Source organism: Trachypithecus francoisi, unplaced genomic scaffold, assembly GCF_009764315.1.
Source record: "Trachypithecus francoisi isolate TF-2019V2 unplaced genomic scaffold, Tfra_2.0 Lachesis_group0, whole genome shotgun sequence".
NCBI lineage: Eukaryota > Metazoa > Chordata > Mammalia > Primates > Cercopithecidae > Trachypithecus > Trachypithecus francoisi.
The window spans coordinates 17,635,647-17,773,516 of record NW_022681453.1 but is presented as its reverse complement, the minus strand read 5'-3'; the positions used below and the strand labels follow the sequence as shown (position 1 = coordinate 17,773,516).

The window sequence follows — 137,870 nt, the reverse complement described above, 5'->3', positions numbered from 1 at the left end:
TTTTTTTTTTTTTTTTTAAAAAGGGAATTCTTCAAAATCAATTTTTTTAATTTTTTTTTTTTGAGACGGAGTCTGGCTCTATCGCCCAGGCTAGAGTGCAGTGGCCGGATCTCAGCTCACTGCAAGTGCCGCCTCCCAGGTTTACGCCATTCTCCTGCCTCAGCCTCCCGAGTAGCTGGGACTACAGGCGCCCGCCACCTTGCCCAGCTAGTTTTTTGTATTTTTTAGTAGAGATGGGGTTTCACCATGTTAGCCAGGATGGTCTTGATCTCCTGACCTCGTGATCCGCCCGTCTTAGCCTCCCAAAGTGCTGGGATTACAGGCTTGAGCCACCGCGCCCGGCCTTTTTAATTTTTTTTGAGATGGAGTCTCACTCTGTCGCCCAGACTGGAGTGCAGTGGCGCGATCTCGGCTCACTGCAAGCTCTACCTCCCCGGTTCACGCCATTCTCCTGCCTCAGGCTTCCGAGTAGCTGGGACTACAGGCGCCTGCCACCACACCCAGCTAATTTTTGTATTTTTAGTAGAGATGGGGTTTCACTGTGTTAACCAGGATGGTCTCGATCTCCTGACCTTGTGATCCGCCCACCTCAGCCTCCCAAAGTGCTGGGATTACAGGCGTGAGCCACCGCGCCTGGCCCAGAATGAATTTTAAAAAGCTAGACATGAAGCCATGTGAAGAAATAAAGATCTCGGCCGGGTACGGTGGCTCACACCTGTAATCCCAGCACTTAAGGAGGCTGAGGCAGGTGGATCACCTGAGGTCAGGAGTTCAAGACCAGCCTAGCCAACATGGCAAAACCCCGTCTCTACTAAAAATACAAAAATCAGCCAGGTGTGGTGGCGTACAACTACAGTCCCAGCTACTCAGGAGCCTGAGGCAAGAGAATCTTTTGAATCCAGGAGGCAGAGGTTGCAGTCAGCTGAGATCGCACGTGCCATTCATTGCACTCCAACCTGGGCAAAAGAGCAAGACTCCATCTCAAAAAAAAAAAAGAAAGAAAGAAAGAAAAGAAAAATCTCTGGTAAAGGCAAATACAGGGGCAACTGTAAAAACTAGCATTATTGCAATTTTGCTTTGTAACTCCTGCTTTTCATTTTCAATGTGATCTAAAAGACAGACGCATAAAAAATTATTAATCTAGGTTACTGAGATACAATTTACAAAGATGTAATCCACGACTTAACAGAAAAGGGAAGAGAAAGGAGCTGGATAGGAGCAGAGATTTGTATACTATGGAACTTAAGTTAGTATAAATTCAAATTAGATTATAACTGAGATGTTAAGTGTAATTCCCATGGTAACTGCAAATATATCTTTAGAATACACACATAAGAAAATGAGGTTGCCTCCTTATGCACTAAAAAGAAAAAAACAAAATGAGAAGAGGCTAGGCACGGTGGCTCATGCTTGTCATCCTAGCATGACAAGCACTGGGGGGCCGAGGCGGGAGGATTGCTTGGGCTCAGGAGTCTGAAACCATCATGGGCCATATACTGAGACCCTATCTCTACTTTAAAAAAAAAAGAAGGAAAGAAAGAAAATGAGAAGAGAGTCAAAACATTTTCACTACAGGCCAGTGGCTAACATCTGTAATCCCAGCACTTCAGGAAGCCAGCTGCTTGAGGCCAGGAGTTTGAGACCAGTCTAGGCAATATAGTAAGACCCCATCTCTATGAAAAATTAAAAAAAAAAAAAAAGGGCAGGTGGTGTATGCCTGCAGTTCCAGTTACTTGGGAAGAATGAAGCGGGAGGATTACTTGAGCCCAGGAGTCCAAGGCTCCAGTGAGCTATGATCTCACCACTGTAATCCAACCTGGGTAACACAGCAAGACCCTGTCTCTTAAAAAGAAAAAAAAAGATAATAAAAATTTTAAAAGGGTGGGCCAGGCGTGACGGCTCACGCCTGTAATCCCAGCACTTTGGGAGGCCAAGGTGGGCAGATCACCTGAGATCGGGAGTTCAAGAGCAGCCTGACCAACACAGAGAAACCCCATCTCTACTAAAAATACAAAATGAGACAGGCTTCATGGTGCATGCCTGTAATCCCAGCTACTTGGGAGGCAGAGGCAGGAGAATGCCTGAACCTGAGAGGCGGAGTTTACAGTGAGCTGAAATCGCACCACTGCACTCCAGCCTGGGTAACAAGAGAGAAACTCTGTCTCAAGGAAAAAAAAAAAAGAGGGGACGGGGGTTGGGGGCGGAAAGTGGCTAATGCCTGTAATCCCAACATTTTGGAAGGCTAAGGCAGGTAGATTTTTTGAGCCCAGTTCGAGACTAGCCTAGGCAACATGGCAAAACCCTATCTCTATAAAAAATACAAAAATTAGCCAGGCAGCCGGGCGTGATGGCTCATGCCTGTAATCCCAGCACTTTGGGAGGCCGAGACGGGCAGATCACAAGGTCAGGAGATTGAGACCACAATGAAACCCCGTCTCTACTAAAAATACAAAAAAAAATTAGCCGGGCGCGGTGGTGGACGCCTGTAGTTCCAGCTACTCAGGAGGCTGAGGCAGAAGAATGGCGTGAACCCGGGAGGCGGAGCTTGCAGTGAGCCGAGATCGCGCCACTGCACTCCAGCCTGGGCGACAGAGCGAGACTCCAACTCAAAAAAAAAAAAAAAATTAGCCAGGCATGGTGGTGGCACACCTGCAGTACCAGCTACTCAGGAGACTGGGACAGGAGGATCACTTGAGCTAAGTTGCAGTGAGATGAGACTGTGCCACTGCACTATTTTGCTCACCAAAGCCTAGGCAACAGTCTCGTGCTCTCAAAAAAAAAAAAAAAAAAATTTTTCACTACAAAAAAAATCAGCTAAACATAAAAGTAGTAGCAAAATGGCAAAAGTCCCTACTTATCAGTAATTACTTTAAATGTAAATAGTTTAAACTCTCTACTCACAAAATACTAGTAGAGATATATATATATATATATAATTTTTTTTTTTTAAGACAGTTTTGCTCTTGTCACGTAGGCTGGAGTGCAATGGCATGATATCAGCTCACTGCAACCACCGCCTCTCGAGTTCAAGCGATTCTCCTGCCTCAGTCTCCCAAGAAGCTGAGATTACAGGCGCCTACCACTACACCCAGCCAATTTTTGTATTTTTAGTACAGACGAGGTTTCACCATGTTGTCCAGGCTGGACTCGAACTCTGAACCTCAGGTGATCCATCCGCCTCAGCCTCCCAAAGGGCTATGATTACAGGCGTGAGCCACCGTGCCCAGCCTAGGATACATTTTTTAAAAACAGGGCTAGGCTGGGCGCGGTGGCTCACGCCTGTAATCCCAGCTACTCAGGAGGCTAAGGCAGGAGAATTGCTTGAACCTGGGAGGCAAAGGTTGCAGTGAGCCAAGATCACGCCACTGCACTCCAGCCTGGGCAACAAGAGCAACACTTCGTTTCTATATATATATATACACACACACATATATATACACACACACACATATATATAAAATAAAGCGTAAATGCACATCAATAGAGACCCTGTATCTACAAAAATATGAAAATTAACTGGGTGTGGTAGCAGGTGTCTGCAGTCCCAAGTACTGCAGTGGTTAAGGTAGGAGGATCCTGAGGCTTGACCCAGGAGGCAGAGGCTGCTTAAGCCAAGATCACACCACTGCACTCCAGCCTGGGCAACAGAGCGAGACTCAGTCTCAAAACAAAAAGAAAAAAAAAAAAAACACTATGCAACTCTAAGAATAAATAAAGTAGTTATGTTAATCGATACAGGATAAGCTATTAATGTATTAAGTTTTAAAAACATGTGCAAGGCGAGGCGCAGTGGCTCACACCTGTAATCTCAGCACTTTGGGAGGCCGAGGCGGGTGGATCACAAGATCAGGAGATCGAGACCATCCTGGCTAACACGGTGAAACCTCGTCTCTACTAAAAATATAAAACAATTAGCCGGGAGTGGCGGAGTGTGCCTGTAGTCCCAGCTGCTAGGGAGGCTGAGGCAGGAGAATGTTGTGAACCTGGGAGGCGGAGCCTGCAGTGCGCCGAGATCGCGCCACCGCACTCCAGCCTGGGTGACAGAGCAAGACTCCATCCCAAAAAAAAAAAAAAAAAAAAAAAAAAGGTGTGCAAAGTATTTGCAACCCGGTAATATCTGAGCAAAACAGAAAAGAATATATACAACAAAGTTAGAGGACTGACATTTCCCAATTCCAAAACTCACCACAAAGCTACAGTAATCAAGACAGTGTGGTACTGACATAGTATAGACATACAGACCAAGAAAACAGAATTAAGAGTCTATACATAGGCCAGACACAGTGGCTCACACCTGTAATTCCAATACTTTGGGAGGCTGAGGCACAAGGATGGCTTGAGCCCAGAAGTTTGAGAACATCGTGGGCAAAATACTGAGATTTTGGCCGGGCGCGGTGGCTCAAGCCTGTAATCCCAGCACTTTGGGAGGCTGAGACGGGCGGATCACGAGGTCAGGAGATCGAGACCATCCTGGCTAATACGGTGAAACCCCGTCTCTACTAAAAAATACAAAAAACTAGCCGGGCGATGAGGCGGGCGCCTGTAGTCCCAGCTACTCGGGAGGCTGAGACAGGAGAATGGCATGAACCCGGGAGGCGGAGCTTGCAGTGAGCTGAGAGCTGGCCACTGCACTCCAGCCTGGGCAGCAGAGCAAGACTCTGTCTCAAAAAAAAAAAAAAAAAATACTGAGACCTTGTCTCTACAAACTTTTTTTTTTTTCTGAGACCTTATCTCACTCTGTCACCCAAGCTGGAGTGCAGTGGCACATTCTCAGCTCACTGTAACCACTGCCTCCCTGGCTCAAGTCATCCTCCCACCTCAGCCTCCTCAGTAGCTGGGACTACAAACATGCACGACCATGCTCGGCTAATTTTTTTGTGTATTTCTGGTAGATAGAGGGTTTCGTCATGTTGCCCACGCTGGTCTCAAACTCCTGATTCAAGCGATTACCCCACCTCCACCTCGCAAAGTACTGGGATTACAGGTCTGAGCCACCCCGCCCAGCCTATAAAATTTGTTTTTTAATTAGCCAGGTCCAGCTGGGCGTGGTGGCTCACGCTTGTAAGCCCAGCACTTTGGGAGGCTGATGCGGGCAGATTATCTGAGGTCAGGAATTCAAGACCAGGTAGGCCAACATGGTGAAACCTCGTCTCTACTAAAAATACAAAAATTAGCCAGGCATGGTGGCACATGCCTGTAATCCCAGCTACTCAGGAGGCTGTGGCAGGAGGATCACGCGAACCCAGAAGGCAGAGGTTGCAGTGAGCTGAGAATGTCACTGTACTGCAGCCTGGGCGACAGAGTGAGACTGTCTCAAAAAAATAAATAAATAAATAAAAGGCTGGGTACAGTGGCTCACATCTGGTATCCCAGCACTTTGGGAGGCTGAGGCAGGCAGATCACAAGGTCAAGAGATCGAGACCAGCCTGGCCAACGTGGTGAAATCCCATCTCTACTCAGAATACAAAAATTAGCTGGGCGTGGTAGCACACGCCTATAGTCCCAGCTACTTAGGAGGCTGAGGGAGGAGAATCGCTTGAACCTGGGAGGGGGGGTTTGCAGTGAGCCAAGATCGCTCCACTCTAGGACGGAGCAAGCCTCCATCTCAAAAAAAAAAAAAATAGCAAGGTGTGATGGTACACCCCTATGGTCCCAGTTACTTGGGAGGCTAAAGTGGGAGGATCACTTGAGCACGGCAGTTTCAGCCTGCAGTAAGCCATGATTGTACCACTGCACTCCAGCCTGGGCAACAGAGCAAGACCCTGTCTCAAAAAAGAAAAGAAAAGAAAAGAAAAAAGGTAAGCTGGGCACATCGGCTCATGCCTATAGTCACAGCACTTTTTGAGGCCAAGGTCAGAGGATCACTTGAGACCAGGAGTTCAAGACCAACCTGGGCAACACAGTAAAACCCCCATCTGTATAATTTTTTGGTTTAAATGAGAGAAAATTTGTGCAAATTACATATTTGTTAAGTGACTTGTATCTAAAATATATAAAAAATGATTTCAACTCAGTAACAAAAAGAAAAATAGGCCAGGCGCAGTGGCTCACGCCTGTAATCCCAACACTTTGGGAGGCCGAGGCAGGTGGATCACCTGAGGTTGGGAGTTCGAGACCAGCCTGATCAACATGGAGAAACCCCATCTCTACCAAAAATACAAAATTAGCTGGCGTGGTGGTGCATGCCTGTAATCCCAGCTACTCAGGAGGCTGAGGCAGGAGAATCACTTGAACCCGGGAGGCAGAGGTTGTGGTGAGTTGAGATGGCACCATTGTACTCTAGCCTGGGCAACAAGACTCTGTCTCCAAAAAAAAAGAAAAAAAGTAACCTAATTTAAAATATAGTAAAGGGGCTGGGCATGGTGCTCACATCTGTAATCCCAGCACTTTAGGAGGCTGAAGTGGACAGATCACTTGAGGTCAGGAGTCTGAGACCAGCCTGGCCAACATGCTGAAACCCCGTCTCTACTAAAAATATAAAAATTGGGGCCAGGCGCACTGGTTCATGCCTGTAATCCCAGCACTTTGGGAGGCCAAGGCGGGTGGATCACAAGGTCAAGAGATGGAGACCATCCTGACCAACACAGTGAAAACCCATCTCTACTAAAAATACAAAAATTAGTTGGGCATGGTGGCACGCACCTGTAGTCCCAGATACTTGGGAGGCTGAGGCAGTAGAATCACTTGAACCCGGGAGGCAGAGGTTGTACTGAGCCAAGATCGTGCCACTGCATTCTAGCCTGGGTGAAAGAGCAAGACTCCGTCTCAGACAAAAAAATAAAAATAAAAATAAATAATAATAATAATAATAAAGCAGGGCATGGTGGCTCACGCCTATAATCCCAGCACTTTGGGAGGCCGAGACAGGCAGACCACAAGATCAGGAGATCAAAACCAGCCTGACCAAAATGGTGAAACCCTGTCTCTACTAAAAGTACAAAAATTAGCCAGGTGTGGTGGCGGGCACCTGTAGTCCCCGCTACTAGGGAGGCTGAGGCAGGAGAATCACTTGAACCCAGGAGGTGGAGGTTGCAGTGAGCCAAATTTGCGCCACTGCATTCCAGCCTGGGCAACAGGGTGAGACTCCGTCTCAAGAAAACAAAATAATAATAATAATAATAATAATAACTTGAGGCTGAGGCAGGAGAATCACTTGAACTTGAGAGGCAGAGGATGCAGTGAGCCAAGATTGCGCCACTGCACTCCAGCCTGGGCAACAGAGTAAGACTTCATCTCAAAATAAATAAATAAATAATAAATAAATAAAATAAAATATAGTAAAGGCCAGGCACAGTGGCCCTTGTCTGTAATCCCAGCACTTTGGAAAGCTGAAAAAGGTGGACTGCTTGAGCTCAGGAGTTCGAGACCAGCCTGGGCAACATGGCAAAACCTTGTCTACACATACACACACACACACACACACAAATTAGCCAGGCGAGGTGGAACATACCTATAGTCCCAGCTACTGAGGAGGCTGAGGTGGGAGGATTGCTTGCACCTGGGAGGCGGAGGTTGCAGTGAGCCAAGATCACACCACTGCACTCCAGCCTGGGCAACAGAGCAAGAACCCATCTCAAAAACCAAAAACAAAAAAAAGAAATAGTAACTGCTGGCCGGGCGCGGTGGCTCAAGCCTGTAATCCCAGCACTTTGGGAGGCCGAGACGGGCGGATCACAAGGTCAGGAGTTCGAGACCATCCTGGCTAACACGGTGAAACCCCGTCTCTACTACAAAATACAAAAAGCTAGCCGGGCGAGGTGGCGGGCGCCTGTAGTCTCAGCTACTTGGGAGGCTGAGGCAGGAGAATGGCATAAACCCGGGAGGCGGAGCTTGCAGTGAGCTGAGATCCGGCCACTGACCTCCAGCCTGGGCGACAGAGCCAGACTCCCTCTCAAAAAAAAAAAAAAAAAAAAGAAATAGTAACTGCTGATTCATCCCTCACACCATCTCTGACAACCATTTTGTTTCTATGATTTTGACTACTCAAAGTGTCTCATATAAGTGAAATTATATGGTATTTGTCTTTTACATGACTGGCTTATTTCACTTAGCATAATGTCCTCAAGGTTCATCCATGTTGTAGCATATGTCAGAATTACCTTCCTTTTTTTTTTTTTTTTTGGAGACAGAGTCTCGCTCTGTCACCCAGGCTGGAGTGTAGTGGCCGGATCCTGGCTCACTGTAAGCTCCGCCTCCCAGGTTCATGCCATTCTCCTGCCTCAGCCTCCCGAGTAGCTGGGACTACAGGTGCCCGCCACCTTGCCCGGCTAGTTTTTTGTATTTTTTAGTAGAGACGGGGTTTCACCGTGTTAGCCAGGATGGTCTTGATCTCCTGACCTTGTGATCCGCCCGTCTCAGCCTCCCAAAGTGCTGGGATTACAGGCTTGAGCCACCGCGCCCGGCCTTCCTTTTTAACACTGAATAATTTTCAGTTACATGTACATACCACATTTTCCTTTTCTATTCATCCATCAATGAATAGTTGGGTTGCTTCCACATTTTAGCTAATGTGAATAATGCTGTTGTGAACATGGGTAGAAATATCTCGTCGAGACTCTGTTTTTCTTTTTCTTTGTTTTCAATTATTTTGGATATATATCCAGAAGTAAAATTGCTAGATCATATGGTAATTCTATTTTTAATGTTTTGCCTTTCATTCTTTTTCCCAAAGTAAATGTTGTGGGCTACACAGGACATTCAGCTAAGAGCATCAAGGAGACACCCAGAAGCAAGGGTTACTCTGACCACCTACCCACTCCCTGGATCCAACTACAAGTTTTTAAACAGTAGCAACTTTAATATGCACTCAAGAGCTGGAATTAGTGGCTGCAAGAAGCACCCTTGCCCCCCAAGAGATCCCAATTTGAAAATTTTAAGTGTAGTATGGGTGCAGTAGCTCATGCCTGTAATCTCAGCACTTTAGGAGACGGAGGCAGGCAGATAACACTTGAGACCAGGAATTCAAGACCAGCATGGCCAACATGGCGAAACCCCATTTCTACTAAAAATACATAAATTAGCTGAGCGTGGTGGTATGTGCCTGTAATCCCAGCTACCCAGGAGATTGAGAATAAAATAAAATAAAAAAATAAAAAGGCTGGGCGCAGTGGCTCAGGCCTGTAAGCCCAGCAGTTTGAGAGATGGGCGGATCACAAGGTCAGGAGATCAAAACCATCCTGGCGAACACGGTGAACCCTTGTCTCTACTAAAAATACAAAAAATTGGCCGATCGTCTTGGCTCATACCTGTATACCCAGCACTTTGGGAGACCAAAGTGGGCAGATCACAAGGTCATGAGATTGAAACCATCCTGGCCAACATGGTAAAACCCCGTCTCTACTAAAAACACAAAAATTTGCTGGGCGTGGTGGCAGGTGCCTGTAGTCCCAGCTACTCAGCAGGCTGAGGCAGAATTGCTTGAACCCGGTAGGTGGAGGTTGCAATGAGCTGAGATCACACCACTGCACTCCAGCCTCGGCGACACAATGAGACTGCGTCTTAAAAAAACAAGCAAAAAAAATAAAAATAAAAATTGTTGTCCTGAAGGATTTTCCTCTCTGGGAGAATGTGCTTCAGTTAAGTTTCAAATGAAGTGTTTTCTTTGATAAAGAGGGGGTAAATAGGGGGGAGGTAAGTAAAAAGAAGAATCAACAAGACCTATTCTTTTTATTTCATAATTTTTTTATAATTCAGCAGAGCATTAACAAAAGAAGATTGAAGAATTTAAAAGGAAAAAATAAAAATAATAAATTATTTTATAATTATGGTAAAATATTTGGGTATGATCGGGTGCAGTGGCTCACACTTGTAGTCCCAGCACTTTGGGAGGCCGAGGCCAGCGAATCACGAGGTCAGGAATTTGAGACCAGCCTGGCCAACATAGTGAAACTCCATCTCTACTAAAAATACAAAAAATTAGCTAGGCATGGTGGCAGGTGCCTGTAACCCAGCTACTTGAAAGCCTGAGGCAGGAAAATTGCTTGAATCCAGGAGGTGGATGTTGCAGTGAGCCGAAATCATGCCATAGCACTCCAGCCTGGGTGACAGTGTGAGACTCCATCTCAAAAAAAAAAAAAAAAATTGGGTATGTAAATAGTCTCACCCTGTTGCCCAGGCTGGAGTGCAATAGTGCAATCTCAGCTCACTGCAACCTCTAGCTCCTGGGTTCAAGCAATTCTTTTTTTTTTTTCTTTTTTCTTTTTTAAGACAGAGTCTCGCTCTGTCGCCAGTCTGGAATATAGTGGCGCAATCTTGGCTCACTACAACCTCCACCTCCCGGGTTCAAGTGATCCTCCTGCTTCAGCCTCCCAAGTAGCTGAGACTACAGGTGCATGCCACAACACCTGGCTAATTTTTTGTATTTTTAGTAGAGACTGGGTTTCATCACGTTGGCCAGGATGGTCTCGATCTCTTGACCTCGTGATCTGCCTGCCTCGGCCTCCCAAAGTGCTGGGATTATAGGCGTGAGCCACCGTACCCGGTCTCAAGCAATTCTTGTGCCTCAGCCTTCTGAGCAGCTGGAATTACAGGCACACACTACACCCGCCTAATTTTTGTATTTTAGTAAAGTCGGGGTTTCATCATGTTGCCTAGGCTGGTCTCGAACTCCTGAGCACAGGCAATCTGCCTGCCTCAGCCTCCCAAAGTGCTAAGATTATAGGCGTGAGCCACCGTGCCCAGCCTATTTTAACCATTTTTAAGTGTACCATTTAGCTACAGCCATCACAACAGTGCAGTAAGGACATAAAGATAGACATAAAGACCAATCAACTGAATGGAGTGACCAGAAATAAATCCTCACATATATGGTCAATTTTCTTTTTTTTTTTTTTGAAACAGATTCTCACTTCTCACTCTGTCGCCCAGGCTAGAGGGCAGTGGCGTGATCTCAGCTCACTGCAGCCTCCGTCTCCCAGTTTAAGCGATTCTCCTGCCTCAGCCTCCTGAGTAGCTGGGAATAGAGCCACGCACCACCACGCCCAGCGAATTTTGGTATTTTTAGTACAGACGGGATTTTGCCGTGTTGGCAAGGCTGGTCTTGAACTCCAGGCAATTAATTTTCAACAAAGGTGTCAAGAACATCCAATGGGGAAAGTACAATCTTGTTCCCAAATGGAAAATGGCACTCCGAAAACTGAATATCCACATGCATAACAATAAAGTGGGACTCACACAACAAAACAGACAAAAAATTAACTCAAAATGGATCAAAGACCCAAACACAAGAGCTAAAACTATAAAATCTTAGGGGGAAAGTTTCATGACTTTTGATTGGTAATAATTTGCAGATGAGGCACAGATTTCTTAAAAAGATGATAAACTGGACTTCATCAAAATTAAAACCTCTGTGCATCAAAGGACACTATCAACAGAGTATAAAGATAACCACAGAGAGAAAATATTTATAAGTCAAATATCTGATAAGGAATTATTATCTAGAGTGTATAAAGGACTTCTAAAACTCAACAACAAAAACAAAAACCTAATTTTATTTTATTTTTAGAGACTGGGTCACTCTCTCACCCAGGGTGGAGTCCAGTGGTGCAATCACAGCTCACTGTACCCTCAAACATCTGGGCTCAAGAGATCCACCTACCTCAGCCTCCCAAGCAGCTGGGACTACAGGTGTGCACCTCCACACCCAGCTCAAAAATCCCATTTTAAGATGGTCAACAAAAAACCTGAATAGATACTTCTCCAAAAGAGGATATGCAAAATAGCCAATGAGAACATGAAAAGATGCTCAACATCACTTATCATCAGGGAAATGCAAATCAAAACCACAATAAGATACCACTTCACATCCACTAGGATAGCTACTGTTGGGGGGGAAAAAAACAGAAAATAGGCCAGGTGAGGTGGCTCACACCTGTAATCCTAGCACCTTGGGAGGCCAAGGTGGACAGATCACTTGAGGTCAGGAGTTCAAGACCAGCCTGGACAATATGATGAAACCCTGTCTCTACTAAAATACAAAAATTAGCCAGGCATGGCAGCACACGCCTGTAATCCCAGCTACCCGGGAGGCTGAGGCACAAGAATCTCTTCAACCTGGGAGGCAGAGGTTGCGATGAGCCAAGATCATGCCACTTCACTCCAGCATGGGCAACAGATTGTGAGATTCTGTCTCAAAAATAAAGAAAATGCCGGGCCCGGTGGCTCATGCCTATAATCCCAATGCTTTGGGAGGCCGAGGCTGGCAGATCACCTGAAGTCAGGAGTTCAAGACCAGCCTGGCCAACATGGAGAAACGCCATCTCAACTAAAATGCAAAAATTAGCTGGGCGTGGCAGCGGGTACCTGTAATCCCAGCTATTCAGGAGGCAGAGGCAGGAGAATCGCTTGATCCGGGGAGGCGGAGGTTGCAGTGAGTCAAGATTGTGTCACTGCACTCCAACCTGTGCAACAGAGCGAGATTTTCTGTCTCCAAAAAAAAAAAAAAAAACGAAGAAAGAAAATAACAAGTGTTGGCCAGGATGTGGAGGATGCAGAGAAACTGAACTGAAACCTGTATTATACAGTATGCCAGGACTGTCATAACAAAATACCATGGACTGGGAGGCTTAAGCCACAGAAATTATTCTCACAGCTCTGGAGGCTGGAAGTCCAAGATCAAGTTGTCAGCCTCCCCAGCAGCTGGGACTACAGGCGCACGCTGCCACACCCAGTTAATATTTTGTATTTTCAGTAGAGGCGGGGTTTCACCGAGTTAGCCAGGATGGTCTCGATCTCCTGACCTTGTGATCCACTCGCCTTGGCCTCCCAAAGTGCTGCAATTACAGATGTGAGCCACCGCGCCCAGCTCCTTGTGATACCTTCTAACTTTTTAATTTCTCTTTAAAGGTCCTATTTCCAAATACAGTCACACTGGGACTTAGGGCTTCAACACATGAATTTTCAGGGGGACACAATTCAGTCTATAACAAAACCTTTGTGCACTGCTGATAGAATGTAAAATGGTGCAGCCAGTGTGGAAAACAGTAAGGCAGTTCCTCAAAAAATGACACATAAAGCCTGGGCAACCCAGCAAAATCCCACAGCTACAAAAATGAAATAAAATAATTAGCTAACCGTCGTGGCGTGCACGTGTAGTCTCAGCTACTCAAGAGGGTGAGGTGAGAGAATAGCTTGAACCGAGAAGGTAAGGGCTGCAGACAGCTGTGACTGAACCACTGCACTCCAGCCTGGACAGCAAAGTAAGACGCTGTCTAAAAAAAAAAAAAAATTACACATAGAATTACCATTTGACCTGTCAACTGTCGATTCATTTCTGAGTATATATACTCCCAAAAGAAATGAAAGTCAAGACTTGATATTTGTGGCTGGGCTCGGTGGCTCACACCTGTAATCCCACCACTTTGGGAGGCCAAGGCAGGTGGATCACCTGAGGTCAGAAGTTCAAGACCAGCCTGGCCAACATGCGAAACTCCTTCTCTACTAAAAATACAAAAATTAGCTAGGCAGGGTGGCACACATCTGTAATCCCAGCTACTCAGGAGGCTGAGGCAGGAGAATCACTTGAACCTGGGAGGCAGAAGTTGCAGTGAGTCGAGATCGCGCCACTGCACTCCAGCCCAGACGACATGAGCAACACTTAGTCTCAAAAAAAAAAAAAAAAAAAAACTGTGGCCGGGCGCGGTGGCTCAAGCCCATAATCCCAGCACTTGGGAGGCCGAGACGGGAGGATTACAAGGTCAGGAGATCGAGACCATCCTGGCTAACACGGTGAAACCCTGTCTCTACTAAAAATACAAAAAAAAAACTAGCCGGGCGAGGTGGCGGGCGCCTGTAGTCCCAGCTACTCCGGAGGCTAAGGCAGGAGAATGGTGTAAACCCGGGAGGCGGAGCTTGCAGTGAGCTGAGATCCGGCCACTGCACTCCAGCCTGGGTGACAGAGCAAGACTCCGTCTCAAAAAAAAAAAAAAAAAAAAAACGGTATTTGTACACCAATATTCATAGCATCATTATATTCACAATAGCAAAAAGGTGGAAACAACCCAAACGTCCATCAACAGATGAATGGATAAACAAAATATGGTATATACATATAATGGAATATTACTCAGCCTTAAAAAGGAATAAAATTCTGATAATTTTAATAAATTTAATAAATTTTAATAAGTAAAATAAGCCATACACAAAAGAACGAATATTATATGATTCCACTTACATGAGACACCTAGAGTAGTCAAATTCATAGAGACAGAAAGCAGAATGGTGATTGTCAGGGGGTAGTGGAGGAGAGAATAGGGAGTTATTGTTCAATGGGTACAGAAACTCAGTTTGTGAAGATGAAAAAAGTTCTGAAGCTGCATTTTTATGATGGTTGCACAAGAAGAATGTACTTACTACTACTAAATGGTACACTTAAACATGGTTAAAAAGGTACAAACAAGCAAAAACCAAGAAAACACAAATGAGATACCACTTCACACCCATTAGGATGGCTATTATCAAAACAAACAAATAAAAAACGACATATACACACACACATTTACCAAAAGAGGAAAAACAGAAAATAAGTGTTGAGGAGGATGTGGGAAAATTGGAACCCTTGCATATTACTGGTAGAATGTAAAATGATGCAGTCATTGAGGAAAACAGTATGGTGGTTCCTCAAAAAGCTAAACATGTAATAACCAAGTATCAACTGGGTGCAGTGGCTCACGCCTGTAATCCCAGTACCTTGAGAAGCCAAGAAGGGAAAATGGCTTGAGGCCAGGAGTTCGAGACCAGCATGGGCAACATAGGGAGACCCTGCTTCTACAAAAAAATTAAAATAAAAAAAAATTATGGGCCAGATGTGGTGGCTCATGCCTGTAATCCCAGCACTTTGGGAGGCCAAGGCAGAAGGATCACTTGAATTCAGGAGTTCGAGACCAGCCTAGACAACAAGGCAAGACTTCATCACAAAATATAAAAATTAAACGAACAGGCCGGACGCGGTGGCTCAAGCCTGTAATCCCAGCACTTTGGGAGGCCGAGACGGGCGGATCACGAGGTCAGGAGATCGAGACCATCCTGGCTAACACGGTGAAACCCCGTCTCTACTAAAAAATACAAAAAACGAGCCGGGCGAGGTGGCGGGCGCCTGTAGTCCCAGCTACTCGGGAGGCCGAGGCAGGAGAATGGCGTAAACCCGGGAGACCGAGCTTGCAGTGAGCCAAGATCCGGCCACTGCACTCCAGCCTGGGCAACAGAGTGAGACTCCGTCTCAAAAAAAAAAAAAAAAAAATTAAACGAACAAAAAATTAGCTGGTTGTGGCAGCCCATGCCTGCAGTCCCAGCTATTCAGGAAGCTGAGGCGGGATGACTGCTCGAGCCCAAGAGTTCGAGGCTGCAGTGATCCATGATTGTGCCACTGAACTCCAGCCTGGGCAACAGAGCAAGACCCTGTCTCAAAAAATTATATATAATAAAATAATTAATAATAATAATTACCGGCCGGGCGCGGTGGCTCAAGCCTGTAATCCCAGCACTTTGCAAGGCCGAGACGGGTGGATCACGAGGTCAGGAGATTGAGACCATCCTGGCTAACATGGTGAAACCCCGTCTCTACTAAAAATACAAAAAACTAGCCGGGCGAGGTGGCGGGCGCCTGTAGTCCCAGCTACTCGGGAGGCTGAGGCAGGAGAATGGCGTGAACCCGGGAGGTGGAGCTTGCAGTGAGCCGAGATTGCGCCACTTCACTCCAGTCTGGGCGACAGAGCGAGACTCCGCCTCAAAATAATAATAATAATAATAATTACCATATAGCAATTTCCCTTCTGGGTATATACCCAAAAGAATTCAAAGCAGGGACCCAAAGAGATATTTGTACACCAATGATCACAGCAGCATTATTTACAATAGTCAAAAGGTTGAAGCAACCCAAATGTCTACTACAAATGAATTAATAAATAAAATGTGGTATACACACACAACGGATTAAGCCATAAAAAGGAATGAAATTCTGATACACGCTCCAACATGGATCAACCTTGAAACCATTACACCAAGTGAAATAAACCAGACACAAAAAAGGACAATACTGTATGATTCCATTTAGTATTTGCAGTAGCTAGAACAAGCACACTGAGACAAAAACTAGATTAGAGATTAGAAAGAGGAGGAAATGGGAAGTTAACTTGTTTAATGGTTACAGTTTCGGCCGGGCGCGGTGGCTCAAGCCTGTAATCCCAGCACTTTGGGAGGCCGAGATGGGCGGATCACGAGGTCAGGAGATCGAGACCATCCTGGCTAACACGGTGAAACCCCGTCTCTACTAAAAATACAAAAAACTAGCCGGGCGAGGTGGCGGGCGCCTGTAGTCCCAGCTACTCGGGAGGCTGAGGCAGGAGAATGGCGTGAACCCGGGAGGCGGAGCTTGCAGTGAGCTGAGATCCGGCCACCGCACTCCAGCCTGGGTGACAGAGCAAGACTCGGTCTCAAAAAAAAAAAAAATGGTTACAGTTTCTTTTTTTCTTTTTTTCCGAGATGGGAGTCTGGCTCTGCAGCCCAGGCTGGAGTGCAATGGCATGATCTCAGCTCACTGCAACCTCTGCCTCTCTAGTAGGTGGGGTTACAGGTGCATGCCACCATGCATGGCTAATTTTTGTATTTTTAGTAGAGATGGGGTTTCACCATGTTGGCCAGGCTGTTCTTGAACTCCTGACCTCAAGTGATCTGCCTGCCTTGGCCTCCCAAAGTGCTGGGTTTACAGGCGTGAGCCACCATGCTCATCCCTGGTTACAAAGTTTCTGTTTGAGATAATAAAGTTTCAAAAATAGTGGTGTTGCTTGTACTACATTGTGAAAGTAATTAATACCATTGAACTGTATACTTAACAATGGTTTAAAGGGCAAATTTTGTTAAAATATACATAAACATACATAAAAATATGTATTTACTACAATTTGTTTTATTGATTTTTTTATTTTATTTTTATTTATTTATTTATTTATTTATTTTTTTTTTTTTGGAGACAGAGTCTCGCTCTGTCGCCCAGGCTGGAGTGCAGTGGCCGGATCTCAGCTCACTGCAAGCTCCGCCTCCCGGGTTTAAGCCATTCTCCTGCCTCAGCCTCCCGAGTAGCTGGGACTACAGGCGCCCGCGACCTCGCCCGGCTAGTTTTTTGTATTTTTTAGTAGAGACGGGGTTTCACCGTGTTAGCCAGGAGGGTCTTGATCTCCTGACCTCGTGATCCACCCGTCTCGGCCTCCCAAAGTGCTGGGATTACAGGCTTGAGCCACCGCGCCCGGCTTTATTTTTATTTTTTTAGACAGAGTCTTGCTCTGTGGCCCAGGCTGGAGTGCAGTGGCATGATCTACCCTTGCTACAACCTCTACCTCCCTGGCTCTAGCGATTTTCCCATCTCAGCCTCCTGAGTGGTTAGGGCTAACAGGAGCATGCCACCATGCCTGGCTAATTTTTTGGGGGTTTTTTTGCCCCATGTTGCCCAGGCTCACGGTCGAGGTAGGTGGATCACCTGAGGTCAGTAGTTAAAGACCAGCCTGGCCAACATGGCGAAACTCCACCTCTACTAAAAAAATACAAAAAAATTAGCTGGGCATAAGGCAAAACGCTGCCTCTACTGTGTTGGTTTTTGTTGAGTTTTGTGGGGGTTTTTTTGTTTTTTTGTTTTTTTTTGAGACGGAGTTTTGCTCTTGTGGCCCAGGTTGGAGTGCAATGGAGCAATCTCAGCTCACCACAACCTCCGCCTCCCGGGTTCAAGTGATTCTCCTGCCTCAGCCTCCTGAGTGGCTGGGATTACAAGCAGGCACCACCACGCCGGCTAATTCTGTATTTTTGGTAGGGAAGGGTTTCTCCATGTTAGTCAGGCTAGTCTCAAACTCCCTATCTCAGGTGATCCGCCCGCCTCAGCCTCTCAAGAGTGCTGGGATTACAGGTGTGAGCCACCGTCCCCGGCCCTGGCTATTTTATTTTTTGTAGAGTCGGCGTCTTGCCATGTGCCCACGCAGATCTCCAACTCCTGGGCTCAAGCAATCCTCCCACCTCAGCCTCCCAAAGTGCTGGGATTACAGGCGTGAGCCACCAGGCTCAGCCTGGTAATAGAATTCTATAAGGAAAGGTGCTACAACTATCCAGAGAGACCTGGGACCTATCCTGCAGGTTAGGTATCTAGTTAGGTGCTAGCTTCTGAGACAAGGTTCAAATTCAACTTTCGTGTTTCACCAAAATGGTAACATATTATTTAGTTACTTTCTTCACTGCCAGTCCTACCATCACGCACCAGTTCTCGATACTTCTCCTTACAGACCTCACAAATTCAGTAATGGTGACATATTTAAATCATTCACACCGGTGGCATTTCTCAATAGGAAGGTGGAAACTAGCAAGCCGAGGGCACAATCCAGGGTTCAGAAAATGAACCAGGTGACCACCTGCATGTCTACTGAACTCCTTCACTTAAATCCAGCTACTCTGACCTTCACAGGCAAATCTGGAATATGCAAAAAATACAATTATGCTCACGGTTTATGTACCCTACAAAACAGAGCCCTTCCTTAAAAAAAAAAAAAAAAAAAAAAGCATTCCCAAAGTTGAACCCATTAGTCTAACGTCAATTCTAAACTAAAGAGAAAAACACCTATTTACACCGCTAATGGAATCTAAAGCGTGAATACGAGAAAACATCCTTCTCCTTCATTGCCTAACGGGCACAGAACCCACCAGACCACTCCCCCGCCTCCAGGTTCTACCGAGCCGCCGACCGGGCTCGGAGCTCTTGTGCCCTCCGATCCGGCGGAGCCTCCCTTGTGTCTGTCCAAGTCTGAGGACGAGACTACGCGCTAAGCACAAGAGCTCCCTTCCCAGTGATGCCTCAGAATTGGATCTGAAACAGGAAAACCGCAAGAAGAAAGAGCCCGCTTACAGCTCCGAAGTCTACGAGCACAGAGCCGCAACCACGCGCCGGCTCCAGCCCCACAGCTGGCCGCTCCGCGGCAGGACCGGTAATCTACCGCCGCTCCGGGCCCCGCGCCGGGCCCCGCCCCGGGACCGCCATGGGCGGCGCCTCCCTCACCTCACCGTAGCTTGGTCTTCTTTCCGAGCGAGGCCGCAGCTGCCCCGAGACACCGAAGCCACAGCTTTCAGGCCGCGAGGGCCTGCGACGTCTAGAGTGGGCCCGTCTGCAGGCTCTTCCCCCGCAGGTTCTGGCACGCCCTCTCTCCAGTCCCGGGACCCTACCTACGCGGCGAAGCCTCCACGGCCCGCTCCTCCTTCTCCTCAGCCTCCGCCACCGAACCAGCGCCGCGGAGACCGGAACTTCCTCCGCGCGGGGCCACCGCTACCACAAAGGCGCCGCGCCGCGCCGCGCCGCTGCCTTCAGCGCTCGGCCCGCCGGGAGATGAAGTACAGCTGCCGGTCCCGCAGACTCTTACTCCCGCCGTGCCCCGCGCGCAGGGGGCTTGCCTTCTGGGGTGGGGCGAACGAGCACGCTGCCCACCGCCATCCAATAAGAAGGCGCGCTTGCCCGCCCTACTCCTCGGGACGTGCTAGGGTTTGCGGTTGGGCCTGTCTGCTGTGTGACACCTGGTCGGTCTTCTTGTGCTTTCCTCTGAGTTTTTTGGTGGCTTGATTGTCCTGAGGTTTGCAGCCTGCCAGCAGCTCGGGTACGGCCCTGGCCTGCCTAGCTCGCAGGCCTCCTTATTGTCCGTTAGTGTGAGAGAAATGGAAGGGAGCTTCTTCGGAACTAAGTTTAAGCCATCTCCAACTGATTGGAGGGGCGCGGTGGCTCACGCCTGTAATCCCAGCACTTTGGTAGGCCTCGGCGGGTGGATCACCCGAGGTCAGGAGTTCTAGACCAGCCTGGCCAACATGGTGAAACCCCATCTCTACTAAAAATACGAAAATTACCCAGGCTTGGTGGCAGGCGCCTGTAATCCCAGCTACTCGGGAGGCTGAGGCAGGAGAATCACTTAAACCTGGAAGGTAGAGGTTGCAGTGAGCCGAGACGGTGCTACTGACTCCAGCCTGGGCAATAGAGCAAGACTCCGTCTCAGAAAAAAAGAAAGAAAAGAAAGATACCGGGCTCAGTGGCTCACGCTTGTAATCCTAGCACTTTGGAAGGCCGAGGTGGGTGGATCGCGAGGTCAGGAGTTCAAGACCAGCCTGGCCAAGATGGTGAAGTCCCCTCTCAACTAAAAATACAAAACTTAGGCTGGGCGCAGTGGCTCACGCCTGTAATCCCAGCACTTTGGGAGGCCAAGGTGAGGAGATAGAGACCATCCTGGCTAACACGGTGAAACCCCGTCTCTACTAAAAATACAAAAAAAAAAAAAATTAGTCGGGCGTGGTGGTGGGCAGCTGTAATCCCAGCACTTTAGGAGGCTGAAGCAGGCGGATCACAAGGTCGGGATTTCAAGACCAGCCTGACCACCATGGTGAAACCTCGTCTCTACTAAAAATACAAAAATTAGCTGGGCATGGTGGCAGGCGCCTGTAATCCCAACTGGTCAGGTGGCTGGGGCAGGAGAATCGCTTGAACCCCAGAGGTGGCGTTTGCAGTGAGGTGAGATCGCACCAGTGCACTCCAGCCTGGGGCACAGAGCAAGACTCCGTCTCAAAAAAAGCCAAAAAAAAAAAGTTTCATCTGTGTTAAAGGTTCAACCCATAAAGGAAAAGTCACCTGGCTTCCACAGGTCTTGCTAGCTCTTGGGCAATAAATCTGGCCAAGACTGATTTGTGCAAGGTCACAGAGGAACTGGAAGGAAACTGCAAGTCAGCAATCTAGCAGCAAACGGGGCAACACAACTCGGTTTGCAGATCATTTCCCGCATCTTCAAGCTAATGTTCTTCCAACTGCCAGCTTCAAGTTCTTAGGTGTATTGTCTACATTGTTGAAAGACTTGCTAGTCTTGGCCATTTGGTGTTCCTGTCAGTGGACCCTTAGGGAAGGTAACCTGATTTTATAGCCTAAATTCAATATTATGGGATCAAAAAAGTGTGCTGCAAGAAAAGCCCATTAAGCATTCAAAAATAAAGCAGGCTTAGGCCGGGAACGGAGGCTCACGCCTGTAATCCCAGCACTTTGGGAGGCCAAAGTGGGTGGATCATGAGGTTACAAGTACAAGACCAACTTGGCCAACATGGTGAAACCCCGTCTCTAGTAAAAATACAAAATTTAGGCCGGGCGCAGTGGCTCGAGCCTGTAATCCCAGCACTTTGGGAGGCCGAGACGGGCGGATCACAAGGTCAGGAGATCAAGACCATCCTGGCTAACATGATGAAACCCCGTCTCTACTAAAAAATACAAAAAACGGCCGGGCGCGGTGGCTCAAGCCTGTAATCCCAGCACTTTGGGAGGCCGAGACGGGCGGATCGCAAGGTCAGGAGATCGAGACCATCCTGGCTAACACGGCGAAACCCCGTCTCTACTAAAAAATAGAAAAAACTAGCCGGGCGAGTTGGCGGGCGCCTGTAGTCCCAGCTACTCGGGAGGCTGAGGCAGGAGAATGGCATAAACCCGGGAGGCGGAGCTTGCAGTGAGCTGAGATCCGGCCACTGCACTCCAGCCTGGGCGACAGAGCGAGACTCCGTGTCAAAAAAAAAAAAAAAAAAAACTAGCCGGGCGAGGTGGTGGGCACCTGTAGCTTAGTCAGCTAAAGCCCACAAAGGATCAGTGGAAAGTGGGCCCTGAGGACAGAATAAGTAAGCTATTGTAGACCTTGTCTGGTTCTTTGAACCAAAAGTGCAAGGTCACAGAGCAGTGGCATGTGGCAGACCAAGGAGTTTTTTGTTTTATTGTGGGTTTTTTTTTTTTGAGACAGTTTTGATCTTTCGCTCAGGTTGGAGTGCAATGGCGTGATATCAGCTCACTGCAACCGCTGCCCCCTGGGTTCAAGCGATTCTCCTGTCTGAGCCTCCTGAATAGCTGAATATTCTGGCCAGGCACAGTGGCTCACACCTATAATCCCAGCACTTTGGGAGGCCAAGGTGGGTGGATCACAAGGTTGAGAGATCGAGACCATCCTGGCCAACACGGTGAAACCCCTTCTCTACTAAAAATTAGCTGGGCATGGTGGTGCACGCCTGTAGTCTCAGCTACTCGGGAGGCTGAGGCAGGAGAATCGCTTGAACCTGGGAGGTGGAGGTTGCAGTGAGCTGAGATAGTACCACTGCACTCCAGACTGGGTGACAGAGCAAGACTTCATCTCAAAAAAACAAAACAAAAAACTGGCCAGGCACAGTCGCTCATACCTGTAATCCCAGCACTTTGGGAGTCTATGAGATGGGTGAATCACGAGGTCAGGAGTTCGAGACCAGTCTGACCAACATAGGGAAACACCATCTCTACTGAAAATACAAAAATTACAAAAATTAGCCAGACGTGGTGGTGCGCACCCAGCTACTCTGGAGGCTGAGGCAGAAAATTGCTTGAACCCGGGAGGCGGAGGTTGCAGTGAGCTGAGATCGCACCACTGCACTCCAGCCTGGGCGACAGCAAAACTCCATCTCAAAAAAAAAAAAAAAAAGAAAAGAAAACTTTAAATTTGTCTTCTGGGCCGCGTATGGTGGCTCATACCTGTAATCCCAGCACTTTGGGAGGCTGAGGTGGGTGGATCACGAGGTCAGAAGTTCAAGACCAGCCTGGCCAAGATGGTGAAACCCTGTCTCTACTAAAAATACAAAAATTAGGCCGGGCGCGGTGGCTCAAGCCTGTAATCCCAGCACTTTGGGAGGCCGAGACGGGTGGATCACAAGGTCAGGAGATCGAGACCATCCTGGCTAACACGGTGAAACCCCGTCTCTACCAAAAAAATACAAAAAACTAGCCGGGCGAGGTGGCGGCGCCTGTAGTCCCAGCTACTTGGGAGGCTGAGGCAGGAGAATGGCGGGAACCCGGGAGGCGGAGCTTGCAGTGAGCCGAGATCCGGCCACTGCACTCCAGCCAGGGCATCAGAGCGAGACTCCGTCTCAAAAAAAAAAAAAAAATTAGCTGGGCGTTGTGGTAGATGCCTGTAATCCCAGCCACTCGGGAGGCTGAGGCAGAGAACTGCTTGAACCCGGGAGGTGGAGGTTGCAGTCAGCTGAGATGGAGCTACTGCACTCCAGCCTGGGCAATAAAGAGAGACTTTGTTTGAAAAAAAAGTAAGTAGGGCCGGGCGCGGTGGCTCAAGCCTGTAATCCCAGCACTTTGGGAGGCCGAGGCGGGCGGATCACGAGGTCAGGAGATCGAGACCATCCTGACTAACACTGTGAAACCCCGTCTCTACTAAAAAATACAAAAAACTAGCCGGGCGAGGTGGCGGGCGCCTGTAGTCCCAGCTACTCGGAGGCTGAGGCAGGAGAATGGCGGTAAACCCAGGAGGTGGAGCTTGCAGTGAGCTGAGATCCGGCCACTGCACTCCAGCCCGGGCGACAGAGCGAGACTCCGTCTCAAAAAAAAAAAAAAAAAAAGTAAGTAAATAAATTAAATTAAATTGTCTTCTATGGAGATGAATTCTATAGGGTGTAACTTCAAGTTAATGAAATACCGCAGGATATTAGCCAGGCATGGTGGTTTATGCCCTGTAATCCCAGTACTTTGGGAGGCCAAGATGGGAGAATTGCTTGAGGCCAAGAGTTTGTACCAGCCTTGTCAACATAGCATAATGAAACCACCATCTCTAAAGTGAAAAAAAAAAAAAAAAAGAAAAAGAAAAGGAATATAGTCAGGACATTTCTGTACCAAGCAGAGAATGTTATATCTTGACTTAAACTCTCCTTCCTTCTTTCCTTCCTTTCTCCCTCCCTCCCTCTCTCCCTCCCTCCCTTCCTTCCTTCTTTCTTGACTCTCTCATTCTTGTTGTCCATGATCATGGCTCACTTCAGACCTGATTTCCTGGGCTCAAGCAATTCTTCCTGCTTCAGCCTCTGGAGTAACTGGAATTACAAACCTGTGCCACCAAGCCCAGCTCATGGCTCAAACTCTTATAGTGTAATAATTAGAGAAAAAAACTGTATAAATGATTCTTCCCCTAAGGGAGGGGACGTGGACTTCTGAACTAATGAGGAGATAAAATACTGAGTGACCTGTGGAAACCTGGAGAGACTCTCAGTTAAGGAATAGGGCATTTTCTTATGTCCTTACCTAAAAGTGGGGGACAGGGGGGTGAGAAAGGTTCCCTTAGACTATGTGTAAGAACTTGATAGCCTTATGCAAAGCCATCTTCAGTGAAAGGCCACAGCTTTGTCACCATCTCAGTCACAGGCCAGTGTTGTGGAAGCAGGCTATGGTGGCAGCCATCTGAGACTGGAAGAAAAGCCCAGGGGCGGAGCTCTACCCTAACTCCAGTGTAGGGCTCAGAGAGGGACAGGACACTGCCCCCAGGTGCTTGTGGAGCAGCAGGGAAAGTCAGAGGAGTGATTTGACTTTTTCTTTCATCCTATTAACTGTTGGGAGAATAAACCATAAGGCTGTAAAGTGAATTAATTGCTTCAGAAAAAACATGAGCAGTGGTGCCAATCCCTAATTTTTGCTTTTTAAAACCATCTCTAAAAATAAGGGCCTTTTGGGAAAGCCTGTTGTCGCCTGTTTTCCTGTTGTTTTTATTGCTTTGCATCTAGGAAATTACAAATAATGATTGTTTGCAAATCACCTGGGGAACTTTTAAAACAATAGTGATGTCTGGTTCCCCAACACTCCACCTTACTCTAAATTCAATTAAATCAAAATCTCTAGGGCTGGTGTCCAGGCATTAGTTTTGTTGTTGTTGTTGTTGTTGTTGTTGAGACAGGGTCTTGCTCTGGTGCTTAGGCTGGGGTGCAGGGCCATGATCACGGCTTACCGCAGCCTCGACCTCCTGGGATCCCACCTCAGTCTCCCGAGTAGCTGGGACTATAGGCACGAGCCATCAAGGATGGCTAGTTTTTGTATTTTTAGTAGAGATGGGGTTTCACCATGTTGGCCAGGCTGGTCTGGAACTCCTGACATCAAGTGATCCGCCCACCTCGGTCTCCCAAGTGTTGGGATTACAGGCGTAAGCCACCTCGCCCGTCCTAGCTTTTTTTTTTTTTTTTTAAAGCTTCCAGGGATATTCTGTGTGCCGTCAGAGTTGAGAACTACCGTTCTAGAGCATTATACTGACACATTAAAACGTGGCTACAAATACGTTTTTAGAAACAATTAGTGCGACTTTTGCGCATGCCCACATCCTTTACAGCCTGTGTAGCTGGGCCCACTGATGTCATTTATCCAGTCCCTCAAACTTGCACTGTCCTTCCACAACCAGTGGGAGAAACAACCCCAACGTCCCTTTCTCTCCCTTGAAATGAACTGCTAGCTGGCTTGGAGGGAGAGGCCCAGAGTCCAGGTCTGCGGTCTGTGTAGGGCTCTAGGCTCTAGGGAGGCGCCCAGGTCCCTAGAAGGCGGCGCCGGGTGAGGCAATCCCGGACGCGGGTCAGGACCTGCCCGCAGCTATGCTGGGACGAGGAACCCAGAGCCAGTCCCGCGGCGCGGCAGGCGGCCGAGAGCTAAGGACTACATTTCCCACAATGCACCCCGGGGGCGGGCCGGGTCGGGCTGTGCGGCTGGAGCTGGGCCTTGGCTGCTAGAGACCGGAGAAAGCTGTCTTCCTGCACCGGCGGCCGGGTGAGGGCGGTGGGAGGGCGCGGTGCCTGCGCTGTGGCCATGTCTGTGTACGCAGGGGGCCGGGGCCCCGCGAAGCTGTGCCCTCAGGCCGGGCCCAGCCTGACACCCTTACCCCCCCAGGGGTCTGGCAGAGGGCAGTGACCGGCACCTTCTGTGCGTCCTGGGCCCCTCTGAGAAACAGGTGAGTTGACTGCCAGCCCACGTGGCCTGGAGGCACCTAGAGACTGGAGAGCTGTCATCTTTGGAGGGAGGGGCTTGAAGACGGCCATCAACGCTATCGCTTGCAATGGGAAGACTGTGTCTCCCTGGGGTCCCTCAGCCGGCTGGCTCCCAGCTGGGGGATACAAAAGGCGAGATCTGGAACCCATACTTAGGCTGGGAGGGCGAGGTCCGGTAGGGGGCAGTGGCCAGGTAGGACTCTCCCCACCCCCCACCCCCACCCCTCAACAAACGTACACATATTCGGCCGGTAGAATCTTCTCAAAAAGCAACAGAGGTGACTGGGATGAGCGGGGCAGCACCTGGAAAGGGCTTGGGGCTTTGCTTTGTTGTTATTTTTAGACGGAGTTTCACTCTTGTTGCCCAGGGTGGAGTGCAATGGTGTGATCTCAGCTCTCTGCAACCTCTGCCTCCTAGGTTCAAGCGACTCTCCTGCCTCAGCCTCCCGAGTAGCTGGGATTACAGGCATGCGCCACCACGCCCAGCTAATTTTTTGTATTTTTGTATTTTTTTAGTAGAGACGAGGTTTCACTATGTTGGCCAGGCTGGTCTTGAACCCCTGACCTCAGGTGATCTGCCTGCGTCAGCCTCCCAAAGTGTTGGGATTACAGGCATGAGCCACTGCGCCCAGCTGGACTTTGCACCAGTTTGCCTGGCGCAACTGGGTTGTCCCTTGTACTAGGTGAGCCACGCTTTCTGGGCACAAGTTTGCAGAGGGAGGGTAAGCAACCTTTGTCAGGGAGGGAAGTAACCGCCAGAAGTGACAAGGACCAGACTATGATCTCAGCATGGAGTAGGCATCCTGCTGAGGCAGCCATAGCACAGCCTCACCTGGGCCTTGTCTGCCACACATCTTGTGTCCTGGCACCTCCTTCCCAGACAGACCACTCCAAGGGTTAAGGTGAAATGAAGTGCTATCCAAGCAGGAAGAGGGAACAGGAGTGGTAGGGAGTCAGTAGGGAGGGGCTCCTGAAGGCCTTCTCGGCTCCAGGGCTGCCTGAGTGAGAGAGGTACACTAGAAGGGCTGACTGAGCCAACTTGTTTGGTGACATTGCTCACAGGCATAGCAGGGCACTTTTAGGAAAAGCAAGGCCTGGGGCTTCTGAGAAGGGTCCCCTGAGAAGGGGCATCTGGGGCTGGTTCTAAGAGACCTCCTTTGCCTAACTTCTTCAATTCTAGCCTCCCAGGAGCTTCAGTTGCACAGTTGTGGCTCCAGTGGGGGTTGGGGTAGATTTTGCTGTGATTCACTCAGCCTCCCTGTTTGAGTGTCCAGAGTAAGTATTCAGAGAGCTGTTTGCTTCATCAGGCCTCTGGCTGGACCCCAGACTGACCTAGGAGATGCTGAGATACTGTATGATCTCAGGTGGTAGGAGAACTGTTGTGAAGGAAGTATCCACTGGCCGGGCGCGGTGGCTCAAGCCTGTAATCCCAGCACTTTGGGAGGCCGAGACGGGCGGATCACGAGGTCAGGAGATCGAGACCATCCTGGCTAACACGGTGAAACCCCGTCTCTACAAAAAATTACAAAAAACTAGCCGGGCGAGGTGGTGGGCGCCTGTAGTCCCAGCTACTCGGGAGGCTGAGGCGGGAGAATGGCGTAAACCCGGGAGGCGGAGCTTGCAGTGAGCTGAGATCCGGCCACTGCACTCCAGCCTGGGCGACAGAGCGAGCCTCCGTCTCAAAAAAAAAAAAAAAAAAAAAAGGAAGTATCCACTAGCTCTGGCCAGCTGATCCTTCCCCCGCCAACCCTTCCCCAGGCAGGTACCATGCTGGGTACCACTCAGCCACTCTGGGCTTAGTCAGCTAAAGCCCACAAAGGATCAGTGGAAAGTGGGCCCTGAGGACAGAATAAGTAAGCTATTGTAGACCTTGTCTGGTTCTTTGAACCAAAAGTGCAAGGTCACAGAGCAGTGGCATGTGGCAGACCAAGGAGTTTTTTGTTTTATTGTGGGTTTTTTTTTTGAGACAGTTTTGATCTTTCGCCCAGGTTGGCATGCAATGGCGTGATATCAGCTCACTGCAACCTCTGCCCCCTGGGTTCAAGCGATTCTCCTGCCTGAGCCTCCTGAATAGCTGGGATTATAGGTGCCCGCCACCACACCTGGCTAATTAAGGAGTTTAATTTAGGAGAGACTTCCAAGAGCAGCAGAGAGCCAGTTGTCTATTCCTGCAACTCCAGAGCCAGTGAACAACCAGTTAGCCTGGAGGAACTCCCAGCTGTCTATAAGACAGCTCTTTGACCTGACTCCCAACTGTCTATAGACAGCCCTAGCCTGAAGGTGAGTCGCTTCAGGCTAGGGCCCACCTGGCTTTGCAAGGTCAGAAGCATATTTGCCCATATGCCATTGTAAGCTGAGCAAAATCTCAGAGGCCTGATTTACATGACACAGACCACTGGATTCATGTGGTACTGTAAGTGCAGTCAAACATGGACTCAATGCTAAGTAAGAATAATCAGGATGTACTAATGGGAGCAGCTGAGTATGTAATCAAATTACATGGATTATTTCATTTAATCTTCCCACAACCCAAGGAATCAATATTACCATCCCATTTTATAAATGAGAAAACTGATACCAGGCCAGGTTAATCCAGATCCTTCTAACTTCAGAGCCATTGTTCCTGAACATCTGACTACTACCAATGATAAGTCTTCCCCACAGGCAGGGATTTCCAGAGGCCACATGATAGATGTGATGGAACTGGACATTCTTCAGAGATCTTTCCGTTTTCCCTTCCATTTTTCTTTTTTAATTGCCTGAGGAATAAAAACACAAGTTCGGCTGGGCACTGTGACTCATGCCTGTAATCCCAGCACTTTGGGAGTCCAAGGCAGGTGGATCACCTGAGGTCAGAAGTTTGAGACCAGCCTGGCTAACATGGTGAAACCCCATCTCTACTAAAAATACAAATATTAGATGGGCACGGTGGTGCACACCCATAATCCCAGCTACTCGGGAGGCTGAGGCACAAGAATTGCTTGAACCCAGGAGGCAGAGGTTGCAGTGAGCCAAGATCACACCACTGCACTCCAGCCTGGGCGACAGAGTGAGACTCCATCTCAAAAAAAAAAATCTCCTTCCCAAAGATGTTTGCTGGCTGTATGTGGTGGCTCACACCTGTAATCCCAGCACTTTGGGAGCCCTAGGAGGGAGGATCTTCAGCTCAGGAGTTCAAGAACAGCCTGGACAACATACTGAGACCCTATCTCTACAAAAATAAAAACTAAAAAATTAGCCAGGCGTGGTGGCACGTGCCTGTAGTCTCAGGTACTCAGGAGGCTGAGGTGGAAGGAGCACTTGAGCCTGAGAGGCCAGGGCTACAGTTAGCTGTGATCACATCACTATTCTATCTCAAAAAAAAAAAAAAAAATAGAACTCCTTCTGCATGTGGCTTAAAGCCACACTGAAATTTGTGGCAGGTAGCCTTCAATCCAGAGAAATAAAGCAGGGTAGGCCGGGCGCGGTGGCTCAAGCCTGTAATCCCAGCACTTTGGGAGGCCGAGATGGGCGGATCACGAGGTCAGGAGATCGAGACCATCCTGGCCAACACGGTGAAACCCCGTCTCTACTAAAAAATACAAAAAACTAGCCGGGCGAGGTGGCGGGCGCCTGTAGTCCCAGCTATTCGGAAGGCTGAGGCAGGAGAATGGTGTGGACCCGGGAGGCAGAGCTTGCAGTGAGCTGAGATCCGGCCACTGCACTCCAGCCTGGGCCACAGAGCGAGACTCCATCTCAAAAAAAAAAAAAGAAATAAATAAATAAAGCAGGGCAAGAGGGGTAAAGAGCAGGGATATTGATAAGGTAATGCTTGAGTAGCAACCTGAAGGAAGTGAGGGACTGAGTCACATAACTAGCCCAGGCAATGGAGTAGGTCAAGTGGGGTGCAGGGGGAAAGTTCAGCAAGGGCAAAGTTCTAAAGTGAAAGTGCCCAGGAGGCTTAAGGAAAGCTAGGAGGTCACTGTGGCTGGACTGAATCACAGTTAGTAGGGAAAAAGGATAGGAGATGAGGTCAAATAAGTAATGGGGAAGGAGTTATGTTGAGTGGGGCCTTGTGCACCACTGTGAGGAAACAGGCTTTCTTACTGAGTAAGGTAGGACCATGGCAGAGTTGTGAGCAGAGGAACTGCATGACCTGAATTTTGTATCAGGAGAATCACACTGCTGTAAGAAGCACAGATTATGCAGGGACAAGGGCAGAAGAGGGGAGACTGGATAGGAGACTACTGCAACAGTCTCCTAGAGTGACACTGGTGGCTTTGACCACAGTGGTAGTTGTGGAGGTGATAAGTCGTCAGATTCTGGATATAGGCATTTCCCACTTAACATCAGTAATCTGTTTCATGAAAATTGGACATTCTGTGTTAAATCATTAACTTAATATATTTTCCATTGATTGACTGATTGAGACAGGGTCTTGCTCTGTTGCCCAGGCTAGAGTACAGTGGCACAATCATGGCTCACTGCAGCCTTAACCTCCTGTACTCAAGCGATCCTCCCACTTCAGCCTCTTAAGTAGGTGGGACTACAGGCATGAGCTGCCCCGCCCAGCTAATTTTTTATTTTGTAGAGACAGTGTCTCACTATGTCAGCCAGGCTGGCACTCAGTAATTTTCTATCAATTCTATTTGGAATGTAATTTGAAGCTTTAAATGCACATTACTTTGTTAAAAATATAGATAAGATTTTAATGATGTAAATATACATATTTTCTATATAAACATACACTGGGCCAGGTGTGGTGGCTCACACCGTAATCCCAGTACTTTGGGAGGCTGAGGCAGGCAGATCACTTGAGTCAAGGAGTTTGAGACCAGCTTGGGCAACATAAGGAGACCCTGTCTCTGCAAAAAATTTAAAAATTAGCCAGGCATGATGGCACATGCCTGTGGTCCCAGCTACTTGGGAGGCTGAGGTGGGAGGATCACTTGGGCCTGGGAGGTTGAGGCTACAGTGAATCGTGATCACACTATTGCACTTCGGCCTGGGTGGCAGAGTGAGACCCTCTCTCGATAGATAAATAAACATAAGCTGAATCAATATAAGTTTGGTATATTAGTTAACTATTGCTGTGTAACAAATTTTCCCAAAACTTAGCAGCTTAAAATGACAGTATTTATTATCGCATACAGTTCTTGTGGGTCAAGAATTTGGGAGCAGCTTAGCTGGATGGCTCAAGCTCAGGGTCTCTTATTACTTTGAAGTCACCTGAAGGTTTGACTGGGCCTAGATGATCTGCTTCCAAGATGACTCACTCATGACTAGCAAGTTGGTACTGGCTGTTCACAGGAGGTCTCAGTTCCTTGCCATGAAGTTCTCTCCATACAGCTGCTTACATATCCTTACAACATGGCTGATGGCTTTCCCTAGAGGGAGGGATCCGAGAGAACAAGGCAGAAGCCACAATGTCTTTTATGACCTAGCCTCAGAAGTCACACATTGTTTTTTCTTTTTTTTTTTTTGACAGGGTCTTGCTCTGGCACCCAAGCTGGAGTGCAGTGGTGCGATCTCAGCTCGCTGCAACCTCTGCTTCCTGGGTTCAAGTGATTCTCATGCCTCAGCCTCCCGAGCAGTTGGGATTACAGGCGCCCGTCACGACACCTAAGTAATTTTTGTATTTTTAGTAGAGATGGGGTTTCACCATGTTGTCCAGGCTGGTGTCAAACTCCTACCTCAAGTGATCTGCCCATCTTGGCCTCCCAAAGTGCTGGGATTACAGGCATGAGCCACTGTCCCCAACCACACATTGTTATTTACAGCGTCCTATTGGTTGCATAGGTCAGCCCTGCTCAGTGTGGAAAGGGAGTATGCAAAGGCATGCATAGCAGGAGTTGAGGATCACTAGAGACCATCTTGAAGGCTGACAACCACAGCTGGATATTAAAAACGAAAAGGCATTCTATGGTGAAAATGTTAACCAGAGACATTTTGCTCGATGTGCCTGTATTCTGAAATAGAACTGACAGGATTTGCTCATGGTTTGGTATATGAGGTGTGGGAAAAAAAAGAGAGGCATAAGGGTTGACTCCAAGGTTTTCCTTTTTTTTTTTCTATGAGACAGAGTCTCACTCTGTCGGCCAGCCCGGAGTGCCACGGTGTGATTTCGGCTCACTGCAACCTCCGCCTCTCCAGTTCAAGAAATTCTCCTGCCTCAGCCTCCTGAGTAGTTGGGACTACAGGCATGAGCCACCACACCCGGCTAATTTTTTGTATTTTTAGTAGAGATGGGGTTTCACCATGTTAGCCAGCATGATCTCAATCTCCTGACCTCGTGATCTGCCTGCCTCGGCCTCCCAAAGTGCTGGGATTACAGGTGTGAGACACCGTGACCCGCTGACTCCAAGGTTTTTCACCAAACAACTGAAAGGATGAGATTATCTTTCTTGGCCAGGTGCAGTAGCTCACACCTGTAATCCCAGCACTTTGGGAGGCCAAGGCGGGTAGATCACAAAGTCAGGGGTTTGAGACCAGCCTGGCCAACATAGTGAAACCCTGTCTCTACTAAAAATACAAAAATTAGCCAGTGTGGTGGTATGCGCCTGTAGTCCCAGCTACTCGGGAGATTGAGGCATGAGAATCACTTGAACCTGGGAGGTGGAGCTGAGATCACACTGTTGCAGTGAGCTGAGATTTCGTGTTTGCACTCCAGCCTGGGTAACAGAGCAAGGCTGTCTCAAAAAAAAAAGATTGTCTTTGTCTTTCTCTTTTTCATTCTTTCCTTCCTTCCTTTCTTCCTTTCCTTCCTTTCCCTCCTTTTTTTTTTTTTTTTTTTTTTTTTGAGATGGAGTCTCGCTCTGTCGCCCAGGCTGGATGGAGTGCAGTGGCCGGATCTCAGCTCACTGCAAACTCCACCTCCTGGGTTTACGCCATTCTCCTGCCTCAGCCTCCCGAGCAGCTGGGACTACAGGCGCCCGCCACCTCACCTGGCTAGTTTTTTTTTTTTTTTTTTGTATTTTTTAGTAGAGACGGGGTTTCACCGGGTTAGCCAGGATGGTCTCGATCTCCTGACCTCATGATCCACCCATCTCGGCTTCCCAAAGTGCTGGGATTATAGGCTTGAGCCACCGCGCCTAGCCTTTCCCTCTTTTCTCTTCCTTCCTTCCTTCCTTCCTTCTTTCCCTTCCTTCCTTCCTGACAGAGACTCACTCTGTCACCCAGGGTGGAGTATGGTGGCGCAATCTCAACCTCCGCCTCCTGTGTTCAAGCGATTCTCCTGCCTCAGCCTCCCGGGGTAGCTGGAATTACAGGCATGCGCCACCATACCCAGCTAAGTTTTTGTATTTTTAATAGAGACAGGGTTTCACTGTGTTAGCCAGGATGGTCTCAATCTCCTGACCTCATGATCTGCCCACCTCGGCCTCCCAGAGTGCTGGGATCATAGGCATGAGCCACTGCGCGCGGTTGTCTTTCCTTTCCTTTCCTTTTCTTTCCTTCTTTTTTTTTTTTTTGAGACAGAGCTTTGCTCTTATTGCCCAGGCTGGAGTGCAATGGCATGATCTTGACTCACTGCAACCTCTGCCTCATGGGTTCCCAATGGCATGATCTTGGCTCACTGCAACCTCTGCCTCATGGGTTCAAGTAATTCTCCTGCCTCAGCCTCCCAAGTAGCTGGGATTACAGACATTCACTACCACACCCGGCTAATTTTGTAGTTTTAGTAGAGATGGGATTTCACCAAGTTGGCCAGGCTGGTCTTAAACTCCTGACCTCAGGTGATCCACCCCCCTTGGCCTCCCAGAGTGCTGGGATTACAGGCGTGAGCCACTATGCCCAGCCATGAAATTGTCTTTTACTGAGATGGTGAAAACTCTGGGAGAAGTGGTAAGTGCCTGTAGTCCCTGCTACTCGGAAGGCTGAGGCAGGAAGTTGACTTGAGCCCAGGAATTTGAGGCTGTAGTGCATGGTGGGGTGGTGATTCCACCTGTGAATAGCCACTGCACTCCAGACTTGGTGACAGAGCAAGACCCCATCTCTTAAAAAAAAAAAAAAAAAAAAGTGCCGCCATGCCCGGCTAATTTTTTGTATTTTAGTAGAAATGGGTTTCCCCGTGTTAGCCAGAATGGTCTCAATATCCTGACCTGGTGATCCGCCCACCTCAGCTTCCCAAAGTGCTGGGATTACAGGCGTGATCCATAGCACCCGGTCTTTTTTTCTTTTTAAAGACAGGGTCTCTACCGGCTGGGCATGGTGGCTCATGCCTGTAATCCCAGCACTTTGGGAGGCTGAGGCGGGCGGATCACGAGGTCAGGAGATTGAGACCATCTTGGCTAACATGGTGAAACCTCGTCGCTACTAAAAAATACAAAAAATTAACCGGGCATGGTGGTGGGCGCCTGTAGTCCCAGCTACTCAGGAGGCTGAGGCAGGAGAATGGCGTGAACCCGGGAGGCAGAGCTTGCAGTGAGCTGAGATCACACCACTGCACTCCAGCCTGGGCGACAGAGCCAGATTCTGTCTCAAAAAAAAAAAAAAAAAGAAAAAAAAGACAGGGTCTCACTCTTATCGCCCAGGCTGGAATGCAGTGGCGTGATCTTGGCTCATTGCAAGCAAGCTCTGCCTCCCAGGTTCCAGTGATCCTCCCACCTTAGCCTCCTGAGTAACTGGGACCACAGACACGTGCCACCACGCCTGGCTAATTTTTGTATTTTTGTAGAGGCAGGGTTTGCCATATTGCCCAGGCTGGTCTTGAACGCCTTTGCTCAAGTAATCTGCCTGCTTTGGCCTCCCAAAGTGCTAGGATTACAGGTGTGAGCCACCACACACAGCCAGGAGCAACTTTTTAAGGAGATGACCTTTTTTTTTTTTTTTTTTGAGACAGAATCTGGCTCTGCCACCCAGGCTAGAGTGCAGTGGTGTGATCTCGGCTCATTGTAACCTCTGCCTCCTGGATTCAAGCAATTCTCCTGCCTCAGCCTCCTGAGTAGCTGGGATTACAGGCATGCGCCACCACACACAGCTAATTTTCATATTTTTAGTAAAGACAGGGTTTCACCAGGTTGGCCAGGCTGGTCTCGAACTTCTGACCTTGTGATCCACCCTCCTCGGCCTCCCAAAGTGCTGGGATTATAGGCGAGAGCTACCGTGCCTGGCTAGGCGATGGTTTTTAAGGAGTTCAGTTTGAGGCATATAACCTTGAGATAACAATAAGTAGACAGTTAAATGTGCGTGCCTCTTTAAGTCAGAAAAGAGATTGGGGCTGGAGATAAAAAAACAAATTATTAATATGTAGAGGGAATTTAAAACTGTGAGACCAAATGAGATCACCAAGGGATTGAGTGAAGACAGAGAAGAGGTCCAAAGACTGAATTCTGTGCCCCTTTACAGTAAGAACTGCAAAAAGGACTCAGAAGGAATAGTCCATGTGGTCAGAAGAGAGCCAAGAAAGGAGTGGTGTGCCATAAAAGAGGAGAAAATGTTTCAGGAGAGGAAATAACCAAATTATCTATTGTTTATGGGTGAAGTAAGATGATCCTGGCAGTCATTGGTGTCCTTGATGGGAGCAGTGTTGGTGGAGTAATGGAGGTGAGATTCTGTTCAGAACTGGTTTAGAGAGAATGGGAGAAATGGAGAGGCTGTGGCAGGGACAATTCCTGCTTTCCAGATATCCATGAGCTCCATACATTTCCCAGTCCCTCTGGCTACATCACTGGTTCTGGCCAATGTGAGCTACGAAGTATTTAAGAGCTGGTACGTGATCCTCCATCTCTGTCTTCCCCTGCCAGGTGATGCGGAAGGCATGTGTTTCAAATGGCTACTATAGGGTGCTAGTAGCTTGGATTCCTAAATCACTGCTTGGAATGGAGCTACTGTGAATTGCTACCAGTCCCACAGTAGATTTTGTGTGAGCAAAAAATAGATCTTTGGGGCTGGGTGCGGTGGCTCATGCCTGTAATCCCAGCATTTTGGAAAGCCAAGGTGGGCGGATCACCTGAGGTCAGGAGTTTGATACCATCCTGGCCAACATAGTGAAACCCCATCTCTACTAAAAATACAAAAATTAGCCAGATGTGGTGGTGGGCGCCTATAATCCCAGCTGCTCGGGAGGCTGAGGGAGGAGAATCGCTTGAACCCAGGAGGCGGAGGTTGCAGTGAGCCGAGATGGCACTACTGTGGTCCGGCCTGGGTGACAGAGTGAGACTCCGTCTCAAAAAATAAAAAAAGATCTTTGGGTATAAAATCTCTAGCATTTGGCATTCATTTTTTACACAGAATAGTCTAGCCTACCTGACTAATGCAAACTCCAAATATTATTTGCCATTTTGAGGGCGTTTGTTTTGTTTTTTTATAAAGGGCAACAGAAAAATGGGTTGGTAGCTAGTGGGGAATGTAGAGTTAAGGGGAAGTTTGTTTTGTTTTAACTTTGAAATAAAACATACAGAAAAGTTCAAAAATCATAAGTATAGCTCAATGAATTACTGCAACGTGAACAGCCCCAAAGGAGGGTGTTTTTTGTTTGTTTTTTATTTTTGAGACAGGATCTCACTCCCTTTACCCAGGCTGGAGTGCAGTGGTATGATCACCGCTCACTGCAGCCTGGACCTCCTGGGATCAGGTGATTTTCCCACCTCAACCTCCCAAGTAGCTGGGACTACAGGTGCATGCCACTACACCTAGTTAATCTTTTGTACTTTTTGTAGAAATGGGGTTTCACCATGTTGCCTAAGCTGGTCTCAAACTCCTAGGCTTAAGCGGTTTGCCCACCTAGGCCTCCCAAAGTGCTAGGATGACAGGCATGAGCCATCAAGCCCTGCTGTGAGGGGGTTTTGAAGACAGAAGAAATATCACCATATTGGTAATGGATAAGGGAGGAGGGGAAACTGATGAGGAGGGACAGCTGCTGAAGCCATGTACCTGAGTAGGAGAGGGGCTGGGATCTGGTAACATGGAGGAGTTAGCCTCTATGGAGCATGAACAGCTCATCTTTATTAAGAAGAGGGGGCCAGGTGTGGTGGCTCATGCCTATAATCCCAGCACTTTGTGGGGCTGAGGCAGGTGGATCACTTGAGGTCAGGAGTTTGTGACCAGCCTGGCCAAACATGATAAAACCCTGTCTCTACTGAAAATACAAACATTATCTGGGTGAAGTGGTGGGTGCTTGTAATCCCAGCTACCTGGGAGGCTGAGGCAGGAGAATCGCTTGAATCTGGGAGGTAAAGGTTTCAGTGAGCCAAGATCGTGCTCCTGCACTCCAGTCTGGGCCACAGAGTGAGACTCTGTCTCAAAAAAAAAAAGAGGGAAGGCCTAGTCTGGCAGATGAGGTGAGGAGGTGGTGGTGGTAATCTCCGGAATTTCTTTCCTTTTTTTTTTTTTTTTTTTTGAGACAGAGTTTCACTGTTGTTGCCCAGGCTGGAGTGCAGGGGTGCGATCTCGGCTTACTGCAGTCTCCACCTCCAGGTACAAGTGATTCATCTGCCTCAGCCTCCCGAGTAGTGGAAAGCCTCCCGAGTAGCTGGAATTATAGGCATGCTCCACCAACCCGGCTAATTTTTTTTATTTAGTAGAGACAGGGTTTCTCCATGTTGGTCAGGCTGTTCTCAAACTCCCGACCTCAGGTGATCTGCCCCCCTCGGCCTCCCAGAGTGCTGGGATTACAGGTGCGAGCCACCATACCCGCCCCGGAATTTCTCTTCTAGAATGACTTCTGTCTTCTCGGTGAAATGGAAGGCAAGGTGATTTGCTGATAGTGCTAAGTATGACCATCAGGGAAGGAGATGATGGACATTTGAAGAGAGAAGAGATACGAAGTTAACTAGAGGAGTAGGAAAGTGAGGAGACATAGAAATGTAGGGCATTCCGGCCAGGCGCGGTGGCTCACGCCTATAATCCCAGCACTTTGGGAGGCCGAGGCAGGCGGATCACCACGTCAGGAGATTGAGACCATCCTGGCAAACATGGTAAAACCCCATCTCTACTAAAAATACAAAAAGAAATTAGCTGGGCGTGGTGGTGGGCACCTGTAGTGCCAGCTACTCTGGAGGCTGAGGCAGGAGAATGGTGTGAACCCAGGAGGCGGAGCTTGCAGTTAGCTGAGATTGCGCCACTGCACTCCAGCCTGGGTGACAGAGCAAGACTCCATCTCAAAAAAAAAAAAAAGAAAGAAAAAAAAGAAATGTAGGGCATTCCAGGCCGGGCACTGACTCACACCTGTAATCCCAGGACTGTGGGAGGCCAAGGCAGGCAGGTTGCTTGAGCCCAGGTGCTCAAGACCAGCCTGAGCAACATGGCAAAACCCTATTTCTACCAAAAAAATACAAAAATTATCCACGCATGGTGGCTCACACCTGTGTTCCCAGCTACTCAGGAGGCTGAGGTAAGAGGATCGCTTGAGCCCAGACAGGCCTGGAAACCCAGGCCACAGCCCTGGCACTGTCAGGAGCAGATTGCTCTTGGCCTGCAGACTCGTCTCTCAGAACCCACTCTGGCTTTTAGGATAGCTTTGGAATTACTGGTCTATGATTACATGTGGCCTGTGTGTTCTTGCTCAAGACTTAGACGTGCCCTAGTTTCCTTAGCATTCAGCATCCTGGGCCTTGTGGTGTTGGAGTGGTTGTTTTGGATTGCTCCTCTTAGTCTCAGCCTCAGAGGACCTCTGTGGATGCTACCGCAGGTTCCTTGTTGAGGGCATGCAGCCTCTTAGTTCCTCTGGCCCACTGTCTGACAAGGCAGTCTGCACCTTGGCCTTCTGGGCTCTGACCCTTGCTGGGAATCATTACTCTTGATTGTCCTGATGGATGGGATTGGGGGCCTAGAAAATCCCCAAATTATCTCCCCAACCTTCTTTCTTTGGTTTTATTCTGTGTGGGGTGATGCTGTTGGCAGTGGTGCCCAACCCCCCATGTCCTTCAGGCTCAGTGCAGGAGTGGCCACCAGGCCAGCTATCAGGATACAGGCTGTGCTTCCCTGTCTGTTTGCACATGGAGCTTCTGCAAAAGATTCAATTAAAGAAAGAATTACATAACTTGGCCGGGCGCAGTGGCTCAAGCCTGTAATCCCAGCACTCTGGGAGGCTGAGACGGGCAGATCACGAGGTCAGGAGATCGAGACCATCCTGACTAACACGGTGAAACCCCATCTCTACTAAAAAAATACAAAAAAAGGCCGGGCGCGGTGGCTCAAGCCTGTAATCCCAGCACTTTGGGAGGCCAAGACGGGCGGATCACGAGGTCAGGAGATCGAGACCATCCTGGCTAACAAGGTGAAACCCCATCTCTACTAAAAAAATACAAAAAACTAGCCGGGCGAGGTGGTGGGTGCCTGTAGTCCCAGCTACTCGGGAGGCTGAGACAGGAGAATGGTGTAAACCCAGGAGGTGGAACTTGCAGCGAGCCGAGATCCGGCCACTGCACTCCAGCCTGGGAGACAGAGCGAGACTCCATCTCAAAAAAAAAAAAAGAAAGAATTACATAACTTAAAGGTGACAAAAAGAAGAGGTTGAAAATTAGTGGCCGGGCGCAGTGGCTCAAGCCTGTAATCCCAGCACTTTGGGAGGCCGAGACGGGCGGATCATGAGGTCAGGAGATCGAGACCATCCTGGCTAACACGGTGAAACCCCGTCTCTACTAAAAAATACAAAAAACTAGCCGGGCGTGGTGGCGGATGCCTGTAGTCCCAGCTACTCAGGAGGCTGAGGCAGGAGAATGGCGTGAACCCAGGAGGCGGAGCTTGCAGTGAGCTGAGATCCGGCCACTGCACTCCAGCCTGGGCGACAGAGCAAGACTCCGTCTCAAAAAAAAAAAAAAAAGAAAAAAAAAAAGAAAATTAGTTCTTTGGGCACATACATAGGAGCTGCCTGACTGGAGCTATGCCAGGTCCAGAGAGAATGTTCTTGGACATACACTGGCTGGCACCACACAAATGCTACTCATGGTGAGGCTATATGTTTGGGACTACCCTTTTCATGAACTTGTTTGAACACCTACTTTATGCCATGCTCAGGGAAGAGTCGTTTGCCCAAGGTTACACAGCTAGGAGGGGACAAGAGCTCAGTTATTCCCACCAGACTCTGTGTTCTGGGAGGCAGGCTCAGGTCTACTTTGCTCACACTAACACCAGTGCCTCCTGGGCCCCTGGCCTGCCTGCAGTGTTTGCCCCATGAGTTTCTGCCCTTCTAATCCATCTACCTAGATCCCTCGTTCTTAGAGGATTGGTACCTGGAATGGATCCCCTCCTGGGTGAACTGTATGTTGCCTGACAAGTGAGGATCCTTCAGCCTGCCATTGAAGGACTCTAGAGGTGAAATAAGCCTTGCTACCAGCCTTGGTGAGCCACCCAGCTGGCTCTGTTACCACTGACATTCACTTGTGGCCACCTCCACCTGGGCCTGTGGAAGGACAAGGAGATCCAGATGAATCTATCCTGGCCATCATACGGGCACTGAGAGTTGTCATGTCTATAGTTGTTTTTAATTGTTAAGACAACTTGTGCCAAATTCAAAAGGTACAAAAGGATATTTAGAGAAAAACAGGGCTTCAGCCTGAAGACAAGCCTGTTGGCTGTGTCTCACTTCTTTCTCTACAAACACCTAGATATCCAAAAAGAACTATTGGTCAACTCCGTTAATTTTTATTTTTATTTATTTTTAGTTTTAGTTTCTTCAGACAGGGTCTCACTCTGTTGCCTAAATTGGAGTGCAGTGTTGTAGTCATGGCTTACTGCAGCCTTGACTTGCTGGGTTTATGTGATCCTCTCTCCAGTAGCTGGGATTACAGGCACATGCCACCATGCCTGGCTAGTTTTTTAAATTTTTTGTAGAGACAGGGTCTCACTTTGTTGCCCCAGCTAGTAAACTACTGAGTTCAAGTGATCCTCCCTCTTTGGCCTCCAATCTTTGCTAAGATTACAGGAGTGAGCCACCGGATACAGGATACAGAGTTGTTTCAACTCCCAGATCCAAATCCAGCACTTCCTTCCTATAGTAACATTGGGCAAGCTGCTTAAGCTCTCTCAGTGCCAGTTCTTTCATCTATAAAGCTAGCCTGACGGGAGCATCTGCCTCATAGAGGCGTGATCAAGATTAGGTAACTTAATCCACAGAAACTTCTTAGCATGATACGCTGACACTGAATAACTGTTAGCTAGTGTTATCAGTTTGTTTAATTATTTACATTTTATGTACTTTTTCTAAAAGACCAGGCTGAGCGTGGTGGCTCCTGCCTGTAATTCCAACATTTTGGGAGGCTAAAGTGGGAGAGGACTGCTTGAGCCTAGTAGTTTGAGACCAGCCAGGGCAACATGAAAAGACCTTGTCTTTATTAAAAAAATACAAAAATTGGCTGGGAACAGTGACTCATGCCTGTAATTCCAGCACTTTGGGAGGCCGAGGTGGGCAGATCACGAGGTTAGGAGATCGAGACCATCCTGGCTACCACGGTGAAACCCCATCTCTACTAAAAATACAAAAATTAGCCAGGCGTGGTGACAGGCGCCTGTAGTCCCAGCTCCTCGTGAGGCTGAGGCAGAAGAATGGCGGGAACCTGGGAGGTGGAGCTTGCAGTGAGCCGAGATTACACCACTGCGCTCCAGCTTGGGCAACAGAGCGAGACTCTGTCTAAAAAAAAAAAAAAAAAAAAAATTAGGCCAGCGCAGTGGCTCACACCAGTAATCCCAGCACTTTAGGAGGCTGAGGCAGGCGGATCACAAGGTCGGGAGTTCAAGACCAACCTGGCCAAGATGGTGAAACCCTGCCTCTACTAAAAATACAAAAATTAGCAGGGCATGGTGGCAGGTGCCTGTAATCCCAGCTACTTGGGAGGCTGAGGCAGGAGAATTTCTTGAACCCAGGAGGCGGAGGTTGCAGTGAGCCAAGATCGCGCCACTGCACTCTAGCCTGGGTGACAGAGCAAGACGCCATCTCAAAAAAAAAAAAATTAGGCAGGCACAGTGGCAGGAGGTTGAGATGGGAGGATGGCTTAAGCCCAGGAGGCAGAGGTTGCAGTGAGCCAAGATCGTGCCACTGCTCTCCAGCCTGGGCAAGAGAGCCAAGACTCTGTCTGAGAAAAGAAAGGCCGGGCACGGTGGCTCACATCTATAATCCCAGCACTTTGGGAGGTCAAGGCAGGCAGATCACTTGAGGTTGGGAGTTTGAGACCAGCCTAAGCAACACGGAGAAACCCCATCTCTACTAAAAATACAAAATTAGCCGGGCATGGTGGTGCATGCCTATAATCCCAGCTACCTCAGGAGGCTGAGGCAGGAGAATCTCTTGAACCTGGGAGGCGGAGGTTGTGGTGAGCCGAGATCGTGCCATTGCACTCCAGCCAGGGCAACAACAGTGAAACTCCATCTCAAAAAAAAAAAAAAGAAAAAGAAAAAAATTAGCTGACTGTGGCATGTGCTACTGGGAAGGCTGGGATGGGAGGATTGCTTGAGCCCAAGTCAAGGCTGCAGTAAGCTGTGTTGGTGCCATTGCACTCCAGCCTTGGCAACAGAGTGAGACCCTGTCTCAACAACAACAACAATCTGCCGAGAGGGGCAGATCACTTGAGGTCCGGAGTTCGAGACCAGCCTGGCCAACATGGTGAAACCCCGTCTAGACCAAAAAATATAAAAATTAGCCAGGCATGATGGCGCACGCCTGTAGTCCCAGCTACTTGGGAGGCTGAGGCACAAGAATTGCTTGAGCCCCAGAGGTGGAGGCTGCAGAGAGCCAAGATTGTGCCACTGCACTCCAGCCTGGGTGGCAGAGTGAGACCCTGTCTCAAAAAAAAAAAAAAAAAAAAAGACTAGAAGGAAATACACTAACATATGAACAGTGAAAGATCCTGAATGGTAGGAAAATCTTGATATTTCTTTCTACTTTTCTGTGCTTTCCAAGTTTTTTTTTACAATGAATATGTCTTCCTTTTATAATCAGAAAAGGAACAGTATATATATATATTTTTTTGAGACAGAGTCTCGCTCTGTCGCAGCCCAGGCTGGAGCGCAGTGGCCGGATCTCAGCTCACTGCAAGCTCCGCCTCCCAGGTTTACGCCATTCTCCTGCCTCAGCCTCCTGAGTAGCTGGGACTACAGGCGCCCGCCACCTCACCCGGCTAGTTTTTTGTATTTTTTTTAGTAGAGACGGGGTTTCACCATGTTAGCCAGGATGGTCTCGATTTCCTGACCTCGTGATCCGCCCGTCTCGGCCTCCCAAAGTGCTGGGATTACAGGCTTGAGCCACCGCGCCCGGCCTATATATTTTTTTGAAAGGAATTTTCAGGATCCATTTTCTAGAGATTTGAGTTAGTGGAGTCCTGATAACGGACACTTTCCTGTACTTAGTACCACTGTTGATTATGCCTGTGACCCTGCCAAAAGCCATCGATGTTGCCTTTGCCCCACAGGAGAACCCAAAGGATGGCTACTGACATGCAAAGGAAGAGAAGCGGCGAATGCCCTGATGGCACATTGACTCCTTCTGATGGACACAGTGTGGAGAGAGTTGAGAGCCCCACACCAGGGCTGGCCCAGGGAATGGAGCCAGGTATGGGCAAGTGTACAGCCTCAGCCAGCTGCCAACCAGAGCAGGCTTTGGGGGGGCAGGGGCGGAAATTAGGATTCCCAACCACTTTTTGCTTTCCACTTATTCATGCATTTGTCAGTCACTCATTGGATATTTGTCAGGTCTGGGGAAAAGGCAGGAGGCCAGGCTCGTTCTGCATGTGGCTTTCCTCTCCACTTCGTGTTACACTGTTCACCCTGAGCTTTCTGGCTGCCATTGAGGGCTCTTCTGTTCCCTGTGTCTACAGCACACCTCCCTGGCTCCTCCCCTCCTCACAAGTTAGGCCTGCTCTGACCATGCTCTGTATAGGACACTAATTATTTCATAATTTTATCTCTTTATGCATATATTGCCCATCTCTCTCTTCCACAAGATTGTGAACACTGAGCACAGGGCAGTTATATCCCCAGTGCCTGGTACAGGGCTGAATTCGTAAGAGAGACTCAAAATATATCTGTTAAACTATTTTGTCAAAAAATCAATAAAGGAAGACTGACCTGGTCACTGCCGTGAGGCAGTCACAGGCTGTGGAGCCATTACAGGGGGTCAGTCAGAAGCTATGGCCTAAGTAGGGTAGGGGAGCTTTCTCCCAGAGAGATTCATTGAGTATGGGTGGTGCTCCAGACACAGGGTGAGGTGCTACGTTCCTGCACCTTGCTGGGTACCATTGTAGCTGGAGAGAAGGACAATAATTGGCAAGTACCACAAGAGAAATCAAAGAGGGACATATAGAGTGGCTGGGGTTGGAAGTCAGTAACTAACATCTTCCCTGAAAGCTGAAGTGTGACAATTAGCCAGCCACGTGGGGAGGTAGGAGACAGCTGACAGCAGGTGTGGAGCTCCCGAGGCAGGTGGGGGCATGTTGAAACTGTCTAAGAGCAGATCTTGGCCAGTGTGACCAAGATGGGCAAGGGAGTGGGGTGGGAGATGGGAATGAGAGGTAGGCAGATACCAGCCACCACTGCTGCCATGAGTGGTTTGGGTCTTCTTTCCAGTATGATGGGAGGAGACTGGTGGGCTATAAGTTTCAGAGAAGCATCATCCATGGCAGACAGTGGCAGAAGGGAACAGTGGCTTGACCCTAACAAGTCAGGCAGTCATGCTGGAGTGACCACGTTAGGCACCTTGCTGGTAGGAGTGTCTGCCAGTAGCTACCCCTCTAAGCACCAGTGCTTTTGGCCTGCAGGTGCTGGGCAGGAGGGTGCCATGTTCGTCCATGCCCGTTCCTACGAGGACCTGACTGAGTCAGAGGATGGGGCAGCTTCTGGGGACAGCCCCAAGGAGGGTGCCAGGGGTCCCCCGCCACTGCCTGCAGACATGCGCCAGATCAGCCAGGACTTTAGCGAGCTAAGCACCCAGCTGACGGGTGTGGCCCGGGACCTGCAGGAGGAGATGCTGCCAGGAAGCTCTGAGGATTGGCTGGATCCCCCAGGGGCAGTTGGCCGACCAGCCACAGAGCCCCCCAGGGAGCGCACAGCCGAGGGGGATGAGGAGGATGCCACGGAGGCATGGCGCCTGCATCAGAAGCATGTCTTTGTGCTGAGTGAGGCAGGGAAGCCTGTGTACTCCCGCTATGGGTCTGAGGAGGCACTTTCCAGCACTATGGGTGTTATGGTGGCCCTGGTGTCCTTCCTGGAGGCAGACAAGAACGCCATCCGCTCCATCCATGCAGGTGAGCCACCTGGAGAGGAATGGGGTGGGCTCCCCTGGCCAAGGTTCATTCATAGCAGGTTTTGGACCCCTGCAGACCAGAGGGCTGGGATGTGCTATGTGACTAAGGGTAAGCCCCTCTACCTCTCTTGAGTCTCAGGGTCCTCACCTGAACAGATGATAACAACACTGCTGGCCTCATGGGGCTGTGGTGAGGACCAAAGATGCCTCTGACATGGGCTTTGCCTTTGGAGAGAGTGAGAATCTCCCTGGGGAGGTGACAAAAAGAAAGAAAGAAAAAAAATACACATATATATCTCCTAGGTCCTGAGCTCCACCCAGCCAGCCCTTGCCAGTTGACTTAGCACTTAGCATAAGAATGTGTGTTTCAGAGGGAGCTAGTCTTTGAAACAAGTGGCAGGGATAGGCCCTGAGCCCTCGGGGAGAAGGAGCAATGGGTTTTTATCCTGAACATCCTTAAGCCCCTACTGTGCGCAGAGCTCTGAGCGAGGAAAGGATGGGCGAAGCGAAAAAGCTGCGCTGGAAGGCGGTGTTCGGAGGGAGCTGCGGCTGAGGCTGACATCCCTCTTTCCCATCCTGCCCTCAGATGGCTACAAGGTAGTATTCGTGCGCCGGAGCCCGCTGGTGCTAGTGGCAGTGGCTCGCACACGGCAGTCGGCACAAGAGCTGGCGCAGGAGCTGCTCTACATCTACTATCAGATCCTGAGCCTTCTTACCGGTGCGCAGCTGAGCCACATCTTCCAGCAGAAGCAGAACTATGACCTGCGGCGCCTGCTCTCGGGCTCAGAGCGCATCACCGACAACCTGCTGCAGCTCATGGCACGAGACCCCAGCTTCCTGATGGGGGCGGCACGGTGCCTGCCCCTGGCAGCAGCCGTGCGCGACACTGTGAGTGCCAGCCTGCAGCAGGCACGTGCGCGCAGCCTGGTCTTCTCCATCCTGCTGGCCCGCAACCAGCTCGTGGCACTTGTGCGCCGAAAGGACCAATTTTTGCACCCCATCGACCTGCACCTGCTCTTCAACCTCATTAGTTCCTCCTCGTCCTTCCGCGAGGGCGAGGCCTGGACGCCCGTGTGCCTGCCCAAATTCAACGCAGCCGGCTTCTTCCACGCACATATCTCTTACCTAGAGCCTGACACCGACCTCTGCCTGCTGTTTGTCTCCACTGACCGTGAGGACTTCTTTGCAGTCTCTGACTGCCGCCGCCGCTTCCAGGAGCGCCTTCGCAAGCGCGGAGCCCACCTGGCCCTGCGAGAGGCGCTGCGCACACCCTACTACAGCGTTGCCCAAGTGGGCATCCCTGACCTGCGTCACTTCCTCTATAAGTCAAAGAGCTCAGGACTCTTCACCAGGTGAGGGAGGGCCTTGAGGGCACTGCTGTAAGGGGACAGGGACATGTGGAGTTGGGAGGCTGTTTGGTCCTAAGCTCTGAGATGTAGCCATGAAGCTGCCTCCATCTTTGGAAGCAGACCAGTGTGCTGGGTCTGTTTTACTGTGGCACCAGAGACCCACACTCTCCATCACCCTATGAGCATACCCCTCTCTACTTTATTACCCAGAAGGCCTGGAAATGCCCAGTATACCCAGGGAAGGAAACTGGAACAGAGGTCTCCCAGGTCCCTTGTCCTAGAGCAACTCTACTTTAGGCGTCATTTTGGTCCAGCTCAGGAAGCAGAGCCCTCCTCTACTCCCTCCCCCAGCAGAGGGGCTGGGAAGATATGGCCTCCCTTTGTCCCTTTTGGCCCACAGGATTCCTAGTTCACCTTTCCTCTACTCCAGATCTGTTACTCTGTCTTGGACATCTAAACTCATCCAGATCTGTCACTCTGTCTTGGACATCTAAACTCAACCTGGCCTCTCCAAAGAGGGGTCACCAAAGACACCATGAGCTTAGGGGGTGAGAGGGGACACAGCTCTAGTCTCAGTGGGCCCAGCTCTGTCCTGGAGTGCCTGCTGTGGTGAGGAGACAATGCCCTGTCCTAAGGGAGCATTTGGAGGGTAAGACATATGATAGAGTCTTCCTGGATAGGAAGAGGTGTTTCTAAATCTCTAGAGAAGACAGTGGAAGTCATTCCTTTGCAAACCCACTCCCCCCAACCCTGTCTGCAGCCCTGAGATTGAGGCCCCGTACACCAGTGAAGAGGAACAGGAGCGGCTGCTGGGCCTCTACCAGTACCTGCACAGCCGTGCCCACAATGCCTCTCGCCCACTCAAGACCATTTACTACACGGGCCCCAACGAGAACCTCCTGGCCTGGGTAAGGCAGCCCTGGGATGGGATGGGCTTCACGGAGGTCCTAGGTGTGGGCCATGAGGGGCATCTAACCTAGATGACGACCCTTTGCCCCTTCTCCAGGTGACAGGTGCCTTTGAGCTCTACATGTGTTACAGCCCCCTGGGGACCAAGGCATCAGCTGTCAGTGCCATCCATAAGCTGATGCGCTGGATCCGCAAAGAGGAAGACCGCCTCTTCATTCTCACGCCCCTCACCTATTGATGGGAATGTGTGCAGGCTCAGCCTTCCCAGGCACACTGGGTGTGGGAAGCCGTAGGAGCCTCCAGATGGAGGCTGGCCTCTCTTGCCCAGCCAGCAGGCAGGGACTGTGGGTTGGTGAGTGCATTAAAGTGCTTTGGGGAAGACACTTGTCAGCCCTGTCACTTGTCCCTTCGCCCATCCACCCTCACTCACATACAGACACTGGATCCTCCTCCCTAGCTCCTGCACAGGGGCACAGGCACATTTGAGCCCCTCTTCTCCCTCCCTTGCACCAGCATGAGGCCACACACATTCTCAGTTGGATCTTGGGCTGGGGCTGTTTTGGTTCAGCTGAAGTCCTACCATATGTAAATGGCTCTCAGGTACCATACTGCCCTACCCTACCCCCACCCCCATACTCAGTCTGAGCTTCTGCTGTCTGCCTCTCTTATCACTCCTGGGAGGGGCCCCCACTGCATGCCACAAAAGACTACCCAACCACTTTGGGAGCCCTCGCTGTGGCTCTGTTTAATGGGTTGCTGTAGTTCAGCAGGAGCTGAGCTGAGTAAGATACAGATGGTCAAAATGGGGGGAGTCTGAGCCCTGGTACTGGAGGGAGCCCCTGGTGAGGCAACTCAGTCTTCAGCTGAAATTCAGAATCTAGCCTCCCTTTAGCTGCAGGCCTCTGAGGAAACTGTCTCTGCTGAGGCCTTCCCATGAAGGGCTGTGTGCCTCAGTTCTCCTACCTCAGCCAGTGCAATCCTCCAAATGGTCCCCAAGAGTGAGCTGAGGGTCTGAGAGATGGCCCAGTTGACCCTCTACGGCAGTGGGCCTGTCATAATAAGAGCTAATGCTACTACGTGCACTGGGCTCTCCTTAGTCACCCTAGTCCCTGGCATGGCATAGGCAGACCTGCATGGGGCACCATGGACATCCAGGAGGCTCCATAGTGAAAGCCGAGCCCCATTGGACCTAGGGCACAGTACAGAAAGCTTCCACTTTGCTGCTGGGGGATCTTCTAGTTCTGGCCCCAGGGAGCACAAGGCCTAGGAAGTACTTATTGAAGAAAACTGTCCTCTGAATGTGGTCTTCAGACTGTCAGAGAGAATCACCCTCATGCAGTTTCTGAGAGTTGGGCCAGTATTTTCGGCCACTAAAATCAAGCCATGTTGAAGAATGAGCCTGTATGGGTGGCATGGGCCCAGGGTACGCTGGAACAGTTGTATTTATTGTCCCAGAAAATGGCAGCACAGCCCCTGGCCTTGGCCCCACTGTGGCTCACATTGGAATGGACATGGCAGCAGGCTACCAGCCCAGATTGCAAAGCCTCTGGGAAGCAGCCATAGGCTTGGTGGGTGCTGTTCACCCTGCACACATGCCCTGGGTCTCTTTTATGCCTGTTCTCTGCTTTTGTTCCTCTTCTGCTCCTAGTAAGAACATCAAACCACTGCCTCTGGGGCCTGGGTGATGCCAGGCTAGCTGTCCCTGACTGTTACTGGCATTCTGGTCAACAGTGAGCCCCTAAGTGCCTCTTTTGCTTGCCCTGACTCTCGTAGGTTTCTCAGCTTCTCTGTAGTTCAGCATATATTCTGGGGAGACCATAGTTGGATAAATGTGTGTACCTAGGACTGTAGGCACCTAGGAGCATGGGGTGTACCTGCTTGGAGATCGGGGTGGGACGACAGGCAAATAAGGTATTCCTAGTGAAGGAGCCAGCATGTGCCAAGGGAAGGACATGGTAAGAACCCTGTACAGGCCGGGCATGGTGGCTCACACCTGTAATCCCAACACTTTGGGAGGCCAAGGCGGGTGTATCACTTGAAGTCAGGAATTCGAGACCAGCCTGGCCAACATGGTGAAACCCTGTCTCTACTAAAAATATGAAAATTAGCTGAGTGTGGTGGCGTGCACCTGTAGTCCCAGCTACTCAGGAGGCTGAGGCAGGAGAATTGCTTGAACCCAGAAGGCGGAGGTTGTAGTGAGCCAAGATTGTGCCACTGCACTCTAGCCTGGGCGACAGAGAGAGACTCCGTCTCAAAAAAAAAAAAAGGAACCTAATATAACTTGTTTGCAGTGAAGCTGGAGGAGTCCATAAGGGCTGGGGTTCTCAAACTCCAAGTAACCTGCAGTGTGATGTGGTCATATTACAGTTGGAGAGACTACATTGCTACTGCTAAGGTCATCTTGGGATTAGAGAAAGAGGCTAGACCTTGTCCTCTAGAACAGTGTTCAGAGGGGACTGAGAGCTCAATGAGGGAAAAGTGGCTAGCATTCCTTCAAGGCATCAGGTGCTAAGGGCAGTCGAGCAGGTTCTTAGCCAGCTATGGGCCAGGCCTCGTGAGTTTACCTTGGGGTGCCCTTTTACTTCACACTTAAGAGCCCCATTAGCTGACCTCCCCCATACACCTTGACTGCTCCCTCCTACAGAGGCAGCAGATGGCGAGACGGGGAAGGGGTGCTCCTGTGTACCCCTGCTGTTGAGAACCAAGGCTGCCTTAGAGAGGACCTCAGACTGGGGACAGCCATTAGCGTGGCCACACGGTGGCAGCAGAGAACTAACGAATGGTTGCTGCAACCCCACCCCCAAAAAGGGGTGGGTGGGGTGATCTAAGAGGGCGTGTGAAGTCTCCTCCCAACCCCCAGGGATCCTTCTGAAAGTCTGGAGGTGGGATTTGGGTCACCAGAACCCCTGTCTGGGCGCCAGGCTGAGAATGTTTCATTTTAGTTTTGCCCTGCCTATCTTTAGATGTGTTGACTGTGGAATGCAGGAACCACGCCACAGTTTTCTCAGGGTGTTTATTCATTTCCTGGCCAATTCTGCTTTGGAAAAGGAGTGTCTTTTATGTCACCTCAGGGCACAGTATCAACCCTGCACTGGGTGTGGCTGCCCCCAGTTCCATTTCCTCTTTCAGTCTTCAGGTAATCATGGAGCTCCAGGCTGGAAGAAGGGGGAAGTCCTGCACTGGGGATGGAGGCAGAGTGAAGTATCCAGAGTAAACTGTGCTGGGGTGGGTGTAGCACTGGGTCTGTGGGACCCAGGAGAGGGGCCTGGCAAAGTCTGGATCAAAAAGGCTTCCTGGAGGAAGTGCCATTTAGGTGGCAAAAGGAGGAAAGGGAAAGCGTGTTCCTGGAAGGAGGAACAGCACTTACAAAGGGTAGGTTAGGAAGGGGATGCAGGCGCAGAAGTATGGACTGAAAAGAGAGTGAGGAGATATAGATACCCAAGCCAGGCTAAATCCTGTTGGGCTGAGGGCTCCTCTCTCCCCTAGCCTCCTTATCCTCTACAGCCTTGGGGCCCATAGTTCACAGCCCAGAGCCACCCTGTGGACTTTCCCCTTCTTCCAGAGTCCAGGCCCCTCTAGCTGAGGGGGCTGTCAGGCCAAGGTTGTCCCCCAGGGGCCTCAGTCTAGTGTTGGTAGGACCAGTTACCAAAGGGCAGCTGCTGAGATCCAGGTGTGGGACTAGGCTCCCCCACCCCCACTCCTCATAAACAGAAGAGAGAACTCTGGGAAATCACTTAATCGGAACTACATTTTCTTTTTCTTTTCTTTTTTTTTTTTTTTGGAGATGGAGTCTCGCTCTGTCACCCAGGCTGGAGTGCAGTGGCACAATCTCAGCTCACTGCAACCTCCACCCCCCAAGTTCAAGCAATTCATTCTCCCCGCTCAACCTCCTGAGTAGCTGGGATTACAGGTGCCCACCACCACAACCGGCTAATTTTTGTTTTTAGACCATCTTGTTTCACCATATTGGCCAGACTGGTCTTGAACTCCTTACCTCAAGTGGTACACTCGTCTCGGCCTCCCAAAGTGCTGGGATTACAGGTGTGAGCCACCATGCCCGGTTATACATTTTATTTTTTAAAAATTTTTAGCAGTTTTTTTGTTTTGTTGAGTTTTGTTATGTTGCCCAGGCTGGTCTTGAACTCCTAGCCTCAAGCAATCCTCCTGCCTTGGCCTCTCAAAGAAGTGCTAGGATTACAGGCATGAGCCACAGTGCCCAGCCCAGAACTACATTCTTATTGCAGAGAATAAGATCCAGCAAGGCCTACAGAGCAGGTTGGAAGTGTCCTGAGAGCCAAAGCTCATGATTCCTCCGTATCAGGGGTGCACTGGGCAGAGCCAGGAAGGGGGAGTCCCCAAGGCCCATATTGTGGATTGTAACCCCCTTATACAGCTTCTATATACTGAGGCTGCAGAGGAGGTACCATAATTAGGGTTGGGCCTCCACTTATGTGACTCTGACTCTGAGGTCCAGTCAGCAAGGCCAGATCCCATCCTAAGACCCTTAGGGCCCTAGGAGAGCAGGGCATAACACACCTTCCTCTGAAACCATCTTGTCGCTGATAGCTCAGGAGAAGTACATGGAAGAATGGTCCCCGCCAGGCGCGGTGGCTCATGCCTATAATCCCAACAGTTTGGGAGGCCGAGGCGGGCAGATCACCTGAGGTCAGTTTGAGACCAGCCTGGCCAACATGGTGAAACCTGTCTCTACTAAAAATACAAAATCAGTCTGGTGTTGTGGTGCACGCCTGTAATCCCAGCTATTCAGGAGGCTGAAGCAGGAGAATCGCTTGAACCTGGGAGGCGGAGCTTGCAGTGAGCCGAGATCCCGCCAATGCCCTCCAGCCTGGATCACAGAGCAAAAAAAAAAAAAAAAAAAAAAGACAGTCCTTTCCCACAAGGGTGGCGCCCCATAACATCTCTTGTTAAGTGCCCCACATCTCCCCTCTGGTCTTCCACACAATCCTGGTCTCTGTTCCCCACATGGTGGGCCCCCAGGAGGCCTCTGGGCACCAGCCTCTGAAGGTGTTGCTACTAAGTGCAAACTAGTTCCACCACAAGCAAAGAGCCCAGTGTCTTGCCCCCTCTCGCTGCGAACCAGTCGGTAATAGGGGGATGGGATGGGACGGTTCAGACCGGCTCACCTCTCTCCAAGCCGCACCATGCGCATCCACCCACAGGCCGCTGAGAAAAAGGCGCCAAGACGCCAAGAGAAGGTACAGGAGCCAGGCTTCCAAAGGCCGGAAGAGTCGGATGGGTGGAGGGCCTGGGCTAGGCCACGCCTCTCTCGCGGCCCCGCCCCCACGGCCCGACCCCGCCCGCCCAGCCCGGCGCCCTCTGGTCGGCTGAGCACTAAGCGCCAGTGTGCAGCGGCTGCTGGGGCGGCAGGTGAGGCGGCTGGGGCATTGCTGTCCGTGCGTCCGCGAGCGTCAGGTGCTCAGACCCGAGGGCCGGGAAGGGATTTGGGTTTCACAGGAACCTGGGACGGGGGTCCACTATCTTGGGGCTGTCGGGACCGCCGCTTAAAGTTGGCCCAGTCCAGACCTCGAGTCGGGCCCCCAACCGGGCCCGGGCCCAGGCCCAGCCCCAGGCCCGTAGGGATCCCCTAGGGTCCCAGTTCGCCTCGATGGAGCTCCTCCCTCCGCTGCCTCAGTCCTTCTTACTGCTGCTGCTGTTGCCTGCCAAGCCCGCGGCGGCCAAGGAATGGCAGTGCCCGCGCACCCCCTACGCGACCTCTCGAGACTTTAACGTGAAGTACATGGTGCCCAGCTTCTCCGCCGGAGGCCTGGTGCAGGCCATGGTGACCTACGAGGGCGACAGAAATGAGAGTGCTGTGTTTGTAGCCATACGCAATCGCCTGCACGTGCTTGGGCCTGACCTGAAGTCTGTCCAGAGCCTGGCCACGGGCCCTGCTGGGGATCCTGGCTGCCAGACGTGTGCAGCCTGTGGCCCAGGGCCCCACGGCCCTCCCGGTGACACAGACACAAAGGTGCTGGTGCTGGAGCCCGCGCTGCCTGCGCTGGTCAGTTGTGGCTCCAGCCTGCAGGGCCGCTGCTTCCTGCATGACCTAGAGCCCCAAGGGACAGCCGTGCATCTGGCAGCGCCAGCCTGCCTCTTCTCAGCCCACCATAACCGTCCCGATGACTGCCCCGACTGTGTGGCCAGCCCATTGGGCACCCGTGTGACTGTGGTTGAGCAAGGCCAGGCCTCCTATTTCTATGTGGCATCTTCACTGGACGCAGCCGTGGCTGCCAGCTTCAGCCCACACTCAGTGTCTATCAGGCGTCTCAAGGCCGATGCCTCGGGATTTGCACCGGGCTTTGCGGCGTTGTCAGTGCTGCCGAAGCATCTTGTCTCCTACGGTATTGAATACGTGCACAGCTTCCACACAGGAGCCTTCGTCTACTTCCTGACTGTACAGCCGGCCAGCGTGACAGATGCTCCTGGTGCCCTGCACACACGCCTGGCACGGCTTAGCGCCACTGAGCCAGAGTTGGGTGACTATCGGGAGCTGGTCCTCCACTGCAGATTTGCTCCGAAACGCAGGCGCCGGGGGGCCCCAGAGGGCGGACAGCCCTACCCTGTGCTGCGGGTGGCCCACTCTGCTCCAGTGGGTGCTCAACTTGCCACTGAGCTGAGTATTGCTGAGGGCCAGGAAGTGCTATTTGGGGTCTTTGTGGCTGGCAAGGATAGTGGCCCTGGCGTGGGCCCCAACTCTGTCGTCTGTGCCTTCCCCATTGACCTGCTGAACACATTAATTGATGAAGGTGTGGAGCGCTGTTGTGAATCCCCAGTCCATCCAGGCCTCCGGCGAGGCCTCGACTTCTTCCAGTCACCCAGTTTTTGCCCCAACCCGGTGAGCTGAAAGAAGGGGCCCTTACTTGTGAGCTGCATGCACATGGCTGAACACAGGCTGCTTCCCTTCCATCACTGAGGGGATCTGGGAGGGGGAGGGCAGGCAGAAAGAAGCATTCTCTCTCACCCAGTTCCTAAGTGCTGGGGTGGTGTGAGAAAGCAGCCAGACAAAGGCTACACTGGAGGCTGGGCTCCCAGCCAGGCTGGCCCTTGTGACTACCTCATTTTGCTCTTTCCCCTACCTGCCCATCATGGCCTCTGGTTTTTTAGTTTACCTGGCTATGTGAGGATGGGGTTACATAACTGTGTCTCTTAGCATAGCTCCTGAATGCTGGGTAGAATGATGGGCATTCCCTCCTACTTGTCCACCATCCATATCCTCAGGGACACACGCAGAAAAATAGCGCCCCCCTCGCCCACCACCACCACCACCACCACACACAAATACACAGGGAGATGCTCACAGATTTACAGACTCACAGCTGCTTGCCAACAGTTTAACTTTCCCTTGTTTTGCTCTGCTTTCCAAAGGGGGTGGGACAGGAGTTGTCAGAGAATCTCCCCTTCCTCCACACCCACCCCCATCCTTCTGCCAGCCACCACGTTCCAGGGAGCCTCCTGGGCCTTGGAAGTTGGCAGCTTGTTAGGGAGCCTGCATGTCCTGGGCTTCACTAACCTGTTTGACATGGTTGGGGGTGATTGGGGGGAGTACCCAGCACTCATGGGATGGCAGCTTGGTTCTAGAAGGTTCCAGGAGCCTCACTCTAGTCTTGTGCAAGCTACTATAAACATCTGGGGAAGGCCTAGGAAGCGCTGATTGGAATTGGTCCATCTCAGACTTTTTTTTTTTTTTAAACCATATTTGGAGCCCTGCCCCAGGCAGGAAGTCTCAAAGCCCGTGCTGAACTGGGGGCTCCTTCCAACAGACTCTGTCTAGGCTCTCTCCAGCCATCATGTAGGCAACAGCAGTAAAATTGGACCAAGGAATGGGACCCACAGCTACTGCTCTCATATTCTCTAGCCATCATCCTGTGGCCCTGGGCCTGCTGTGACATTCTCGACAGACTCCTTTCCACTCCTATTGATGCCTCAGAGATGGGAGGAGAACTTACACCCAATGTGAGGTTGGGGGTCTTTAGCCTCCCTCCCTCTGCTGAGTACATCTGGGTTGAGAGGCCTTAGGGTTGGGGACTCCTTGTCTGGGCCTGGGCAGGCCTGCCTGGCCCCTTCTCCTTCCCAGTGGGGAGTCAGAACCTCTCCCCAGCTTGGCTAGTGGTCAGTGGGTCAGAAGACACCCAGCACGGCTGGGCAGTGCCAGGCTCCAGAAGGACTAATCTTGGTCCCTGCCCACAGGCTGGCCAGGCCCCCAGGAGGTGTGTGAATCACCCTGTACAGTGTTTGCCTAGCAACTGTGGGCATGCAGCCACTGGGGCAGCACCCACATAGTGGTTGGCCTCAGGAGGCCTGAGGGACTCAGAGCTGGTGCCTGTCCTCCATGGGACATTGGACACTTACGTGTTTTCAGGAGCCTGGAGCCCCTACCTAAGCCTGGGAACCTAGAGCTAAGGTCCTGGGGCCTAGGGACAAGCAGGCTAGGGTGTGGGCCTGGCTAAGGTAGGGTTCTATTACCCGTCAGAGCCCCACCTGTCCCTGAGTCATGCTGGAAACACCTGGCAGGCTTCCGGCTCGGGCCAAGCCAAGCCGATTTCCTGCCTCAAGTGAGTACAAAATCCCAGTCCCCGCCACCCAAGCTGTAGGCGCAGGGTGTATGGGGTTTCAAGGCTCAGCTCCACATCTACTTTTGCCTCCAGGGCTGCTAATCAGTGCTGAGGTCTCAGGACTGGGTTAAGTCTCTGTGGTCTGATGGAGACTTCAGAGGCTCCTGCTTCAAGGAGTGCCCTCAGGGCTGGTGAGGGAGAGTCCTGAGCACCTAGGGCTGGCTACTGAGCCCCGTCTGCACCTCACACTCAGGTCCAACACCGTGAGTTCATACCCTGGTGTCCTGGTTTCCCAGAGCTTCCACAGTCCTGCCCTGGAGCATGACTGCAGCCCCCAAAACACCCCCTTGCTAAGAGCCGGGGAGAGGTTAGTACCCCTTAGCTTCCAGAACTTAGTTCTGGCACCCAGGCTGTAGGGGTTTGGTTTATCCCTTTTGTACCCTGAAGCGGGGTATAGGAAGCAGCCAAGGGTACAGGAAGACCTTTGGAGTCTAGGGAGAAGGACCGTGTTCCCAACCTTGTGCTGGCCAATTAATGCAAGTGGGGAAACCGAAGCCCAGAGGAGACAGGATTTGCTGAAGTGCACACAGAGAAGCAGAGAAGAGCCAGCAGGGGGCAGGAGAAGACTCTTGTGGAGCTGAGACTTCCAACTTGGCTCCCCTCTTGAGCGTTTATGATGCCTTGGACAAGAGACCAAACCTCTTGAGCCTGTTTCCTCATCTGTAAGATGTATGGGTGGGCCAGCCACGGTGGCTCATGCCTGTAATCCCAGCACTCTGGGAGGCCAAAGTGGGCAGATCACGAGGTCAGGAGTTCGAGACCAGCCTGGCCAACATCGTGAAACCCCATCTCTACTAAAAATACAAAAAATTAGCCAGGGGTGGTGGCGAGCACCTGTAATCCCAGCTACTCCGGAGGCTGAGGCAGGAGAATCACTTGAACCCGGGAGGTGGAGGTTGCAGTGAGCCAAGATCATGCCACTGCACTCTAACCCTGGCAACAATGTGAGACACTGTCTCAAAAAAAAAAAAAAAGATGTACGGGGTGGTTGTGAGGATGGAATGGGGGTAACTCACCATCAGGATGGACATGGCAGGGTGGAGCAGGGAGAATGGGGAGTGGGCCTTCCAGTCTGGGCCTTCTGCCTGCCCTTGCTACACTGAGAGCCCTGTGGGGGCAATGCGAGATGGTAACCGGCAGGCCCGGGGCCTTCTCCAGTCAGGCCAGGTGAGGGGTGAGAGTGTTGGGCTGCTGTGGCCACTGACAAAGGCCCCAGAGGGTAGGGGCACAGGGCTGAACCCTGACTCGTTCCCTTCCCTGACTTTTCCCAGCCTGGCCTGGGGGCCCCCAGCCCCAACACCAGCTGCCGCCACTTCCCTTTGCTGGTCAGTAGCAGCTTCTCACGTGTGGACCTATTCAACGGGCTGTTGGGAACAGTAGAGGTCACTGCATTGTATGTGACACGCCTTGACAACGTCACAGTGGCGCACATGGGCACAGCGGATGGGCGTATCCTGCAGGTGGGTCCTCATCCCCACAGCGCCCTGGCCCTGGGTCTTTGTCTCCATCCCCATTTTGCTCACATCTGACCTGTCCTAGGTGGAGCTGGCCAGGTCACTCAACTACTTGCTGTATGTGTCCAACTTCTCACTGGGTGACAGTGGGCAGCCCGTGCAGCGGGATGTCAGTCGCCTTGGGGACCACCTACTCTTCGCCTCTGGAGACCAGGTGAGGTGGGCAGGGGCAGGGCCTGGGACCAGGGTTGTGGGATCACAGACTGTCCATCCAATCCAGGGAGGCATTGACATACAGGAGGGTCTATAGGGCCCAATCTCCCCCTCCAGGTGCCCCTAGTCACCTGTCTTCTACCCCCAGGTTTTCCAGGTGCCTATCCGAGGCCCTGGCTGCCACCACTTCCTCACGTGTGGGCGTTGCCTAAGGGCACAGCGTTTCATGGGCTGTGGCTGGTGTGGGAACATGTGTGGCCGGCAGAAGGAGTGTCCTGGCTCCTGGCAACAGGACCACTGTCCGCCTAAGCTTACTGAGGTATGGCTTCCCTGGCAGGGCACAGGTAAGAGTGGGACAGGCTGGGCCTGGGGTGGTGGTCAGCAAGTCTTGATCACAATCTTTCTCAGGTCTGGGAGTGTCCTTCATATCTACAAGGAGGGCATTCTTGTCAGAGGGGATGACACATGCAAAGACTTGGAGGCAGGAAAGTGCTTGAATGAGGACTAGCAAGTGACTCCAAATGGCTGGAGCATGGGGCAGGCAAGGGGTATGGCAGGAGCCTTTGGGGAAGCAGGTGGGGCTGAGAGAGCCCAACCCCACATGAGGACTCAGGCTGTTTTCCCCATTTCAGTTCCACCCCCACAGTGGACCTTTAAGGGGCAGTACAAGGCTGACCCTGTGTGGCTCCAACTTCTACCTGCACCCTTCTGGTCTGGTGCCTGAGGGAACCCATCAGATCACTGTGGGCCAAAGTCCCTGCCGGCCACTGCCCAAGAACAGCTCAAAACTCAGGTACAGTCTGGTCCCTCCCCTCCCTTTCCCTGAAGGGAGCAACCAAGCAGCCCCTTCCCCATGAGACCCTGTTCTCTGCTTATCAGAGGCAAGGGGGGATGGGGGAAGCTGCAGTGGTTCTGACTGTTTTGTGTCTCAGGAGATGTCTCTGTCCCTTTTTGAGCTTTCATGTGCCCTTCCTGTCTGTTCACTCATGGACCAGCCAAGGTTAATCTCTGCCCCGCCAGAACCTTCCTTCTCTGGAGGGAGGCATGGGTGGAGAAACGCCATTCTCTGGCTCAGAGGAGCCCTGTGGCTTGTGGCAGGCATGCAGCTAGGCCTGTGTAATTCCTGGCTGACCTCAGGGGTTCCCCTGGTGCCCCAGACCAGTGCCCCGGAAAGACTTTGTAGAGGAGTTTGAGTGTGAACTGGAGCCCTTGGGCACCCAAGCAGTGGGGCCTACCAACGTCAGCCTCACCGTGACTAACATGCCACCAGGCAAGCACTTCCGGATAGACGGCACCTCCATGCTCAGAGGCTTCTTTTTCATGGTGAGGTCACCTTGCCCTGTCTGTGCCCTTGGCCAGTGCGTGGTACAGGAAGGGAGGGGCTTGGAGTGGACGACCTGTTCCACCTAAGCCACCTCTATGTCCTTTTAGGAGCCAGTGCTGATAGCAGTGCAACCCCTCTTTGGCCCACGGGCAGGAGGCACCTGTCTCACTCTTGAAGGCCAGAGTCTGTCTGTAGGCACCAGCCGGGCTGTGCTGGTCAATGGGACTGAGTGTCTGCTAGCACGGTAAGTACCACCAGGCAGGCATGGAAGGCCACAGGGTTCTATCCAGGTGGAGACCTGGACTCTCTCAGGGTGGAGGGAAGAGTGCTCGTTACATGGTCAGTGTGGTGTGGAGAACAGGTCCAGGAAGAAAAGACTACTGCCCTCTTCAGCCCAGAGGCAAGAGAGCCCATCACAGAGTCGAGTGGCTCCAGCCAAGGCTGTGGGGAACTTGTTCCCTCCTTACCCTCTTGGAATGTCTTCCTGGGACCACCTTATCTTCAGACAGACCATGGAGTGGGGCAGATGGGAGAGATAACAGACGAACTGGGAGAGGGCAACAGGCCCCTGGAGGAAGTGGGCCCGGCCATCACAAAGAGGGTAACCCTGAGCCCAATCTCTTGTTCCTGCAGGGTCAGTGAGGGGCAGCTTTTATGTGCCACACCCCCTGGGGCCATGGTGGCCGGTGTCCCCCTTAGCCTGCAGGTGGGGGGTGCCCAGGTACCTGGTTCCTGGACCTTCCACTACAGAGAAGACCCTGTCGTGCTAAGCATCAGCCCCAACTGTGGCTACATGTAAGCTCCACCTCTTTGCCCACTCTGGCCTCTGGGGAATGAGAGAGTCAGCCTTGGAGAACACCCAAAGCCTACCACTCTGCCCTCTTCCACAGCAACTCCCACATCACCATCTATGGCCAGCATCTAACTTCAGCATGGCACTTAGTGCTGTCATTCCATGATGGGCTTAGGGCAGTGGAGAGCAGGGTGAGTGAGTGCTGGCCAGGAGGGAAGAAGGCTGGATGAGTTCCCTGAGCTGCAGCCCAACCTTGTGCTGGGCTGAGGAGAGGAGCAATCACAGGTGGGGTTCCTGGCTAATCACCTATTTGTCCCAGCAGTGTGAGAGGCAGCTTCCAGAGCAGCAGTTGTGCCGCCTGCCTGAATATGTGGTCCGGGACCCCCAGGGATGGGTGGCAGGAAATCTGAGTGCCTGGGGGGATGGAGCTGCTGGCTTTACACTGCCTGGCTTTCGCTTCCTAACCCCACCCCATCCACCCAGTGCCAACCTAATTCCACTGAAGCCTGAGGAGCATGCCATTAAGTTTGAGGTAAGTGTAAGGGATAGGGGCAGGGAAAGTTGGGGATCTGAAAGTAGGGGCCAGCCTACTGGCTGGTCCTCATGACCCTTTCTGCAGTATATTGGGCTGGGCGCTGTGACTGACTGCGTGGGTGTCAACGTGACTGTGGGTGGTGAGAGCTGCCAGCACGAGTTCCGGGGGGACATGGTTGTCTGCCCCCTGCCCCCATCCCTGCAGCTTGGCAAGGATGGTGCCCCACTGCAGGTAGGCAGCCCAGCCTGGACCTCCCTGGGAAACACGGGCAGAGGGCCTGCAGACTGGGCCTAAGTTGCCACCTGTTCCCAGGTCTGCGTGGATGGTGAATGTCGCATCCTGGGTAGAGTGGTGTGGCCAGGGCCAGATGGGGTCCCACAGAGCACACTCCTTGGTATCCTGCTGCCTTTGCTGCTGCTTGTGGCCGCATTGGCCACTGCACTGGTCTTCAGCTACTGGTGGCAGAGGAAGCAGCTAGGTGAGTTCTCTGCTCCTACCTTTATTCAGCCCCTTACCCCCAACCAATGGCATCTTCAAGTCCCTACATCCTCTCTCTGCCCAGGATTTAGGGATCTAAGTCCTCCCCAGAGGGGTTGGCCCCTAGGAGCTTGGAAAGCCAGGCCACCAGGGATTTTCTTTCCACAGTTCTTCCTCCCAACCTGGATGACCTGGCATCCCTGGACCAGACTGCTGGAGCCACACCCCTGCCTATTCTCTACTCGGGCTCTGACTACAGAAGTGGCCTTGGTGAGATAGTGGAGGCACGAGAAGCTAAAGCCACCCCCTCTCCCTACAAGCTCCTCACTCCCTCTCCCCACAGCACGCCCTGCCACTGATGGTCTGGATTCCACCACTTGTGTCCATGGAGCATACTTCTCCAATAGTGAAGATGAATCCTGTGTTCCACTGCTGCGGAAAGAGTCCATCCAGCTAAGGGACCTGGACTCTGCGCTCTTGGCTGAGGTCAAGGATGTGCTGATTCCCCATGAGCGGGTGGTCACCCACAGTGACCGAGTCATTGGCAAAGGTGTGGGGGCCAGGTGGGGCTGGGGCAGAGATGGAGTCTCAAGATGACATAGGCTAGACCAGGCGCGGTGGCTCACGCCTGTAATCCCAGCACTTTGGGAGGCCGAGGCAGGCAGATCACGAGGTCAGGAGATCGAGACCGTCCTGGCTAATACGGTGAAACCCCGTCTCTACTAAAAATACAAAAAAAATTAGCCGGCCGTGGTGACAGGCACCTGTAGTCCCAGCTACTTGGGAGGCTGAGGCAGGAGAATAGCATGAATCCGGGAAGCGGAGCTTGCAGTGAGCCAAGATTGCGCCACTGCACTCCAGCCTGGGTGACAGAGCGAGACTCCGTCTCAAAAAAAAAAAAAAAAAAAAATAGGCTAAAGGGACAGTTGGACCAGATTTTGCTCTAACCTTCTCACCAACCTGTGTGACCTTGGTTACACCACTTAACCTCTCTGAGCCTTCATTTGCTCATCTGTAAAATGGGGATGAGAAAAGTTCTGTCTTTAGTGAGTTCTGGTGTGGATCACTCAGGCACAGGAGGATTGTAGCCTCTGCCATCATGTGGCTGCTGTTTATTTTTGGTTTTATTTATGGTTTTGTTTTTGAGACAGGGTCTCACTCTGTTACCCAGGCTGGAGTGCAATGACACAATCATGGCTCACTGCAGCCTCGACCTCCCCAGGCTCAGGTGATCCTCCTGCCTCAGCCTCCTGAGTAGCTGGGACTACAAGCATGCACCACCATGCCTGGCTAATTTTTTGTTTGTCTTTTGTAGGGATGGGCCTCAAATCATATTGTCCAGGCTGGCCGCAAACTCTTGGACTCAAGCAATCTGCCTGCCTAACCTTCTCAAAGTGCTGGGATTACAGGCATGAGCCACCAAACCTAGCCTGTTTTATTATATTTATTTTATTTTATTTTTATTTTTATTCTAGTTTATTATTATTATTATTCTGAGACAGAATTTCACTCTTATTGCTCAGGCTGGAGTACAATGGCACGATCTCGGCTCACTGCAACCTCCTCCTCCTAGGTTCAAGCAATTCTCCTGTCTCAGCTTCCTGAGTAGCTGGGATTACAGGTGCCTGCCACAACACCTGGCTAATTTTTGGTATTTTTGGTAGAGACAGGATTTCACCATGTTGGCCAGGCTGGTCTTGAACTCCTGACCTCAGGTGATCCGCCTGCCTCAGCCTCCCAAAGTGCTGGGATTACAGGCATGAGCCACCACCCCAGACTATTTTATTTTCCTTTTTCTTTTTCTTTTTTTTTTTGAGACGGAGTCTCGCTCTTTTGCCCACACTGGAGTGCAGTGGCGCTATCTCGGCTCACTGCAAGCTCCGCCTCCCAGGTTCATGCCATTCTTCTGCCTCAACCTCCTGAGTAGCTGGGACTACAGGCACCCGCCACCACACCCGGCTAATTTTTTGTATTTTTAGTAGAGATAGGATTTCACCGTGTTAGCAGGATGGTCTCGATCTCCTGACCTCGTGATCCACCCACCTTGGCCTCCCAAAGTGCTGGGATTACAGGCGTGAGCCACCGTGCCTGGCCTATTTTATTTTTTCAAGATGGAGTCTTGCTCTGTCACCCAGGCTGGAGTGCAGTGGCGCAATCTCGGCTCACTGCAACCTCCGCCTCCCAGGTTCAAGCAATTCTCTTGCCTCACCCTCCCTAGTAGCTGGGATTACAGTTGCCCGCCACCACACCTGGCTAATTTTTGTATTTTTAGTAGAGATGGGGTTTCACCATGTTGGCCAGGCTGGTCTCAAACCCAAACCCCTGACCTCGTGATCCGCCCACCTTGGCCTCCCAAAGTGCCGGGATTATAAGCATGAGCCACCGCACCCGGCCGTTTTATTTTATTTTATTTTATTTTATTTTATTTTATTTTCATTTCATTTCATGAGATGGAGTCTCCCTCTGTTGCTCAGGCTGGAGTGCAGTGGCGTGATCTTGGATCACTGCAACCTCTGTCTCCTAGGTTCAAGCGATTCTCCTGCCTCAGCCTCCCTGAGTAGCTGGTACTACAGATGCATGCCACCACACCCAGCTAATTTTTTTTTTTTTTTTTTGTAGTTTTGTATTTTTAGTAGAGACGAGGTTTCACCATGTTGGCCAGGTTGGTCTCGAACTCCTAACCTCAGGTGATCCGCCCAACTCGACCTCCCAAAGTGCTGGGATTATAGGCGTGAGCCACCGCACCTGGCCTATCTATTTATTTATTTATTTTTGAGACAGAGCCTCGCTCTGTCATCCAGGCTGGAGTGCAGTGGTGTGATCTCGGCTCATTGCAACCTCTGCCTCCCAGATTCAAGTGATTCTCCTGCCTCAGCCTCCTGAGTAGCTGGGATTACAGACATGCGCCACCACGCCCATCTAATTTTTGTATTTTTAGTAGAGATGGAGTTTCATCATGTTGGCCAGGCTGGTCTCAAACTCCCGACCTCAGGTAATCCACCCGCCTTGGCCTCCCGAAGTGCTGGGATTACAGGCGTGAGCCATCGCACCCGGCCCTGCTTTATTTTTTTTTAGTTTTTAGTTATTATTTTGAGACAGTCTCGCTCTGTTGCCCAGGCTGGAGTGCAGTGGTGCGATCTCGGCTCACTGCAACTTCTGCCTCCTAGATTCAAGCATTTCTCCTGCCTCAGCCTCCTGAGTAGCTGGGATTACAGGGGCCTGCCACTGCCACCACACCTGTCTAATTTTTGTAGTTTTAGTAGAGACAGGGTTTCACCATGTTGGCCAGACTGGTCTTGAACCCCTAACCTCAGCTGATCCTCCCGCCCCAGTCTCCCAAAGTGTTAACATTATAGGCATAAGCCTTTTTAAAAAAAAAAAAAATTTTTTTTGAGACGGAGTCTTGCTCTATCGCCCGGGCTGGAGTGCAGTGGCCGGATCTCAGCTCACTGCAAGCTCCGCCTCCCGGGTTCACGCCATTCTCCTGCCTCAGCCTCCCGAGTAGCTGGGACTACAGGCGCCCACCACCTCGGCCGGCTAGTTTTTTGTATTTTTTAGTAGAGACAGGGTTTCACCATGTTAGCCAGGATGGTCTCGATCTCCTGACCTCGTGATCCGCCCGTCTCTACCTCCCAAAGTGCTGGAATTACAGGCTTGAGCCACCGCGCCCGGCAAAAAAATTTTTTTTAAAGACAACATCTCACTATATTACCCAGGCTTGCTTTGAACTCCTGGGCTTACGCGATTCTCCTGCCTCAGCCTCCTTAGTAACTGGGATTATAGGCGCGCTGCGCTTTGCTTCTGCTGCTTTTTTTTTTTTTTTTGGGACGGAGTCTCGCCCTGTGTCTCAGTCTGGAGTGCAGTGACACGATCTTGGCTCACTGCAACCTCCACCTCCCTGGTTCAAGCTGTTCTGCTGCCTCAGGCTCCCAAGCAGCTGGGACTAGAGATGGGGTTTCACCATATTGGCCAGGCTGGTCTCAAACTCCTGACCTCGTGATCCACCCACCTTGGCCTCCCAAAGTACTGGGATTATAGGCGTGAGCCACCACGCCCAGCCCTGCTGCTTTTTAATTTTTTTTATTTTTTATTTATTTTTATTTTTATTTTTATTTTTGAGACGGAGTCTCGCTCTTTCGCCCAGGCTGGAGTGCAGTGGCTGGATCTCAATTCACTGCAAGCTCCGTCTCCCAGGTTTACGCCATTCTCCTGCCTCAGCCTCCCGAGTAGCTGGGACTACAGGCGCCCGCCACCTCGCCTGGCTAGCTTTTTGTATTTTTTAGTAGAGACGGGGTTTCACCATGTTAGCCAGGATGGTCTCGATCTCCTGACCTCGTGATCCGCCCGTCTCGGCCTCCCAAAGTGCTGGGATTACAGGCTTGAGCCACCGCGCCCGGCCACTGCTGCTTTTTTAAAATGTCAGATTGGGCCGGGTATGGTGGCTTACGCCTGTAATCCCAACCCTCACCTTTGGGAGGCCAAGGTGGGTGAATCACAAAGTCAGGAGTTTGAGACCAGCCTGGCCAACATGGTGACACCCAGTCTGTACTAAAAATACAAAAAATTAGCTGGGCGTAGTGGTGGGTACCTGTAATCCCAGCTACTCAGGAGGCTGAGGCAGGAGAATCACTTGAACCTGGGAGGCAGAGGTTGCAATGAGTTGAGATCACGCTACTGCACTCCAGTCTGGGCAACAGAGTAAGACTCAATCTCAAAAAATAAATAAATAAAAATTAAAAATAAAATGTGAGATTGGCCCGTTTAGTGTTCTGAGGTCTGGTTGCCAATGAGAATGTGTGGTGTGAGCCTTGGGCCCTGGAGCCCCTCTCATCGACTCATTATCCACTTCCCACCAGGCCACTTTGGAGTTGTCTACCATGGAGAATACATAGACCAGGCCCAGAATCGAATCCAATGTGCCATCAAGTCACTAAGTCGTAAGTGGAGCAGAAGATGGGAGGGCAGAGGGAGGGGCCTCAGGCTGGGAGGATTCTTTTTCTCTGTGTTCCCACCTTACTGAGTGACCCTGAGCAGGAGACCTTTATTTCTCATTTCCCCATCTGAGCCTTGTAAAGGGAGGCCCTGCCCTGTGCCTGACTTGTGCTGCTCTGTAGGCATCACAGAGATGCAGCAGGTGGAGGCCTTCCTTCGAGAGGGGCTGCTCATGCGTGGCCTGAACCACCCGAATGTGCTGGCTCTCATTGGTATCATGTTGCCACCCAAGGGCCTGCCCCATGTGCTGCTGCCCTATATGTGCCACGGTGACCTGCTCCAGTTCATCCGCTCACCTCAGCGGGTCAGTGCTCAGCTGGCTCTGGGTTGGGGGCTGGGCAGCAGCTGGAGAAGGAGCTGCTGTGCCCTTGCCCACCAACCCACCTGTGCCCCCAGAACCCCACCGTGAAGGACCTCATCAGCTTTGGCCTGCAGGTAGCCCACGGCATGGAGTACCTGGCAGAGCAGAAGTTTGTGCACAGGGACCTGGCTGCGCGAAACTGCATGTGAGAGTCCAGAGTAGCTGGGGTGAAGCAAAGGCACAGGGCATGAGGGTGTGCGGTGCTTAAGGCCACCTCAGGGAAGGGCCCACTCCAGCCTTGTCCTCCCCTCTCTGCACCTTACTGTTTTTGTCTGCCCAGTACAGACTTGGACTGGACACTGTGGCTTTGAAATTCTGTGGGCAGGCCGGGCGCGGTGGCTCAAGTCTGTAATCCCAGCACTTTGGGAGGCCGAGACGGGCGGATCATGAGGTCACAAGATCAAGACCATCCTGGCTAACACGGTGAAACCCCGTCTCCACTAAAAAATACAAAAAATTAGCCGGGCGAGGTGGCGGGCGCCTGTAGTCCCAGCTACTCGGGAGGCTGAGGCAGGAGAATGGCGTGAACCCGGGAGGCGGAGCTTGCAGTGAGCTGAGATCCGGCCACTGCACTCCAGCCTGGGCAACAGAGCGAGACTCCATCTCAAAAAAAAAAAAAAAAAATTCTGTGGGCGGGCGCCGTGGCTCACATCTGTAATCCCAGCACTTTGGGAGGCCAAGGCAGGTGGATCATGAGGTTAGGAGATCGAGACCATCCTGGCTAACATGGTGAAACCCCGTCTCTACTAAAAATACAAAAAAATTAGCCAGGTGTGGTGGCGGGCGCCTGTAGTCCCAGCTACTCGGGAGGCTGAGGCAGGAGAATGGCGTGAACCTGGGAGGCGGAGCTTGCAGTGAGCAGATATCGCACCATTGCACTCCAGTCTGGGAGACAAAGTGAGACTCCATCTCAAAAGAAAAAAAAAAGAAATTCTGTAAGGGCCTAGAACAGGTGGGTTCAGGGCCTGGTAAGGGCCAGTCCTAAGTGTGATCCTCTCCCTAACCCCAAGGCTGGACGAGTCATTCACTGTCAAGGTGGCTGACTTTGGTTTGGCCCGTGACATCCTGGACAAGGAATACTATAGTGTTAGACAGCATCGCCATGCTCGCCTACCTGTGAAGTGGATGGCACTGGAGAGCCTGCAGACCTATAGATTTACCACCAAGTCTGATGTGGTGAGGCCCCACCTGCCCTATAGTCCACATGGCTTTGGCACCCGAGAATACTGGGCCTCACCCATTCAGCTCTGGGTGATCTGAGCCCAGGGAGTCCCCAGGGTAGATGACCCCCACAGCCCTTCTGCCCACCTCTTGGGCAGATTAAGATGGAATCTGACACCTACCAGGGCAAGAGGAGGCTGGGAACTCACTGGCTCCTCACAGATAATCCAGGGCCTGCCCAGCCGCAACTCTGGGCAGGATGAGGTGGTGGATGGAGACAGAGGAAAGACACTGGTGACGTATTGAGGAATGAGCTCTCAGTGGAGGGTGGGGTCTTCCATTTCCAGCTGAAGGACTCTGGGAGATAGAAGCCCTGGGGGACCCACCTGCCCCCAAATTTGGAGTGAGTTGAATACCCTTACCTCCCCCTTTCCACAGTGGTCATTTGGTGTGCTGCTGTGGGAACTGCTGACACGGGGTGCCCCACCATACCCCCACATCGACCCTTTTGACCTCACCCACTTCCTGGCCCAGGGTCGGCGCCTGCCCCAGCCTGAGTATTGCCCCGATTCTCTGTGAGTATGTGGAGGTGGTAGTGGGGAGGGAACTGGGCCCCAGAGACATGGAAGAGGCAGGAGACAGAGCTCCTGCCTGGCTTCCTGACTGAACTTCTGGTTGACTAGGAAAGGGAGTCTCGCTGGGCCTCAGTTTCCTCATCTGTGAACTGGTCCCACCCACATGCAGGGTGGGACACTGGGAGGACCTCACAGTTGTCATGGTAACAGCATTCTGAGCTCAGAGTTGGGGTTGAGGCCAGTGGTTTGATTTTCCCAGCACTCCTTCTCCCCGACTCCCAATAATGGGGTCTGCTTTCCACCTTTTCCTCTCATTTAATCTCGAGGAAAGATTCCATAACCCCCACAGCAACCCCCTCTGGATCTCCAAGTCAGGTTTTTTCACTGGATGTGGTTTCAGATTCCCCATTCCTGGAGGGATGGCCGCAGCTGCGTTGTCCTCAGTGCCTACAGGATGGGTTCGGTTCTAAGGTTCAGCTTCATATGTAGCAGGTGTGCGTTAGCTGTGGCCAGGTCTGCTGGGTTAGAACAGAGAGAACCAGGACATAGGTAAAAGTAGTTGACGCCTCCTGTCTCAGGCTGTGCTCCAGGAAGGATGCGAGTAGCCCTTCCTCACAGTCCTACCTGCTTTGGGTTTGCTCTTATTATTCACTTCTTTAATTCACTGCCTACCTGTATCTAGATTGGGCTCATGGAAATAGACTCAGCTGGAGATTTATGTATGGGGATTTACTGAGAGGTTGGGGTCAAGGGAAGAAGGACTGGGACAGAGAAATGTCACAGAAACTGCAGCCCATCCCACAGGGACTGTTTGAACTGGGATGACCCACCAGAGTTTTCTGAAATTGAGACCAACAGGCCAGGTCTTTGTACCAGGCATTAATCAGTTACTAGTCACAGGCTGTCCCTGGTGAGGGGATGTGAGCTTGGCAGAGGCAGTTCTCTTCTGCCTAGGGCAATTCTTAGAGCCTCAGTCAAGAACCATCAGCAGGCAACACTCCCAGCCACTGGGAGAGGAAAGGGGGATGTGGGTGGTACACCATAGGGTCCACTTCAGCAGTCCAGACCTTCTCTCTGGGCCTCAATTTCCTCATCCGTAAACTGGAGACAACAGTACCACCCTCCGAGAGCCTGAGAATTATATGAGATATTGTGTGTAACATACTTAGAGTATTATTTCAGGCAGGAATGATATCCCCAAGATAATGGGGCATGCACTAGGACCCTGCAGGTAAACCTGGGGAACCTCTGCTTCAGGACTAGGGTGCCACTGGTGCTGCCCCAAATGCTCTTGCTTCAGGATTTTTTTTTTTTTTCGAGACGGAGTCTCGCTCTGTTGCCCAGGCTGGAGTGCAGTGGCACAGTGTTGGCTCACTACAGCTTCTGCCTCCCATGTTCAAGTGATTCTCCTGCCTCAGCCTCCCGAGTAGCTGGGACTACAGGCGTGTGCTACCATGCCCAGCTAATTTTTTTTTTTTTTTTTTTTTTTTTGAGACGGAGTCTTGCTCTGTCGCCCAGGCTGGAGTGCACTGGCCAGATCTCAGCTCACTGCAAGCTCCGCCTTCCGGGTTCAAGCCATTCTCCTGCCTCAGCCTCCCAAGTAGCTGGGACTACAGGCACCCGCCACCACGCCCGGCTAGTTTTTGTATTTTTAGTAGAGACGGGGTTTCACTGTCTTAGCCAGGATGCTCTCGATCTCCTGACCTCATGATCCGCCCGTCTCGGCCTCCCAAAGTACTGGGATTACAGGCTTGAGCCACCGCGCCCGGCCTTTTTTTTTTTTTTTTGAGACAGAGCCTTGCTCTGTCGCCCAGGCTGGAGTGCAGTGGCACAATGTTGGCTCACTTCAGCCTCTGCCTCCCATGTTCAAGTGATTCTCCTGCCTCAGCCTCCCGAGTAGCTGGGACTACAGGCGTGTGCCACCATGCCCAGCTAATTTTTTTTTTTTTTTTTGAGACAAAGTCTCACTCTCTCGCCCAGGCTGGAGTGCAGTGGCCGGATCTCAGCTCACTGCAAGCTCCGCCTCCCAGGTTTACACCATTCTCCTGCCTCAGCCTCCCGAGTATCTGGGACTACAGGCGCCCGCCACCTCGCCCGGCTAGTTTTTTGAATTTTTTTAGTAGAGACGGGGTTTCACCGTGTTAGCCAGGATGGTGTCGATCTCCTGACCTCATGATCCGCGTCTCGGCCTCCCAAAGTGCTGAGATTACAGGCTTGAGCCACCGCGCCCAGCCAATTTTTGTATTTTTAGTAGAGATGAGGTTTCACTATGTTGGCCAGGCTGGTCTCGAACTCCTGACCTTGTGATCTGCCCGCCTCAGCCTCCCAAAGTGCTGGGATTACAGGCATGAGCCACTGTGCCAGACTGCTTCAGGATTTTTAATTCCTGCTTTGCTGGACCCAGGCTTCCTTCCTGGAGGAACTGTGATGATGACCATGGTACTTCGTGAGCTGGGCCTTGTGCTTAGCACTTCACAGGCATCAGCCTATGTGCCTACTGCTTTGTGATCAGAGGATGACCCAGAGGCACAGAGAAGTTAAGGAACTTGCCCAAGATCACATAGCCCAGGCCACAGGGCACAGGAGCCCAAGCTCTTAACACCTGAGGTAGTTGGACCTCTCCCAGGGTGGGGAGACAGGACTGGAACAGCAATCATAGGGATGAGAAGAGCTGCCCCTGATTGGGCAGTGCTAGGTACTAGGTCCTGTCACCTATCCTCATCCCTGTGTGACCTGCCAGAGGTTTAACAGCAAGTGGGTGGCCCAGAATGCTTGGGTGGAAGTTGCCTTAATCTGACATGCCTTTCCCCCAACAGGTACCAAGTGATGCAGCAATGCTGGGAGGCGGACCCAGCAGTGCGACCCACCTTCGGAGTACTAGTGGGGGAAGTGGAGCAGATAGTGACTGCACTGCTTGGGGACCATTATGTGCAGCTGCCAGCAACCTACATGAACTTGGGCCCCAGCACCTCGCATGAGATGAATGTGCACCCAGAACAGCAGCAGTCCTCACCCATGCCACGGAGTGCACACCGGCCCCCGCCACTCTCAGAGCCTCCTCGGCCCACTTGACTTAGTCCTTGGGCTGGACCTGCTTAGCTGCCTTGAGCTAACCCCAAGCTGCCTCTGAGCCATGCCAGGCCAGAGGGCAGTGGCCCTCTACCTTGTTCCTGCCCTTTAACCTTCAGAGGCAATAGGTAAATGGGGCCTATTAGGTCCCTCACTCCACAGAGTGAGCCAGTGAGGGCAGTCCTTCTGCAACATGTATTTATGGAGTGCCTGCTGTGGACCCTGTCTTCTGGGAACAGTGGACTCAGCAGTGACCACACAAACACTGACCCTTGAACCAATAAAGGAACAAATGACTATTGAAGCACAAATTGTGGCAAATAGTGTGAAAGAATGACAGGAGGCTGCTATAAATAGCTGGATAGAGAGGCAAGGGAAACCTCCCAGGAGGTGACATTTTGCTGAGGCCTTATCAACTGGGGAAAAACCACCAGAAGCAGTATTGAGAAAAGAGAGTTTTTGGCAGACAGTCACACGTGCAAAGGCCCTGAGGCTGGAAAGGATATGGATCAGCAAGAAGGCTCTAGAGAACAGGGAAGGTGAGCAAGGCCCAGATCCAGGTCATAGGGCCCTGGGAATTGTTAGACGGAACCAAGGAAGTAGGCTGAGTACCCAAGCATGCAGTGACCAGGGTGGTTTCTTCCATGACTCAGGCTGCTTGCTCCCCTTTCCCCAGCCCTAGCACTTCTCCAGGGCTCCCTGCTCGATCTGCAGTGCCCACCGTCACACCAGCTGAGATGGAATGGGGCCTGCCATCGGGGACCCATAGAGGCTTGGGTCCCTGCAACACTGCCAGCATTGATTGCGCTTGTAGCCTTAAGAGAGAGGAGCCAGCAGCAAGGCCTCAGCTCCACACTTTCAAGGAGCCAGCTTCAAAGTGCCAACTGCCCAGGCTATTTGTACTTGTAAAGGCCACTGCACAACGGTCCATAGAGGGGCATGCTCCTCTGAGAGGGAGACTTCCCCCTCCTCCTCTTCCTGCCTACACTGACTGCTGAGGGGCTAGCTGGGGCGCCAGGGTGCCTGTCCCAGGACCTGGATCACAGTGTTCCTTCTCCCTCAGGAACCCCATAGCCTCCATCCCTTCAGTTAGGAGACTCCAGCTCACTGTAAGAGGGTAGACTTTCTGCCCTCGGAGCCCACAGCTCTGTGCCCTGTCACACATGGAACCCTGGGTTTGGAGCAAGAGCTCCCTGCTAATCAGAGTGGGAGTCTCCTTGGGACCAGAGCTGCCCAGCTTTCTCCATCCAGCTGCTGCTCACTCTGCCACCTCAGGTCAGAGAGAAGTCCAGTCCTGGGGACCCTAAGGACTCTGAGGACAGGTGGGTAAGGCTTAAAAGGAGATTATTGCTTGAGTGCAGGGATCCAAAGATCAGGAACCTGTGTGCTGAAGGGGGACAGAGACAGACTGTCTGTCTGTTTACTGCCGTACCTTGGATGACTCTCAGTGCCTCAGCAGGCACTGAGGAGGTTGTAGCCTCACATGCTTAGCCACTGACCCTTTCTCTCTGTGTGTGCAGGAGACAGTTGTGTTACCCCTGAGGCTGAGAGGGAGGTAAGTGGAGTATCCTGGAGCCCATCCCCACCCCAGTTGGAAAGGACTGCCTTCATCCCTCCAACTTGTAGTTCTCCCCTTTAACTCCATCCTGGGGTTCTAAGGGTCACCCAAACCTCTTAAGCCCAGGAGCTCCTTCCCTGTTGAGCTTCTGCAGCTCATGGACTACTGGCTTATCTGTTCACATGAGGGGCTCAGAGAGAAAGGGAGTCTCTGGACAAGAAGGGAGCTTAGCGTGGGAAAGGCTCCCAGAGAAGAGAGATAGGAGAGAAAGAGGGTGTCAAGTGCAGCCAGAATGTAGGGCTTTGGGCCTGCTTCTGGGCCAAGGGTCTCCAGGGCCAGAATTCTCCAGGGAGGGGACCCAGTTAGGCACTTGGGGCCCTGGATTGTGGCACAGCTGTCCCCACTCTCAATTTCTGCAGCCCCTAAGCTCTGAGCTCCATTCTCAGAGCCACCTGATAGTCCCAACCCCATCTGGGGTGTCAGGAGCTGGGACTATTTTAGGGCTTCAAATCAGTGACTGGGCTACCAGGGAGAACAGGGTAGGGAGGGTTAGTTCTAGGTCCCTGGATGGGCTGGGGGACCATGTGGCTTCCAGGGCTGATGAAGGCTGGGCTGCCTCTCCTCTAGGGGAGGCCTGGGCAGTAGCTCAGGTACAGTGGGTGGCCAGTGCTAGGGGAGGGTTGCTAGTGGCCATGGGAGGCCTGGGCCTGCCACCAGGGTGGAATGATGTGAACAGAGGTTTCTCCTAGGGCTTTGGGAGACCAGCCTTCCCACCAAGAGCTGTGAAGAGTAGGTACCTCTCTGTCCCATCTCCCTCCATCTCAACCCAGTAGGGCTAGGGGCAAGCAGATGCTAATAAAGGCTGAGGCAGGCCAAGGTGGGAGCTGGCACTGAGGCAGCAGATGCCTTCCTGACTGCCCATTGGTGTCACTGTCCTCTGGAGCCTGGAGGTCATGCATGGGGCAGAGTGACCTGCTTTGATGGGGTACCATGAATCTGGCCTAAGATTCCCCTTGTGTCTCGGCCTCAGCCCCAGCCTTTCAGGGAGTATTCTGAGGGACCCAAAGGCTCTCTGGTGGTCTACATCAGTCTAGGTTGCTAGAAAGAAATACCTGAGAGTAGGTAATTTATGAGGTTTACTTGGCTCACAGTTCTGCAGGCTGTACAGGAAGCATTGTGCCAGCATCTGCTTCTGGGTAGGCCTCAGGAAGCTTACAATTATGGCGGAAGGCAAAGCGGTAGCAGGCACTTCACATAGTGGAAGGAGGAGGAAGAGAGAGAGAAAGACAGAGAGAGTAGCAGGGAGATGCCACATACTTTTAAATGACAGATCTCAAAATAACTCACTGTTATGAAGACAGCATCAAGCCATGAAGCATCCACCTCCATCACCCAAACACCTCCCATCAGGCCCCACCTCCAGCACTGGGGATTGCAATTCAGCATGAGATTGGGGTGGGGACAAATATCCAAACTATATTAGGGTCATACCTGTGGGATCCGGATATAGCCCCATTCCAAACCCAGTCTCATTGTTGCTCTATGGGAGCTCAGGGACCAGGCCTATGGTGGTTCCTATTTTGAGCTCAGGTGGTAGGAGCTGAGGAAATTTGCTTATTCCTTGGTAAGGCTCAGCATGTGCCAAAGCGGAGGGACCAGTGAGTACCAGAGACTCCCAATGCCAGGGGCATCTTCACCTTCTCACCTCTCCACTCTCTTTCAGGTTGGTTTAACCACCTGCATACTCTTTTTTTTTTTTTTTTTTTTATACAGAGTCTCACTCTGTCACCCAGGCTGGAGTGCAGTGGCATGAACTTGGGTCACTGCAACCTTTGCCTCCTGGCTTCAAATAATTCTCCTGCCTCAGCCTCCTGAGTAGCTGGGATTACAGGCATGCACCATCATCCCCAGCTAATTTTTTTTTAGTTTTAGTAGAGATGGGGTTTCATCGTGTCAGCCAGGCTGGTCTCAAATACTTGGCCTCAGGTGATCCACCCACCTCGCCCTCCTGAAGTACTGGGATTACAGGCGTGAGCCACCTCACCTGACCAACCACCTGCATACTTTTGTAGCCTTTCTTGCACTGGGCATTTGGGATCTGGAGATGCATTAGGCAAGGCAGGGGGCTTGAAGCAGCAGGCGGTCAAGATCATGGTATTCAATTACCTTTGAAGCCAATGATCTCTCCCTCATGCCACAGGTCCCTCGTGGGACATTGCACCCTGGACCGTGGAGAATCAGAGGCCCCAAAAGTGTCAGCTCCACCCCTGGGCTCCATGGCAGTGGCAGCTTTAGCCAAGCATTAATTCTGCTGACATGTCCCTCCAAGCCAGGGAACCTCCTCTTCAAAGAGGAAAAGGAATCTTTTGGGTGGCTCCAGTTCACGTGGGCTCCTGCCCTGGTCTCTTCGACCCAGTCATCTGTTTAATTTAAAGTCACTCCCACCACCCACTGGACCTGGGTTCCATAGGAACCCTGAAAGAGGGCAGCTCTGCTCACATTCCCTCTGCAGGTGTGACTGGAGGTCAGCTCTGCTCAGCAGTCATGAAGCCATGTGTACTTTTGGCAGTACCACCTTTGCCTCCACTTTTGCTGGCTTCTGGATGTGGGGGCTGCTCCCAGGGAGCGTGAGGAGCTCTCCCAGCCCCTAAGCCAGCTGTGGGCAGCAGTCAGGGCGGCTGTGCTGTTGCCTTCCCTCTGGGCTGATGCAGCTGGCCATCTTTCACGCAGAGTTACGTAAGCTTGAGTCAATTGGGGCTCAGAGCAGTTCATTGTGGGCTATTTTTAAGCTGCAACACATCACAGCAGAGGGGTCACTGCACTGCCGGCTTGCAGGGAAGGTTGCTTAAACATCTGTTATTTAAATTTCCCTGTGCCTTAGAGCTCAGAAGCCATATCCTCCTGGTACTAGTGGGTTCGGCCTTCCACATCTCAGAATAGGAGTGGATTATCTCCCCTCACCCTGCCTAAGGTTCCCCTAGGGCTGGGGTTCTCTGGTGCTTTCTGTCTTCCTCTGGGGTCAGAGAGGGGGGTCATGGAGCAGGAGGTGCCAGCACCTTTAATCATGGTCCTGCCTCTGTGGAATGGGTGAATCCTGGCCAGGAGAAATGTCAGGGAAGCAGGAGGTCTAGGTCTAGGGTTTACAGGTCACTTGGATAGCTTCAGGGAGGAAGGTAAGGTGTGTGGGGCATAGAGCTAGGAGACCAAGAGTGCATCCCTTCCTCCTTGGGGGCCTCAGCTTTCCATCAGCACCAAGAGAGGGTTGAATCACAGGATACTTTTGAGTCTGTTCAGAAGCCTGCCTTTGCTTGAGCTGTGCTCCCAGCTGGAATGCCCGCCCTCTGCAGATCTAAATACTACCCATCTGTCACCTCTGGGGTAGAATGGCTGATGTATGAACCCCTGGACAGTGGCTGGTGTGTGAACCCCTGGGGAAACATGCCTCCCTTTTTGCTCCATTATCAAGTGAATGGCTGCACTTGGGAGTCCTTTAAGGCTTTTTCTGATCCTAGATTTTTGGAGATGTCCAGACCCTTCCCAATGCAGTGGAAGGCAGGCAGACTGGAAGGGTGCAAGGCCAGGGACTTGACAAAGCTAGCTGCCTCCTGAGAACACAAGGGAGCCGAAAATAGGTCTGTATTGAAGCAGGTGTGGGAGCCAGCTGTAGAGCTCCTACTGGGGTGTGGCGCTGTGCCTGTCCCCTTGACGCCCTTCTTGCCAGCTCTCTCCCATCCTCAAGACCTCCTAAGTGGGAGGGTTCCAGCCTGATCCACAGGGGAGAAGGGTTTCTCACGGTGATTTGACCCTCAACCCTCTCTGCAGAGGTTGGGGCCTTCCCAGCAAGCCTGCCTGGAGGGGCGAGGTGAAGTGGGAGGAGAAGGCCATGCAGGTCTTGCCCTCACAGGGACTCTATCTGGCCTCACCCTCAGACTAAGCTCCTCCTAGCTCCTCCTTGCCACCTCCCTTCCACCCCACAGCCCTCAGCCTGGGGAATGGGCTCAGTCTGGGGGAGGGGCTCTCCAGGTTGCCATGGCAACACGTTGGCCCTCCTCACTTTCCAGATTCAGAAATAGAATTGGACGCCCTTCTTCCTGGTGAGACACTATTTAAAAACATGTTGGGGGAGGGGCTGAGGGACGCTATCCCTAGGGGCTGGGAAGAAGGGACCCAGCCTGAAAGTCTCTTTATTTGCCCTGCTACTCCTCTCCCCAGCTGGATGAGATGAGCGGGCTTTGGCCAGCTAAGAATTCTGAGTATGAAGAATTCAGTCTGGCCCGTACTCAGCACCACCAGGTTCCTGGGAGGGCCTCCTCTCAGGCTTGAGCTACCTGATAAGCTATCAGAAGGAGGAGCAGGTCCATGCAGGACCCAGCTTGGGTGTAGGGCTTGGAGCTGCAGCACCCACAATGGAGTCATTTTAGCTCCCGTCCAGCAGGGTCCGTGACTGCCTGGCCTTGAGCATGGCACCCAGTGGTGGCAACACAGGATCCTGAAATATGAATCCAGAGCCTGGTGGCCTGGCTTCAGTTTCTGGCTCTACTACACGCTAGCTGAGACAGGCCTCTCTCCCTTTCTGCGCCTTGATTTCCTTATCTGTAAAATGAGGTATGACAGTGCCCAGTTCATTGAATTGCTGTGAGTCTGGGTTATGAGTGCTCCACACTGTACTGGCACAGAGGAAGGACCCCATCAATATCAGTAATTGTTATTACTACTATAAGGGGTGTTTGCTATAAGGACCTTTGCAGCCAGACATGGTGGCCCAGCACTTCAGGAGGCCGAGGTGGGAGGAAGCCAGGAGTTTGAGACCAGCCTAGGCAACAAAGTGAGAACCCGTCTCTATCCAAAAAAAAGCCAGATGTGGTGGCTCACACTATCCCAGCTACTCAGAAGGCTGAGTCGTGAGGATTGCTTGAGCCCAGGAGTTCAAGGCTGCAGTGAGCAATGATGTCACTGCACTCCAGCCTGGGCGACAGAGTGAGACCTTGCTTCTAAAAATGAAAATAAAAATAAGGGACTTCTCTATCCTGGCTGCTTCCTTCTTTCATGGGCTAGACACTTCAGCCAGTTCTACTCCCTTCCCCCAGGAGACTTCAGGCCAGTTGTTTACAAAGGACCACAGTTCTGGAAAGGAGGAGGATTATGCCCCACCTCGGCAGGAGGTGGAGGATGGCTTAGTGGTGAGACAGGCCAGGGGCTCTCAGGACCTCTCTCCATGCCTCTCCAACCCTTCCAGGCACAGTTCAGCTAAAGTGTTGCACAGGCACTAGAGGCTGTTACTAGCATCTCTATTGTAAACAGAAAACTAGCTTGCTCAAGCCAAAGATTAATGATGTTAATGGTGGTCAGCAAGTATGTGTGTACATGAATGTAGGCACACATATGCACAGGCAGACCCTTGGGCTTCGGACGTTCGCATGAAGATGAGCAGCTCCCCCTTGGTGTGCAGAGCTATCGGTTTCCATTCTTTTTTTAACTTTTTTTTTTTTTGAGACGGAGTCTCGCTCTGTCACCCAGGCTGGAGCACAGTGGCCGGATCTCAGCTCACTGCAAGCTCCGCCTCCCGGGTTCACGCCATTCTCCTGCCTCAGCCTCCCGAGTAGCTGGGACTACAGGCGCCCACCACCTCGCCCGGCTAGTTTTTTGTATTTTTTTAGTAGAGACGGGGTTTCACCGTGTTAGCCAGGATGGTCTCGATCTGACCTCATTATCCACCCGTCTCTGCCTCCCAAAGTGCTGGGATTACAGGCTTGAGCCACCACGCTCGGCCTTTTTAACTTTTTTAAGAAATTATTATTTTTTTTTTTTTTTTTTTTTTTTTGAGGCGGAGTCTTGCTCTGTCGCCCAGGCTGGAGTTCAGTGGCCAGATCTCAGCTCACTGCAAGCTCCGCCTCCCAGGTTTACGCCATTCTCCTGCCTCAGCCTCCCGAGTAGCTGGGACTACAGGCGCCCGCCACGTCGCCCGGCTAGTTTTTGTATTTTTAGTAGAGACGGGGTTTCACCGTGTTAGCCAGGATGGTCTCGATCTCCTGACCTCGTGATCCGCCCGTCTCGGCCTCCCAAAGTGCTGGGATTACAGGCTTGAGCCACCGCGCCCGGCCTAAGAAATTATTTTTAATCCTAGCACTTTGGGAGGCCGAGGCGGAGGGATCACCTGAGGTCAGGAGTTCAAGACCAGCCTGGCCAACATGGTGAAACCCATCTCTACTAAAAATACAAAAAGTAGCGGGGCGTGGTGGCGGGTGCCTATAATCCCAGCTACTTGGGAGGCTGGGACAGGAGAATCACTTGGACCTGGGCGGCGGAGGTTGCAGTGAGCCGAGATCGTGCCATTGCACTCTAGCCTGGGCAACAGAGGGAGACTCCGTTTCAAAAAAAAATTGTTTTTCTAGAGACTGGGTCTCGCTTTGTTGCCCAGGCTGGTCTCAACTCCTGGGCTCAAGCAATCCTCCTGTCTTGGCCTCCCAAAGTATTGGGATTGCAGACGTGAGCCACCACACCTGGCCCTGTCCCCATTCTTTTTTTTTTTTTTTTTTGAGACGGAGTCTCGCTCTGTCTCCCGGGCTGCAGTGCAGTGGCCGGATCTCAGCTCACTGCAAGCTCTGCCTCCCAGGTTTACGCCATTCTCCTGCCTCGGCCTCCCGAGTAGCTGAGACTACAGGCGCCTGCCACCTCGCCCAGCTAGTTTTTTGTATTTTTTAGTAGAGACGGGGTTTCACCATGTTAGCCAGAATGGTCTCGATCTCCTGACCTCGTGATCCGCCCGTCTCGGCCTCCCAAAGTGCTGGGATTACAGGCTTGAGCCACCGCGCCCGGCCCCTGTCCCCATTCTTAACCAAAGGCAGCATCAAGGGAAGGGGGGTGGGAGCCCAGGGGGCCTGAGATGTGGCAGAGCCTGGCTGTGCCCAGTGCCAAGTTAGCAAGCTGCAGATGCAGCACTGTTGTGTTAACTTTGGTCCCTGGTCACACAGCCTTACACCCCACAGCCAACTGTAAACACTATTTTTAACCTCTGTGAAAACAGTTTCAGAGAACAAACCTACAGTTATATTGTCTACAGACCTGTTTCCTGGGTGGAAAGATTGAGGCCTGAGAACACAGCCTTGCCAGAGAGAGGGAGAAGGCCCAGAGCTCAGAGCTGGTGGGAGGGAGGAGGGCCTGACCCTACCACAGGTTAGAACTTCCAGACCTGGACCCGTGGCAATGTGCAGCTCTTCAAACTGTTGCCTAGGCCTGTCCTTATGGCTATAGGGCAGCTCTGAGCCTAGGCTGCTGCTCCAGGCAGGTTCCACTCCTCCCTGCCCTTTTTCCCCCTCTATTTAAGAAATGGAGGGTGGAATTGCCCACCTTATCTTGTAGCTTATATTTCCTATGCATCCCCCTGTCCAATTCTTTGTCTGACTTGTCCTTGCTGTATATGCAGCTCTGTGCCCACTGTGTACCCAGTCCTCCACCCACTATGTCCCCACTGTGGAGCTAGCCCTGGGACCACTGTGGTCTTACCATCCTGTAACTGCCACTTGGCTGGCCCTGTGGCTGCTGTGGCCCAGCCCTGTGCCCAGAGTTCTGCCCCCATTGTGGCCAAGATGAAGCTGACACAATGTGACAAGAGCTAGAACATTCTGACTTGAGGATTCTGAGCAGAGGCCCCACCCCCACCCCTACCAGCCCCATCCCTACCCCTGCAGGATACTAGTCCTGGGTTTTAGGGACATGTGGCTCTGGGGAGGGGGCTCTGTGAAGCGCAGGCAGAGGAGAACCATCTGGAGCAGCAGAGACTGCCAAGGAGCTGCTGTCCCTGGAGCGGGAGCCGGGGAACATAGGGAGGGGAGCTTGGGACTGAGCATGGGCCCCTCACCCGCTTCTGCCTCCCAGGACTGAGTGGTGAAGGGACTTTGCCCCTCATCCAGAGGGCCTCTGCCAGGAGCTTCCTAACAGTCTCCCCTGCCTACCTTTTTCCTCTGACCTTATCCTGGCTGTCCTCACTGTGAGACTAGCCTGGGCAGAATGTGCACCTGGCTGGGAACAATGGGGGAGGCTGGCCTGCAGCTGGCTGACTTCACTGGTGTCCCCTGGCCCCCTGCCTCCTAAGGTTCCCTGGGCAGGCCTCCCTTCTTCAGGAGCATGGGGCCCCTGGTTTCTTACACTCTGTCATCCCCAGGTCACTGTGATGTAACCCCCTCCTCAGAGCCACATGTCCCTAAAGCCCAGGACCAGTACCCTGCAGGGTTAGGGATGGGAGCAGCAGGGTGGGGGTGGGTCCTCTGCTCAGAATCTTCAAGTCAATCCCCAGGGGGCTGTGATGTGTAAGGTCACCATGGCAATGGAGTGGGGGCAGGGCACCTAGGGCATGGAGCAGGAGGACTATGGAAGCCACCAAGAAGGTGGGGGGCCCTGATCCATCGGGTCCCCAGGACCACCCCTCAGTCAGCAGCCAGCAGCTGGGGAGTGGCCTCAGAGGGTCTCAGGGACCATGGATAAGCTCAGAATCCCTATACTTCAAGCAGGGGTTGTCATTGTCTACTGAGACCATCACTGATGGCGCCTGTGGCCCAGCCTCCCAGGCCTGCATCCCTGAGCCCATTTGCCAGCTACTCCAGGATCCTGCTCTGGTTAGCTCCCGGTGCTGCTGTGAACAGGCCTCCCAGGATGCCCCGAGACTCTCCTCCACTAGGGTATCTTCAAGCCCCATCGTGGGAGCCCAACAACATCTCATCATGGAGGATGTGACCCTGACCTTACCAGTGTGCACGCACAGTGACAGCACTAGTGACATAGCCCAGCGTGGACCCTGCCGACTTCAGCTTCAGGTGCAGAATTTGGGGGAAGGCAAGTCTCCAGCTAAGGTCCTGGTAGGCTGGGGCAAAGGCCCCTGCAGCTCCGACCAGGTAGCCTCCTTGGGCAGCAGGAAGAGTTGGTGGCTACCCTTCTTCCTCCCAGGAGAGAATGGTGCTCCCGAAGCCCAAGGTGCTCTTCTGGCTCCAGCTCAGGATCTAGCCCAAGATCAGGACCAGGGTAAGTGTCCAGCTCAGACTGCTGCCCTAGTTACACTTTCTTTTCTTTCTTTTTTTTTTTTTGAGACAGAGTTTTGCTTTTGTTGCCCAGGCTGGAGTACAATGGCGCAATCTCAAGCTCACTGCAACCTCCACCTCCTGGGTTCAAGCGATTCTCCTGCCTCAGCCTCCCAAGTAGCTGGGAGTACAGGTGCCCGCCATCACACCCAGCTAATTTTTGTATTTTTAGTAGAGACTGGGTTTCTCCATGTTGGTCAGGCTGGTCTCAAACTCCTGACCTCAGGTGATCCACCTGCCTTGGCCTCCTGAAGTGTTGGGATTATTACAGGCGTGAGCCACCATGCCCGGCCTTATACCTTCTTTTCTGTCACTGATTCCTCCAATTCCAGCTTGGGCTATGACTCCAGCTCTGGATGTGACCCCAATCCCCACTGCAGTTGAAACTGATACCCATACCATTGACCACCTGACTGACACCACTGCAGTCACCAAGGGCCCATCTCAAGACCTCTTTCTCAGGAAGTGTGGCAATCAATGGTCAACTGTCTTGGAGTCTTCCAAAATGGTCGCATCTTGCCAGGACAAAGTGAATCTCCACTCTAAAGAGGAGCCTCCCACCCCAGTGCCTAGTCTAGAAGAGCGCCCAGACCATGCCCAGGAGGATGAGGTTACCAGAAGGAAAGTGCCAACCGGGGAGGCTGAGAACCCCATGAAGAAACTTCCAGTCTCTACCTCCAGGCCAGGCAGCCCAATGCCAGGCCCAGAGCACCCAGTTATCTCCAAGTCCCAGAGGAGTAGCCAGGAGATCTGTAGCTCTCAGCCACAGAAGCAGTCCCCCAATGTCTGTGACAATACCAACTCTAATGTGCCACTGTCTGCCTACGAAGTAACCTGCCACAAGCAGTCCCCATTCCAGTATCCCAAGGAAGCCATGCAGATCCCCCTCTCCAGTGCCCCAACCTGCCAGCTTCAGGAAGCTGTGGAAGACCGTGTGCTGGTATTTGATATGGCCACAGGCAGCACCAGGATGGGGCTGCTGTGTCATGACCCTGTGGGCTCACGGGCAGTGCTTGTGGGCCTCATGCCCAGCCACCCATCCATCTATGTCCCTGAAAATATGCTGTCCACCCAGCTATTGGCCAAACCCATCCTGTCTCCTGACAGCAATCACTCCAGCTTTCGGTGTATCATACCCATGCTGTCCAGCCCAGTGCCCTCCAGCCTCCGAGAGGTAGCCCTGATTCCCAAGGAGGCCAGGCTCAGTCTGGAGTCATGGGACTCCCCTGGTACTGAGACACCCATCAGGGTTGGGATGCTCACTGGGCCTGTTCCACTGGGGATGCCCCTCCAATTTGATGAGAGGATACTGAGCCATGTCCCTAATACTAGCTGGTCCAAGCCTGATGGTGAAAAAAATGAACCTAGTCATAACATCTGGATGCTGGACCCTTCCATGGCACCCTCTAGAATGCCAGATGCCTCCACAGTCCAGACCAAGAAACTGCAGTGGATTAACTCAGAGCCTGCTGCACCAGCCAGTACCCAAGAAGTGCCCAGATCCCTCCTCCAGGAAGACATAAGCAGCCACAAAGAGGTCATTCCTGCTCACCCTGATAACTCTCAGGCCAAAGATGCTGGACAGACTCTCACTGGGAAGATCCTCCTTGCTAGACAGCCACCCCTACCTGAGCACCCTCTTACTGATCAACCCCCTCTCACTGGGCAGACACCCCTTGCTAGGAATCCCTCTTTATCTAAAGAACCCCCCATCACCAAAGAGCCCACTCTTTCAAGATGGTCTCCCAACCCTGGAGAACCTGGCCAGGTCTCCACCCAGGAAGATGAGCCCTTAGGCCTGCTTACTCATGTAGGGATATTTCAGGTGCCCCTGACCCCTGAGGAGACCTGTATCTATATAAGTAGAGGCAAGGTTGGCATCAGTAATGCTCAGCACTCCATCATGCATCAGCAGCAACCTGGCAACTCCCCTAGGGCCCAGGAGGAGCAGCTTCCCTTGATCACATTTACCACACCTGGCACTGGACGCAAGGTCTTGCCCATGGCCATGGTGGCCACTGAGCCCCAGAGTGCCCCATTCAAGCTGACAGCTGAGGATCTTACATGCTTATCAGTGGTTGCACACCTTGGCCTGCCCTGCGGGGCCTGCTATGAACTGGTGTCCACCATGGATGCTCTGCCAGTTCGGTCACCAGTGCTCTGCTGCCACTCACTGGGACCCTTCGAGGACATGGCGGCTGTGGTGATTGATACAGGCACAGGATTCACCAAATGTGGACTGGCTGGAGAGGACCATGTCCTCAGTGTCGTACCCTCACGAGTTCAGCTGCTGCAGCACCCAGCCCAGGGCCAGCCACGGTATGCAGTGCCTGAAAACCAAGAGGGATTCTATTCAGTGCTGAACCGAGGTGTGGTCTATGACTGGGATGCACTAGAGGTGCTATGGCAACACCTGTTCTATTGCAGGCTGGGTGTGCAGCCCGAGAAGCTGGCTGTGCTCATAGCCGACTCACCCATCTCACCACACACCAATCGAGAAAAGGTGGCTGAAATACTCTTTGAGCATTTCCATGTCCCAGCCATGCAAACAGTGCATCAGGCCCTGCTGGCACTCTATGCTTATGGACGTACCACTGGGTTGGTGCTGGGCAGTGGCCATGGTACCTCCTACGTGGCACCCATTCTTACTGGGGATCTGGCCCCACTTGACACCTACCGGCTGGATGTGGCTGGTGCTGACCTTACTGACTACTTGGCCCAGCTGCTGCAGATAAGTGGCCACTCACTGCCCCAGGTAGGACTGATCAACCAGATGAAAGAGGCCTGCTGCTATGTGGCCATGGATGTGGCAGCTGAGAGGGCCCGCACCCAGGTGCAGGCCCAGGTGAACTTTGTGCTTCCAGACAAGCAGGTTATCACGCTGGGGTCTGAGCGCTTCTGCTGCCCCGAGGCCCTCTTCCAACCCAATCTGATAGGTCTCAACCAGCCGGGCCTCCCACAGCTGGCCCTCCTAAGCATCAGCCGGTTGGAGGCCAAGCAGCAGGAGCAGCTACTGGCCAATGTGGTACTGGACGGTGGCAGCACCCTCGTGAGTGGCTTCCCCGAGCGCCTGAGACAGGAGCTGGGCCCTGGTGCCGCTGTGCTGGGGTCTCCCCACCGTGCGGTTGCTGCCTGGCTTGGGGGCTCCATCATGGCATCCCGGAGCTCCTTCCAGAACCTGTGGCTCAGCCGCCAGGAGTATGAGGAAGAGGGCCCATGGGCTATCTATAAGTACCAGCTGTGAGCACATAAAAGTTCTGGTTCTGCTTGCTTTAAGCGCCGTGGCATGTTTCAGCCACATGGTGGTGTGGGAAAAGCAGGAGTCCAGGCATGGGGTCATGGATGGGGGCCCCGGCTCTCCCAAGGCACGCTCTGCTTCTGCACTCTGTAACTCCATGGGCCCTGGCAACCTACCCTTTCTAGACAGCCCTGGGGCCCCTTGACTGGCATTGGCTCTGATTTGGCCTGACCTTTACTGCACCCCAAGGGCAACCACAGAGAGTGGCTGCTGTGAGTTTTGCCCCGTTGCCCTGACGACAAGTGCAATTACCCTTGATTGCCAGCTTGTTGCCATGGCAATTTCAAACATAATGTAATAACCCACACAGCCTGGAGTGAGTCACAGGGTGGGGGGTGGGGGGGGTAGCCCCCTCCCCTGGCTCCAGAGGAAAAGCCTGCTTGCCTTCCCCATTGTGGGCCCTCTTCTAGGGGCTGAAGCCAAGCAACATGGACAACAGTCAGGCAGTTTCAAAGATGGCTGGGGGCCTGGGGGGGGGGTTCTGTCAGAGTTTGGGCTTCTTGGGAGAGCTGCGCTGGTGATCTAGGTACCTCCTACAGTCTGAACCTTTGCTGGAGCTCTATGCTGGGTTAGCAGGGGCTTCTATCAGCCAGCCAGAATCTAAGGGCATGGGAATGCTGGCCTTTGGTACCCTAGGGCAAGGAGTTGGGGGCGCAGATAAGTCCTGGATCCTGGGTAGGAGGCCCAACCTGAGCTGGGGGATGAAGTTCTGTGGATACTGAGGCTCACACCTTATTATGCCACTCTGACTTTCTAGCTTTGGTGGGAGCCAGAACTATGAACTTGGGCCCTCTTCTCCTCCTCAGCCTCCCAACCCAGGCAGCCCCTGTCTTCAGGGAACAGGCCTCCTTAGGAGTATCCTCGTAAAGGCTACTAGGCAATGCCAATCTCAATTGCCTCTGCTCTTGTTCCAAACTCTGCTCTGTGCTAAAGGACCTCCTGCCATCCCTCTGGCCAGTGGAGTGGTAAGAAATCATGTCCCCTGACCCCATCTGGCTTTGAATAGTGGAAGTAAGAACAAAGCTCAGCATTGGTCCAGTCCCTGCCCTGGAAGAGCTAAGAGGATGGCATTCAGCTGGTGTTACTATCTCCTGCCTGAAAGGCAGCTGGAGGTGAAGCCAAAACATTGAAGCCAGTCCTACCCTGCCTGTGCCTTCCTGTCTGGGGGCTGAGGGATAAGCCATGGCTCAATCCTAGCCTTGGGTTCTTGTCTTCAGATTGCCCTCCACAAATGGCAAAGACTTGTCTATCTTCACATACACCAGAGATCAAGGGGCTGCTCTGGTGGGGAGCCTGAAAAGAGCCAATGATGTAGGATCAGCACAGACCCTGCCAGCTTCTGGACATCGTCCAGCCCCCTTCCCATGTCCGGCTCTCAAAGCCTGATTCAGTCTCCACAATCTTGAGACTTGTGTCAGGCAGGAAAGGGACTGACAACTCCAGGAACCAGCTAGAGTCCACACACACGTGCCAGCAAGCATGCCTGGGTGCACAAAGAATGCAGACACACGTGCCCCTGGGCACCATTGCATACACTATGCTGTTGCATCTCCCTCGGCAAAAGACAGCATACACACACGTACACGTGTGCACACACACCCTGCCACGTGCTCTCACCCACATGCACAGAGCGTGCTTAGGACCAAGAAGAGGTGGAGTACTGCCAGCAGCAGGCAGGGCGCTAAGAAGCCACCCCTTCCCCTGCCTAAACATCCCCATTCCAGCTTCTCCTTGACCCCATGCCTGGATAGCCATGATCCTCAGGAAAGACAGAAAACATGTGTGTGGCATGTGTGGGGTCAGCAAGCCACAGCTTGGCTACACCATAAAACTCAGAGACCCATTGTTTCAAGAATAGTGGGCAGATGGCAGGAAGGACTCAGTGCCAGGCCATTCATTCACTCTGCAGACATCAACTGAGCATACTGATACGAGAAACGGGTTCTGCCTTGCGGATACCCAGCCTGCCAGGAGATTCCTACCCAGTGGTGGGGTGGATCCCATAACCCGAGACCACTCAGAACCCAGGGACCCCAGAAGTGGCACGAGCCTGGCCCAGAGGAGGTAACCCCAAGCCAGGGAGGAATGTGAAGGGCTCAGTACCCCCTCTGGAGGAAAATTTTGAGGAACCTTGTTTGAGGCGGTCATTTCCTAAGCTAGCCTTCCAGTCTGAGCCCCAGCCCCAGCTTCTGGACTTGGACAGTCTCTCCTGTCATCGGCCATGGGTGGCCATGCAGGGGAGCCTCAAGATGGCTGAGGGTTTGGGGATGACCCCAACTCCCTCTCCCACAGCAGGGTCAGGAGGCTTGCTGGGAGGAGTGGGGTGGGATAAAGCCCAGCTCCAGACACTGAGAGGCCTGAGTCTGGCTTTCAGATACTGGCCTTAGGATGGTCCTCAGGGCTTGTGAGGGGTGTGGGTAAGGCTTTGGGTCCGTGAGCCTCACTGACAAGGGACAGAGAAATGGCCAAGGACTTCCTTCAAAGCTTCCTCCTGGTGGTTCTGAGCCTCCTCCCTCTGATTAGCGCCCAGGCCAGGTGAGATACCTTGGTGCCACAGTTCTCCTGTGTCCCCATATCCCAGGCCAGGCCACCTAGAGTGATGCTAGTCATGAAGTGTTTGAGAGTGATTAGACTGAAAAGAAAGCAGAGGCCACATCATGTCACAGGTGACTTTTATAGTTTGGGAAATTTGGTGCCACACAGGAGGGGGCTGACTGTGCCAGTCACCCTTGCTGGGACTTATGGTTGGGAAAGACTGGCCTTGCAGGAGTTGGGGGTGGGGTGGGATAGGAGATTTTGCTTCCAGAGTCTAGGGCACTCACTGTTTTCACACTGACTACCTGCAAACAGACACCTCTGTGTATTAACTGCTCCTAGCTAGGGGATGCCAGTCTGTAGGGGAGCCTGCCCTAGCCCGACTGCCCATCTGGTTTTTCTAAGTTGGTCCTGCCTTTTGGGTCGGGTTCGGGGAGCTGGGCAAAGCCCTGGTTCCCTAGAGACTAATGGCTGGCAAGCGATCCTATGCAGCTTCAGGACTCAGGCTTTCCCCCAACTCTCCACTCCCCACCCCTTACATTGGGCATACGAGGCCCCCTCCGACCCTAGGCTGAGGGCCTAAGGGAGCCGTTGAGAACCTTGGCCAGGGCTAAGCAGGCCAGTGCTCACCACCACCGCTGCCATCCCGCGCGTGCCTCCTCTCCAGTGGGATTCTGCCCTTAAGGCTCCGCCAGGGTCGGGGCGGGGCCGGTTGGGAGGCCCCGCCCCCAGCCCGCCCCCGGCCCGGGGTGCGAATCGGGTGCCGGCAAGCGGCTGGCGATGCTGGAGGTTCGCTAGCCGAAGCGGCTGCATCTGGGGCCGCGTCTGCCCCGTGTGCTCGGAGCGGATTCTACCCGCCGTCCCCGGAGCCCTCGGCGCCCCGCTGAGCCCGCGATCGCTTCCTCCCTGTGACCAACCGGCGCTGCAGGTGCGGAGCGGGCCGGGCTGGGGGCGCTTCCCGAACTCACGTTGTGGGGCCTTGGGGGATTGGTTCCCTGGCTCGAGGTTCGGGATGCAGAGTGCGCGGGGGCGCAGCGAGGGCTCGAGGTCCTGGCGGGGTCAGAGCGCGCGGGCTTTGCAGATTTGGGGGACGGAGTGCGGGGTCGGGCTAAAGTTCCCCATTACCTTGGACGGCTTGGGGGTCCTAGGGGGAAGCCTCTGCGACTTGGAATTATGAAAAGATTAACCCTCGAAGATTCGTGGTCCCCCGTGAGGATAGGGGCCGAGAGCTGAGCCGTCCCTCCCCGTTCCCAGAGCCGCCTCCAGCCCCTCCCAACTGTCCCCGGGCCCCTTCCCTCCCGCTTAGCAGTCACTAATTTCCATGACAACGGAGAGTTCTTTATGGACGACAACCCGGAGGGGGCTGGGCGGGGCTGCCGCGGAGTGGGGGAGGAAGCTCCAAGCCCCTGGGGACCAGCAGCCCCCCAGCCAAAATTCAGCTTCTAAGCCTTCACCTAGGGGCTAGCCGGGGGTCCAGTGCATGGACCCACGTGCACGGTGGGGATGGGGGCGCACATGTTCCTGCTGGGAGGTGCGGGGCTTGGTGCTCACACGTGTGCTTTCCGCATGTGTGTTGCTGTGCCAGCGGGGGCGAGCCAGCAGCACTTGGGAAGGGGGTCAGGGTGGCACCACGGTGGGGAGCAGGGCCCCTGGCAGGAGGTGGCTGGGATAGTGACAGCGTGAGCTTCTGCCTTCCCCAGCTTGTACTGTCTGGCAGAGACCCTGGGCTCTTGAGCCCCAGCCCCCTCCCCGCATAGCTCTGCCAAATTGCTTTTGTCCGCACCTCCCAGGCAGAGCCTGCTCCACCAGGTTCCTTCCTAAGGATCAGGGCCCTCTGTCCCACACTAAAAGCTCAGAGTCTGCAGTAGTCCAGTCCCTGTGCTGTACTCCCCTTACCCCCAAGTCCAGGCTTTGAGCCCCCAGGACTACCTTCAGAGACCTGGTGCCCTCCCCCACCCTCAGAGTTGATTCCTGGCAGCTCCAGCGACTTCTGAGCCTCAGTTTCCTCAACTGGGAAACTGGTGTCTCCACTCCCCTCAGGGTCAGGTTGGTTTCCAGGGTGGGGCAATGGTCTCCCTTTTCTAATACAGCATTTGGTGCGCACCCTTCAGGTGTCCCTCCTAGGCTGGCTGTTCACATATCTCTGATGGCCTTACTCTCCAGCCCCATGCCCTGGCCACCATTCACAGACAAGCAAGCAGTGGCAAGCAAGCCGTCCTCTGCTCTGGGAAAAGGCCAGATTCCATGGTTTCTATTTGGGGAAACTGAGGCATGGGGAGGGGAAGGGCTGTGCAGTTATTCTGTTTCTGGGTTGCTTGTGGTGCCGTTTCTGGCACTCATGGCAGGATCTGCTGTTGGGGGTGGTGAGAGGGGATTAAGAAGAGCTGTAAGAGGGGCTCTGGGGACCCAAAGCCTGGAGAGGATAGCAGATGGGGGAGGGGTTGGCTGGGAGGGTCTAGGTACAGCTGGGCCAACTGAGAAGAGGGACTATAAAGGGAAGCAACCAGGCATCCAAGCCTCATTTCCATCCCCCTGTGCGTCTGCCTTCAACACGTTGGACCTGCTTTACCTAAGCTGCCGTGATGGCAGAGAGATGGGCTGGGAACTGTCCTGACTGGGGGGCTGTAGCAGCTGGCCTCTTCCCCACCAAGATGCTTCAAGGAGCTGGCCTCCTTTTGGCTGTGCCTCCTACGCCAAGTTCAGTGTATGTTTGGGGGTTACGGAGGGTGCAAGCTCGAAGGTCCAGGTACCATGGATAGCTCCTGGCCCAGGGATTTAGAGCACATCACCATGGAGGCCTTAGGGCTGCTGGGCACGCATCCGCCCCCTTCAGAACTCCAGTCCACCTCCCCTTTCCTGCCCTTTGTACCTGTGTCCCTTTTACTTTGTCATCTCCTTGCTCCTCTTCCATCACAGGTTCTGTCTTTGTCTGTGTCTCTGCCCCATTCTCTTTTTTTCTAAATTCTCTCAATCTCCCCACCTCTTCTTTATTGATGGGGACCTGGGTCACAGAACCTTGAAGAAGGAGCCAGGTTAAAGTCTCAGGAAATTCTTGAAGAAGGGACCTAACCAACACATCTCCCCTCCCCCTCCCCTTGTTTTAAAACTTCCATCACCATAGCAACCCTTTACTCTAGTGCCTTCCTCTGCATTTCCCCTCCTCCACCCACAGGGAAGCAGAGCCTCCAGTGGATTCTCCTTCAGGGGTTCAGAGATTTGGATCCCAAGTGCTTGGGATGAGACAGCTGACCTTTGGCTTTGCCTGCATGTTGAGAGCCAAACTTTGAGGATGGCACTGGACTGCATGCCCACCCCCAGGATTGGAGAGACCTCCCCACAATACTCCTTCATTAGATAGGCAAAATTCAGCTGTAGGAACTTCTACCATGATTTAGCTGGAGCCTGAGGCTCAGTCAGGGCAGCCCCTTGACCAGTCCCCTGAAGCAATTGGATGGTGGTCTATAAGCTTGGCCCTTGTTCCTAATAGACCTTGAGTGAGGTCTTCAACTCCCCTATTCCTGTGGGTGACACCTCAGCTGTGAGTTAGGCAGGGCTTGGGCTTCAGTATGTTCATTGCAGCAGGAAACCCAGCCCCAGTCCTTGAGAGAGTAGAGCAGCAGAGAGGAGTGGGGTGCCTGCAGGCTGGTGTTCACAGCTACCACTAAATTGGGAGGTGCTGCCTACAGTTGTTGGGAGGCAGCTGGAGGCCTCTTGGGCCTCTCCTGGCCTCCCTAGATTTACTGCAAACTCTGGAGTCCCACGTGGCAGGGGACCAAGGTAGCAGGAAACTCTGTTTATGTCTATGACAGGTAGGGCCTGAACCAGGATGATCTCAGTGGAGGAGGGGACAGGACCCCAATGTGGGGCCTCTGGACCTCTTGGCCTTTGTTTTGTTTGGGCTTTCCCTGGGTCAGACTTACCTAAAGATGCAGTAGAGTCTTGGGGGACCATTTATCACCAGGGCAGCAACAGAGGACCCCTCAGGATTGCTGGAGGCTCAATTCCCTGAGCCCAGTGGTCGGACCCTGGGAGCAGGCTGTAACTGGGGAGTGCTTGGCTCTCAGGCTCCCTGAGAGCCAGCTGGAGGGCAATGGCAGCACCAGGGCCTGCACTCCCCATAAGCTCCCTTTGGGCAGCCCACAGTGCATACTGTTCAGTTCCTCTGCAGAGAGTGGAGGGAGCCATGTCTCTAGGGAAATGACTGTTGTGGGGCTCCCGTGCCCTTCCATGGCCTAAGTGTACCTGAGGAAGAGCTCAGGTCCTGTGTGCTGAGAGGAGAGCTCTCCATTGTTGGGTGTTGGGTCTGGGCCATGGGGGTGAGAAATGCAAACCCCTTCCACCTGGCCTCCTCCCTTTCTGAGAGCTGTCCCTTGATTGTTCCTCCCAGGTCTCCTTTGTTGCAAGCAGGTGCCCAGGGCTTGGTGCACACACCGGAAGCCTCCCAGGGAGCAACAGTGGATAGCAGATGGTGGAGTGGGGGTGGGCAGAGGGAACCAGGGTGCTAATTGAAAGCCAGGCCCCTCTTTCTCCTCTCTTTGCCCTGGGGCCAAGTCCGGGGCCCCAAGCCAGTATAGTTAGACTGGTGAGGAGGAGGAGGAGGAGGAGGAGGAGGAGGAGGAGTGACTGGCTGAAATTTGGGCAGCCATAGTAGGGGGCAGGGGAGACAGATCTGTTCCCATCTCAGCCTTGAGGCTGCAGGACATGGCTCCAGGCTGACATTATGGGATGGAGGCCCAGCTTTCTGTGGTAGAGATAGACCCCCATGACCAGCCCTGGGCCCCAGTGGGCATGAATGCATATGCAGAGCTGAAAGCTGGGGCCAGGATCAGGGACAGGCATGCACAAAACCTCCCGCCCACGCCACACTGGTAGAGCCGGGAGCTGTTGGAGTGGGGTGGGGGGTGGGGCATGGAGGTTGTGGAAGGTATCTCAGAAAAGGACCATTTGAGTCTGGCCTTGGAGCGTCAGGATTGTTTTGGACAATGTGTTGCACAAACCACCTTATAATGTCAGCAATCACAATGAAAGAAGAGATTCAGTTCTGCTCTCAGCACCTTGCTCATGTGGCAGCTGCTCCACAGGAAAGCCAAGGTGGGCAGAGCTCTTGCCAGTGCCCACACTTCCTACCATTGAGTGGACACAGTTGAGCTGGCGAGTCACCTGTTGTTGGACATTTAGGTAGTTGCTAAATTTTTTTTAGTGTTATAAATAACTCTGCCGTGACAAATAGGAATCTGACGGGAGGCTTTTGGGGGAAGGGCACTCTTGCCAGAGGGAATGGTGTAAGCAAAGCAACAGAGCTGGGGCACAGGTCCCTTCCAGCCCTCTTGGGAGACTACAGTCTAAGGTACCACCCTCCTGCCCAGTACATGGCCCTTAGACTGAGAGGACTGTTGCAGGCCCCCTCCCGCAGATGTTGTATGAAAATGTGTGGCCGGCAATGGTAACTGGCTATGCCTCTGCTCTCAGCTGTGAGGATGAGATTCTGGCCACATGCTTCTCCCCAGTGGAGGAGATGCAGCGTTGTGGCCATGGTGGCAGACATGCAGTCAGTGACGATCTTCAAAGCCTCTCCTTTGCCTCTGCTGTGCCTCATAAGACGGCTTAAACCCTGTCTGGGATGATGCTGATGAAATGCATTTGTGGCCGGGCGCGGTGGCTCACGCCTGTAGTCCCAGCACTTTGGGAGGCTGAGGCGGGTGGATCACGAGGTCAGGAGATCAAGACCATCCTGGCTAACATGGTGAAACCCCGTCTCTACTAAAAATACAAAAAATTAGCTGGGCGTGGTGGCAGGCGCCTGTAGTTCCAGCTACTTGGGAGGCTGAGGCAGGAGAATGGCATGAACCCAGGAGGTGGAGCTTGCAGTGAGCTGAGATCGCACCACTGCACTCCAGCCTGGGCCACAGAGCAAGACTCTGCCTCAAAAAAAAAAAAAAAAAAAAAAAGCATTTGTATTCCCTGAGCCCAAGAAACTCAGATTAAGGAATTATAGAGTTTGTTCCCTAATGCTGAAGGCAAATCTGAGGGAGAATTTCCAGGGCTGTGACTCCTGGGAATCACAGCCTAGTGGCTGGCTTCTGCCTGGGAGGAAGCAAGTAGCAGCCAGGGTTGGCCATGGGGCTTTGTTTGGGTCCTGGTCTTTGACCTTGCCTGGCAGAGTTCATCTTGCCAAGCTGCCTCCTCCCTTCTCCACTACCTTGAGGCTGTGAGTGCCTTCAGGTCAGGGAATATCTAGGTACCCCCAGGCCCTAGCTCAGGCCCTGCACACAGCAAGTGCTAATTGGCATGGAGGGAAAACATGCATAGTCAGCAGAGGCAGAGCAATTTCAGTGCAGCCTCAGTGCAGAGCTTGCTGTAGTCCATGTCACACTGACCAGGCATTATGGAGGCATACCCTGGCGTCAGATCTGTGAAGGTCTAGTCACTAACTCCCCACCCCCACCTTTGAGCATGGGCTATGAGTGCCTTTTCCTTTAGACACTGGAGTCAGCCCACCCACCACCACAGATGAGGATTGGGCTGTAATTGGCAGGATTGCAGACCTGTGGGACACCGTGCCCCAGGTGGAAAGAGTGCCTAGAGCTCACTGAGCCAGCTGTATCTGTTCTGTTTGGGGGCCTCGCACCTGGACATGACAGCCAAGGTCCCCTGTGGGCCCCAGTGGGCATGAATGCATATGCAGAGCTGAAAGCTGGGACCAGGAGCAGGCTTGTTTTGCTCTTCCTGACCAGTATACCTACATACCTCCTGTCAAATCCTTCCCTTCTGAGTCCTAATGCTGCCTCCAAAGCTTTACCTTACCCCTCCACCCAGATTATCCCTCTGAGGAATCACCCAAGCACTGTGCCTGAGTGCAGTATTTACTAAATTCATCAAAGTCGGCCGGGCGCGGTGGCTCAAGCCTGTAATCCCAGCACTTTGGGAGGCCGAGGCGGGCGGATCACGAGGTCAGGAGATCGAGACCATCCTGGCTAACATGGTGAAACCCCGTCTCTACTAAAAAATACAAAAAAATTAGCCGGGCGAGGTGGTGGGCGCCTGTAGTCCCAGCTACTCGGGAGGCTGAGGCAGGAGAATGGCGTGAACCCGGGAGGCGGAGCTTGCAGTGAGCTGAGATCGGCCACTGCACTCCAGCCTGGGCGGCAGAGCCAGACTCCGTCTCAAAAAAAAAAAAAAAAAAAAAGTCATTACAGTAAAATAGTAAAAATTCACACAGAAAATTAATAAACAGAAGATATGTCTGCCCTTTTGACATCCAATTCTTTGCCCAGGAGAGAACTCTTATTTCCTTCAGCATTCTTCCAGAAAAGAGTTTGTGAGTGTATATCAGTATGTAAACTTTAAAAAATTTACCCAAGCCAGGTGTGGTGGCTCACTCCTGTAATCCCAGCACTTTGGGAAGCTGAGGCAGGAGGACTGCTTGAGCCCAAGAGTTTGAGAACAGCCTGGACAACATAATGAAATCCTGTCTCTACAAAAAAATTTTAAAAATTAGCCAGTTGTGGTGGTGCGCACCTGGGGTCCGGTCCTAGCTACTCAGGAGGCTGAGGTGGGAGGATTGCTTGAGCCCAGGAGGTTAAGGCTGAAGTAAGCTGTGATTTTGCCACTGCATTCCAGCCTGGGTGACAGAACAGCCGGGTGTGGTGCTGGTGCCGGTAATCCCAGCTGCAGTAGGAGGATCGTTTGAGTTCAGGAGCTCTGGGCTGTAGTGTGCTATGCCAGTTGGGTGTCTACACTAGGTTTGGCATTAGTATGGTGACTTCCTGGGAGCTGGAGACCATCAGGTTGCCTAAAGGAGGGGTGAAGCAACCAAGATCAGAAACGAAGCAGGTCAAAACTCCTGTGCTGGTAAGTAGTGGGCTTGCGCCCATGAATAGCCACTGCACTCCAGCCTGGGCAACATAGTGAGACCTGTCTCTAAAAAAAGAAAGCAAGAAAGAAAAGAAAAGAAATAGGTCTTCCAGAATCCCCCCATGTGTCCTGATTCAATCATAACCCCTACTTTTCTCTTAGAAGGGACCATTATCTGACTCTGCTTATTTCCTAGCTTTTCTTTATAGCTCTACTGCTGTGTTTGTATCCCCAATACGGGTTTGTTCTGCCTGTTTGAACTCTCTATCGATAGACTCATACTATATGTATTCTTTTGTGTCTTTTTGCATTAACGCTGTGTAAGAGTCACCAGGTGGTTGGTATAGCTGTAGTCCTTTGTTTCCATTGCTGTATAATATTCCATTGTGTGACTGTACCACAATACATCTTGTTGGTGGTGGTATTTGGTCTGTTTTCAATTTTTGGCGATTATGTATATGGCCACTCTGAGCATTGTATGACTGTCCTGATGCACGAATATGTGTACTTCTGTAGGCACGTATTTAGGAGTGCAATTACTGGTTCCTAGGGTATGTTTGTTTGACTTTAGTGGTTTTACCAAACTGCTTTACAAAGGGGAGGTTGCCCTCTCCTAGCAGTGCTGACGTTCTTCATATATCTGCTAACACTTGTTAGCTCTAGACCTTCAGAGATGATTAGCAGGTGGGTGGGTGGTTATAGCCCCCTTCATCTGTAAAATAGCTGAAATTTAAATAAACTGCTGGCCGGGCGCGGTGACTCAAGCCTGTAATCCCAGCACTTTGGGAGGCCGAGACGGGCGGATCACGCGGTCAGGAGATCGAGACCATCCTGGCTAACACGGTGAAACCCCGTCTCCACTAAAAAAATACAAAAACTAGCTGGGTGCGGTGGCGGGCGCCTGTAGTCCCAGCTACACGGGAGGCTGAGGCAGGAGAATGGCGTGAACCCGGGAGGCGGAGCTTGCAGTGAGTGGAGATCGCACCACTGCACTCCAGCCTGGGCGACAGAGCGAGACTCCGTCTCAGAAAAAAAAAAAAAATAAAATAAAATAAAATAAACTGCTTGATAAGCCTTTTTTTTTTTTGAGTGTATAGAATACAAAACTATTCCCTTATATATCAGTTTAATACATTTTTCTTATGTAGGCTGTTGTAGTTCAGGCAGCCAAGCTGAGTAGCTGGATGTCTAGCCAGAAAAGCACGGGTAGGATCTGAGCCTGCCTATCCTCTAGCCCCTCCTGGTATGGTCTCTGCCCCTAGTTTGGCCTGAGCCAGATTGGGGTCTCCCAAAATCAGCCCCTATGTTGTGGGGAAGTGGAGAGTAGTACAGCTAAGCCAGACCCCATCGTGCCCGCAGGTTAGAGCCCGGCAATGCCGTTTGGGTGTGTGACTCTGGGCGACAAGAAGAACTATAACCAGCCATCGGAGGTGACTGACAGATATGATTTGGGACAGGTCATCAAGACGTGAGTGCCGGGCCTGTCAGGCAGGGCTGGGTGGGCTGGTGGGCAAGGGCTAGGGAAGTGGGAGTGGAGTGCAGCTGACACTAAGACCAGGCCTGAGTGGGTGCCTGTCGGCCGCAGTGAGGAGTTCTGTGAAATCTTCCGGGCCAAGGACAAGACAACAGGCAAGCTGCACACCTGCAAGAAGTTCCAGAAGCGGGATGGCCGCAAGGTGCGGAAAGCTGCCAAGAACGAGATAGGCATCCTCAAGATGTGAGTTTGAGGCCTGGGATTGGGGCAGGGTGGGAGGCAGCAGGGAAGAGCTTAGAGGGCAAGTGGCCTCAGGCAGTCCCAGCCTCTGGCCAATTAGTCTGCTGTGGCCACTGTGGCAATTACAGCCTCTCCCAGGGGCTCATCCAGGCTTAACTACTGGCTCCCCTCCCTGTTGCCAGGGTGAAGCATCCCAACATCCTACAACTGGTGGATGTGTTTGTGACCCGCAGGGAGTACTTTATCTTCCTGGAGCTGTGAGTGTGGGTCTGGGGTCCCAAGATTCCCCAGCGCCCAGGGCTTTCACCTTTCCCACCCTCTGCAGCTAAGGAAACCCCCTTTCTGGACCCTTGGTGTCCCAGGTCCCTGTGCCTTGCTCAGCCAACTGCCTGGCGCAGGCAGCTCACCCAAGTGCTCCTGCCCTACCCCCGATTCTGCCCACACCAGGCTCAGGGGCTGGTGTCCCTCAGGGCCACGGGGAGGGAGGTGTTTGACTGGATCCTGGACCAGGGCTACTACTCGGAGCGAGACACGAGCAACGTGGTACGGCAGGTCCTGGAGGCCGTGGCCTATTTGCACTCACTCAAGATCGTGCACAGGAATCTCAAGGTGAGGTCAGAGCCAGAGTCAAAGGGGCCAGTTGGCAACTGGGCTGGTGCTGGGGTGGGCAGAACCTCGGGGCCTTGGTCTAGCCTCCGAGGTCCTCATGGTGTCTTCTGTTCACCCACATGCTATTCTCACACCACAGCTGGAGAACCTGGTTTACTACAACCGGCTGAAGAACTCTAAGATTGTCATCAGTGACTTCCATCTGGCTAAGCTAGAAAATGGCCTCATCAAGGAGCCCTGTGGGACCCCCGAGTATCTGGGCAAGCAGGGGGTGGGGCAGGGCAGGGGGAGAATGGGGGGCAGCCTTCAGGGAGCTGCTCTGGGCAGGGGGAAAATGTGCTCATCTCAGGAAGCTGGTGTGGATGGTACTGGACCTGGCTAGGCCTGATACTGACCAGCAGATGGGCACTGTGTTTGTAGCCCCAGAGGTGGTAGGCCGGCAGCGATATGGACGCCCTGTGGACTGCTGGGCCATTGGAGTCATCATGTACATCCTGTGAGTGGACAGATGGACAAGCAGGCTTACAGTCAGATGGGGTGGGGGCATGTGTCTGTGGCCTTTCTGTGTGACCCTTCCCCCATGCAGGCTTTCAGGCAACCCACCTTTCTATGAGGAGGTGGAAGAAGATGATTATGAGAACCACGATAAGAATCTCTTCCGCAAGATCCTGGCTGGTGACTATGAGTTTGACTCTCCATATTGGGATGATATTTCGCAGGCAGGTGAGGAGGTGCCTGCCCAGTACTTGGTAGAATGCAAGGGAGTGGGGAGGGGGTCCTGCTCTCAGCTTTCTCTGTGGTATTCTGCTTCTGTCCCCCAGCCCATTCATCACATCTAGACATTGAGATGGGGTGCCCATGCCTAGCCCCTCCTTGGTTTTGTCCACAGCCAAAGACCTGGTCACAAGGCTGATGGAGGTGGAGCAAGACCAGCGGATCACTGCAGAAGAGGCTATCTCCCACGAGTGGTGAGCAGGGTCCAGGGGAGGGTGGGAGAGGCCAGGGTCCCCCCCACACCTAGCAGCCACATCTTTGAGGCCTAGAAGGCATGCAGGCACCTAGAGCTCAGGCCAGCCCAGAGGCTCTGCGTGGTAGTCCCTGGATGCCACATGGAAGGGCTGGGCAGAGTCTCCATAAAGGCTCATTCTCTTAGATCCAGACACACTTGCACCCTTTCCAGGATTTCTGGCAATGCTGCTTCTGATAAGAACATCAAGGATGGTGTCTGTGCCCAGATTGAAAAGAACTTTGCCAGGGCCAAGTGGAAGGTAAGGCTTGGATAGCTCCCTTCTTGGCTCTATCCCAAGTATTCCTTCTGGCACTCAGTTTCTTGCCTGCATCACACCCCTGCAGCCACACACAAGCTTTTCTCAGGCCATCAGGTGTGGGTGTAGCCACTGTGATTACCTTAAGTAGGAGTGCTGAGCAGCTGGGTACTTGGCCCTGGGGTGGATGGAGGTGGCCGGGGGTACTATGGAAGGAGTTTGGTCTGGTCACTGGCAAGCAATGGATTCAGCAAGCTTCACCCTTAGCCTTTCTCCACTGTGCTCCTTTCAGAAGGCTGTCCGAGTGACCACCCTCATGAAACGGCTCCGGGCGCCAGAGCAGTCCAGCACGGCTGCAGCCCAGTCGGCCTCAGCCACAGACACTGCCACCCCCGGGGCTGCAGGTGGGGCCACAGCTGCAGCTGCTAGTGGAGCTACCCCAGCCCCTGAGGGTGATGCTGCTCATGCTGCAAAGAGTGATAATGTGGCCCCCGCAGACCGTAGTGCCACCCCAGCCACAGATGGAAGTGCCACCCCAGCCACTGATGGCAGTGTCACCCCAGCCACTGATGGAAGCATCACTCCAGCCACTGATGGGAGTGTCACCCCAGCCACTGACAGGAGCGCTACTCCAGCCACTGATGGGAGAGCCACACCAGCCACAGAAGAGAGCACTGTGCCCACCATCCAAAGCAGTGCCACACTGGCCACCAAGGCAGCTGCCACCCCTGAGCCGGCTATGGCCCAGCCGGACAGCACAGCCCCAGAGGGCACCACAGGCCAGGCTCCACCCTCTAGTAAAGGGGAAGAGGCTGCTGGTTATGCCCAGGAGTCTCAAAGGGAGGAGGCCAGCTGAGTAGGCAGCCTGGTGAGGGGGGCGGGGGATGGGCAGGAGGGTGGGAGAGTGGATGAGGGGCTTCTCACTGTACATAGAGTCACTGGCATGATGCCCTCGCTCCCCCATGCCCCCACATCCCAGTAGGGCATACTTAGGGGTCACGGGAGAGCAGTCTCGTCTCCTGTGTGTATGTGTGTGAGTGGTGGGCAGGCCAGTGGCAGGGCCGGCCCCAGCCCCTGCATGGATTCCTTGTGGCTTTTCTGTCTTTTGCTAGCTTCACCAGTTTCTGTTCCTTGTGGGATGCTGCTCTAGGGTTACTCAGGGGGCTCCTGCTCTCCTTCCCCTTCCCTTCTTGCCTCATCATTCCCCTAGGCAGGCCCTGCAGGTCCCACACTCTCCCAGGCCCTAAACTTGGGCGGCCTTGCCCTGAGAGCTGGTCCTCCAGCGAGGCCCTGTCAGCGGTCTTAGGCTCCTGCACAGGAAGGTGTGTGCCTGTGGTGTGTGGGCTGCTCTAGGAGCGGATACAGGCTGGTATAGAGGATGCAGAAAGGTAGGGCAGTATGTTTAAGTCCAGACTGGGCACATGGCTAGGGACACTGCTCTCTAGCTGTGGGGGTCCTCAGGAGTGGAGAGAATGAGTAGGAAGGCAGAAGCTTCCATATTTGTCCCTCCTAAGACCCTGTTATTTGTGTTATTTCCTGCCCTCCTGAGTGCTGCAGTGGGCTGCCCTGTACCTTGAACCTCATGAGCCTCTAAGGGAAAGGAGGAACAATTAGGATGTGGCAATGAGACCTGGCAGGCAGAGTACAAGCCCAGCACCCAGTGTTCCAGCCTAACTAGGTCCTTACCCTGGGCCAAACAGGGAGAGCTGATATCTCCTTGCTCTTCTTAGATGCCCACCCCCTACAATCTCAGCCCACAAGTCCTCTCCACCCTAGGGGGCTTGCTGCATGGCAATACCCCATAATCTGATTTGGGGGTTTGCCCTTTACAGGGGCAGATTTTCTGCTGAGTTCAACAATGAAATGAGGAGGAACTCCCTCTATTTCTACAGCTCACTTCTATCAGAGGCCCAGGTGCCTCAGAGCCACATTGAGTTGCTGTTGCTGGGATGAGGAAGTAGAGTTAAACTCCCCAGTTTCCTGAGGGAGGCTCCTGACAGGTGCCCTTTGTCAGACCCTATCACAGCCTGGACAGGCAGCCACATTGGTCCTCGCCCTTGCTTGGCACTCCTTGGTGGTCCTGCCCTTCTCCCTGCATGCCTATGGGTCTGCTCTGGTGTGTGAAGGTCGGTGGGTTAACTGTGTGCCTGCTGAACCTGGCAAATAAACATCACCCTGCAAAGCCTCTGGCCACCCTCTCGCCTTTGCTTCCTCTGTCCTACTGGGGAGGAGCCCCTGGAAGGCAGTGGGGAGGGGAGAGACTGGGAGCAGGTTCATAAGTAGTGGCTGGGAGTAGTAGTGAACAGTGCCCTGTGGATTTCTTGGGCTGAGAGTGAAGATCATCCTCACCACAATATATTCCTCAATGGTGGTGGTGGTGGGGGTCCTCTGGACTCTAGAAATCCATGTGAGTAGTGGGTCTTGGGCTGCATTTGGACCAAGGAATACTCCCTGGGCTGAGAGCTCAAGTAAGGGCTGCTGTTTTTGACTCCTGTTGACCGAGGAGCCTTACTCTCGATTTAGGCATAGAGCTGGAATCTATCTTGGCCAGCCACCACAAGGAGAGACCCTGCTATTAGCCAAAGATAGCTTCTCTGAGCTGGGGAGAGGGTGTAGGGTGAGCAATGCACAAAGATTCTATAATGCTCTGCGTTCTTCCTGTGAACACCTGTGCTTTCCACATATGCCCCAAATGAAATCTCACTCTGGGTCTATTTCAGCTGGAGCAGATCAGCTTTATATTATGGGGCTATGCATAAGGTTTCTTCCGGGTAGAGGGAGTAACATTGCTACAGATACTAAGCCTAAAAACCCAAAAGTTTACTTACTACACCCCACGTGGGCCTGGGTGAACTCACCAGGGATGCTGCTCTCTGGGAGGACCTCAAAGATAACCTCCTCAAAGATAACTTCTCTGATGTGGGAATAATAAAAAGGATTTGTTAGTCTCTAGTCTTTGAAGCATCTGGGCCTCCAAAATTCCAACCCTACTACAGTCCCAAGCATAACCGATCCTCCTGAGAGTTAAAAGCTAAAGTCAGGGTACTGGCCCTAGTGTCTCCAAACTCAAGGATAGTCATGTCTTACTTGGATGAAGCCAAGGTTGGCCTGGGGTGACCTGAGGGACTGGGGCCTATGTGTCAATCTTTCCAGAATCGCCCGGAACTGACGACTGAAAGGGTAGAGTATTTTGGTCTATGGGAAATATAGACCACAGCGCATGGTCCAGAACTGTCCAGAGCCCAAGGGACCCATCGGGACCATTGTTCTATTCCCTTGCGGCTGCGGTTTTCTCTGCCTTGGCCCAGTCTGCCTCGCGCCAGCTCTGGCGTGGGACTACAATGCGCTGCTTCGCCCTGGAGAAGGGTCCAGCTGGCAGCTTCGCTGCTCCCCGCCTTGATAAAACGCTGCGCTCTCAAGTGGCAGGTCGAGTTCTCCCAGGTGACGCCTGAGAGAGACCGCGCTCCGCCCAGGATTCTCTACGGCCTCGGGGCCACTAAGCCCCGCCCATAGTCCCGCCCACCCGAGGACTTGTCCAATCCAGACGAAATATTTACGCTCCGCCCAAAGTTTTGTGTTGTCACTTCCGGCCTGCTCCAGGAAGTCGTTCTGCGGAGCCAAATTTGAAGCGAGTGGAGGCGTGGGGGCGCGTCTGCGAAGCCGGACCTGTAGCAGTTTCTTTGGCTGCCTGGGTCCCTTGAGTCCAGCCATCATGCCTATCCGTGCTCTGTGCACTATCTGCTCCGACTTCTTCGATCACTCCCGCGACGTGGCCGCCATCCACTGCGGCCACACCTTCCACTTGCAGTGGTGAGTGATTGCAGTGTTGGGGCCCGATGTTTGCCCGGGTACCGCTTCAGGGCCGCGAGGTGTCGGGCCTCCAGGCGGTCCTTCCCCGGAATCCAGACAAGTGATGAGAACCTTCCTCCTAGACGAGGCCCCACGGGAGCTTCCCAACTTGGGCAGAAGTGGGTCAAGACAGGTTTTCTGGCAGAGGTGATAGCAGAGCTAAGCCTGAGGGGGACTGAGATGGCTCAGTGAAGACAGATTCTTCCTTGATCACCTATACAAACAGATGTGATTTCACAACCGTTAGCCTGGGCAGGGGTGAACTTTCACCACAACAACAAGTCCTTTTATTTCTTCCAGATAGAAACCTGGTAGGTTTCTGGCAACCCAAGAGGATAGGCTTACTTGATGGTTTGGAATTATTCTTCCCAGAGTCATCTCACTATCCCGACACCCCAGTGTATTCGCCACGTCAGCAAACCCGTTTAACATGGGGAAGGCAAGGAGATGCTCCCCTATCCAGGGGTCCTGCTGACCGTGTAGGGCCATTCTGTTGAGTGTACAGCTAGTGGGGGAAGATTCCCCTAGCAGATATGGACAGGCTGGTTTGGACCTCCTAGCAAAAGAGATAAGGCAGAGTTACCCCTGGGGATGGTGGGTGATAATAATCACAGGGGGCTTGTGGGGCTAAAGGCCCTAGGAAGCAGAGAGGCAGGTATGACCCTATGGCTGCTGGCTTACTGGAAAAGCTTTGTTTAGACCTGTGTTGCTGACAGCCTGAGCCCCATGCTGAGGGAGCCACTGCTGTTTGGTTAGACTAGAAATTAAACTTGTTATTTTCTATTTGCCTACTCTATTTTCTTCTATCCTTTTACTTTATTTGTTTATTTTTATTTTTATTTTTATTTTGAGATGGAGTCTCGCTCCTGTCACGCAGGCTGGAGTGCAGTGGTGCAATCTCGGCTCACTGCAACCGCCACCTCCTGGGTTCAAGTGATTCTCCTTCCTCAGCCTCCCGAATAGCTGACATTACAGGCGTGCGCCACCACGCCCAGCTAATTTTTGTATTCTTAGTAGAGACGGGGTTTCTCCATGTTGGCCAGGCTGGTCTCGAACTCCTGACCTTAGGTGATCCACTCGCCTTGGCCTCCCAAACTGCTAGGGCCTATCCTTTTATTTTAAACTTTTCTGTGTACTTGTGTTTTACGTGTATCCCTTGAAAACAGCATTTATTTCTTTTTTTATATATTAAAAATTACTTTAGCTTACCCCAAAGATCTTTATTTTATTTTATTTTGAGACAGGGTCTCACTCTGTTACCTAGGCTCCAGTGCAATGGTGCCATCTCAGCTCACTGCAGCCTTGGCCTCCTGGGCTAAGGTGATTCTCCTACCTTAGCCTCCCAAATAGCTGGGACTACAGGTGCCTGCCAGCATGCTCCACTATTTTTTTTTTTTTTTTTTGTATTTTTAGTAGAGATGGGGTCTTGCTATGTTGCCCAGGCTGGTCTCAAACCCCTGGACTCAAGCAATCCACCCACTTTGGCCTCCCAAAGTGCTAGGATTCCAGGCGTGAGCCACTGCGCCCAGCCTGGGAAAACAGCATTTAGTTGGACTTTTAAAAATCCAGTCTGGGCAGGCCGGGCGCGGTGGCGCAAGCCTGTAATCCCAGCACTTTGGGAGGCCGAGACGGGCGGATCACGAGGTCAGGAGATCAAGACCATCCTGGCTAACATGGTGAAACCCCGTCTCTACTAAAAAATACAAAAAACTAGCCGGGCGAGGTGGCAGGCGCCTGTAGTCCGAGCTACTCGGGAGGCTGAGGCAGGAGAATGACGTGAACCCGGGAGGCAGAGCTTGCAGTGAGCTGAGATCCGGCCACTGCACTCCAGCCTGGGCGACAGAGCGAATCTCTGTCTCAAAAAAAAAAAAAAAATCCAGTCTGATAATCTTTGTGTTTAACTGAACCAGTCTACTTAAAATTGTTGCAATTACTGATTAAATGAAGAGTAAATCTATTGTCTTTAGTCGATTCTGTTTTGTCTTGCCTATTATATCTTATTCTCTCGTTTCTTGCCTTGGTGGAAATTGGTTAAATATTCTGTATTTCTCCATTTTTCCCTCAGTTAGTTTGGACGTTATGTACCCCATTTCCATTTATAAGTGGTTATCCTAGAAATTAAGGTATGTGTCCTTAACTTACCAATTTCAAGGTTAATCAACACCTTTCTCATTTTCCCAGGCAACTCAAAGAGCTTAGAATACTAACACTCTCTTCCCACTACCTTATTGTTGAATATTTTAATTGGTGTATATGTGGTATTTTTTTTGTTGGTGCTGTTTTTGAGACAGAGTCCTTCTGTCTTGCCCAAGCTGGTCTGCAGTGGTGCAATCTCTGCTCACTGCAGCCTTGACCTCCTGGACTCAAGCGATCCTCCTGCCTCAGCCTCACAAGTAGCTGGGATTACAGGTGCATGTCACCATGCCCAGCTAAGTTTCTTTTTTTTTTTTGAGACGGAGTCTTGCTCTGTCGCCCAAGCTGGAGTGCAGTGGCCGGATCTCAGCTCACTGCAAGCTCTGCCTCCCGGGTTTACGCCATTCTCCCGCCTCAGCCTCCCCAGTAGCTGGGACTACAGGCGTCCGCCACCTTGCCCGGCTAGTTTTTTTTTGTATTTTTTAGTAGAGACGGGGTTTCACCGTGTTCGCCAGGATAGTCTTGATCTCCTGACCTCGTAATCCGCCCGTCTCGGCCTCCCAAAGTGCTGGGATTACAGGCTTGAGCCACCGCGCCCGGCCTAATTTTGTTTTTTAGAGACAGGATTTTGCCATGCTGCGCTGCCCAGGCTGGTTTGAAACTCCTGTACTCAAGCGATCCACCCTCCTTGGCCTGCCAAAGTGCTTGGGTTTACAGGCATGAGCCAACATGACCGGCCAGTTGTATGTTTGTAAATAAAGTTTTTGTTTGGAATAATTTTTTTTTTTTTTGAAACAGGATGGTGCTGTGTTGCCCAGGCTGGAGTTTATAATTGTTTCTTCTTGCAGGATTAAACTTTTTGTTAATGTTCTTCTTTGCCCTTCTTTGTCTCGTAACTTTACTTCAGAGTCTCTCTGTTTTTTTTTTTTTTTTTTTTTTTGAGACGGAGTCTTGCTCTTTCACCCGGGCTGGAGTGCAGTGGCCGGATCTCAGCTCACTGCAAGCTCCGCCTCCCGGATTTTACGCCATTCTCCTGCCTCAGCCTCCGGAGTAGCTGGGACTACAGGCGCCCGCCACCTCGCCCGGCTAGTTTTTTGTATTTTTAGTAGAGACGGGGTTTCACCCTGTTAGCCAGGATGGTCTCGATCTCCTGACCTCGTGATCCGCCCGTCTCAGCCTCCCAAAGTGCTGGGATTACAGGCTTGAGCCACCGCGCCCGGCCCAGAGTCTCTCTGTTTTTTAAAAAATGTTTCATTCTGTGGCCCAGACCGGAGTGCAGTGGCGCAATCACGCAATCTCGCAATCTCAGCTCACTGCAACCTCCGCCTCCCGGGTTCACATGATTCTTCTGCCTCAGCCTCCTGAGTAGCTGGGATTACAGGCGCACACCACCATGCCCAGCTAATTTTTTTTTTGTATTTTTAGTAGAGATGGGATTTCACTATATTGGCCAGACTGGTCTCAAACTCCTGACCTCATGATCCCCCCACCTCGGCCTCCCAAAGTGCTGGGATTACAGGTGTGAGCCACGGTGCCCGGCCTATCTTGTCTAATTTAAAGTCCATTTTATCTGCTATTGGTATAGCCACTTCAGCTCTCTTTTGCTGACTGCATGGTATATCTTTTTTCATCTGGTTTATTTTATTTTATATTATTTTACTTTACTTTATTTTATTTTATTTATTTTTGAGACGGAGTCTTGCTCTGTCACCCAGGCTGGAGTGCAGTGGTGCCATCTCGGCTCACTGGAAGCTCCGCCTCCCGGGTTCATGCCATTCTCTTGCCTCAGCCTCCTGAGTAGCTGGGATTACAGGCGCCCACTACCAAGCCCGGCTAATTTTTTGTATTTTTAGTAGAGATGGGGTTTCACTGTGTTAGTCAGGATGGTCTCTATCTCCTGACCTCGTGATTTGCCCGCCTTGGCCTCCCAAAGTGCTGGGATTACAGGTGTGAGCCACCACGCCCGGCCGTGTGAAGCAATTTCTTTAATCGGTGCTGGAAAATTATGAGCCATTATCTCTTCATATATTGCCTCTATTCCACTAACTTTTGTATCCTGTATTATTATTTGTTTTTGAGGCAGAGTCTCACTCTGTCGCCCAGGCTGGAGTGCAATGGCTCGATCTCGGCTCATTGCAACTTCCACCTCCTGGGTTCAAGCAATTCTTCTGCCTCAACCTCCCGAGTAGCTGGGACTATAGCTGCTTGCCACCATGCCCAGCTAATTTTTGTATTTTTAGTAGAGATGGGGTTTCACCATGTTGGCCAGGCTGGTCTTGAACTCCTGACCTCGTGATCTGCCTGCCTTGGCCTCCCAAAGTGCTGGGATTACAGGCGTGAGCCACCGCGCCTGGCCTACCTAAAGTCTTTGTGGGCATTGCTTCTGGTTTGTTTTCATAGTGCTTTTTTTTCTTGTGTACCTATTTACTTAAAAAATTTTTTTTTTGGCTGGGCATGTTGATTCACGACTGTAATCCCAGCACTTTGGGAGGCTAAAGTAGATAGATTGCTTGAGCCCAGAAGTTCTAGAACAGCCTGAGCAACGTGATGAAATCTCTACTAAAAACACAGAAAATTAGCTGGGCATAGTGGCATGTGCCTGTGGTCCCAGCTACCTGGGATGCTGAGATGATCATCACCTGAGCCTGGGAGGTTGCTGTAAGCTGTGATTGCTCCACTGCATTCCAGCCTGGGTGACAGAGTGAGACCCTGTCTGAAAAGATGCCTCCCTTAAAAAAAAAAAAAAAAAGAAAACAGGAAAACGCAGGCTATTGGCTGGGAGCGGTGGCTCAAGCCTGTAATCCTAGCACTTTGGGAGGCCAAGGGAAAAAAAAAAAAAAAGCTACTGTCTTGACTTTGACAGCATAGATGAATTTTGCCTACTTTTTTTTTTTTTTTTTGAGACGGGGTCTCACTCTGTCCCCCACGCTGGAGTGCAGTGGCGCAATCTTGACTCACTGCAACCTCTGCCTCCCAGGTTCAAGCAATTCTTCAGCCCCAGCCTCCCAAGTAGCTGGGATTACAGGCACGTGCTACCACACCCAGCTAATTTTTCTATTTTTAGTAGAAATGGAGTTTCACCATGTTGGTCAGGCTGGTCTCAAACTCCTGACCTCATGATCCACCCGCCTCGACCTCCCAAAGTTCTGGGATTACAGACGTGAGCCACTGGGCCTGGCCTGCCTACTTTTAAACTCTGTGTAAATAGAATCATACAGAATATAATTTTTTGTGTCTAGCTTCTCTTCCTAAGTGTTATGTTTTTGTGATTTATTCATAATATTGTTCTTAGTTGTAGACTCATTGATTGTTGCTGTGTAGTATCCCATTGTGCCTGGTTACCCTTGATTATATGTTGTACATGGTATTTGAAAACTTATAGGAATTTTAGCTGGGCGTGGTGGGTGCAAGCCTGTGGTCCCAGCTACTCGAGAGGCTGAGGTGGAAGGATCGCTTGAGCCTGGGAGGCGAAGGTTGCAGTAAGCCAAGATCACCCCACTGTATTGCAGCCTGGGTAACAGATTGAGACCCCATCTCAAAAAAAAAAGAAAAGAAAAGAAAAGAGAAGAAAATGTATTTATAGGAATATTTGAGGCCAGGATGATGGTATCATTTTCCAGAGAGGACTTAGTTTCTCCCTGGTCCCTAGGAGTAAGGGAGTCTACTAGTAGGAGACTAATTAAAGTTTAAGACTTGAGCTTTGCTGGACCACCTGCATAGATGATGCAAAGCTCAGCTATGTTTTGCTTTTACCACTACTTACTTTTTTTTTTTTTTTCTAGACGGAGTCTCGCTCTGTCACCCAGGTTGGAGTGCAGTGGCACAATCTCGGCTTTGGCTCACTGCAAGCTCTGCGTCCCAGGTTCACACCATTCTCCCGCCTTAGCCTCCTGAGCAGCTGGGACTACAGGTGCCTGCCACCATGCCCCTCTAATTTTTTGTATTTTTAGTAGAGACGGGGTTTCACTGTGTTAGTCAGGATGGTCTCGATCTCCTGACCTCATGATCCACCTGCCTCGGACTCCCAGAGTGCTGGGATGCTGGGATTACAGGCGTGAGCTACCACGCCCCACCCCCCTTTTTTTTAATTGAAAAACTTTTTTTGACTGGGCACAGTGGCTCACGCCAGTAGTTCCAGCACTTTGGGAGGCCGAGGTGGGAGGAGCACTTAAGCTCAGGAGTTGAGACCAGCTTGGGCAGCATAATGAGACCCTGTCTCTGTTCTATAAAAAACAAAAAAACAAACAAAAATTTCAATTAAAAAAAATTTTATGGCTGGGTATGGTGGCTTATACCTGTAATCCCAGCACTTTGGGAGGCTGAGGCAGGTGGATCATTTGAGGTCAGGAGTTCAAGACCAGCCTGGCCAACATGGTGAAACCCTGTCTCTACTAAAAACAAAATTTAGCTGGGTGTGGTGGTGCATGCCTGTAATCCCAGCTACTTGGGAGGCTGAGGTAGGAGAATTGCTTGAACCAAGGAGGTGGAGGTTGCAGTGAGCCAAGATCGCGCCACTGCACTCTAGCCTGGGTGACAGAGCAAGACTCCATCTAAAAAAAAAAAAAAGTTATGAGTACGTAGTAGGTATACATATTTCTGGGATTTATGAGATATTTTGATGCAGGGATACAGTGTGTAATAATCACTTCAGGGTAAATGGAGCAGCCATCACCTCAAGCATTTATCATTGTTTTGTGTTACAAATATTCCTATTATATTCTTTTAGTTACTGTAAAATGTACAGTAGATTATTATTGACTGTGGTCACTCTGTTGTGCTATCAAATACTAGATTGTATTCATTATATCTAACTTTATTTTTGTACCCTTACTTACTTTTATTTCTGGTTGATCCTCACCTTGAAAGTATAGTCTTGGCCGGGCGCGGTGGCTCAAGCCTGTAATCCCAGCACTTTGGGAGGCCGAGACGGGCGGATCACGAGGTCAGGAGTTCGAGACCATCCTGGCTAACACGGTGAAACCCTGTCTCTACTAAAAAATACAAAAAAAGCTAGCCGGGCGAGGTGGCTGGCGCCTGTAGTCCCAGCTACTTGGGAGTCTGAGGCAGGAGAATGGCATAAACCCGGGAGGCGGAGCTTTCAGTGAGCTGAGATCCGGCCACTGTACTCCAGCCCAGGTGACAGAGCGAGACTCCGTCTCAAAAAAAAAAAAAAAAAAAAGAAAGTATAGTCTTTGGGATTCCAGCTTAAAATGGGAGTGTTATCAGAGTCCCCACCCCTGAGGGCCCCTGAGGTTTGACTATATCTCTCCCAACCCCAGTCAAAGCCCAGAAGGTTGCCTGAAGGACTGCTTTTGGCCAAGCCAAAAGGGCCAAAAAAAAAAGGGCCAGCTGGTTGGAGTCCTGAGTACCTGTCAGGCCTTGAGGGAGGTGCTATAACTGTCTGTGCTGCTGCCCTCTTATTTGGGCAGGCATTGGGTCAAGGAGGAGCAGAACAAACCTTTCGTGGTGAGAATGTTTGCCTGGCTTATGTCCCCAGACAAACCAGGGCTCATCAATCTATTGTTCTGCTTTTCATTCCAGCCTAATTCAGTGGTTCGAGACAGCACCAAGTCGGACCTGCCCACAGTGCCGAATCCAGGTGAGAGTATTGGGGTGGGACCACATCAACTGAAGAGATCTTAGCAGACAGCAGGAATGTAAAAAGAGCTCTGAAACTGCAATATATCTGACCTTTTTGGACCCTCCTGGTTTAAGGCCAGTTGAGCCGCACTTGTGTCCTTGAGTTGGTTGGGGGGCCTGCTTACACCCACAGGTAGCTGGCAGATGGACTTGTTGCCAGGGCCAGTTTTGACTTGGATAGATTTGGCTGGCCTCCTTCACTGTCTTTTCCTCAGTGACTCAGCACCTAGAGTTCAGGTATCTTTTGAGCACTTAACCATGTAGGTCTATAGTAATATGACTTCGGTGACCACCAAACCAGCAGCCCTAGCTTGGGGTACCTGCAGGGGTAAAGAGGTCTTTTGACTCTAAAGGATGTACTTTGAAAAGTTAGGTCTGAGAACAGGCCTGACATGCATGTCAGGCAGGTAGTCAGACCCATGTACAACACTCTCCTCCTTGCGCATGCCCAGCTACACAATCATACTCTTATCTTGTTCTCCCATCCAGGTTGGCAAAAGAACCATTATCAATAAGCTCTTCTTTGATCTTGCCCAGGAGGAGGAGAATGTCTTGGATGCAGAATTCTTAAAGGTACCCAGAATTTATCTGATTCTACTGAACTCCAAGCCCTCTGGGAGTTCACTTTCTTTCTTTCTTTTTTTCCTAAGAGACAGAGTCTTACACTCTGTTGCCCACACTGGAGTGCAGTGGTGCAATCATAGCTCACTATAACCTCAAACTCCTGAGTTCAAGGGATATCCCCACCTCAGCCTGCCTAGTAGTTAGGACTATAGGGGTGCACCACCATGTTTGGTTAGTTTTTTAATTTTATGTATTTATTTATTTGAGATGAAGTCTCACTCTGTCACCCAGGCTGGAGTGTAGTGGCGTGATCTTGGCTCACTGCAACCTCTGCCTCCTGGGTTAAAGCAATTTAACCTCTGCCTCCTGCTTCAGCCTCCTGAGTTGCTGGGACTACAGGCGCGTGCCACCATACCCGGCTAGTTTTGTGTTTTTAGTATAGACGGGGTTTCACCTTGTTGACCAGGCTGGTCTCGAACTCCTGACCTCAAGTGATCCACCCGCCTCAGCCTCCCAAAGTGCTGAGATTACAGGCGTGAGCTACCGTGTCTGGCCCTAATTTTTTAAAAATTTTTTTGTAGAGATAGGGCCTTGCTATGTTACCTAGGCTGGTCTTGAACTCTTGGGCTCGAGCAATCCTCCCACCTTGGCCTCCCAAAGTGCTGAGATTATAGGCATGAGCCACTGTGCCTGGCCTGGGAGTTCACTTTCTATTTCCACGTAAGTGGAGGGTTCCTGGAGCATGGAGATGAAGTTATAGAGGTGAGACTTGGTACAGTTTTCAAGGTGGGGACACAAAAAGCAGTGGACAAGTGATGAGACAGTCATCAGAGAAATACACTGTGAGGGAAGAGGGAAGCTGCTTGACTGTAAACCCTCCCCTTGTGATTTCAGGTCAATTCCAACCTTAATTCTCTCCTGCGGTCGTGTTTCCTCATCTTTTAAAGAACCTACAGCCATCCTGTATAGCCCACTTTTCTGGTTGGATAGTTAGTGACAGATTAGAAAACTCTTCTACTCCCCAGTCACAGAAGATTTTTGGACTCAGTGTTCCCTAGCCTGCCTGTGCCTCAAAAGTGCCTGGGGAGGCTGGGCGTGATGGCTCATGCCTGTAATCCCAACACTTTGGGAAGCCAAGGTGGGCAGATCACTTGAGCCCAGGAGTTCAAGACCAGTCTGGGCAACATGGGACCCCATCTCTATTAAATAAAAAAAGTTAAAAGAAAAAAAATGACCTAGGGAGCTTGGTATAAAGTCAGATGCCTGGGCCTTCCCCAGACCAGAGCTCTTGGAATCAAGATTTGCAGCTCAGGTGGGAATGGAGGGAAAGTGGGTAGTTTCCCTCCTGTAAGTCTACTGCTTCTCCTCCTAACCTAAATTTTAGCTTTTTTTGTGTGTGCAAGCAGGCTGCATTGGCAGAGGACTCTTGAGGAAGTTGGACTGGGGTTCACAAATGATCCCTGGACTTTGAGGGTTAATTTACTGGGTATCTGTCAGATCAGAGTTCGTTTGGCTTTGGCTCCAGGGTGTCATGATGTCCTTGGAACCTCACTGCTTCAGGTACATGGAGCTTTTGTGCTTAGAGCAAGCATGTTCATCGTCATGGTAACTACTCCCAGTTTTAAGTAGTGTCTTCCCTGTGATGAAAGCAACAAAGGCAGTTTCATTTATTTCCAGCTTTCAAAGCCAGGTTTGTGAGATAAGTAGCAACATCTTGGGTAGTTTGGAGCAAGGGCTTGGAAGCCCCTGCTGGAGTGTGGAAGAAGCCAGAGGACTATGGGTAGTGGTGCAGCAGCCATGGCTTAGTATATGTTCTCAGGCAGCCCCTGTGTGCTCTTCCTTACCCACCACTTCCACTCTCAGCTGTTCAGCATATACTAACCAGCCCAGCCACCAGAAGCTCCTGCCCCCAGAGTCCTGGGTGGAGAGTTTGACAGCACAGTCTTGTTTACCCACTGGGCCTGGGCCATACTGTTGGTCACATGTGAAATTCTGAGTCTTCTGTTGACCTTAGACGAGTGATCTAGAGTAAGGTTTGCCTGGATTCCATCTAACTACCACCATGGACTCTTGGTCAAGCATTTCAGTTTTGTAAATGTCCTTGGCTTTCTTTGTTATGGAGCAGGCACCTCTCTTGCTCATGAGGATGTTGAATTCTCTGGCATCCTGAATAGGAACTGGGTTCAATTCTGCCACAGCTTCTCAGTGATTCTGTGGCATGGCTGTGGAACATTTGCAAGGGCTTTGAGAGGCTCACTTGATCCTCACAACAGTCTAGTTAGAGACTAGACACATGGGAGGTTTCATCCAGGAGTACAAAGCTATTCTGGCACCTACCTCTATTTGATCCTAGGTCTGGAAGGTCTGTGGTACACAGAGCCATTTCAGAGCTTGGAGGAAAGTAGACTATGAATCAGGAAGACCCAGGGTAGGAGAGGAGGAGTAGTGGCCCAGGGTCCTTGGCCATTCCTATTGTGTGTCCCTGGTGAGGCAGCTGATACCCAGAGGGAATGAGACCAACACAGAGCAATGAGGCCAAGGAAACGATAGAAGCTTCTGCTATGGAGACTGATCACAGGGGCCCAACTTTACTTCCCTTCCACTATTCTACCTCTTTACCTGTCCTGGGGCCTTGCCCCTGAGATTATTCCTCCATCTTACCTACTTTTCAAAAGGGCACATAGAGCTAAAGCAGTGCTTATCTTTCCACTGTTAGCTTAGCTTGGCCTTGAGGCACTGCAGAATTCATGCTCTAGAAGGCCTCATTGTTCAATCCTGGGGCTCCCCACAACCTTATGGGAGACCACGTGGAGGTCGGCTATGATGCTTTCCTGCTGCTTATTGTGGGTATTGCCTTTCAGAATGAACTGGACAATATCAGAGCCCAGCTTTCCCAGAAAGGTGAGTTAGCAAGAGACAGGGGGTGCTGGGAAGCCCCTGACTTGGATGCTGCAGGAAGGGGGCCCTAGGAGGAAGGTTTCAAACCGTTTGGGAGAGCCAGGGCCTTTCCCTGCTTTGTATGTCCAAGAGTCCTGCTAGCTCTTGTGGCTGGCAGAAAAAGAGAGGGAAGGGAGGTGACTGAAGCTGTTCACCTAGACCAGGTGAGCCACTTGTCTCTGAGTGCAGCTTCTTGCCCAGGAACCAAGATGGGAGGGGGCTACCTGATGGGACAGAATATCTTTGGGAGAGGGCTCAGCAGCTGAGTTTGACTGGAACCTGCTTGAGTCCTGGGATGATGAACTAACTGGACCCATGACGGGTGGGGAGTGGGCAGTAAAATATTTTCCTGTCCGGGCGCGGTGGCTCACGCCTATAATCCCAGCACTTTGGGAGGCCGAGGCGGGCGGATCACGAGGTCAGGAGATCGAGACCATCCTGTCTAACACAGTGAAACCCCGTCTCTACTGAAAATACAAAAAATTGGCTGGGCATGGTGGTGGGCGCCTGTAGTCCCAGCTACTCGGGAGGCTGAGGCAAGAGAATGGTGTGAACCCGGGAGGCGGAGCTTGCAGTGAGCTGAGTTTGCGCCACTGTACTCCAGTCTCGGTGACAGAGCGAGACTCCGTCTCAAAAAAAAAAAAAAAAAGGCCAGGTGCTGTGGCTCAAGCCTGTAATCCCAGCACTTTGGGAGGCTGAGACGGGCGGATCACGAGGTCAAGAGATCGAGACCATCCTGGCTAACACGGTGAAACCCCGTCTCTACTAAAAAAATACAAAAAAAACTAGCCGGGCGAGGTGGCGGGCGCCTGTAGTCCCAGCTACTGGGGAGGCTGAGGCAGGAGAATGGTGTAAACCTGGGAGGCGGAGCTTGCAGTGAGCTGAGATCTGGCCACTGCACTCCAGCCCAGGCGACAGAGCGACACTCTGTCTCGAAAAAAAAAAAAATTTTTTTTCCTAAGTAGTTCAAGCAGCAGAAAGTGGGCTTTTACCTGAATGAAGGCTCTGGCTCAGCTTCTGTGGTTTGGCACATCCCAGAAAAGGAAACGGGCCACCCAGCTTTCTGGCCTGAGTCTTGTTTCTCACCTGCCTAAGGGATCAGGCACTGAAGCCAAGGGCCCAAGTTCTTATGCTGATGGATGGACAGGCCTTTCCCTTTCCCCTACCCTCTACCCCTGCTCCAGAGAAGGAGAAACGAGACAGCCAGGTCATCATCGACAATCTGCGGGACATGCTGGAAGAACGCAATGCTACTGTGGTATCTCTACAGCAGGCCTTGGGCAAGGCCGAGATGCTGTGCTCTACACTGAAAGTAGGTCCTCAGGTTTTATGGGTACAGAATTGGTGGGGAGGTTTGCCCCAGAACTGGACTCCCCATTCTGGGTTTATCTTCTGGTTCTGCTTCAGTCAATACCTTGGTTTGGGGAGTTGTAAAATAGAGGCAAATCACTTCTTCCCCTTGCCCTCCCATACTGTACCCATCCATCCCATAAGAAAAGGGCCATGATGGCTATACTTGGGGTTTTGTGCTAGGTAGTTTGAAGAGGCAAGGCCTTCCCAGTACCTCACAGAAGTGATGCTCAACTAAGAGCTCAGTGAGGCTGGGCCATGTTTCCAAAAGTGGTTCATACTCTACTGATGAGGCCAGCCTGAAGAACCTTCCATTAGCACTCCAGTCCTTGGCTGGGCTGCTCTCCTGAGCCAGATCAAACAGCATCCTAGGGAGGAGCAAGGGCCTTTGAAGTCAGCTGTGCTGAGCTGACCAGCCAGATCAAAGCCTGCAGAGTGAACAGTCTTAGAGCCAGATGAATTTTGCATCAGCCTGGGTTGGTGAGCCTCTTGCTCTCCAAGGGGCATGAGAGGTGATTGATCTGAACCCACGATTGATATTCTGGCCTTGTAGGCAGGAGCAGTCCTTGCTGGATGCCATTTGAAAGGGAAAGGGAGCCATCCTTGTGAACAGACAAGGCCCCAGGATATTCATTGTCTCTGTTCCTGCTTGGGGGCTGGGTTGCATCACGTGGTCTGGCTGGTGGGAGGGAGCAAACTGGCACCTGGCTGCAGAACAGGAGTCTCTAATGGTATTCTCAGATCAGAGACAAGTGGTCTTAGGCTGAAGGCAGCCTGGCCAGCTTCCCCTGGCTCAATTCTTCATTCTTGGCAACTGTCCATGGGTCTGGGTGGTGGATGGTGAGGCCTGGGTTTGTGCTCTGGAGTTCTTCAGCCACCTGTACAACATGTACCATGAGGCCCAGACCACTGGACCTTGGCAGCCCACAGTGGGCCTGTAAATGCTGGCAGTGGGCTGTGCCTACTGTAAGAAACCTTTTAGGAGGAAGCAGGCAGGGAGGTGAAGAAGCAGCTGGCTTAGAGCCTTTTAGCAGAAGCACAAGTGAGAGTGGGACCCAGGAGCTTTACCTCCTGGGGTTTGGGAGTACATGGTTATCAGCATTTTCAAAACATAAGCTGCAGAGAGTTCTGGAGCAGTTTTCCTAGTGACTTTAACAATGGCTCCTGAGGGCCTCCAAGCATCAGGTATGGGTGTATTTGCTTTTCAGAAGCAGATGAAGTACTTGGAGCAGCAGCAGGATGAGACCAAACAAGCGCAAGAGGAGGCCCGCCGACTCAGGAGCAAGATGAAGACCATGGAGCAGTGAGTTTGGAGCTGGGTCCTGCACTGTGCCTTTGCCCCCAGGGCCTGCAAGTTCTTAGGACTGCAGCAGGGAGTGGGATTGGGTCATGTCCGAGGCTCAAATCTCCATAGGCCATGGAGGGCTCAGGTCAGCTGGGTGTGGGCACAGATCTTAGCCTCTATGAACTCTTCCACCATTCCAAGGAATGGGAGCCCTTGCCACATTCCTCCCTGTTTCTGTTGCCTGTGGCCAGATGACCTGGTGGGTTTTTCCCTTCAGGAACCTCTCTCCAGGAAATCCCTGACCTTGAGACCCTCTTTCAGCACCTCTTCTTTCTCAGCAGCATCCTTGGAGCTATGCTTATCTCTGCCGTGGGGCCTTTCCTTGGGCACACCCACCTGCTAAACATCCTAGCAGCCTAGCCTGTTACCTTAGCAACGGCAGCAAAGGAAGGCAGAGCTGCACTGGGTACCTACCCATCAGCCTCCAGATTGCAAATGCCGTGGGCTGGGTGTGTTTTTCAGGATTGAGCTTCTACTCCAGAGCCAGCGCCCAGAGGTGGAGGAGATGATCCGAGACATGGGTGTGGGACAGTCAGCGGTGGAACAGCTGGCTGTGTACTGTGTGTCTCTCAAGAAGTGCGTACTCTGGCCCCTCTCAGCAAACACGGGAGATAGGCCATGGGGCTCCTGCCATGTCATTGCTTCCCATCTCTTGTAAAGCAGATGGAGCTAAGGGGCAAACTCTGGAGCCATGCTGCCTTTGAACCCTGATTCCACCTCTCAGCAGCTATGTGGCCTGGTGCCAGTTTCTTGGCTTCTTTGACCTTCAACTTCCTGAATGGAGATAGTAGTAGACCTGCCTCATAGGATTGTTGAGAGGATTGAGTGTGAATCTTTTTTTTTTTTTTTTTGAGACGGAGTCTCGCTCTGTCGCCCGGGCTGGAGTGCAGTGGCCGTATCTCAGCTCACTGCAAGCTCTGCCTCCCGGGTTTACGCCATTCTCCTGCCTCAGCCTCCCGAGTAGCTGGGACTACAGGCGCCCGCCTCGTCGCCTGGCTAGTTTTTTGTATTTTTAAGTAGAGACAGGGTTTCACCGTATTAGCCAGGATGGTCTCGATCTCCTGACCTCGTGATCCGCCCGTCTCGGCCTCCCAATGTGCTGGGATTACAGGCTTGAGCCACCGCGCCCGGCCTTTTTTTTTTTTTTTTTTTTTTTAATGAGACGGAGTCTTGCTCTGTCGCCCAGGCTGGAGTGCAGTGGCATGATCTCGGCTCACTGCAAGCTCCACCTCCCGAGTTCACACCGTTCTCCTGCCTCAGCCTCCTGAGTAGCTGGGACTACAGGCGCCCGCCACTGTGACCGGCTAATTTTTTGTATTTTTAGTAGAGACGGGGTTTCACCGTGGTCTCGATCTCCTGACCTTGTGATCCGCCCACCTCGGCCTCCCAAAGTGCTGGGATTACAGGCGTGAGACACCGCGCCCGGCCTGAGTGTGAATCTTAAGTGCTGTTTCTAAGGGAGTTGACCTAGCTCTCTGAGCTATAAGCCCCATTGTGATTGATATCTAGAGCCTGTTCCCCTCTAGCACTATGATCCTGCCTGGCTTGGATCAAACTCGTATTCTTACTCTGGTGGGTGTAAGGTTGGCAGGAAGGGTGGAGGGTCACTTAGCTGAGAGGCATAGAGGGTCCAAGATGCCTCCTTTAAGACCAGGTGGTTTAGGGGGCCCCCTAGTGAGACTGGGGCTTTCTGCATGCCCTCTCAAGTCACCAGTGCCTGCAGGACAGGCAGGAGGAAAGAATCACTTCCTTGCGTTCTCTGCAGGACCCTCCACAGTGCCACCTGGTACTTATTGAGCTCAGGTGTCAAAGTAGGAATGACAATGAGTTGAGGGGTTGGGCAGTGCTTTGTGTTAGATTAGTGCTGTGGCTCAGTCTGACCTGCAAGTGTTCTTTTCTGGCATCTCTTTCCATGGCCACATTGCAGAGAGTACGAGAATCTAAAAGAGGCACGGAAGGCCTCAGGGGAGCTGGCTGAGAAGCTGAGGAAGGATTTGTTTTCCTCCAGAAGCAAGGTAACTTAGCAGTGAACATGAGTTGAAGGAGAGGCGGCTCTCCTTTTGTCATGCTCACTCTGGTCTCCTGAGCAAGGCTATGGGACCTGATGGCACAGCTGACTCTCTGGGGCAGCTGGATGACTTATAGAGATTTGTTACCAGTCCTTACTGGGCATTGGTCTGAATATGTGGCTTGTCCACTAGGGGTAGACAGATCACAGAGGTATCCCCCAACATGTGGACGCTCATGCTCCCCTCTGCTCTTCCCAGCTCCTGGGTACCTCTCAGCTGGCTGGAGAGCACAGGCCCCAAATGTGACAGCATCAGAGGCCTATTTTTGCACCATGTCTGGAGTAGGAGGGCTCCTGGAATCTGATTTGGTCAGCACAGCTGCTTTTACTTCTGGCATGGTGCATCCACAGGCTGCAGGATGTAGGAAGCAGCCTTTGCTTCTGGGCAGCTCCGGATGTGCATTGCCAGACTGAGGCCTAGCCTCAGAGAGCTGGGATCTCTTCCCATACCCCTAGTCTCTTCTGGACTCTAGACTACCTTGATCACTCACTGGGGAACAGGAGGAGGGGGCAGGGAACAAGGCTACCACTTGGTTTGTCCTTCACTCCCTACACTTTCTTATAGTTGCAGACAGTCTACTCTGAATTGGATCAGGCCAAGTTAGAACTGAAGTCAGCCCAGAAGGACTTACAGAGTGCTGACAAGGAAATCATGGTGAGGAACATCCCTGGCTTGACAGGAATGAGGGGTGGTTTGTGTGCCCTCCCAAAGCAGGGCTGGGCTATCTCTGCCCAGGACCCTTGCACCAGTCAGTGGCGGTTTTGGGCCCCTGCATCTTCCTGGGTCAGGGTGTGCCCCTTGGCCCTGGTCCGAACTGGAACCTGGGCCTCCTCAACAGAGGGCAGATAGCACCATGAGTCTTCCCTCATAGTCTGTCCTGTACTTACATCCCTGAGGTCCCCCATCAGAGGAGGGACTCTACCTGGGGCTTGGCCTCCTGAGCCTAATAATGGGGTATCAGGCCTTGCTCTGTTCCCAGTGGGCCGGCCTTTCATGCATGCTACTCATGTCCTCTGCATTATCTCTGGACTTGATGCCTCAGCCTTTCTCTCACACACTTTTCTTTCCCTCCCCAAGAGTCTGAAAAAGAAGCTAACGATGCTGCAGGAAACTTTGAACCTGCCACCAGTGGCCAATGAGACTGTCGACCGCCTGGTTTTAGAGAGGTTTGTTGAGCCTTGGGTGGTACAGGGGTCACAAGGTGGGAGAGCTTTCTGGTAACAGTCTTTACTCCTTCTGGCTTTGGTGGGGTGGGTGACCCTTGTGGACCTGATGTCTGCAGACAGCCTGCCCTGGAAGCCAGCCAAGATTTAGCTGGCAAGCAGCTTTGAAGCAAATTAGGCTCTGACACAGAAAGGCCAGAGGACCTAGAAGTGGTCTGAGAATAGGGCAGGAGCACTGACTGTCTTGGGGCATCCTGTTTATGGAGTAGCTCCCCACATGTATCTATCCACCCTAGATTTTGAAACAAACATGAAACCACTCTAAAATAATTCCCCTAGTGCCAGGAGTGCGTGCTTTAAAGCTGCCAGCAGAGGGAGCCAAGAGGCAGAAGGATTGGTGTCCCCGCAAGCATGGGCATCCGTTTCTTCTCCTGAGTTTCACAGAAACAGACTAGCTGAGAGCATCCTCAAGGCTACTTCCTGCCTGCTGAAAGTCCCCAGCAAGGACCCAGACAGAAAGCACACAACTCCTGTCAGTGGCCCCAGTCTTTTTTTTTTTTTTTTTTTTTAAATGGAGTCTCACTCTGTTGCCAGGTTGGAGTGCAGTGGCACGATCTTGGCTTACTGCAATCTCTGCCTCCTAGATTCAAGCGATTCCCCTGCCTCAGTCTCCCAAGTAGCTGGTATTACAGGTGCACACCATCATGCCCGGCTAATTTTTTGTATTTTAGTAGAGACAGGGTTTCACCATGTTGGCCAGGATGGTCTCGATCTCCTGACCTCGTGATCCACTTGCCTCGGCCTCCCAAAGTGCTGGGATTACAGGTGTGAGCCACCATGCCTAGTTGCTTTTGTTTACTTTCTTTACCTCTTCAGTGTGCTGGAAGGCCTGGACTCCTACAGCAGGTCCTTGATGAGTGCCCACTGCGTGGCAGGCCTTCTCTGTTCTCTTGGAGCTTATATTCCAGTGGGATAGATGAGCTGGGAGTTTCGATGGCTAAGCCCACAGCCCACTAGCTATATACTACATTATAGAATCTGATCTGTAGCTCCCAGTTGGGGACAGGCCCACCTCATTCTGAGTAAGCTTCATGCCAGGGCCTGTAGCCCATTTGGTACAGGGAGGACAATAGTCTCCCTTGGCTTTCAGGCCAGCAGGACACTAAACTGACAAACCTTCGTAAGGTGGGCTGGGCTTGTCATCAAGCCACATGAGGATGACTTCATTCATTTTTGTCTCCAGTATTTTTCTGGGCATAACTATTGAAGTGGTTGGCTGGGTGCATTGACTCATACCTATAATCTCAGCGCTTTGGGAGGCCAAGGTGGGAGGATTGCTTGAGTCCAGGAGTTCAAGACCAGCCTGGGCAACATAGTGAGACCCTGTATCAAAAAAGTTAAAACTTAGTCAAACATGGTGGCACACACTTGTAGTTCAGGAGGCCAAGGCAGGAGAATCACTTGAGCCCAAGAGTCGAGCTATGATTGTGCCACTGCCCTCCATCTTGGGAGACAGAGTAAGACCCTGTCTCTCTTGAGAGACCAGGCACGGTGGCTCACGCCTGTAACCCCAGCACTTTGGGAGGCTGAGGCAGGTGGATTACCTGAGGTCAGGAGTTCGAGACCAGCCTGACCAATATGGTGAAACCCTGTCTCTACTAAAAATACAAAAATTAGCTGGGTGTGGTGGTGGGCGCCTGTAATCCCAGTTACTCGAGAGGCTGAGGCAGGACAATCGCTTGAACCTGGGAGGTGGAGGTTGCAGTGAGCCGAGATCGTACCACTGCACTCCAGCCTGGGTGACAGAAAGACTCTGTCCCAAGAAAAAGAAAAAAAAATTACGGTGGCAGGTCTGTTTGTTTTTAGCAAAAGCTCTTCTTTTTTTTTTTTTTTTTTTTTTTTTGAGACGGAGTCTCGCTCTGTCGCCCAGGCTGGAGCGCAGTGGCCGGATCTCAGCTCACTGCAAGCTCCGCCTCCCGGGTTTACGCCATTCTCCTGCCTCAGCCTCCCGAGTAGCTGGGACTACAGGCGCCCGCCACCTCGCCCGGCTAGTTTTTTGTATTTTTAGTAGAGACGGGGTTTCACCGTGTTAGCCAGGATGGTCTCGATCTCCTGACCTCGTGATCCGCCCGTCTCAGCCTCCCAAAGTGCTGGGATTACAGGCTTGAGCCACCGCGCCCGGCCAAGCTCTTCTTTTAACTAGACATTAGGCAGCACCAGCACAGTCTATTCTTGTTTTTGTTTGTTTGTTTGTTTTGAGATAGGGTCTCATTCTGTTGCCCAGGCTGGAGTGCAGTGGTGTGATCACAGCTCACTGCAGCCTTGACCTCCTGGCCTCAGGTGATGTGATCCTCCTGCCTCAGCCTCCTGGATAGTTGGGACTAAAGTTCTGGGATTACAAGCATGAGCCACCATTCCCAGCCTAGGCACAGCGCCTTCTAAACTCAGAGCCTCAAGCTCTCAAAAATGGTTGTTGAATCCTCAGCAATAGCATTGCCCTGTCTTCTTTGTGTTCTGATGGCAAGACCCTCACAACTACAAGTGACCTCAAAGAGTCTGCCTCTACCTTTCTCCTGTGACTGCTAATGTGTTACTACAGAGGTCTGGAAGAAGTCTTAAGTTTTCTTGGGCCATCTACTCAGGAGGCTGACGTGAGAGGATCACTTGAGCCTGGGAGGTCAAGGCTGCAGTGAGCGATGATCACGCCGCTGCACTCTAGCCTGGGCAACAGAGTGAGACCTGTCTCAAAAAAAAAAAAGTCATGTCAAGGAAGGTGGAAGAGTAGAAAGCTCCAGGAATCCATCTCTCTGTGGCAACAGTTGAGCTGGCTGAAACTATCTGAAGCAACCACTTTGGAAATCTAGTCTAGTAGAACATTTTCAGCATCCAGGGAAGAGGTTGATGAAGAAGCTGGTAAACTTCAGTAAATTTTCTCATAGCAGCTCCACCTCCTGGGCTTAAGTGATCCTCCTGCCTCAATCTCCTGAGTAGCTGGGATTGACTACAGGCATGCATCACCACGCCCAACTAATTTTTGTAGAGACAGGGTCTCACTTATTGCCCAGGCTGGTCTTGAACTCCTGACCTCAAGCGATCCTCCTGCCTGGGCTTCCCAAAGTGCTGGGATTACAGGTGTGAGCCACACTTTTTTTCTTCCCCTCCCCTCCCCTCCCCTTCCTTTCCTTTCGTTTCCTTTTTTTTCTTTCTTTTCTTTTTGAAACGGTGTCTTGCTCTGTCGCCCAGGCTGGAGTACAGTGGTGCCATCTTGGCTCACTGCAACCTCCACTTCCTGGGTTGAAGCGATTCTCCTGCTTCAACCTCCCGAGTAGCTGGGATTATAGGCATGATCCACCATGCCCAGCTAGTTTTTTGTATTTTTAGTAGAGACGGAGTTTCACCATGTTGGCCAGGCTGGTCTTTAACTCCTGACCTCAAGTGATCTTCCCACCTTGGCCTCCCAAAGTGCTGAGATTACAGGTGTGAGCCACCATGCCCAGCCACCACCATTTCTTGATTTAAAATTAGGAAAATTGGCCGGGCGCGGTGGCTCAAGCCTGTAATCCCAGCACTTTGGGAGGCCGAGACAGGCGGATCACGAGGTCAGGAGATCGAGACCATCCTGGCTAACACGGTGAAACCCCGTCTCTACTAAAAAATACAAAAAACTAGCCGGGCGAGGTGGCAGGCGCCTGTAGTCCCAGCTACTCGGGAGGCTGAGGCAGGAGAATGGCGTGAACCCGGGAGGCGGAGCTTGCAGTGAGCTGAGATCCGGCCACTGCACTCCAGCCTGGGCAACAGAGCGAGACTCTGTCTCAAAAAAATAAAAATAAAAAAATAAAATAAATAAAATTAGGAAAATTAAGAAATTTCTGGCTGGATATGGTGGTTGTACTGAAAACACAAAAATTAGCCAGGTGTGGTGGTGCACGCCTATAATCCCAGCTACTTGGGAGGCTGACACATGAGAATGGCTTGAACCCAGGAGGTGGAGGTTGCAGTGAGCTGGGATCATGCCACTGTACTCCAGCCTGGATGACAGAGCGAGACTCTGTCACAAAAACAAAAACCAAAAAAATTAAGAAGTTTCTTTCTTTTGTTTTTTGTTTTTGTTTTTGTTTTTGAGACAGAGTCTCGCTCTGTCGCCCGGGCTGGAGTGCAGTGGCCGGATCTCAGCTCACTGCAAGCTCCGCCTCCCGGGTTCACGCCATTCTCCTGCCTCAGCCTCCCGAGTAGCTGGGACTACAGGCGCCCGCCACCTCGCCTGGCTAGTTTTTTGTATTTTTTAGTAGAGACGGGGTTTCACCCGGTTAGCCAGGATGGTCTCGATCTCCTGACCTTGTGATCCGCCCGTCTCGGCCTCCCAAAGTGCTGGGATTACAGGCTTGAGCCACCGCGCCCGGCCCAAGAAGTTTCTTAAGTTTTTTAAGAAGCTTGATTTTTATAACTTTTTACTGCAGCAATATTTTTTATTGTGGTAAAATATAAACAAAATTCACCATCGTAACCATTTTTAAGTACATTTCTGTGGCGTCAAGTACAATTACTTGCTGTGCAACCATCACCACCATCCCACTCCAGAATGTTTTCATCTCCCCAAGGTGAAATTCTATACCCATTAAACAGTAACTCCCCTTTCCCCTTTCTCCTCAACTCCTTCACTTACCATTTTACTTTCCGTCTCTATCAATTTGACTACTTTAGGAGCCTCATATAAGTGAACTTATATAATATTTGTCCTTTTATTACTGACTTATTTCACTTAGCATAATGTCTTCAAGGTTTATCCATGTAGCATGTATTAGAATTTTCTTCCTTTTTAAGGCTGAATCAGTAATCATATTTAATTTAACTTTTTTTTTTTTTTTTTTTTTTTTTTTTGTTGAGACGGAGTCTCGCTCTGTCGCCCAGGCTGGAGTGCAGTGGCCGGATCTCAGCTCACTGCAAGCTCCGCCTCCCGGGTTGACGCCATTCTCTCGCCTCAGCCTCCCGAGTAGCTGGGACTACAGGCACCCGCCATCTCGCCCGGCTAATTTTTTGTATTTTTTTAGTAGAGACGGGGTTTCACCGTGTTAGCCAGGATGGTCTCGATCTCCTGACCTCGTGATTCGCCCGTCTCGGCCTCCCAAAGTGCTGGGATTACAGGCTTGAGCCACCGCGCCCGGCCAACTTTTTTTTTTTTTTTTTTGAGATAGGGTGTTACTCTGTTGCCCAGGCTGGAGTGCAGTGGCATGATCTCGGCTCACTGCAGCCTCCGCCCCCTGGGTTCAAGGGATCCTCCCACCTCAGCCTTCCAAGTAGCTGAGATTACAGGCATGTGCCACAATGCCCAGTTAATTTATTTAATTTTATATTTTGTAGAGACAGAGTCTCAATATGTTGCCCCGGTCAATATTGAACTCTTGGCCTCAAGCCATCCTCCCACCTCAGCCTCCCAAATTGTTGGTATTACAGGCGTGAGCTACTGTGCCTGGCAGTATTCATGTTTTAAATTTGCAAGCATTCTTTCTTGCTCTTTGGGTATGTCTGTTTTGCAAAGCACGATGTTCTTGTTTTTTTGTTTTTTGTTTTTGAATGAGACGGAGTCTTGCTCTGTTGCCCAGGCTGAGTGCAGTGGCCAGATCTCAGCTCACTGCAAGCTCTGCCTCCTGGGTTCTCGCCATTCTCCTGCCTCAGCCTCCCGAGTAGCTGGGACTACGGGCGCCCGCCACAACACCTGGCTGATTTTTTGTATTTTTAGTAGAGATGGGGTTTCACCGTGTTAGCCAGGATGGTCTCGATCTCCTGACCTCGTGATCTGCCCGTCTTGGCCTCCCAAAGTGCTGGGATTACAGGCTTGAGCCACCACGCCCGACCTGTTTTTTTTTTTTTTTTTGAGACGGAGTCTCACTCTGTCGCCCAGGCTGGAGTGCAGTGGCGCAATCTCGGCTCACTGCAAGCTCCGCCTCCTGAGTTTATGCCATTCTCCTGCCTCAGCCTCCTGAGTAGCTGGGACTACAGGTGCCCACCACCATGCCTGGCTAATTTTTTGCATTTTTAGTAGAGATGGGGGATGTTCTTGTTTTATGGTCTCAGATTTCTCTTTGTCTCAGAGTCAGTATTTGTGCACCGTAGACTTTCTCCTGGGCTCCTCTCCCATACCTGGTAGTCCTTGGCTACTTTGGAGGCCAACCTATGTGGGTAGGGTTTGGGGGAGATGTGCAGACAATTCACATCATGTTGAGTCTTACCTGAACCCAGGATGCAGAAGGCTTTACTGTTGGGTCCAGTAATATTGACTGCCCTAGGTCATTGTACATGGTTTGTTTAGTGTCTTTGAGAAAAGCTCTTCTATTTATTGGCCCAGGGCAGCAGCCTGACTGCCTAGTGTTCTACCAATGCAGATTAGGGTGGGGTGGAGCCAGGCTCACAATTTCATCAGTGTTCCAGTTTTCAGGCCTGTTTAATGCTTTTGCAAGGCCCTCCCTTGCCTTCATGGACCCCTCCTTGTGGGTTCTGGCTGCTATGTCAGTCTCTTGTCCCCTGGCCATGCTTTCTCTCCCAGAATTTTTTGGAAATATCTGGGGGCTGATGGTGGTTGCCCTTTCTACTTGTTGCAGTAGGATTACCCTTCATACCTGTCATTTTAGGGAGGCATCAGCAGGTAGCCACCACCCCAACTACAAAGTCAGTGTTAGGAAGATCTCTCTCATGGGCCCCAAGGGCCCCTGAACTCTAGGCTGGAGAGAGCCAGGGAGATCTTTCCTTAGGGTAGGGTAAGGCCGCCAGGAGCCATGAGTTCATGGAGGAGACATTGACTAATCCCATGCCACACAGGCAATGAGCTGCTCAAGGCCTTAGCTATGTTCTGGAAAGGGGAGCTTTGAGTGTCTTGCCTGACCCACTGAGGCCTCTGGCATGAAGCCCTGTAAGTTGACCATGGGTAGGTGTCCCAAGGGTGATAGTGTCACTCAGGAGGGCCTCAAGCCAGCCTCAACCAGTGAGGGAAGGACTACTAAGCCCTAGGTTCTTCCTCCTTACAGGACAAACAGAAGGTGGGAAGGAAAGAAAGTGGACCCCTGGCAGAAAGGGAAACAGGTTTGAAGCTCATAAAGGAAGAAGAATAGGCCGGGCGCGGTGGCTCAAGCCTGTAATCCCAGCACTTTGGGAGGCTGAGATGGGCGGATCACGAGGTCAGGAGATCGAGACCATCCTGGCTAACACAGTGAAACCCCGTCTCTACTAAAAAAATACAAAAAACTAGCCGGGCATGGTGGCAGGCGCCTGTAGTCCCAGCTACTCGGGAGGCTGAGGCAGGAGAATGGCATAAACCCAGGAGGCAGAGCTTGCAGTGAGCTGAGATCCGGCCACTGCACTCCAGCCTGGGCGACAGAGCAAGACTCTGTCTCAAAAAAAAAAAAAAAAAAAAAAAAGGAAGAAGAATATAGAAACAGTCTAAGAGAAGGCCGGGCCCAGTGGCTCACACCTGTAATCCCAGCACTTTGGGAGGCCGAGGTGGGCAGATCACAAGGTCAGGAGATCGAGACCATCCTGGCTAACATGGTAAAACCCCGTCTCTACTAAAAATACAGAAAGTTAGCTGGGCATGGTGGTAGGTGCCTGTAGTCCCAGCTACTCAGGAGGCTGAGGCAGGAGAATGGTGTGAACCCGGAAAGCAGAGCTTGCTGTGAGCCGAGATCGCACCACTGGACTCCAGCCTGGGGAACAGAGCAAGATTCCATCTCAAAAAAAAAAAAATAGTCTAAGAGAAGAAGAAGTGTGTCCTTATGATCCAGATGTGGATATGGGGAGTGAGGGAGGCACCGTGAGAACCTCCTGAGTCTTGAGTTTAGTGTTGTGGATGACCAGGAGGTGCAAGTGAATAAGCCTGGCTTGTCTTGAGCTTGGGCACCACTAGGCAACGCCTTAGGGGATGACTGGGAGTAGAAAGTCCTGCATTGGCCGGGTGCGGTGGCTCAAGCCTGTAATCCCAGCACTTTGGGAGGCCGAGACGGGCGGATCACGACGTCAGGAGATTGAGACCATCCTAGCTAACACGGTGAAACCCCGTCTCTACTAAAAAATACAAAAAACTAGCTGGGCGAGGTGGTGGGCACCTGTAGTCCCTGCTACTCAGGAGGCTGAGGCAGGAGAATGGTGTAAACCCGGGAGGCAGAGCTTGCAGTGAGCTGAGATCTGGGCACTGCACTCCAGCCTGGGTGACAGAGCGAGACTCTGTCTCAAAAAAAAAAAAAAAAAAAGGAAGTCCTGCCTTGAGCCACCTTGAGGGTAAAATTCACAGCACCCAGCGAGATCCTGCCTGCCTCTTGAGTTTACCTTTCCTAACCTGAGCCTCAACTTGCTGGGATTGGTAAATGGTGGCAGAATATGGATACTGCAAAAAAGTTGGCACGAGTGGTCCTGGCTGCTGTGGTTCCCAGAGGAGGAAGCAAAGCAGCCAGCCTGGAGTTGGTTTGAGGTGGGTTTGTGCAGCCTTCATTTTCACTTGGAGGCAAGGACAGAAGTAGAGCTTCTAGGGTCCTGGACAGGGAAAGGAAGAAATAGTCCAGGCTGCCTGGATTGCTTAGCCACCCAGATCAATGCAGGTAGCCTTCCTCCCTCTGATGTGTACACCCCAGTGAGAGTGGGACTGTGGTGCAGCCCTGAAAATTTCCTGAGGAAGGAAAGAGAGAAGGCATCTTTGGAGCTACCCTTGCCACTCCCCAGGGTTCTCCTTGTATGGCAGGAGCTGGGGAGCCCTGCCAGGTCTGGGTGGGCTGGAAGAATCCTGTGGGCTGTAGTTTTTAATAGAATAAAACTTCACTCCCCCCCCCCCACACACCCACCCGTTATAAAAGTAAAAACACACTCATTGAGAATTTGGAAAATAGGGAATTATAGAGGTAGTTACAGTTGACATGTGGAATATTTCCTTCTACTCCTTTTTCTGCATGTGGGGGTGGGGTTGGGAGTGGTGGGGGGGGGGTGCCAAATCATGTAATTGCACTATACATGGAGTTTTGTGTGCTTTTTAAATTAAATTAAATTTTTTTTTGAGATGGAGTCTCGCTCTGTCGCCCAAGGTAATGCAGTGGCACGATCTCAGCTCACTGCAAGCTCCACCTCCTGGGTTCATGTCATTCTCCTGCCTCAGCCTCCCAAGTAGCTGGTACCACAGGTGCCCGCCACCATGCCGGCTAATTTTTTGTATTTTTGGTAGAGATGGGGTTTCACCGTGTTAGCCAGGATGGTCTCGATCACATGACCTCGTGATCTGCCTGCCTCGGCCTCCCAAAGTGCTGGGATTACAGGTGTGAGCCACCATGCCTGGCCAAATTAAATTTTTTTTTTTTTTTTTTTTTGAGATGGAGTCTCGCTGTCGCCCAGGTTGGAGTGCAGTGGTCGGATCTCAGCTCACTGCAAGCTCCGCCTCCCGGGTTTATGCCATTCTCCTGCCTCAGCCTCCCGAGTAGCTGGGACTACAGGCGCCTGCCACCTCCCCCGGCTAGTTTTTGTATTTTTTAGTAGAGACGGGGTTTCACCATGTTCGCCAGGATGGTCTCGATCTCCTGACCTCGTGATCCGCCCGTCTCGGCCTCCCAAAGTGCTGGGATTACAGGCTTGAGCCACCGCGCCCGGCCCCAAATTAAATTTTTTTAAGACAGAGTCTGGATCAGTGCAGTGGTGCAATCAGGAATTACTGTTGCATGCTTTTTTTTTTTTTTTTTTTTTGGAGACAGAGTCTTGCTCTGTCGCCCAGGCTGGAGTGCTGGAGTGGAAGTGCAGTGGCGCGATTTCGGCTCCGTCTCAAAAAAATAAATAAATACATCTAGCATACAAACATTTCCCCATGTTATTAAATTTACTCTCTGTAAACACTACGTTTTGCCTATGTCATATTTAAGCTATGACTGCCAGTCCCCTAGGGAATCATTTTGATGGTTTCTAATATTGTGCCATTTGCCGGGATAAGTAGCAACATCACAGGGAGAGGAAGGGAGACCTTCCCTCCACATCAATCTGTGGTGACATCTCTGACTGGCTCCTTACATTGCATTCTGAGACATGAGGCCATGTGATCAAAGGGCAGTAGGCTTTTGTTTATACATTTAGGTTTTCTCTGGGTTTTGGCTTGCTTCTTTCTTTGTCTTCCAGACTTTCACTGGTCCCGTGACTACGCAAAGGACTGAGTCAAGTGGTTTATTCTCTAGAGAGTAGGGCTTTTTTTTTTTTTTTTTTTTGGAGACATAGTCTCGCTCTGTTGCCAGGCTGGAATGCAGTGGCGCAATCTCGGCTCACTGCAACCTCCGCCTCCCGGATTCAAGCGATTCTCCTGCCTCAGCCTTCTGAATAGCTGGGACTACACACACGAGCCACCACACCCAGCTAATTTTTGTATTTTTAGTAGAGATGGGGTTTCACCATGTTGGCCAGGATGGTCTCGATCTCCTGACCTTGTGATCCACCCACCTCAGCCTCCCAAAATGCTGGGATTACAGGCGTGAGCCACTGTGCCTGGCCAAGAGTAGGGCTTTCTTGAGGGGTGGCCTTGAGTCAGGAGTGGGCTCCAGGTCCCTGGAGCTGAGTTGTCTCTGATGCTTGAGGAGCTGTTGTCCTTCTGGGTTACCACTGTGGCCCCAAGTAACCAGGTCATCTCTGCCTTCAGCCCAGCCCCTGTGGAAGTGAACCTGAAGCTCCGCCGGCCATCCTTCAGTGAGGATATTGATCTCAATGCTACCTTTGATGTGGATACTCCCCCAGCCCGGCCCTCCAGCTCCCAGCATGGTTACTCCAAAAAACTTTGCCTAGAGAAGTCACAGTGAGTGGTAGTCCCTGGCACTGTCCATGGGCTGGTGGGGGGATAGCTAAGACAGCTCTGCAGGCCCTGTGCTGTTAGCTCTGAGTGGCTGATGGGGCAGTGAGTGCTGCCTAGGCTTGGCTATGGCTTTGATTCCAGCTACCTCTTGTTCCCTTACCTGAGCACTCAATCTGCAAACCCCTTCTCTTGTCTCATTATTCCTCACCATCACCCTTCAAGGCAAAGGTATTGGAATGCAAGTTAGAGAGAATGTAGGGATGCCAGAAGGTGTGGGTCTGGGCCAGTGGAGTTGGAGAGGGTGCTCCCAGTACCTTGAAGGTCTGCCCACCAGAGTTCTGAGCCAGGGACTCTGAACTTCCTCTTCTATGTTTGCCTCTGAGGCTCATGCCTGAGGGAGGATCATCACAAACCACAGAGCCCAGGGCCTTACCACCCAAGGGGGTGACCCACAGGGGCAGGCATGAGAAGCTGTCTGGAACTCCAGTGGGGCAGGTGGAACCTGCTCTGGGGTACTGTGGGACCAGAAAAAGGGAGGCTGTCTCCTTGACCAGGTTTGCCAAGTGTGGTTCACTGTGGAGACAAGGACTATACTCATTCATACAGCTACTGTTCAGGTGAGGCTGGTCAAGGGCTGGGCAGGTTTCCTCTTATTCAAAGACTTTGGACAGAAAGATAAGAAAGAGAAAGAAATTGAGATGCTAGACAGTGGAGGTGGAAGGGAGCAAGAGGGCAAGCCAGCTGGGCTGTCTAACCTCCCAAACCTCAGGGGCGTGGGCATCCCTGTTGTAGAGGGCCAGGCCTGGTAGCAATGAGAAACAAACCTAGGACCCGTGGGCTGCAGTCCCCAGGGATCCTGTCAGTGTCTGCTGTGTACTCTGGCTTCCTCCCGTTGCCCGTCTTCCACTGTAAAGGTTGAAGGTGGACATCTGGGGTCTTCAGGCTGCCAGGCCTTTCAGAGACATTTCCACCACCTTCAGGGCCTGTGGAGGTAGCGAAGGAGGTAGTGAAGTTCAGAGTCCTTAACTCAGCTCATCCGTTCTGGAGCCTTGGTTGTCATGTAGCCTTACCACAGGCCTTTAAGGCAAGAGCAGAGGAGTCAGCCACCAGGCCCTGATCCCATGCCTGTCCTTATGACTTGAGAAGCCACAGGGCCAGTCTTAGATCACCATCTTCTCAGGCCGGTTGTGGTGGCTCATGCCTGTAATCCCAGCACTTTGGGAGGCTGAGGCGGGTGGATCTCACGAGGTCAGGAGATTGAGACCATCCCGGCTAAAACAGTGAAACCCCGTCTCTACTAAAAATACAAAAAAATTTAGCCAGGCCTAGTGGCGGGCACCTGTGGTCCCAGCTACTCGGGAGGCTGAGGCAGGAGAATGGCGTGAACCTGGGAGGTGGAGCTTTCAGTGAGCCGAGATCATGCCACTGCACTCCAGCCTGGGCGGCAGAGTGAGACTCCACCTCTAAATAAATAAATAAATAAATAAAGATCACCATCTTCTCACCCACCAGGGAAAATGCCAGTAGAGGGTATCCAGCTGCTGGGTTCCCCAGGAATTGGATGGAAATACAGTTTCCAGCTCTGGGGCTGGGATTGGGAGGCCAGGGCCTGGGGCCATGTGCTATTCTGCCCCAGGCCCTTCCTACACACACTCTCTAGGGAGATGGCCTGGCCCTCTGTTCTGAGAGGAGTTTGTGAGCGACTTTACTGAAAGGCTAACTTACTGAGGCTCTCGTGGAGGTAGTGTCCCCTCTCTGGGAAGGCAGGACTAGGCCTGAGCTCATAAGATGCCTTTTGCTCATATCAGGGCATGACTGGCTTTCCTCCTGTGGGTGGTGAGTTGGTTGGGCTCTCCAGCCCCATATAGAGCCTGGGACATGGTAAGGTGCCCGAGGACTTGAGGAGCATTGGAATTTGGCCTTGAGTGGAAGCCACAGGATTGGAACACGGTCCAGTCATCCCCAGTCATCCCTGTCTCTGCCACCCTACTGGCTATGACTGTCCAGCTATTACAGACCTGCACGTGGGGTGGGATCACTGAGGTGCCTTGCCCAGAATGCAGGCATGGCAGCAGCAGTGCCACATGGTAACTCCCCAAGGTACGTGTGCTGAGGCTGGTTCACCTGCCCTCATGTCTTTCTTACCTACCCCTTGCCTTCTGTCTCATTCTTGTAGCTCCCCAATTCAGGATGTCCCCAAGAAGATATGCAAAGGCCCCAAGAAGGTAAGAGCTTTCTAGAAGAAGCACAGTCTAACCATTGCCAGGACTGGACTTTTGGGAGGGCACGGTCTTGCCAGAGCCCTGTCACTCCTGGTCCAGAACTGAGGTACTTTGGAGCCACCCTTGGGATTCTACTCATTATCCCTCCTGCCTCCTAGTGAGGCATCAGAGATCCTGATCTTGTTCCACCACCACTACCCTCCCTCCTTTGCTGACATCTGGCTTATCAAGTCTGGCCCTGGGGTCTTCCCTGCAGAAGTCCCAGCTTTCACTGGGTGACCAGAGCTGTGCAGGAGAGCCAGATGAGGAATTGGTTGGTGCCTTCCCTATTTTTGTCCGGAATGCCATCCTGGGCCAGAAACAGCTCAAGAGGCCCAGGTCAGAGTCCTGTCGCAGCAAAGATGTGGTGAGTATGGCTTCTCACAGTGGCAGGAGCCAACCCTCTTGGGTAGAAATGGGTGGCCAGCCACCCAGCCCATTAGCCTGGCCCACTCATCTCTTTTTTTCACCCTAGGTAAGGACAGGCTTCGATGGGCTCGGTGGCCGGACAAAATTCATCCAGCCTGTATCCTTTTTCTGTGATGTTGAGCTGAGCTGAGCTGTGGAGCCCATACTATGCCTCACCTATACTCCCAGCCTGCCAGTGCCAACAGCCTCAGGTGTGCAGTGCTGGGCCTCATTCTGTGTACTGGGGCTGCCCAGCCCCGGCTCAGAGCCTTTCTTGCCCTGCATTACAGTCCTTTCTCCAAGCCTCTTCCTTGACAACTCTTCCAGACTGACACAGCCATGATCCGCCCAATGCCTGTTAAGCCCAAGACCAAGGCTAAGCAGAGAGTGAGGGTGAAGACAGTGCCTTCTCTCTCCCAGGCCAAGCTGGACACCTTCCTGTGGTCGTGAGAACAGTGAGTCTGACCAGTGGCCAGACACATGCGTCCAACTTGTAGGATTTAAGGACTGTCTAGGCAGGGGGTTTTGTGGACAGAGCCCCACTTTCGGGACCAGCCTGAGGAGTAAGGGCAGACAAACAGGTGAGGGGGAGTGTGACTCCCAGAGACTGCTCTTCCTGCCCCCACCCTGCCCCACTCCCATGACTGGGAGCTGACATGACCAGCCCACCGATCCTGTCAGCAGGGCCTGCTCCTGTTGTCAGGCTCCTGTTTATAGCCATGATCAGATGTGGTCTGACTCTTTCTGGGCCTGGAGACCACGGTCGCTTGTTGACTGCCTCTGTGGACCAGAGTACTTGAGGCATCTCAGGCAGCTTCAGCCTGAGCTTCTACCTGCCTTTGACTTGCTGCTAGGCATAGCCTGGGCCAAGCAGGTTGGGGAATGGAGGATAGAATGGGATGTATGGAGAGGATGGAAGATTTTCATGTAAAATAAAATTAAAAATAATAATAATAATCTCTTCTTCCTGGTTCTGAGAGTGTAAATTTGCACCAACACTTTAGAAAACTGTTTGGCATGACTTTCTAAAGCAGGAATATCACCTAGCCTCAGACCTAGCAGTTCCTTCCCTAGGCATGTGCCTTCTCATGGGGCACGGGAAGACTCTAGCAAAAATGAGATCACTTCTGCTTTTCTCACAGTCTCTAACCTGGGCACAGCCTAAAGGCCATAAGTAGGAAAATGAATGACTAAACGGAAATCTATCTATACAGGGATACTCACAGCAAATAACCAGCGACCACTACCTTCCGTTCCTCCCCATGTTTAAACGCTACCAGCCAAATTACTAGCTTTTGACTTTTGGCTGCAAAGGCACTTTCTTTCTTTCTTTTTTTTCTTTTTGCAACAGGGTCTCCCTCTGTCTCCCAGGCTAGAGTGCAGCAGCACAATCACAGTTCACTGCAGCCTCAACCTCCCAGGCTCAGGTGATCCTCCCACCTCAACCTGTAGCTGGGACTGCAGGTACATGCCACCACACCTGGCTAATTTTTTTATTTTTACTTTTTGTAGAGACAAGATCCTGCAGTGTTGCCCAGGCTGGTCTCAAACCCCTGATCTCAAGCGATCCTTCTGCCTTGGCTTCCCAAAGTGCTGGAATTATAGGTGTGAGCCACCATACCCAGCCACGGGCACTTTCTTTCAAGTGCTTCACTTCTTGACCCCTAGCCTGGGTGAAGTCCCCTAAATTTCCCTCTCCCACTGTTAGGTAGGAGTTCACCTGTTTTCCCAGGACCCAGCATGGGGATTAAGAGCACAGGGAGTGAGTGAGTGCTGCAGTGGAGGTTGCCCAGCTGATCTCTAGCATATCTGGAGGAGTATGGGGCTTTGTGGCAAGGAGGTGCCATTCTTGGTTATGAGTTTTGGCCCCTCTGCAGCTGACTTGAGCCAAGGAAGTTTAGTGATGTGAGGTGAAGCATCAGGTTAAGAGTGTAGGGGCTGGCTGCTAGCACTGTCCTTACCAGCTGAGTGATCTTAGGTAAATTACCTGGCCTCTCTGTGCTCGGGTGCTTCTTTTTTTTTTTTTTTTTTTTTTTTTTTGACAGAGTCAGTCTGTTACCCAGGCTGGAGTGCAGTGGCGCAATCTCAGCTCACTGCAACCTCCACTTCCCGGGTTCAAGCAATTCTTCTGCCTCAGCCTCCTGAGTAGCTGGGACTACAGGCACACACCACCATGCCTGGCTAATTTTTGTATTTGTAGTAGAGACGGGGTTTCACCATGTTGGCCAGGCTGGTCTCAAACTCCTGACCTAAGGTGATCCACCCACCTCGGCCTCCCAAAGTGGTGGGATTATAGGCGTGAGCCACCGTGCCTGGCCCCTGTGCTCAGCTTCTTTATCTGTAAAGTAGGGATCTGGGCCAGGCGTGGTGACTCACACCTATAATCCCAGCACTTTGGGAGGCCAAGGCAGGTAGATTGCTTGAGCCCAGGGGTTCGAGACCAGCCTGGCCAACATGGTGAAACCCCATCTCTCCAAAAATTCAAAAATTAGCTGGGCATGGTGGTGTGCACCTGTAGTCCCAGCTACTTGGGAGGCTGAGGTGGGAGGATCACCTGACCCTAGGAGGCAAAGGCTGCAGTGAGCCGAGATCATTCCACTGCACTCCAGCCTGAGCGACAGAGCGAGACTCCCCAAAATAAAAATAAAGTGGGGATCTGTGTTGTGTATAGGTTAAGAACTTATGGCAGCTAGGTGAAATAAGCCAGACACAAAAAGACAACTATTGTATGATTCCACTTACATGAAGTGTCTAGAACAGGCAAGTTCACAGAGACAGAATAGAAGTTAGCATGGGATAGAGGGAGGGGGCAGGGGAGTTACTGCTTGATAGTCAGAGTTTCTGTCTGGGGTGATGAAAAAGTTTTGGAAATAGACAGGTGTGGTGGTTACCAAAAATTGAACTTATGACCTGAATACATGGACATCTTGTGTTCATGGATTGGAAGACTTAAGATTGCAATAACCCCCAAAGCATTCTACAAATTCAATACAATCCCTATCAAAATTCCAATGGCCTTTGTTTTTTGCAGAAATTTGAAAACTAATTCTCAAATTTATATGGAATTGCAAGAGGCTCTGAATAGCCAAAACATTTTTTTAAAATTGTTTTAAAGAAAAGATAAAGTTCTTCCCAATTTAAAAACTTAACTACAAACTATAGTAATCAAAAGAGTGTGGAGCGAAGGCATGCACAATGGTGGAATTGGAAGCTCTAGGAGTTGGTTCCTGGATCAAAGCAATCATTGAGCTGAAAAGAGCAGTGATTATAATCAATCGTTTCAGAACTCTGGTTCCTGATCAGACATTTAACAAGGGGGTTGCTGGATGAAGAGAGTAGTGGGAATCAAGCAGCTACTACTCCCATTCCTCAGCCCCACCCGGCTGTGGGGATAACAGCACTAGTTCTGAAACCAGCTGACTGGTGCCAGAACAGGTCTGGGGACTTTGCCCTCCAAAAACTGGGGGGTTGTGTGCTTTGGTGGACCTGGAGGTACTCTGAGATGCTTGCCTTGGTTTCAGCCTCTTAGATGCAATTCCTGCATTAATACCCCACTCCACCCCACCTTGGCAACATATCAGAAGATTTAAAGGACCCGTGCCTTTTTTTGTTTGTTTTTTAAGCCAGAAAATCTTTGTGAGCTCACTCACTAGCTGACTACAGAGATAATAGAGGCTGGGCACAGCAGCTCACACTTTGGGAGGCTGAGGCAGGAGGAATACTTGAACCTAGGAGTTCAAGACCAGCTTAAGCAAAACAGTGGGACCCTGTCTCCACAAAAAAATTTAAAAATTAGCCAGGTGTGGTGGTGCATGCCTGCAGACTCCCAGCTACTAGGGAGCCTGAGGCGGGAGAATTGCTTGATTCCAGGAGTTGGAGACTGCAGTAAGCAGTGATTATACCACTGCAGTTCAGCTGGGGCAACAGAGTGAGACCTTGGCTCATAAATAAATAAATAAATTAGGTTGCTGCAAAATAAAATAAAATATTAGATTGGTGCAAAAGTAATTGAGGTTTTTACCATTATAAGAGATAACAAACTTCAGTGACCACACACATACAGGAGACACACACTTTGCATAATTAGTTTGGAAAAATCACAGATGGCTCCAGCCCTCAACAAGCAAAAATTTAGGCCAGGTGTGGTGGCTCACACCTGTAATCCCAGCATTTTGGGAGCCCGGGGTGGGCAGATCACCTGAAGTCAGGAGTTCTAGACCATCTGAGCCAACATGGTGAAACCCCGTCTCTACTACAAATACAAAAAATTAGCCGGGTGCAGTGGCACATGCCTGTAATCCCATCTACTCAGGAGGCTGAGGCGGGAGAATCACTTGAACCAGGGAGGCAGAGGTTGTAGTGAGCCAAGATAGTACCACTGCACTCCAACCTGGGCAACAGAGTTGCCAGTGTCAAAAAAAAAAAAAAAAAAACAATTGAACAATCCCTAAGGAATTTGAGAATAAGATTTCCAGAGTTACCACAAAAAAATACTCGGAATATTCTGTTTTGGGTGGTTTTTTGTTGTTCTATTTTTATTGTTTTGTTTTGTTTTTTGAGACAGGATCTCTGTCACCCAGGCTGCAGTCTCCCGAGTAGCTGGGACTACAGGCCTGGGCCACCACATTTGGCAATATTTTTTTTTTGAAACGGAGTTTCGCTCTTATTG

At 51.7% G+C, this 137,870-nt stretch overlaps 6 protein-coding genes and 1 long non-coding RNA gene across 20 annotated transcripts in view; 5 read left to right on the top strand and 2 right to left on the bottom strand.

Moving 5' to 3' along the window:
* Positions 1–19,373, bottom strand: part of RBM6 (RNA binding motif protein 6) — a 129,514-nt gene extending 110,141 nt beyond the window's left edge. Inside the window, exons 1-2 of one of the 7 annotated variants that reach the window (XM_033207878.1) lie at positions 19,025–19,373; positions 13,072–13,208 (exon numbers count right to left, since the gene is read on the bottom strand). The gene's annotated coding sequence lies outside the window, so the exon portion shown is untranslated. Of the gene's footprint in view, positions 1–6,642; positions 6,665–13,071; positions 13,209–19,024 lie in introns of those variants that run through there. The other 6 variants (XM_033207893.1, XM_033207886.1, XM_033207868.1 and 3 more) reach the window with 6 other exon arrangements.
* Positions 19,374–19,515: 142 nt separating this feature from the next.
* MON1A (MON1 homolog A, secretory trafficking associated) lies at positions 19,516–47,582 on the top strand. Of its 4 annotated transcripts, none has more exons than XM_033208032.1 (6): positions 19,516–19,536; positions 43,113–43,252; positions 44,457–44,942; positions 45,528–46,293; positions 47,051–47,198; positions 47,297–47,582. In XM_033208032.1, the coding sequence occupies exons 2-6, from the start codon at positions 43,126–43,128 to the stop codon at positions 47,435–47,437; spliced, it is 1,668 nt and encodes a 555-aa protein (XP_033063923.1). In that variant the 5' UTR covers positions 19,516–19,536; positions 43,113–43,125; the 3' UTR covers positions 47,438–47,582. The 4 variants fall into 4 exon arrangements, with proteins under 4 accessions (XP_033063923.1, XP_033063914.1, XP_033063931.1 ...); XM_033208023.1 differs by lacking the exon at positions 19,516–19,536 and adding an exon at positions 25,005–25,754; XM_033208013.1 differs by lacking the exon at positions 19,516–19,536 and adding an exon at positions 31,343–31,396.
* Positions 47,583–52,046: 4,464 nt separating this feature from the next.
* MST1R (macrophage stimulating 1 receptor) lies at positions 52,047–71,097 on the top strand. Of its 3 annotated transcripts, none has more exons than XM_033207842.1 (20): positions 52,463–54,055; positions 57,104–57,292; positions 57,372–57,500; positions 57,648–57,818; positions 58,132–58,292; positions 58,657–58,822; positions 58,931–59,067; positions 59,457–59,618; positions 59,714–59,807; positions 59,939–60,148; positions 60,236–60,382; positions 60,464–60,629; positions 60,797–60,898; positions 60,972–61,178; positions 65,485–65,565; positions 65,743–65,924; positions 66,017–66,126; positions 66,992–67,157; positions 67,581–67,717; positions 70,534–71,097. In XM_033207842.1, the coding sequence occupies exons 1-20, from the start codon at positions 52,826–52,828 to the stop codon at positions 70,787–70,789; spliced, it is 4,203 nt and encodes a 1,400-aa protein (XP_033063733.1). In that variant the 5' UTR covers positions 52,463–52,825; the 3' UTR covers positions 70,790–71,097. The 3 variants fall into 3 exon arrangements, 2 of the variants coding, with proteins under 2 accessions (XP_033063733.1, XP_033063729.1); XM_033207838.1 differs by having other exon boundaries at positions 59,936–60,148; XR_004436235.1 differs by lacking the exon at positions 65,743–65,924 and having other exon boundaries at positions 52,047–54,055; positions 59,936–60,148; positions 70,534–70,751.
* LOC117081741 lies at positions 68,013–83,595 on the bottom strand. The gene is made up of 2 exons (XR_004436261.1): positions 83,502–83,595; positions 68,013–68,232 (listed from the first exon to the last, which is right to left on the bottom strand). It is a non-coding gene; the product is annotated as an uncharacterized LOC117081741 (long non-coding RNA).
* Positions 80,072–84,696, top strand: LOC117081657. Its single transcript, XM_033207856.1, has 2 exons — positions 80,072–81,359; positions 81,748–84,696. The coding sequence occupies exons 1-2, from the start codon at positions 80,711–80,713 to the stop codon at positions 84,657–84,659; spliced, it is 3,561 nt and encodes a 1,186-aa protein (XP_033063747.1). The 5' UTR covers positions 80,072–80,710; the 3' UTR covers positions 84,660–84,696.
* A 3,173-nt stretch (positions 84,697–87,869) lies between these two features.
* CAMKV (CaM kinase like vesicle associated) lies at positions 87,870–100,883 on the top strand. The gene is made up of 12 exons (XM_033208051.1): positions 87,870–88,176; positions 96,462–96,570; positions 96,688–96,819; positions 96,999–97,073; positions 97,287–97,425; positions 97,565–97,685; positions 97,846–97,921; positions 98,012–98,148; positions 98,315–98,393; positions 98,606–98,693; positions 98,983–99,094; positions 99,188–100,883. The coding sequence occupies exons 2-12, from the start codon at positions 96,476–96,478 to the stop codon at positions 99,544–99,546; spliced, it is 1,413 nt and encodes a 470-aa protein (XP_033063942.1). The 5' UTR covers positions 87,870–88,176; positions 96,462–96,475; the 3' UTR covers positions 99,547–100,883.
* Positions 100,884–102,294: 1,411 nt separating this feature from the next.
* TRAIP (TRAF interacting protein) lies at positions 102,295–134,164 on the top strand. 3 transcript variants are annotated; one of them, XM_033207813.1, is made up of 15 exons: positions 102,295–102,500; positions 110,214–110,271; positions 110,802–110,885; positions 113,738–113,777; positions 114,998–115,125; positions 116,372–116,466; positions 116,971–117,084; positions 118,436–118,523; positions 119,142–119,231; positions 119,655–119,743; positions 130,383–130,535; positions 132,709–132,757; positions 133,011–133,160; positions 133,269–133,319; positions 133,529–134,146. In XM_033207813.1, the coding sequence occupies exons 1-15, from the start codon at positions 102,403–102,405 to the stop codon at positions 133,649–133,651; spliced, it is 1,410 nt and encodes a 469-aa protein (XP_033063704.1). In that variant the 5' UTR covers positions 102,295–102,402; the 3' UTR covers positions 133,652–134,146. The 3 variants fall into 3 exon arrangements, with proteins under 3 accessions (XP_033063704.1, XP_033063712.1, XP_033063720.1); XM_033207821.1 differs by lacking the exon at positions 130,383–130,535 and having other exon boundaries at positions 133,529–134,164; XM_033207829.1 differs by lacking the exons at positions 113,738–113,777; positions 114,998–115,125 and having other exon boundaries at positions 102,299–102,500; positions 133,529–134,164.
* The last annotated feature ends 3,706 nt before the right edge of the window (positions 134,165–137,870 follow it).

Bases quoted from the DNA above. Each gene is read 5' to 3' on its own strand.
- MST1R (XM_033207838.1), top strand. From the start codon at position 52,826: ATGGAGCTCCTCCCTCCGCTGCCTCAGTCCTTCTTACTGCTGCTGCTG. The intron at 60,383-60,463 runs GTAGGCAGCCCA...ACCTGTTCCCAG, and splicing joins AGGATGGTGCCCCACTGCAG to GTCTGCGTGGATGGTGAATG. The intron at 61,179-65,484 runs GTGTGGGGGCCA...ACTTCCCACCAG, and splicing joins TGACCGAGTCATTGGCAAAG to GCCACTTTGGAGTTGTCTAC.
- TRAIP (XM_033207813.1), top strand. From the start codon at position 102,403: ATGCCTATCCGTGCTCTGTGCACTATCTGCTCCGACTTCTTCGATCAC. The intron at 132,758-133,010 runs GTAAGAGCTTTC...TCTTCCCTGCAG, and splicing joins TATGCAAAGGCCCCAAGAAG to AAGTCCCAGCTTTCACTGGG. The intron at 133,161-133,268 runs GTGAGTATGGCT...TTTTCACCCTAG, and splicing joins CCTGTCGCAGCAAAGATGTG to GTAAGGACAGGCTTCGATGG.
- LOC117081657 (XM_033207856.1), top strand. From the start codon at position 80,711: ATGGAAGCCACCAAGAAGGTGGGGGGCCCTGATCCATCGGGTCCCCAG. The intron at 81,360-81,747 runs GTAAGTGTCCAG...CTCCAATTCCAG, and splicing joins AGCCCAAGATCAGGACCAGG to CTTGGGCTATGACTCCAGCT.
- CAMKV (XM_033208051.1), top strand. From the start codon at position 96,476: ATGCCGTTTGGGTGTGTGACTCTGGGCGACAAGAAGAACTATAACCAG. The intron at 96,820-96,998 runs GTGAGTTTGAGG...CCCTGTTGCCAG, and splicing joins GAGATAGGCATCCTCAAGAT to GGTGAAGCATCCCAACATCC. The intron at 98,394-98,605 runs GTGAGCAGGGTC...CACCCTTTCCAG, and splicing joins GAGGCTATCTCCCACGAGTG to GATTTCTGGCAATGCTGCTT.
- MON1A (XM_033208013.1), top strand. From the start codon at position 31,344: ATGCCTCAGCCTCCCGAGCAGTTGGGATTACAGGCGCCCGTCACGACA. The intron at 44,943-45,527 runs GTGAGCCACCTG...TCCTGCCCTCAG, and splicing joins CATCCGCTCCATCCATGCAG to ATGGCTACAAGGTAGTATTC. The intron at 47,199-47,296 runs GTAAGGCAGCCC...CCCCTTCTCCAG, and splicing joins ACGAGAACCTCCTGGCCTGG to GTGACAGGTGCCTTTGAGCT.